The sequence below is a fragment of the Calypte anna genome, chromosome 8, assembly GCF_003957555.1.
Source record: "Calypte anna isolate BGI_N300 chromosome 8, bCalAnn1_v1.p, whole genome shotgun sequence".
NCBI classification, from domain to species: domain Eukaryota; kingdom Metazoa; phylum Chordata; class Aves; order Apodiformes; family Trochilidae; genus Calypte; species Calypte anna.
The window spans coordinates 26,208,349-26,350,139 of record NC_044254.1 but is presented as its reverse complement, the minus strand read 5'-3'; the positions used below and the strand labels follow the sequence as shown (position 1 = coordinate 26,350,139).

General features: G+C 43.5%; 4 protein-coding genes and 1 non-coding gene across 8 annotated transcripts; 1 reads left to right on the top strand and 4 right to left on the bottom strand.

Annotated features, from left to right (window-relative positions):
• Window positions 1–56,892: 56,892 nt before the first annotated feature.
• USP24 (ubiquitin specific peptidase 24) lies at window positions 56,893–119,134 on the top strand. Of its 4 annotated transcripts, none has more exons than XM_030455618.1 (68): window positions 56,893–57,361; window positions 71,155–71,320; window positions 72,281–72,348; window positions 73,816–73,959; window positions 74,499–74,621; window positions 75,249–75,284; window positions 75,862–75,927; window positions 77,420–77,485; window positions 78,401–78,475; window positions 79,238–79,396; window positions 80,674–80,788; window positions 81,254–81,357; window positions 82,510–82,617; window positions 83,085–83,180; window positions 83,294–83,455; window positions 84,648–84,692; window positions 85,254–85,361; window positions 85,900–86,049; window positions 86,810–86,941; window positions 87,450–87,561; window positions 87,808–87,884; window positions 88,579–88,719; window positions 88,864–88,917; window positions 89,104–89,219; window positions 89,766–89,832; window positions 89,999–90,109; window positions 90,510–90,608; window positions 90,697–90,867; window positions 91,493–91,578; window positions 91,720–91,813; window positions 92,069–92,224; window positions 92,611–92,708; window positions 93,435–93,530; window positions 93,687–93,915; window positions 94,830–94,989; window positions 95,231–95,386; window positions 95,936–96,006; window positions 96,694–96,854; window positions 97,403–97,464; window positions 97,798–97,989; window positions 98,231–98,348; window positions 99,575–99,719; window positions 100,170–100,289; window positions 100,519–100,644; window positions 101,362–101,460; window positions 101,666–101,748; window positions 101,976–102,117; window positions 102,539–102,658; window positions 103,019–103,239; window positions 103,603–103,727; window positions 104,107–104,248; window positions 104,586–104,736; window positions 105,897–105,992; window positions 106,619–106,722; window positions 107,130–107,243; window positions 108,001–108,097; window positions 108,938–109,054; window positions 109,586–109,678; window positions 110,235–110,337; window positions 111,143–111,264; window positions 111,714–111,827; window positions 112,092–112,157; window positions 112,432–112,498; window positions 114,522–114,600; window positions 115,178–115,253; window positions 115,920–116,006; window positions 116,318–116,428; window positions 116,600–119,134. In XM_030455618.1, the coding sequence occupies exons 1-68, from the start codon at window positions 57,041–57,043 to the stop codon at window positions 116,660–116,662; spliced, it is 7,854 nt and encodes a 2,617-aa protein (XP_030311478.1). In that variant the 5' UTR covers window positions 56,893–57,040; the 3' UTR covers window positions 116,663–119,134. The 4 variants fall into 4 exon arrangements, with proteins under 4 accessions (XP_030311478.1, XP_030311477.1, XP_030311479.1 ...); XM_030455617.1 differs by having other exon boundaries at window positions 110,232–110,337; XM_030455619.1 differs by lacking the exon at window positions 84,648–84,692 and having other exon boundaries at window positions 110,232–110,337.
• A 2,476-nt stretch (window positions 119,135–121,610) lies between these two features.
• PCSK9 (proprotein convertase subtilisin/kexin type 9) lies at window positions 121,611–125,862 on the bottom strand. Its single transcript, XM_030455746.1, has 12 exons — window positions 125,752–125,862; window positions 125,454–125,642; window positions 125,212–125,335; window positions 124,880–125,013; window positions 124,419–124,560; window positions 124,132–124,328; window positions 123,825–124,008; window positions 123,401–123,571; window positions 123,002–123,150; window positions 122,721–122,886; window positions 122,286–122,467; window positions 121,611–121,778 (listed from the first exon to the last, which is right to left on the bottom strand). Exons 1-12 carry the CDS (start codon window positions 125,860–125,862, stop codon window positions 121,611–121,613), a joined length of 1,917 nt encoding a protein of 638 aa, XP_030311606.1.
• A 1,893-nt stretch (window positions 125,863–127,755) lies between these two features.
• TRNAG-CCC lies at window positions 127,756–127,826 on the bottom strand. Its single transcript has one exon. It is a non-coding gene; the product is annotated as a tRNA-Gly (tRNA).
• A 2,110-nt stretch (window positions 127,827–129,936) lies between these two features.
• Window positions 129,937–132,901, bottom strand: BSND (barttin CLCNK type accessory beta subunit). Its single transcript, XM_008502653.1, has 4 exons — window positions 132,725–132,901; window positions 131,598–131,677; window positions 130,961–131,203; window positions 129,937–130,225 (listed from the first exon to the last, which is right to left on the bottom strand). The coding sequence occupies exons 1-4, from the start codon at window positions 132,899–132,901 to the stop codon at window positions 129,937–129,939; spliced, it is 789 nt and encodes a 262-aa protein (XP_008500875.1).
• Window positions 132,902–134,276: 1,375 nt separating this feature from the next.
• On the bottom strand, window positions 134,277–138,046 carry TMEM61 (transmembrane protein 61). Its single transcript, XM_008502642.2, has 2 exons — window positions 137,697–138,046; window positions 134,277–134,609 (listed from the first exon to the last, which is right to left on the bottom strand). Exons 1-2 carry the CDS (start codon window positions 138,044–138,046, stop codon window positions 134,321–134,323), a joined length of 639 nt encoding a protein of 212 aa, XP_008500864.2. The 3' UTR covers window positions 134,277–134,320.
• Window positions 138,047–141,791: the final 3,745 nt, after the last annotated feature.

Genomic DNA, 141,791 nt, shown 5'->3' with positions numbered 1-141,791 from the left:
CAGCTGGTATAATGATAATTACAGGGACTCTGTCAATCATTAAGGCAAAGTACCTGGTATTCCTTCCTGCCCAGAGGAATTCTCACACACATTGTGGCAGGTCTTTCCAGATGGATGAGTCCTAAATGGCCAGAGGCAAAGGAAACCATCCATGCCGTTAAACTAATCCTAAGATGGAAGAGATAAGGCTGTGAAGGGTTGGCAAAAACAAAAAAAAAAAAAAAGGAGAAAATCATCAGTCAACTCTGCTTCTCTCCTAACATCATCTTCCAGGTGGTCCCAAGCTTCGGGCATTTTGATAATTTAAGGGTCACTGGTGTGTATTCTGTTACATTATCTGTCCTTCTGGCAGTGCTTCACCTGATAACAGCCACAGATAACAAGGTCAAAGAACCTTCAGTTCCTGACACCTGCTTTGCACAGGATGATTTTAGAGCTCCAGGTGGGGTTGTCTTTGGGCACTGCCAGCACTCACAGCATCCAGCACTCCCACTGCTGGCAGCTGCAGAGCCAGAGGAATTTTTCTTCCTATGGTTTTTACTCCAACAGTCTTCAACTATAATGGATAGGGACACCAGAGGCCTTTTCACTGGACCAAACACATCTCTTCAGCAACTCCAGCAACACTTTGTGATTTTAAAGTATTACTTACATTCATATTTTATATGAATAATTTTATATAAGGTTTGAATTTGTCCATACTCGTGGGTAATTAAGAAAAATATTTCCAAGGCACAATACCTGCAATATCTCCCAAAACAAACTACTGGAAGTTGCCAGTACTCAGCTAACATGAAAGACACAAACCACACTGAATTTATAGCAAGTGAGAAAGTTAATTCAGGTTTTGAGTCCCTTTTATCTTTATTACCAAATCTACAGCTCTGTTTCCTTACAGCTGTCTCTCAGTGGAACTCCATCAAAAAGGACCAATCCTATATTCTGTTTCTTGGGAGAACTTTAAATACATTATTTATAAAGAAACAAATATCCAAGAAAATACTTAAGAGTCAGTGCAATTTAAATGAATTCATGTAAAGTAAGGATAATGAAGAGACTCAGGTTTATAAAGGAAGATTTCCCATATACCTTAGGGAGGCAGATGGAAGTCAGAAGTTCTGCAGTTCTGACTGTGCATTACTCACTTCCCATCACCCACAGCATCTTCTGTGCCTAAGGTTTGCTAGCAGAGAGAACACTTTTCTTTTGGCCTTCTTCAACTTGGAACTTGACTCTCAGTCTGCTACTGAACATGGGAGCATCACAGCTTCTACTTACAGAGGTTGTAGCAAGTGAAATTAGAAGACAGCTCAAGTACACTTAAAGTCATTGCATTCAACTATTTTTCTATCAAGATGTCAAGCACAAAGTAGCAGGGAAATGATTCCTTCATCATTCTAACATCTAATCTGAAGTAATCTCCAAAAGATATACTCATAAGAGGTTTTCAGCCATGGCAATAATCCAACTCCTTTAACAGCAAGTGCAGATATAACTTGCAGTGTTCATCAAGAAAATTAAGGGAAAGATGGAATAAACTGATGCTTTCCTTTTGTCCCTGGATAAGACATTCAAAGTAAGTATCTGAAAAGGATTGTAAGCAATGTAAGCAGAGGATGCCCAGGTTAGCAACCTATCTCACCCTAGAAGTAGCCTGAAATAACAACTGACATTATCCTATCAATTCATGAATTAACCACACTGTGAGAAAACAAAGGTAATTTTAAAATCTTTTAAATCTCTTTAAAATCTTGAGACTGTGGTTCTTGCATCTTTGTCCACAGTGCATGTGCTGCACTCACTGAATCCAAGGATTTAGATCTCAGCCTGCAGAGAGTAATGATGCAAAGTGCTGTGGCAGATTATTTGGCCCCTTCCTCCCAGCCCAGTCCATAGATGCTATTTTCTTACTTATTCCAGACAATCACTGCTCTGATAGACAACTGATTAAACCCTACAAAACTGTGAGATGATGGCTGGCACTCTGGCCTTCATTCCTGCAGCACTGCCTCTCCACGCCAAAGTTCTGGGCAGATCATCAACCTTATCTTTGAGCTTCCTGCCTTATGTCACAACCCTGCTATTATTTAAACATAGTTTGGTATTTAATTTAATTTCCTTGGCTTTGTTTAGCTTTGATAAAGAAAAGGAAATCTTTTCTAATCGGTGCAAAACAAGACCACTGACTGAAGACCAAGTTCAGTGAGCTCTCAGGGGCAGCAGGATCCTAAATGGCTAATGCAAAAGCCTGAGAAAGAGTCATGGGAACAAAAGCCATTGGAGGAAGAACAACTTGTCCTTTAAATCTGTAAAGAGGAAATGGGATGTGGAGAAAAGTCCTGAGTTGAAAAACCATTGCAAGAGGGATTGGGAGAGAGAGGTAAGGAAAGGGCCAGGGTAAGCTGAGAGGGAGATGACAATTTGATGAGCTGACATATGTGTGTGTATAAATATGTGTGTGAACATATATGTGCATATATATATATACATGAAAACATTTGTATATGTAAATATATGCATAAATCATAAAGAATGCAGCACTACAGGCTGGGGACAGAGTGGTTGGAGAGCAGCCAGACAGAGAGGGACCTTGGAGTCTGGATTGACAGGAAGCTGACCATGAGCCAGCAGTGTGCCCAGGTAGCCAAGAAGGCCAATGGCATCCTGGCCTGGATCAGGAACAGCGTGGCCAGCAGGTCCAGAAAAGGGATTCTGCCCCTGTACTCAGCCCTGGTGAGGCCACACCTCAAGTCCTGTGTCCAGTTCTGGGCCCCTCAGTTTAGGAAGGAGATTGAGGTGCTGGAGCAGGTCCAAAGGAGGCAACTGGGCTGGTGAAGGGACTCGAGCACAGATCCTATGAGGAGAGGCTGAGGGAGCTGGGGGTGTTCAGCCTGGAGAAGAGGAGGCTCAGGGGAGACCTCATCACTCTCTACAACTCCCTGAAAGGAGGTTGGAGCCAGGGGGGGGTTGGGCTCTTTTCCCAGGCAACTCTCAGCAAGACAAGAGGGCAGGGTCTCAAGTTGTGCCAGGGGAGGTTTAGGTTGGAGATTAGAAAGAATTTCTTTACGGAGAGGGTGATCAGACATTGGAATGGGCTGCCCAGGGAAGTAGTGGATTCTCCGTGTCTGGAGAAATTTAAAAAGAGACTGGATGTGGCACTCAGTGCCATGGGCTGGGAACTGCAGCGGGAGTGGATCAAGGGTTGGACTTGATGATCTCTGAGGTCCCTTCCAACCCAGCCAGTTCTATGATTCTATGAATACATATATACCTATGTTCCTTTTTTTTTTTTTTTTTTTTTTTTTTTTTTTCCAAAGCAAGGATACCAGGAAGGAGGACTGAGCTACAATCACAGAATATCAAAGAATTTAAACCAAAGTATTTCTGGAGTTGGGAACTGTCTAGATATCAGCTCCCAAAAGATGTAATCACACATATTCTCTCTCATAATACCAAGTAATGACTCACTGGTGAGCTGACTACACGCCAGTGCAAAGTAAAAAGCTTCAAGAAATAAATTAAAAATACAAAGGGACCAGTTCTACTGAACTAGGTCAACATCTAGAGTTGGAACCTGGCAGAGAATCATGCAAATCTTTGGTCCTGAGAACCAGCTGCATGACAGATCCACAAGGCTTTCCACGAGCTTCAGAGAACTTTGGCTCATATCTCAGGACAACTATTTTCCTAAGGACAGAAATACTCCTACAAGTGAGCAGCATGACACATAAGTCCCAAGTCATAAAAATATTGTGCTTTGAGAAGGTTGGAATTCAAAAGTAAGTGAAGAAACAGATTGAGGTCAAACAGTCATAACAAAATAATCAGTTTCATGCATTTACAACTCCTTATCTGCAGCAGAAACACCTTTTCTCTAAGAATTCACATGAAAATCAAACCTGCAGCCATAAGAACCCTGCCAATATTTAATGTCCAGACCATCAGTCCAACTGCTTTCTCTCCCATTTGCTAGTTCAACACCTCTAACCTTTCTGAATCCTCCCAAGTATATTGGCCCTGATTTTCAGACCTCCATTGATCCAGAATAATTGGGTCAGACCTACCCAAAATCCTTCCTGCATTTCTACTGCCTCATATCTGCTGTTACAGAAACAATGCTATGATACTCAGCATTTCACAGAGTGCTAGTTCCTTATTTACAGACCCCAAAGAGTCCCTGGCTCTTTTCATAATTTGCTAAGACTGTCAAAGGCATTTTTTCCTCCATTGCTACTAATTCATATTAGGGGCCCTTGGTCATGCTCAGTAATAGCTGTCTCTTTGATCAGCACCCAGGTCAAATACCATGAGAAAAGCTTTCCTAGAAACATTCAGCTGTTCTGGCTTCCATCATCCTAAAAGTAGGCTCTGCCAACAAAATGGCTAGGGCTTTCATTACCTTAACTATGTTAGGTTCTTTATAGACTTCAAGCTCATCTTCATTAAATCTTCCCCACACATTTTCCTTTACGTTCTCCAAAAATCTATCTCAGCTTTGTTCAAGTTATTTAACAGTCATCCTCCTATCTAAGAAGAGGTCCAACAACTTGGATCTCTGCAGTTTGGTGTCTCTCACTATTTTGGATCTAAGAGTTAACTGCAGAAAAAAAAAAGGAACATCAATCTCACTTTTTCACAAGCATTCATTTCCTCTGAGGTGTTCAAACCATTGCCATAATCTACTGTATTTATTGACTCTCAGAAAAGCTTTTCCAAGATGACCTTAAGCTAACAACTGGGTTTTATTTTCTCCAAATTTAAAAACTGTTTGGAGTTTGGCTTTTAATTTGCTGTGCCTTTTGGTCTCCAACTCTCTTTTGAGCTATATTTCTTCTCTCTCACAATAGGTAACTCAGCAGCATGGTCAAAAAGTAAATGTGACCCATTTAAATTCTCATCATTCTGATAATTTCACAAGGACCATATTATTCCCTACAAAGTCACATTAAAAGTGTCAGGAATGAAACTTATGCATCTCTCTGGCTTAATTTTTCCTTGAGATCAAATAGAGCAAACTGTGTAACCTTTGCCATTTCAACCAGGTCACATTTGCACTCTTCTAACACTTTTTTCAAGATATCCATAAACCTTTTTCTGCTGAAAGTCTGTGTCAAATCCACAAGCTTTCTTAAACCTCCCCAGAAGCTACAGAGCAAGCATCTGTACATACACACAGTGATATTTCTATCCTGACAGCATCCTGACCTCTCTTGAGCACCTAATGGATCCAGTCTCTCCCTTCTGTGAAAAACAATGGTTTATAAAGCAAATTGGATATAATAAGCTGTACAAAGAAGGGAAAATGCTCCAATGTTTCTTCCATTCTGGTTTCTCCCTTCTTCCAAACTGGGCATATTCACTTGGAATTTCTTCAAGCTTCCAAACCAAATCAGTTTCTGAAGTCTTGGAGTCCATGTAGGGCCTCCTGGTTTCAATAATGCAGCAGGAATACTATCAGCCCCTGGTGCTTTATTGGTCCTGAGAATTGTAATTGTCTCTCAAAGCTCCTCAAAATGTGGTATTTCTAGAAAACAGCTGAGCTGCCTGGATCATAGCCAGAATCTCTCTCTTTTTTTTTTTTCTTTTTTTTTTCCTCCTTAAACAAATCACTGTATTTTCTCTATCTTTTCATAGTTTCAATGTCATTTCCACTTTCATCCTTAATCATGGTCACTCACTTATCCTCACATGGATAGGGCAACTAAGCTGGTGAAGGGACTCGAGCACAGATCCTATGAGGAGAGGCTGAGGGAGCTGGGGGTGTTCAGCCTGGAGAAGAGGAGGCTCAGGGGAGACCTCATCACTCTCTACAACTCCCTGAAAGGAGGTTGGAGCCAGGGGGAGTTGGTCTCTTTTCCCAGGCAACTCTCAGCAAGACAAGAGGGCAGGGTCTCAAGTTGTGCCAGGGGAGGTTTAGGTTGGAGATTAGAAAGAATTTCTTTCTGGAGAGGGTGATCAGACATTGGAATGGGCTGCCCAGGGAAGTAGTGGATTCTCCGTGTCTGGAGATATTTCAAAAGAGACTGGATGTGGCACTCAGTGCCATGGGCTGGGAACTGCAGTGGTAGTGGATCAAGGGTTGGACTCGATGATCTCTGAGGTCCCTTCCAACCCAGCCAATTCTATGATTCTGTGATTCTATGATTATTGATAATATTAATACCTTTCTTTTCTTCTACCATCTCTACTGTGTTTTATTATCCAGTGCATCATTTAACTCATCCTTCATCTTCACTGGAATTCTCAGCCCAAGGTGACTTCTCAGTCAGAAGACAACTGCTTGTCCCTGCCATAGCCCTCTCAGCCCCTACACATAAACTTCCAGATTCAAGTTTCCTCCCCCTGTTTCGAAAAAAACCTCTCATTCACAATCAACAGCTTTCTAAAACCTCAAACCTGTTCTCAAGCTCTTATCAGCAATACCTGAGGTTTCTGGATATGTCAAGTATTCTGCCTTGTCTCATGCATTTTATTATTGCATATATTGCATATATTATTTATTATACTTATTTATTAGATTATTTTCAGCAGTGCTTCTTTGAGGGAATACACTGAACAAGTTTGAAGGCTTTCTGGATATAATCTTGTCCATCTAATAAATAAATATAAAGTCAGACTGAATGACAGCAGCTCTGTTTAAGCTCACAAAAGTTCTAGTGCTCTTCACAATTGTTAGATAACAAAACTAACTCATTTCTCTAGTATTTCATTACATGAAGTTTGGGGTCACATTTTAGAGGATCAATTTTTCTGAATTCAGGTGGAATGCAGTTCTCACTTTAGTGTGTGCTTCTAATGTAAGTTCATATCAATCACCAGGACCAAAAGAAACTCTGTGTTATCCTTCTGTTCTGAAAAATAGATATAGTTGCTGATAGCTTGAAAAACAAGAACTTCTGAATGCTGTCACTCATTACAAAGACTTTACCCATTTCATGCCTTTGAGTCTTTACAGCTCAATATGTTTCTGGAGAGAATTATGCATTGTGAGGTTTTGCAGTCACAGGACACTATGGAGGTTGTCCTGGTTTGGGCCAGGATAAAGGTGGTTTTCTGTTTCTGTACTTTTGCTTTTAGCTAAGTCCCTTGTAAGTAGTTGCATTTGCTGAAATTAACAGCAAGTTTCTCATGCAGTGTGTGTGCTTTTAGGACTGATAACACTTGATGTTTATAGTTACTGCTAGAGACTGGTATGCAGAGCCAAGGACACAGAGGCCCCACCTGAACCCTCCTTTAGGGAGGAATGGACAAGATAGATGCCAGAATTGACCAAACAGAGTATTCCATCCCATATACGTCACACTCAGTATAAATTTGAGGCATCACGTGGGCCGAGCCAGATCTTTTCCTGCTTCCCTTCCTTCACCCGGCATCCTGGAAGGATCCCGTCCATTCGTCTGCCTGTGCTCCTGATCCATCCCAGCCTGAATCTGTGTGTTCCTGCCTCCGGTTCCCGACTGCTGCCGACTCCAGGAGTCCAGCCTGGACTTTCCCAGGGCTGCCCTACAGCCTCGGTGGTGATGTGAGAGTTATTGGGGGAAAGGGGGGAGGAATGTGGTTTCCATTTTCCTGTATATTTGTATATATGTAGTAATTTCTCCCTATTTACCATTACTGTTTCATTAAAGTTGTGTAGTTTAGTTTCCAACCCATAAGTCTCTCTCCCTTATTGTCTCTCCTTTCTTCATCGAGGGGAGAGAGGGATTAAAGAGAGCGTCTGTTATTCGGTTTAATTGCCGGGTCAGTGTTAAACCGTGACAGAGGTCCAGTCCTTTGACAATATTGCTTTCCTGAATTATAAAATAAAAAATAAAATTGGAGGTACTCATTTTTCAAACAATAAAGGCCATGTATGAGACTTGCTCATTTCATGTAATTTAGAGGCTTTCAAGCCCCATCAACTCAAAAGTTCCAAATTACAAATTCCAGTCCTCTTTCTGTAGCTCCTCTATCCATAGAACTGACTGGAGGTTTGGTTTGTGGCTTTTTTAAGTAGTTCCCTGAGATTTATTTGTCCTTTGTTGTTCAAAATATCTGATAGAAGAAACACTTCTGGCCTTGTGTCTGCTACCAACATCACTCTCACAGTCATAGGAACAATTTGCAGAACATCAGGGAAGGAACCTTACAGATGTCTGGGCAGGAGATTTGTAAGGATGCATCCTTAAGGATTTTGATGCTGAATGTTTATGACTTAGATACAGACTGAAATGAAAGATGTGGAATCTGAGATTCAAAAAATCTTCTGAATATGAAACAGTCTGAAACAAGTAGTAAGTGACAACATTGGTCCCAAGGCTTTTCCACATTCTCCTTGGATGTCAGAAGCACACCAAGATTCTTTTATTCTCCCCAGGTGAAAAAGGCACAGATCTGCATCAGTATCCCAGAAGGAAGAGCAAGGGATGTTTCAGATCACTTTATCCATCAATCTAGGTTTAGAAACAACATTACAATGAACAACTAGTGCATGGCTATACCATTGTGCTCAGCTGAATGGGGGCAGACCCCCTCATTTCAGTGTCATAAAAGAGCCCTTCATGCTCATTGCTGAAGTTGTTGTTACTGTTTCAAAAGTCAAATTCCTACAGTTGCAGAGAAAGAAGTTCTATCCTGGTGTTGAGATGTTCAAAACATTCATTTCCAGCCTGTCTACTTCCTTAGCATGCTCCTGTTTTGACCAGTAGAAAATATGCAAAATCCTGCAGTTTATTTCTTTTTTCTTTATGGGATTATTATTTTTTTGCTGTCCTGGTGCTTCAGATGAGACAGCTTCTGGGAGTCTTGTTTGGAAAGACACCATGGGCTCACACATTCAGGGAGTCCAAACTGTTCCTGCCTCTACAATTAAGATTCTTCATTAAAACCAGGTAGACACAAATAGAAGGGATTAGAATCTTTGTTCCCTAATTATTAGACCAGTATCTATCTACATTATTTAATGGGATTATTTAATTTGTAGAAAGGCAATATCATTTGAAGATATTAAAATTGCTTTGGGCACTAAATGCACCTGAGCAGAGAGACAATACACTTGGAATCAATTCTAGTTCTAGTCAGTGGCCACTCCAAATAAATGAGGTTTGAGAAGGCAGTACCTACTGCAAGAGAAAGTGCATTCAGAATCTCCAAAATGCTTTAAATTTGAAGTTCTCTGTGTCTGTTAGGTGATAGAAACACTCAAGTAGAAGGATTTTCAATTATGTATTTTACCTAAACCAGACTCAGCGAGGCCCCTTGAATATTTCCTTTATTTCATTATACAGAATTCTCCTCTAACTTATTTGTATCAAAACAAGAGAAATGGCAGTGGGCACAACTCTTCTCTCTCTTGCAAAAAGGCAGCCTGGGATACCACCAGAGCCAGTGGTTAATTCCCAGGGATCTCAGCAGCATGAACTATGCTGACACTTTCCCTGCCAAGAGCAATTCTCTGCAGAGGGACTTCCTGGGCTGATAAGGATAAAGAAACCTTCTGCCTGTCTTGTTATTCCAAAGCCAAACTGATGAAACATATGGAAGTTAAGCAACTGCTGGAGACCAGCTCAGTCCATGAGGCAGCTGGAGAGAGATCGTTTCAGAATAAGCACCTCAAGGTTTTGTACCAAGCCTTTGACACCGTCTCCCACAGCATCCTCCTGAAAAAGCTGTCAGCCCACAGCTTGGACAGGAGCACCCTGTGCTGGGTTAGGAACTGGCTGGAGGGCCGGGCCCAGAGAGTGGTGCTGAACGGGGCTGCATCAAAATGGCGGCCGGTCACTAGTGGTGTCCCCCAGGGATCAGTGTTGGGCCCAGTGCTGTTCAATATCTTTATTGGTGATTTAGATGAGGGGATTGAGTCCATCATCAGCAAATTTGCAGACAACACTAAGCTGGGGGGAGAGTGGATCAGCTGGAAGGCAGGAGGGCTCTGCAGAGGGACCTGGACAGACTGGAGAGTTGGGCTGATTCCAGCGGGATGAGGTTCAACACGGCCAAGTGCCGGGTCCTGCACTTTGGCCACAACAACCCCATGGGGAGCTCCAGGCTGGGCACAGAGTGGTTGGAGAGCAGCCAGACAGAGAGGGACCTTGGAGTCTGGATTGACAGGAAGCTGAACATGAGCCAGCAGTGTGCCCAGGTAGCCAAGAAGGCCAATGGCATCCTGGCCTGGATCAGGAACAGCGTGGCCAGCAGGTCCAGGGAGGGATTCTGCCCCTGTACTCAGCCCTGGTGAGGCCACAGCTTGAGTCCTGTGCCCAGTTCTGGGCCCCTCTGCTCAAGAAGGAGATTGAGGTGCTGGAGCAGGTCCAAAGGAGGCAACTGGGCTGGTGAAGGGACTCGAGCACAGATCCTATGAGGAGAGGCTGAGGGAGCTGGGGGTGTTCAGCCTGGAGAAGAGGAGGCTCAGGGGAGACCTCATCACTCTCTACAACTCCCTGAAAGGAGGCTGGAGCCAGGGGGAGTTGGTCTCTTTTCCCAGGCAACTCTCAGCAAGACAAGAGGGCAGGGTCTCAAGTTGTGCCAGGGGAGGTTTAGGTTGGAGATTAGAAAGAATTTCTTTATGGAGAGGGTGATCAGACATTGGAATGGGCTGCCCAGGGAAGTAGTGGATTCTCCGTCCCTGGAGATATTTCAAAAGAGACTGGATGTGGCACTCAGTGCCATGGGCTGGGAACTGCAGTGGTAGTGGATCAAGGGTTGGACTTGATGATCTCTGAGGTCCCTTCCAACCCAGCCAATTCTATGATTCTATGATCAAACTTAGATTTTTCTCCCTTCTCCAGGAATTTTTGCCCTAACAAATCCTTTTCTTTGGAACTTGAAGAGAGCTCCTAGAAACAAGCTTGAGGAAGACAGGTCATGATGAAACAATTATGGAGTTTATGGTGTTGGTACAATCTTTCCTATATTTTTTTAAGAGTGCCCAAGCAAGATTGTATAGTGAAAAATTGACTCATAAAAGTGTCATTCAGCTGTTCTGGATTCACAGTTGTGACCAGTGTTAAGTCCTTGACAAAGAGAGAACTCAAATACTGTCAATACTTTGTGCCCACATCCAGTAGTTGTAATAATTGCTTTTATTTAGAAAAGTAGAGTCAAGAACAAAAGGAGGCTCTGAGCAAAGTTGCAGCAATTCATTGGAAATAGAAATGTTTTTTCTTTTAGAATGCTCCAAAACATCTTTTTTTCATGGAGAACTGTAGGGTCTGTTAAAAGTTTAACAGGACTTCAGATAGCAATTACAAATGCCTATAAAGTTTCACTATCTGCCTAGATTTGAGGGACTTTTAGAGGACTTTTTGCCCTCTTTAAGACTTCATCCACAAGCCTGCTAAGGATGGCTTTGTCCATCCCAAAGCCCCCTCTCTGTTAAGTGAGCCAGTCTCTGTTTGCTTCTGCAAACATCATTTTCCTATTAGAAATGATGTTTTTATTACTCCTCTATCATGCTGAGGAGTGGGGGATATTACTTCTCCAACAGCTGGAGCACAAGGGCTCTTACCCTGTGGGGATTTGGCAGATCCCAGTAGCAAACTAAGTGGAGCAGTGAGTAAGCTCTGCAAAGAGGATGTCTTTACTCACAGCAGACAGACCACTCCATTCCTGCAGATCTAAAACCAGGCCACTATTTTGCTTTTAAATAGACAATAGGTTTCTTTCTCCCCTCCTCCTAAACGGGCCAGGCACAATAGCTCCCAAATGAAAACCTTTTGTCTGCACATATTATTTGATTTCAAGCTGCCTGGAGTATAATGATGATTTTTTCAGCTCCTCACAGCAGCTGCCAGCGTTTCTGACAGCCTGCACAAGGAGATGGGGGGACTGAAAAAGCTTGTGTCTGTTATTTGCTATGATTTTTTTTTTCTTTAGTTATTATTTAAATTCCAAAAGCCTGTTTAAGACATTGCTGCCAGTCCTCCTGGCAACCCCAACTTCCATAAGGAAGGATGTTCAGCTAGGAGAGCCACCACTTTGGTCTAGAGAGCACTGATGTATCTGGTGCTAAAACAGAAGCTTGCAAAGCTCAGGGGAAACTCTGGAGATAGAATGAGGAAAAAATCATAAAGCCTTTTAAAAAACAATAGAAAGACTCATCTCAGACTCATATAAGAAACATTACTATTCAGAAAAGCATAAGACTCAAACAGCCTATTTATCTTCCTCTCATCTTTTTCCTCCACTTCAGTCCTTTTATAAGAAAGAAGCTCCTTGAACTCACCTTTTAAACAGTCCCTGGCTGTGGTTACAGCCAAGAATAAGCAATCATTAATGCAGCCTTGGGTATCTGGCTGTGTAACTGGCTCTGCAGGGCTGTATTTTTTTTCTTCTTGTTTTTTTGAGAGGGTTCTCTTCTGACAGAAGAGAGCAGGGACTGCACTGGTTCACTTTTCTGCCATGCCATTAAGCATGGGACAGAAGGGACATGAATCCCATGAAGGGACATTTCTGGCACATGAATCCTTCACCAAAGATTAAACATCTGCCTTTCAAACAGGCTGCTGACAACTGAATCCAAGGGCTACCACTCAACCATATTTACAAAGGTTGAATTAGTGTTCCAGTGTTCAATACTTGTGAATAAACTGTCTCCACTGGCTACAAAAAAAAAAAAAAAAAAAAAACTTTCCAGGGAAACTAAGGCCATACTTACACCAGGAAATAGGGTTCTGTATTCTCCTTCCTGGTAAAGCTGACCCAGGTTGATGCACTGCACCTCTAGAATGCATACAGCTCTAGTTTTTATTATTATTATTATTTTATTTTACATTTTTTTTTGGCACTAAACTAAAGCTTTGCCCTTTCTAAGGCTTATAAACCTATTACCTTAAGTTTGGTGTGTGAAAGTGAAGCACAACTGATTCTTCTGAGGAAAGGAAGAAGCAGCTTGCAGAGGGCTTTTGGTTCTAAGCTTGTCCTGCTTAGAGAGAAGAAAGGAGAGAATCCAAACTCAGGCTGCTGCTCTGCCCCATCTCTCACAGCAAGAACAGGATGTGAGTGTGTTCTGGCTCACAGTGCTGGAGCCAAACTCTCTCAAACTTGTTGAGTCCCAGGCTCCAGTGGCTTTTAGCTCAGGCTTATCTCTAGCAATCATTCCCAGTGTTTGCAAGGCAGGGAACAGAGCTGCTGCTCTTCATGGTTGTGCTGTCACAGTCTGAGCCAGGAGCCTCCTGCCTCCTGATTGCTGATTTCAGTTCATTTCTCTGATTTACAGTTTCCTGATTTGCAGGTTGTTAAAATACTTGTAAAAAACACTGGTCTGTAAAATGTTCCTAAATAATTATGTTGACGACTAAAAATCAGCCTGAAAGGGATTTAATTCAGAGCAGCTTATACAATAAGGGGGATTTAGGGAGAACTTTTATTATTGACTCATATTTTTAATGTTTCATTCATGTTCATATCCTGTACTAGACCCCAAAGTGAGTTTATATGGCTAAACTCTAATTCTACACTCAGGAACTAGTTCATTCTCTGGAAAAGCTTTTTTTTTGGCAAATAAATTCTTCTTTCTGAAGTCTAGTGTTGTGTTTATGTTCTGGAGGGCTTGTAGGGAATTAGAGGGAATGGAAAGGTTGGAATTAAAACTGGGAGCCCAAGCATCAGTGAGAAACTGAGGTCAGGAGTGTGCCCTGTTCACTTGCTGCAAGCAAAGATCACATCTGAGTCTGTGCTCAGGGATTTGTGCAGCACAGCCTGAAATTTCCTGGATCTGCAAATGAGCAGGACACATCCAAGAGGATTCTGATTGTTACCTTCAGTGCTGAGAGGAGAGAGATCTGTTGTCATGAGCCCAGGCTAATGCTTAGGCCTGCAATGGTGTCATCACAAGTCTCAAGTTTCTTATTTAAGCAGTCCCAGCTGTGTCAGATCCTGCCTGCAGCAGGACCCAAGGTTTGAATTAACCATTGAAATTCCCAAAACATATAACTGACTGACTCTGTTGTAAGGTCTGCTTAGGACCATTTTGACATATCTTCTGCTGGAACATGTCTCAGCTAAAACTCTTCAGAAATGCATCTGTTACTTAATGCCAAGAAAACTCAAAATATCCTGAGTGAGGTCTGGCCAGGATGGAAGATGGACCTTACCACATCCCAGGGAAATACATTTATTCTGTTGTGAGCCATTTCTGGTTTTGCAGTGACTCTCATCACTTGAGAAAAAAAACAATCTTGAGATTCCCAGTTTTTAGAAAAAGAGGGAAGCATCCTCTGCTCAGCTCTGTTTGCAAGTCTTACATGTTTTAAAGACCTCAGTTTGCATAAATGAAGTTAACACAAATACCTGACCACATTCAATCAATCCTTTCTAAGCAGGGTAGAGCAGTTTCTGCCTTAGTCTCATGTGGATCCACAGGAGTTTGCCTGCCAGATGCAGTGCCTGACACATCCTCATGCAGCACTGCAGGCCAAGACATGGGTGCTTTGGGTGCAACAGGCACTGCCCTGAGGTGCCAGAGGCTCAGGGGAGACTTTGGTCATTCCTAGAGAAACAAAATTTCTGGAGGTCTTGCTAATACAGAATGCCTACATTTGGATCTTGCTTAATAGCCTTATGTATTAAAATAAGCATTAAAAAAATTTATATTATTTTTTTAAAGCCCTGGTTAGTCAGTGCAGGTGTCTGCTTGGTGTGCCAAGAGGCAGGCATGGGGGAAGTGTTGCTGTTTTCAGGTGAAACCAATTACCTTAATGAGTGAAATAACTTGGACTATAAAAACACTGTCTCCTGGTGTATTAAAAAGTGAGATATAGCCAACATCTGCATTTGTCAGGACAGATCTAAGTGAGATGACCTGCCACCTGCCACCACTCACTAGACATCTCTTTGTTGAATAGTGCATCTTCCATGTCCTGCTGCCAGGAAATATCTGTCACCCAAGATTTGCTTTGTTCCAACCTTCTTGTCACACCAAGGACATGCTGAGATCCTATGCTACCTTCTCAAAGACAGTAATAAAATGATCTTGTAATGGGATCTTCAGCAGGAAGGTAACCTGTGAGTAAAGTACTCCTGAGCTGTGGCTGTCCTTGACTTTCATAGAATCATAGAATTAGCCGGGTTGGAAGGGACCTCAGAGATCATCTAGTCCAACCCTTGACCCATCAGAGCAGTTGCTAGACCATGGCACTGAGTGCCACATCCAGTCTTTTTTTAAATGTCTCCAGGGACAGAGAATCTACCACCTCACCAGGCAGTCCATTCCATAGCCTGATCACCCTCTCCGTGAAGAAATTCTTTCTAATATCTAACCTAAACCTCCCCTGGCACAACTTAAGACTGTGTCCTCTTGTCTTGTTGAAGGTCATCTGTGAAAAGAGTCCAGTTCCCACCTCGCTACAGCCTCCTTTCAGGGAGTTGTAGACAGCAATGAGGTCTCCCCTGAGCCTCCTCTTCTTCAGGCTGAACAGACCCAGCTCTCTCAGCCTCTCCTCATAGGGCCTGTGCTCGAGTCCCTTCACCAGCCTGGTTGCCCTCCTTTGGACCTGTTCCAGGACCTCTACATCCTTCTTAAACTGAGGGGCCCAGAACTGGACACAGTACTCGAGGTGGGGCCTAACCAGCGCTGGAACTGCAAACCCAATGTAGAGTGTTGGGATAGTTTATGGGGTCTACTACTGCACAGCTCCCTGAAAATGAATATAGGGGCTGGGTTAACTGTAAAAGACTCCACAACCTTTAAGTATCTACCTATGCAGAACCAGATGCCAGTCTTCCTTGAGGGGAGAGCAGCCCAGTGAGCCAATTCACCCCACAAGATCTGAACAGACTCAGAATCCAGGGGTTATAGGGTTTTTCTGCTCTAAGTGCTTTGGGGCAGTCATACCAGTACTAAGCAGAGCTGCAAGCAACCAGCTTGGAAAATGGGACATTGAAGGAATGTCCTTTGGTACTCTATTAGGCTACTGAGGAAAAAAATTACTTTATCTGCTAGAGGGATTGATGAAGCAAAGAAGAAACAAAGTCTTGATAAATTCTTACATTAAATTTTTGTACATAAGACAGCAGAATTGTGGCAGATGACCAGGTTCCTGGAAGGAAGAAAGTAGGATTTTTCAAGAATTGCCATATCATAGCTACAAAGATTATGATGGGCAGAAAGGGGAAGAACAACAGCTTACCAGTAGCCCAAGATGAATGTGGAAACTAGATCTGCACATTTCTGAGGGATAGGTTGTGTAACATATTTGTAGTGACAAACTGATCTGCTTGAACACTGAGATCTGCAAGTCCTAGCCTCTTCTTTAGCAACTTCCACAGCTACCAGCAGTTTTATTTTGTAGTTATGTCCTTGTGTGCAAGTAAGGATATGGAGCTAGTCCATCTTAGGATGGAGATGTGGGTCTTATCAGTGAAGAAGGGAAGTCTGCTCTGCTCTGCTCTGCTCTGCTCTGCTCTGTCAGAACTTTTGCCACTTACAGCCCTTAAGGGATCCCTTAAGGACCTACCAAAGATGCAGCACAGACTGAGGATAAGAGTTTTTAAAAGACATTTCCACTTTGTTATTAACTGCATGAATATTGGATCTTATTCTTTACTCTTTGATTCTATAGCCACTGCAGATTATTCAAAAGTAAACCAAAGAAGTCATTTATTGCCTGGGGTTTTGTTTTTGAAACCTGTAACACTTGAAAACATCATGAAGAGTTCTGAATGATACTCACAACAGGGAGAATGCTTAATGAATTAGAAGAATTTTTTTTTGAGTCTGAACACCACCATAAATGGAGGGGTAGGAGTCCATGTAGAGCTGTAAGGTCAGTGATGGTTATAAGAACCCAGTGAAATTGTGCTAAAAGAAGCACCTCAAAAGTCTGCCAGCTTTGCTGAGGCTTCCCACCCTCTCCAGATGACCTTCTATAACTAGGCTGATGATCTCCTGATAACAGCTCCTTGGTACATTTCAATGTCTTCCTGACACTTTGGGACAGATGTTTATGAAGTACTTGACAATTTCACTTTGAACACTGTCAGGAACCAGAAACTGGAGAACTCAGAAATAAGAAACCTCTTTTTTTTTTTTTTTTTTTTTTCTTGCACCTGATGATTCTTGACACTGGGGACTAAGTTTGGGCAAGGATCCAAACTGGCTCTTCCCCATGAAATCCCTTCTTAGGTCCCTACATCCACATTAAGGTGAGCATTAAGTCTAAAGTTTCAGTTTTAAATCTCAACTCCCTTGCTTAGGTTCTGAGCCAAACATTTGCTAGGGGAGAGACAAGCACAGCAGACAAGGAGCTTTCATCCAGGATACCTTTTTCCATTAAATGTGTGATGTACCCACAGATTGTACTGGGTGGTTCTAAATGTTTATTCCAAGAGACCAGTTAATTAACAGCATGGCCCCACACTGACCAAGTAGATGATTTTTGTTTAGTGCTCTCCAGAGATTATTGCCAAACTGCAGGTGGCACCATGACCTGAAATTATTGCCTGGGACATCTGCATTTCAGCCAGCCATTTCTTCAGGTCATGGACTAAGTCAGGTCTTCTGGAGGAGTTGGTTCAAAGGATATCCAAAAATGGGAGAGGAATGTGTAACGTGGCTCAGTAAAACTCTGTACTGAAATGACACACTGCACACTGTAAAAGTCTGTGCTGTATCTATTGATATCCACATAATTATTTTTTTTCCTATCATGCCTCCCTTCCCCAAACAAACCTCACCCAAAGACAACTGCATTTGGCTCTTAGCATGGTGTTTGACCACTTCAAATGGCATTTTTTTTGTTGTAAAGGTTTTCCAGTATAGTGGGGTGCTATGCAAGCCCTCAATGGCTTCAAGGATCACCTTAGCAACTAAAGAAAAATAAAATAAAAAAGCTGTTTGGCTGTTTACTACTCAAATCATCATAACTTGAGATAACTGTGATTTGAGTAGCTGGGAAACTCTCATTCAGGCAGAGACAGCATAGTGTTAGTAGCTGTTCATAAACCAGGCTGCTGTCAGCTCTATGCCTGTCAGATATCACCACAATGCTTCTGGACCTCTGGGCTCCCTTAAAGAAATGTGAAGCCAGGGGTACTCTTGGCTACTGACCAGTTTAATATGAGCTGAACACACCATCCAAACAAGGGGCTCCTAGGCAGGCTGTCAGGAGGAAAACTTGAACCTGGGGCTCCTCTGGAAGGGAAAGCAGTGAGCTCTGGCACTCTGAGGGTAGAGGTGAACAGCCAAGACTATAGGGAAAGTTATCCTCCTTCTACTGTCCTGCTGAAAACAGTGCCCCATAGATTAGATGCAGGTTCTGGGGTGCTTTGTTGTGTTTTTTTCACCTTATCTCACCTACCAGTCTTAGATCAGCATCACTGCTGGGGGTGGCAGGGTGACAAAGCATCCCAGGAAACTGATCCACAGGAAAAAGAAACCAAGAAAACAGATTTTGTTTTACCAGAAGAGTATAGGGCTGCTTGTATTGGCATACCTGAGGGGCCACATGGAAGGAGCTCACTGAAGCCTGTGCTGCTGTCACACCCACTGCTCATCACTTGGGGGCCTTAGATTTGTCAGTCAGGTGGTGGCAGTAAAATCCAGAAGTAAAAAGTGCTTCCATTGTGTCAGGCCACTCCTGCAATGGGAATTCTGCACAATTCTGGCAGTGCTCTATGCCAAATGTTCTGTAAGAATAAAAGGCAAAGTAAGCACTAAGTGACTTAAGTGATGCTACTGGCTTGCTTCAAATTATTCCAAATTAAGTCATTTTTGAACTTAAAACCTTTGGTTTAAAATAAACCAGAGAGTCATCGGGGGAGAAAAACCTGAGTGCCATGAAAACTTAGCTGTGAGTTCATGGATATGATTAATTTTCCCCTCTCCTTTCCATCCATTCAGGAGCCAGCCAAATCCAGTTCTTACCTGGCCTTTCTTTACCCTGAAACTCAGAGTAATGGGAAGAACAGAGGAGATGATGTGATAGGATGTTTGGTAGAAGGCTCTGCCATGGGTGTCCTTTGAATTGTTGCTACTCCTCAGCTGGTATGCTGGTTTTTTGTGTGCAGACAGGTGGCACAGAACTGAGACCCAAACAGCATGAGGTTTGCACTAAACCATGTGTCTCCATTTCTTTCAAACTAGAGGTGGGGAGATCTCTCACACACAAACCCCACATATACACATATCCCTTTCTGAGCAGGGCATGTGAAGGCCCTGGGATTACAGTGTTTATTGGTGATGCTCATTTTCATCACATCTAATATTTGCTCCTCACTGACGACTCCTAAGCCCATCACTCCTCACAATGTGCATGGACATTAATCTTCCAGAGAAGAATTTAAATGGCAGGGTGGACCCTTGGAGCTAATATAAGGCAGGTGATGCCCTGTCTGCTTTTAATTAGAGCCAGCTTTCTTAATGAGGTAATGTGCTGTTGTGCTGGGTTATCTCCTAGAAGACAGGGCAGCAGGCGAGCTGTTGGGGAGGGACAGTTGAAAACCATCCCAGGGAAGCTGTTTAATGTTAGTGCTATCATTCATCACCCTGGCTCTTTGGAGAGCCTGACAGATGGAGCACGTCCTGTGGGGACTCCATCGGCCTCTGGCGTGCTGCTTAATGCAATTTAGGCAGATGTATCAAAGCAGCAGGCAAGACCCTGCTATTTGGACAGCATTTATAGCATCCTGGGCAAATAGTCAGGAAATGTTCAATAATGTGCCTTGCACAAGTGTGGCAAGGAGCAGATTCCTAGCATGATGGGTTGCCAAGAGAAATCCTGCCAGTGCCTCATTCCAGCTTTTAGCTACATGCTGGGTTTGTTGTTGTTGTTGAGGGCTTTTTTTTTTTAATTTAAAGGCTGTCTCAGTTTGAGGTTTCCAAAGTGCAGATTTAAGGTGACTTGGATTCATCCATCTGGTTCCTCATCATGTGTACTGCAGAATCCCTGGCCCACCTGTGCAGAGTGTGGATCTGGGCTCTGGACCCTCTGATGTGCTGTGTTGTCCTCCCAGCAGACAGAGAGCAGTGCAGACTCCTCTGCTCCTGACACACAGGGATCAGTGTTGTTTGGGCAATTGGAGTCCAAATGCCACTCCAGACAGGGAATTCACTGCAAACTCTGGCTACAGCTCCAGGCTACAGAATGGGGTCCAGGCTGGGTGTGCTGACAGTCTGTATGGAATTCAAGAGGGGCTCTGCAGGGTACAGTTCAAATATACCTAACTGATGCTTATATAAGGCTAATTCCCAAATTTTGCAATCTAAATCTTTTCCCAAAAACTTGAGTGTCCCCACAGAACTGCCTCTCTGGTTCTTTCCCTGGATTACTGGGTGTGTGCAACCTGACCAGCAGCTCCACAGCAGGATTGTTCTCTCAAGAGAGAGGCAGGAGGTCCCTGGGGAAAACAGGGTTCTGCTCTGTGTGCTCAGTGTCCTGCTGCCACTGTCACAGAAGCCACAACAGATGTTGTGTGGCACTCATGGTTTGCTATTTAACTCCCATACTTTGCCAGCAATAGGAGCAAAGAACAAAGTTTAAGCATTGCTGGCAAAAAGACACAGCCTCCAGAGGGGGAAAAGCTCCAATGGGCCTGGAATGGGAACAGCTCTGATGTGTACTTTCAGCAGAAAGGCCAAAGCCTCATTAAATTCCCAAGGCAGAAACAAAGGTGTCCTTTGCCCCATTTTGGCAAAAGTTTCCCCAAAGCCATCTTTCTGAGGAGACCTCCACTTCTCCTGGAAGCCAAACCTGCAGCCTGGGGGAGGGACAGACAGGAAACCCAGGCACCTCCCCATGTGCTGTAGTGTCAGCTTCACCTGTGAATTCAGCTTTGGCTCAGGGCTGGTGCATAAAGATGTAAAATCCAGCTGGGCCTTCCAGCCTTGGAAAGCTCTTTGATGATGATTCCAGCAACAAAAACGTAGCATGTGTGTCCTGTTGCTAATAAGTCTGCTTTTACACCACTCTGCTACACTTATTAACTTACATTTACATATTTTTCCCATAATCTATTTAACATGTGACTAGATGACCATAAATCCTAGAGGGTGAGGAGTGCAGGGTATGTTGGAAGAACAAGTGCTTGAGGCTGAGTTTAACCCTTCAGTTACCACCAGAAAAGCCAGGTCCTGAGCTGAGAGCCCAGCAGGGGCAGGTTGGCAGGGAAGGGTAAAGGCTTTGAAGAGAAAAGATTTTCTTCTTGGGGTATCCCAAACCAAATCCAAAATTTGGTGCTGCTGCCAAGCTCCAGAATGCAAATGAATGCAGGATGGGGCACCTGAAATGTTGTGTTGATAAATACCTGCTGTAGTTCTGCATTGGTATTCAGCTGCTGATGAAACCCCATCTGTGGATTTAGCAACCAGGTTCACTAAACCAAATGGCTCTCCCTGTTCCATGAGATGTGATGAAGCAAAGGAAAGCTGGGATGGCTTGTCAAGGCAGGAGAGAAGGAGGCAGATGGTTGGTGTTTGTGAAACACCATTTCCCACTGCAAGGAACAAGTGGTCAGCAAATGCAGAGCCCTCTTCTGCTGTGGCTAAATAGGGGGTTGCTGAGGGAGATGGGGTGGGAGGGTTCACATTGGATTTCTGGGTTTGAGTTCTCCCCCTACTACTCTTGGATTTCAGGCTTCTCACTGAGAGGAATGCTGACAGCTAGCAAGACTGTGCAATATACCTTTCTATATAGTTTTTTATACATATATACACATAGTTGCTTTCAATTAGTCAGGAATAACTGTTTCCTCTACTGAGCCAGCTGCATAGATGGCTGAACAATCTGTCTGTTCAAATGTACTTCATTCAACTTTCTCTAACTGATTTGGCAAGTATTTTTCTTTCTACAACTGGATCACCTCCAGTAACAACTTAGACAGCCTTTTGACTTTAGGTCATGGCTGTGTGACACTGAAGGATTCCTTTCATTTGCCTCTCTACAAGTAATGATGGGAAAACCCCAGAAAGGCCATGCCTCTAGTTGAGAAGGAACAGTGGAATTCTTTGGCCCACACATCCATTTATCTGCTGGTTTTACACCCCAAAGCAGGATGCAGGATGAATTATCTAAAAAAGAGGGGTTTGTCCTCAGTAATCACCTTTTGTATGGAAATAATTTCTCACCTCAAAAGGCTGCTGGAGAGACAATATCCTGTGAGGACTGGAGGGCTCAGAGAAGTGATGAGATTCACAGGGGGAAAATCTCAGTCCCAAGCAAGATCTGGATTAAGATCTGCCAGAGGTAGCAAGGGTGAGCAGAAGGGTGTTGCCATGAAGAAGTTGAGGTCCAAGCCACCTCTCACAGTGCTACCCCATTTGTGACAGCTCTACTCAGACTTTTAGCCATAAAAACAATGAAAACCTCTAGGCAGGTCACAGCATACACATTATACACATGTAAATTTATCCTGCTCTCACTAAAACTTCAGCTTGCAATGACAACTATTCACAAATGTTTCACATGCCCCAGCTGAGGGGCTAGAAGGAAATGTGGCCTTGATTAACAACTGTTAATCAATTTCCATCTCAATTAAATGTTGTTATTCCAAATGCAGCATGAGAGCACTCAGTCTGTAATGTCCCAAACCTTATGTTGCTGCTCTGCATGAGGAAACCAGACCCCAGCCTCCAAGGCTTATCATCCTAGGGACTTGCAGTAAAATGTTATTTTCACAAGATCAGCACTTTACTTTTCTGCAGCCATTTCCTTGATGACTTAGGGCAGATGACTTAGGGCAGGCTGCTGGGACTAGGTTTAATAAGGGCCCCTGATTTTAGTAACACAGCTTAATCTCCAAAAGCTGGATTTCAGCACTACCTAATCACATTGGGCTCCTCTGCCAGTCCATTCTACTGCTTCAAGCTTCAAAGATTTTGGTGGCATAATGACATCTTCAGACCTGTCTTTATTGTATTTCCAAATTCCCCATGCAATCCCCATGTCTCGGAGCCAATAATCTTATTTTAATTGCCAGTTTACTGTTTTTGGGGCACCTTCCTTCATAACTTCTGCTTTGCTTGTAATGATGAGATCTCTTGCAGATGCAATTAATCAGAAAGATTGCAATCACTCTAGAAACACCTGTACTGGAAATAAGTCTGGCTTTCATTACTATGAATTCTTTCAGCTGACAAAGTCTGGAAGGAGAGGTAGGGGGAAAACCCAAGATCCCTTTGCACAGCTGGAATATAAATGTGAAATTTTCTTCCCATTTATTTTTCTTCTGTAAATGATTTAGCTGCTATTGATCAAGATTACCACCAAATAAAATTCAGAATCTACTAGTTTGTGGTGTTTTGTGTAACACACTCATGAAACAAACCTATGCCTCCACCACTGGAGCAGGCCAGACATTTTAGGATGATATGTACAGAACTGGAAGTAGTGTTCATTGTCAGGGCTTAAGAGTTGTCTGGATCTTCTGTTGGGATTCTGTATTGCATATGGAAGACAAAATAATTTTGTTGCTCAAATGGCCTGCACCCTCTTTGTCTTTATGATATTAAGAACAAATATAAAAAGCTGAGCTCATTAGTTGTGATAATAGGTATAATAGGAAGCTGAGAATGAGAAGTACTGAGGGAGCACACCAAAGATGTGCCACTGACTGCAGGGTAAAAAAATTCTCTTAAGCCTGATGAAAGTACTATTCCTGTAACTATGAATCTCCATTCTCTGTTGGGTAAGTGCCAGAACATTGTGTCCAAGAAATACTAAGTGTTCAGCAAAGCCCTGCAGTGGGAAAGGTGACACTGTGCTTCAAAAACCTAAGGTTCCTATTAAAAAAAAAAAAAATTAAAAATCCCGGAATCCTGAAAACTGGCAAAACAAGAAATAAAATGCCAACCCTTGCAGGAAACTGAAGGGCATTCATATCCTTAAAGGACAAGCTGGTACCAGTCTGAAAATAGCTCATGGCATTCACATTTATTAAGGAATGTTTATCAACTAAAGTCTGCAATTGTCCCAAGCTCTGGACACAGAGACAGAACTGTTTGAAAATAAATATTACCTCTAAAAGCTGTGAAAGATGTTCACTATTTTTTATTATTTATGAGAAGCTGAACAGAGATCTCTACAGATATCTCTACAGAGATCTACTAGCATAGGAGAAACAAAAAAGAAAATGTCTCAGTGTCTCCAGGACGAAGTTCTCAGTCCACACAGAGTCGATATGAAATGCTCCCAACCCACAACATCCTGCTCTCTCTCACTGGGTATCAACTCAAACCAAATATATGCTCAAAGAAATTATGTAGTGGGGGACAGTCTGTCCCACTACTTCTGCAAGAGTTATAGGAAAGAATCTCTAATGCAAAGCCAGAAAATGCAGCCCATACAGGCTCCCAATAATAGTGTTTTCTTTTACCTTCTCTAGGTTCTTAGCTTGTCTTTCTTTTTGGACTCAGAAACCATCACAAACTGGGCTGTCATAATTATTGCCTGCTTCTAAATGAAGGTATTTGTTACATATATCCATGTAGCTTCCATTCATATAAATAGCCTAGACAACACACAGCTAAGAAAAGGAACAGCCTTATTAGAGAGGATGCTCCATTAATATGAAGATGACACTTTCTATTTGAGCAGAATAGTAAGAGCCAGTTCCAGCAAACCACTCAGGTACCTACACTGCAAGCTGGGTGGGTTTCAGATATCAGAATCCAAGAAGATAAGACACAAGCCTCATGTAACTCATGTAATTCAGCTTCTGAATTCTGAAATAACAAGTCACACAGTGAAATATGTGCAGAGTTTTAAGAACTCCCTCATCCCAAGTTATCTTCCAGCATGAAATGGAGAGAGGTGGATGGAAACTCTCTGGGCTAGAGAAGGTCTAAAGCTTATCTCTTCCACTTGGCCAAGTGTTGTACCTTGAGGTCTATCACAGACAAGACTGTCATTACTGTATTTTAACAGCAAGCCTGCCTAACACAGCACCACCACACACCAGACCACTTTGGACTGGGACAACCTCATAAAGTTTGTTGAATCCAGTCTGCAGGTACTGGGAGTAACATGAATTAATGTGAGGGGAGATATTTCACTTTTCTTTTTGCTCTTTCTCTTGGCAGCCTTCCACAGCCTTCTCAGCAAGACAGCTGATGCCAGCATTGGGTTTGGGTACCTACATCTTCACTCATTGTTGCTCACCACTGATGTTCACTCACATCCCAGCTCCATTTCTCCTTCCCAAAGCACTGTCAAGGTTGCATTACTAAGGAGTATCTAAACATGGGCTGCAGAAACAGGAGGGTTTTGCTGAGTGGGAGCTAGGAGGTCATGGAGGTAAACAGTCATTGCTGACTTCAGTGTACTTAAGTCAAACTTAGCCTGTGGTTAAATATACAAGTCCTTTGCCCTTTAAGGCTTAAAATAAATTTCTCTTAAACTACTGCATTGGCTTACATTACAAGATAAATTATGAAAAATAAGTTGGCCTCAAAGCATAGCTTTGCTTAGCTGCTCTGAGCACGAACCATTTCACTTGGACTCTGTTTTGCAGACCACCTATCTCCCTCACCAGGAGGATGAAGAGAAAATAATCAAAAGAGGCTGAAGCCTATTTAGACAACTGGCCAGCTCCTTGTAAAGGGCTCCTTCTCAGTTAGAAGAGAGAAGATCCACCACAGAGGATAAACAAAGCCTGCTAAAGGCTGAACAGGGTAATGATGCATTGGTGTGATGTTACTGGACACAGAGGACCAGGTTCACTGGTGTAACCAGGAGCAGAGTATATGATCAGTATCTACAGCTTTCTTTTTCCTGCCTCATCCTCCTCTCTTTTGCTCAATCTCACCTTGTCTTCTTGCTCATCTTTACTACTACATTTATGCAAGTGCTGACATGCACACAGTATTGCATACACCAACTCCCATTGTACCACACACTTGACAAGGATGATCCCAGTGACCTTTATGAAACCTGTAAACAAGCAGACTTGAAATGAATATGAATCCATCAATCCAAGCTCTTGAACTTTACAGCCAAACACCAGTGACATCCTGAAGCTTGCCTAACAGCACAATCTAGCTGACTCAAAGGGGAACTGTACTACAACCTAGTGCTGATGCAGGGTGCCATATATCAGCCCTAACAAGGGAACAAGTAAACAACAGACACTTTTCTAGAAGCATTATTGCACTGTTACTGAATTGTGCCTGTCAACAGCACCTCAACCACCCACTCCCTTAAACTTACTTAAGTGCAGAAATAAAATACTTCTAATTCCCATTCCCAAACATGGCCCAGGGTTGTGCTGTCTTCCCAAGTTTATGTCTTCCCACTGACCCACACCTCTTGATCTCCCCAGCTAATTTTCATTTACTGCCTTGCTGCTACCTCTGTTGGTCAATATCTGCAACTCTCCCTGAAGCAGGGAACGGGACCAGCTGCACCTCACTGATTTTAAATCTGTACCCAGCTTTGGGTTTGTGCCTAGACTTGAACTGAAAAAAAAAAAAAAAAAAGGAGAAGAAAAATTAAAAAAGAATTTATGATCTCATGAACCTTGAGAGCAGAGGCCCTTGAGCATCTTGTGAATGACAGCAGCACTCTTAAGTCTGGATACTCGCCTGCGTTTTCAATCCAAGAGGACTGAGAGATGTTTGGAATTACATAGCAAGGAATCTAAACTAAACCAGGTGTCTTCCCAGTTTTGCCAAAAAAATAGTTTGACACATACTAGCTTATAAATAGATGGTTCTGCCAGATCAAACAATGATATATTACACTGACCACTCAAACAGCCCAACAATGAAGCAATTTTCATGAGGATGCAATATTTTTTTTACTTTTTTAAATTGAAAATAATAAACAGATTGGCTTGTATTATCATGAAAAATGTGCTAAAGGCTAAGGTCTGTGAAGAAAAATCTGACAAGTCATAGGTCATAAAAGTTTCAGTTCAAGCTTGTTCATATTATACTGAAGTAAATTATTGTTGAAAACTTCTTTCAAATAGTTCCTTTCTGATTGGGTCTTGGTTTTAAGATGAGCAAATGCTTTAAATGTGAGCTGTTTCTATTGTTTGTGAGCAATAAACAACATGCTAAACAGAAAAGCAGAGACCACAGGTCATTCCCACTGGTGTAAAAGAAATTCTCCAACCTCTTTTCCTCCAATTGCAGAACACTCTTTATCTCACTGTGACTCTATACAACTTCTGTCCATCCACTGGCACCTAAACAGGGAATTCTCAGCATCCTACAAGGTTTTTCTTTCCTGTGTAGATACAACCTATAAACCCAATGTGATCCTGATGTGACTGACAACAGCACAACCTGGCAGCAGTGGGATACTCTGGGGTGCATAAATATTTTTCTAAGATTTAACTCCCTTTACTGGTACTGTTTGCCATTTTAATTCTCATTTTATTCTTTCTAATAAATAAGACTTTTTGGATCATGATGAATACTGTCCCTCTTGGGACAAAAATGACTCTGAGTGGCTATGTGATGTAGATCAGTTTAGCTGCATCAAACCACAGGGCCAAAGAGGACCTTGCACCTCTGGTGTCTGCAGCCAAACTACTCAGTGCAAAGCATTCCTTGAGAAATCTTTTTCCTGATAGGGATGCCTGGATGTGGTGATACGGAGCTGATAGCCATGCTCAAATGCATTCCAGTTCATCTAAAGATCCAGAGAAAATCTTCCCCCCACACACAATGTCCACAGGACCCTTCCAGTCATGACTTCCCCTTCTGATAGTTTTCCAGCTCCCTGGGACTTTCTGTCCCTCCTCAACAGCCTCCTCTGTGTCCCCACCACCCCCAAGGTCAGCTCTTCTCTTCTTCTCCTGTTCTGCTTCCACCTGGGATGTTCCAGAAGAGGCCACAGGTGGTGCAGCATGTGTGCAGCTCAGTCTCTTGCTGGGACATGTTGCCACCAGCTGCACCACTTCCTCACTTGGAGACCCACTGGATCCTTCCAGACAAAGATTTTATCTGACACAGCAGCCACAACTCTCCCTCAGTGGCTGTTTCAAGCAGAGAGGCCTGTGCTGCAGCATGTGAAAATGCTCTAATGCATAGCACATACTTTTCCAGGCTCCACCACAGCATCAGGCTTAATGAAACACTTAATTATCAGACCTCAGGACTTTCCAAGTGAGACAAATGGGTGTCCTGCATCAAGGCCTGGCTGTGCAATCCTTCCTCTGCTGTGCACTTGATCCTTGGGACAGGTAAAACCAACTGAGAAACAAAGAGGCTGCATAAAGCATGCTTACTGCTAGCAGTGAGGCCATGCTGGTAACTTGTTCTGCCAGAAAAAAAAAAAAAAAAAAAAGCCTGGTTACAGGATCCAGATAGCATCTGAGAAGCAAGGAGCTAAATCAGAGGCTGCAGACCTCAGCATTAGTCCAAGAGCAAGAATAAGAACTAGTGAAATCATTGCAGTCATTGGTTGAAGTAGCCTCACCCAGAAGAGGCAGATCTGGCTGGAAGAGCCTGGGATGATGGGACACGAGCAAGAGATGGAGACAAAAGTCACCACTGAAAAGACAGCACTAAAACTGCAGCTCTTGCCCCCATTTCTGCTCTCAGAACAATCCCATGACATGCACCAGCAGCTTTTTCCTGATGCTGAGGCATGGAAGCAGACATGCAGGGAGCACTAAATCCTTAAATTTCCAGAAATTGCTGCATATTCTTCAGCAAAGAAAGAAAACTTCAAACAGTGGTGGCAGTGTGCAGGCTTCACAGCAGCCATCCCACAGCAAAGCACAGGGGGTTTGCAGGACTGACCATTTTTTTCCTACTGACCACAACAATTTACCCAAAAGTCAGATCCACATCATTCCTCCCTCCAGGCACAAAATGCTCCCCAGTTTTCTTTTACATCACAAATTTAAGATCTACCTGCAAAATACAAAAAGCCTCCAGCATGACAAACGGGCAGAACACGAGCAAGTGAGCTTAGGGCTGTCACCAGGGTCTGTAAATCTCTTTGGTAGTTGGGAATTTGTGAGCTGAAAGGTTTTCTGCACTGATCTGCTGTTATCTGAAATGGATTGTATGGCTCATAGAATTTTTTTATCAAACGGAGTGAAAAACCAAGAAACCATTGCTGGAGAGTATCTGATGTTGATCACAAGAAGAAGTACTACTTGCCCAGGGAAAACAATATTTTTACACTACCCTCTTCTGCTTTCTCAGCAAGTTTTTTCTGTTTTCTCTAGTCTGCAGCCCTTCTCTAGCCAGTAAATTCAATATCTTGTGAGATCTAGAGAGAACAAAGTGAGCATTAGACAGACAAACAAGGAAGGGGTCAATTGTTGTATTAAAATCCCCAAGTGCATTGTTTTAGCACAAATTTCACATTTGCTTGCGCAGGCTTTTAAGTGATTCCTTATTTCGTACTTTATAAATGGGCACCAGATGCCAGACAGAACGATGGAAATTGCAGTGAAACTTGAGATCAAATAAGTTTTGCCCTGACCTAAACCTACTTAAGAAATATCATACACGCTTTTCCCCAAAAAGTCTTAACAACAACCAAAAAAAAAAAAAAAGTGCCTTTATCCTAATTTGCCTCCTTAAAAAGTTGACAAGGAGAAGCGTGAGCACTCGTTGGAAAATCTCAAAGACTTTGTCCCTCCAGGTCACTCCCTTTTGGAGGCCCTAAAGGACTGGAATTCTGGTTGTCTTAAAATCACGAGTTGGCTTCCCTTTCCCAAATTCAAACACCCAACAGCTGTAAAAATGGCATCCAATCAACTGCTGACTCTGCCAATTTCACAGTGTTCCTGCTCACGTCCATCTGTCTCCTCCTGCCACGCTGCAGCACATCAGGGGGGCAAGGGAGGAGGGAGGGCAGAATTTGGCTTGCAACCCATGTGTGTGGGCCAGTAGCCAAGTGATTCCACTTAACAAGCTGGCCACAGACCCACCTTTCATGTCCAAACGTGGGGAGAATTAGGCAGCTTTTTAAATTAAGTAATTCTACAATTGATGTTCTTCTGTTGTTTTTCTTCCTTGAAAACTGTTTGTGAATTTTTAATTAGAAACACTTCATTTCTCTCCTTTTAAAGTCCTCCTGGATTGAGTTTGTTGGATCAAAGAACAGCAAGTTCTGTACAAGTAAGACCATGTTAAGTTACTGAGTCTTTTTATGAACTATGGCTGCCTCCAGTATGGCTAAAATACTTTTTTTTTTTTTGCCCTGGTGAGGCCACAGCTTGAGTCCTGTGTCCAGTTCTGGGCCCCTCAGTTCAGGAAGGAGATTGAGGTGCTGGAGCAGGTCCAAAGGAGGCAACTGGGCTGGTGAAGGGACTTGAGCACAGATCCTATGAGGAGAGGCTGAGGGAGCTGGGGGTGTTCAGCCTGGAGAAGAGGAGGCTCAGGGGAGACCTCATCACTCTCTACAACTCCCTGAAAGGAGGTTGGAGCCAGGGGGGCGTTGGTCTCTTTTCCCAGGCAACTCTCAGCAAGACAAGAGGGCAGGGTCTCAAGCTATGCCACGGGAGGTTTAGGTTGGAGATTAGAAAGAATTTCTTTATAGAGAGGGTGATCAGCCATTGGAATGGGCTGCCCAGGGAAGTAGTGGATTCTCCGTGTCTGGAGATATTTCAAAAGAGACTGGATGTGGCACTCAGTGCCATGGGCTGGGAACTGCAGCAGTAGTGGATCAAGGGTTGGACTTGATGATCTCTGAGGTCCCTTCCAACCCAGCCAGTTCTATGATTCTATGATTCTATGATCATATGAACTGAAGAGAGACTTTCACCAGGCACTGCTTTCTAAAAAAAAGTCCTTTTAGATAGAACCTGCTGCCCCACATCAAGCTCTCTCACTTAAGTGTATGTTGAACAATTTGGTGTATTGCAAACCACCTTCTGCTCTGCCAAAGCATTGCCATGAAGCCAGGGAGACAGCCCTGCCTCAAGCAAAGCCCTACAAAGCTTTCTAGAAGGTGTAAGTCACTTCTTTGTCGGTACAAAGCAAAGAGCCACTGCTCTCCCTTCTCCAGAATTTTGCAGGACTTTCATTTTTCCCACACCTTGGACTGAAAACATGTTCTTTTCTGAGTTTGCCCCTCATGTGATGGGAACTATACTCTTCTTCCCAGTCCACTTATGATAAACTTTGAATCAAATGTGCTTCCTTTCCAACCAAGGGTTAGTTACTGCCAGCACACAGCTCATGTTGATATCTTCACCCTGAACACACCTCCAGCCACAACACCCTTCACTGGGTGTTGCAGGCAGGTGGTTTTCCACAGAGAGTCTCTGACACCTAAGGAGTTTTTGTCAGAGATAAATGCAGCACCACTGATCAGTCCCACTCCATCTAATGGAAGAGTTACTAATGCTGATCATCTTCTAAATGGAGGAAGGTATCACCCATCTTACAGGACAGGAGCCTCCAGTGGTTTAGGGAGCATCCACCTAAGCCTTGCAGGTGTAAACAAAAGCTGCAGCCTGCATCATGCATCATTTTTCTAAGCTGAGAGAAACAGCAGCAATGCAGCACCTTGGGTCTTATTCCCTTAGGGAAATGAGATCCAGCTTATCTCCATCAGCCAGGAAAAAAAAGAATGAGAATATGGGCATTAAACTTCAAATTTCAGTACTGGCTTGTGAATGCCATGACAGACATCTCTGCTTTTTTCTGTTGGGGAAAATGGGAATTGAGAGAAAGCAGTAGTAAAGACAAAGAGAAGTCAGTAAAAACTGAGAAGCTGCTGTATCACAGAGCTCTGACACAGGAATGAGTGATTGCAGTGTAACAAGCTACCACACACCAGCTTCTCTCAGTTCACATGCATGCTCAGAACCCTGTGGGACCTGTTTTGTTTCAAAGATGGGGTAGCTTTCCCATGAGTTAGAGAGAAAAACATGAAATCTAATTATCTTCTGTTTTTTGTGGATTGTCACAAGGTCAGAATACACCAAAAGCAAGTTATTGCTGGGGAGCTGACAGATGCTTGCTTGTGTGTCAAATCATTTGGATCAGAAGCTGAGCTGATTGCTGTTCCTCTCAACAGAACTTCTCTGAGATCATTCACTGTGTCCTAACTAGCACTGGGCAACCTTTGATTACAAAACACCAGGAATTGTCTAAATTAGACACCTGGATTATTATTGACTGCAAGTTAACACAACCCTTAAAATGGAGGCAGGGTGTTTAATACGTTTGAAAAGCCTGGTCCACATCTTGCCAGATATATTTGGATAGTGCAGAAGCATGGGGAATAAGTTTGCAAACTCTCACTATAACTCCAAGGTGCTACCCCCCAATCCAGCCTTCTGGAAAATTCTGCATGCTGCTTACAGGACACACTTCATCCTTTTGGCAGAAATAGGAAAATTTGTTTGTATCAAAGCTTGATAGGTTGGAAACTTTCCTCTCTCTAGATATAAGACACACCAGAATAACTCCTGGAGCTGAAGCTGCTGAGGGCCAAACCCTATCAGGGAGTGTTCTGCCATTTGCTTCATTAAAGCCTCAGTGTGGCCCTAGCAGAACAATCTATACTTTATAACTGCAAGTTAAAATCAGTATTGCTGCATAAAGTATTTTCTCTTCAGCTGACAGCACAGGAAAATTATGCCCTCTGCTGCACCTCCACACTTGTATCCTTTCTGCAACTCTTTCAGGCCACACTGGCTTTCTCATTGGGTGGTGGGCTCAGTTTGTCAGCCCACGATTTTGCAATAGTGATGAATTTACTACTTGATCTCACCAGGCATTTGAATTCCACCCCTTGTTAAAAGACTTCTTTATTCTCCTGGGTTTTGGAGAGGACCTCACAGGATCAAACTCTTCCACCACTTTGATAGCCTTTAGTGACTTGCACCATCAGAAGCTGAGTTTAGCTCAGAAAATGTCCTTGGATGACCCACCAGCAAGAGATCATCACTCTATGTACAGTTCTTAATCCAGCATTATACCTCTGATGTGCCTATAGGATTTGGCATTTCACTTCACTGTGTAAAAACTTGGGACTCTTTGGGAATTAAACAAGTAGTGTGTTTACTTCTAAAAAGTCTGTCCCAAATCCTGTTTTCTGGGATGTTTGCAAGCATCCTCGGAATGCTCATTGCATCTCCTCTACTCAGACACAACATCTGAAGCTCAGGCTTTACCTGGAATGGTACCCTGGGATTTGAAAGCTGAAGGACATGTCACTACAGCTCTGTGAATGCACTTTAAACTACCAAATGGCCAAATTAGTGCAGATTAATTGCCCTTTACTACATTTCTAGTGAGGGTTTTGCTACCTTCTTAACCTCCAGAATACCACAGCTGGGTTGCTACCAGCTCCCCATCTGAAGTTGCTTCTGATACATCTGCAGCCACATCACAACCATCACTACTGCTACATCTTTATTTATACATTTATTCCCTACTTAGCCCACTGGAGTTGAAGACCAGGGTGGATACCAGCAAGTGGGCACATTTCTGTGGCAGCAGCTGCTAAAGGGCAGCAAAATGAAGTCTTTGCTCCTTAATCTGCTTGTGTGGAGGTCTGGAAAGGCAGGCTGGCTGGGAAAAGGGCAGGATAAAGGCACAATGCACATTTTGAGCAGAGGAGAACAGGGGTCTGAACAGCCAGAGGCAAGGAAGCTGCAAGACTTGGATGAGTGAGTGAATCCTGGACAAAGGGAAGCACTGGGAACAGTTAAGAATAATCCAACACACGAGGGCACATCGGAGGCAAGCACTCCAACACGAAAAGTTGTTCCCAAAAATCTGCAAAGGAGCTAAAACTAATGAAAACAAGGGGCTTGGAACCAGGATGGTGGCGAGAGGAAAGGGGAGGCTGTTGTATAATTTGCTCCTCCTGCCCAGACCTGCCAATGCAGCTGGATTCTGCCTTGCAGCATCATCACTTTTCCACTCTTGGCCTCTTGAACCTTGCAAGCAGCCCCTCGCAGTGACCTGCCAAACCTTTGCTATCCCAACTTTTCTTCCTTTGAACAGCCTGATAAGAGGCCAAGCTGTGCAGTAGCTTCTCCCTCTGCCCCGAAGGGAAAACACAATGAAGGCCATAAAGCCAATTGCACTTGTTACCCCAGGCAGCTTTTGAACTCTGGAAGGAGAGGCTGGAATGCCCCCTTCCACTTAGCAGAACAAAGACCCAGCCAACCTGCAGGGTTTGAAATCTGAAAGTTAAACATGAGTGTGATTAATGCCTGGCTTTGAATTTCATGTATTATTGAACTGTATACATTACTCCAGACTCCGAGGTTTTTTCCCTTTTGTACTGCAACACAAATATATGTTCTGTTTGGGAGGGGTGCAGAGTAGAGAACACCAGGCAAAAGTATTTCCATATGTATTCCCCAAATTCTCTGCCTGAAGGACTTGAGCAAGCCGAGATTTATACTGTGTTCCACTGACCCTGAAAAAACAACTTGAAACAGATTTAAAGAAGATGCACTGGAGCTCACTGCAATTGAAACACTGGATACTTACTTGACAGCCTCTAGGAATCCTTCCAGGTCCACCCCTTCCTCTGAATCTGCTAAAGCTCCAAAAGATTATCAGAGTTAAGCCAGGATGCTGGGTCTGAGAAGATGGGCTGGCTTTGGGAAGAGTCATAAAAATGATCATCTCTTGTAACCAGTGCTCTGACTCAAAGACTGAGTCCTTGATCCCATTTAAATCATAATCCTTTGATAGGAGCCAGAAAGCTGGACCACACCACTCCTCTAGGATCCTGCTGGCTTAGGTGGAATGCTGTATGACCAAAGGAGTATCCTGGCTTTTACTACTGGGGAAAGGTTTCAAGTATTTTTAGAACAAGTTAATTAAGCCCATTTGTTACCTAAAAGGGGCAACTGTAAAGTGCACCTGGACACTTCCACTCAGGAGTTTTTCATTCTCTGTATGGCTTTGGGCAAATCTTCTGAGCTTCCCCAATGTAAGACTAACAAAGGTGCTGAGAAATACTTGAAAAATTTATTTTAGGGACTATAGTTACCTTTTTATTAGAGAGTTTCCCTGTAGATATCTTAATATAGAGTGTCAAATGGCCAGTGTCTGATAGGCAATGGATCTCTTTCTGCAAGTCCTGTGCATTATCATTCACCCATGCAGCAGTCTGCTGTGCTAGGTGGAATTCTCATCATGTTTGTGATTCTGTACAGAACTCAACAACACATCTGCAGAATGGATGAAGCTACACAATTCAGTGCCCTGACACTTTTACTCTATGCTAAAGTCTGATCTTCTGAGAAGTACCTTTGGCTTTGCCTTAAAGACAAGACACAGGTTTCTCTCCTACCCTCTCACTTGGTCAATGAGTACCAAACTCATGCAGGGTAACCATAGGCAACGGGGAGATTAATTTATTGAAATCATCCTTCTGTATCCAGCCAGACCTCCAGAGCACTGTTCTGCATTCTGATAAAACCCCCAGAAGGAGGGATTTGCAATTGTATCAAATACCACCACTCAGTTTTCTATGGTTGATTCTAAAAGGACCATCATTAAAATACCCAGTGAGAGGGCCTTTCATGGGATGCTTCTCACTGGACTGGACAGGGAGGATCTGGAAGAAATGAGAGATGATGTAAAGAGTTCTGCTCTTCCAAAGCTCAGATCATAGATGGCTTCTCAATATTTTCCATGCCAATTTGCATCTGGAACTTGATTTGCTTGTGGAGTTAGGCTGTTGCAGGAGAGTTCTGTCTCCAGAAATAGTTTCTGGCTCAGGAGGATGATTTACTTTTGCTCTGAACAGGAACATGAATTCTCTTGCCTTGGGACACACTGAATCCTTGTCTCCTATGCTTTAGCCATTGTTATCCTTATGATTCCAGGACATGAATATAGGTTTATCCTAACACTCATAACTTGCCTGGCTTGCCAATGTTACTACATAGTAATGTTTCTTTAATTCTTTACTTCCCAGTCAAAAGGGCCAGCCAGTGAATCTGGGAATTGTAGAAGGGATTCTTTGACCTGATATATGTCCTGTACTAATTTTGCCAGAGTCTTCCTGAAATATGCATAGAAGAATTATTGAGTACTTTAGGGGCAGGGAAGCCCAGAATATCCTAGCATTGATCCATGGCCTGAGATCAGCAACTTCATCCTCAGCCTGAAATCTGGCAAATGCTGCAAGGAGCTTAGAGAATCCCCGACACATCTCCAGTTCACCTTGGTGCAGTGCAGCTGCAAACCAGACAAAGCAAGGCAACTGCATTTCTGTTAAATGAGTGAAAATACACAATCTGGTGTTTATTCTAGCTACACAGTCTATGCTTGGGCCAGAAGGATAAGTAATGTCTGAGCAGGGGCCTGGGCTCTTACAGTTCTGTGATCCTCAGTCTGTGCTGTAGACACATGATGACTTCCTAGACCTGAAATCTGCTAGGATGAAGATACTCCTCAAAAAAAAAAATTAAAAATAAATTTTAAAATGTTGAAATGTTGACTGAGTTGAGAAGAGTGTAATTTGGGATCTGTTGTGCACATCACTTTGGCTGTCACAGCACTGATCTGGTACCAAGTGCTCCAAACTGTACATACCAATGTAGCATCAAATGTAGCAAAAATGTAAAATACATTTTGGTCCAGCCTCTGGAAACCAAAAAAATCCCTACAGCCCCTCTGCAAAATGAGGCTTGTAACCCTCACAGAGAACTTCCAAGCCCAGAGAACTGTCTGTTTACTGGGGACATCTGCATCACTTTCTCTATTGTCTGCCAGCACGAAGGCCTGACTTGCAGCTGAACTCATTCCAGGGATATTTCAATAAATCTGCAGTCTCCCAGTAAGCCCAAAAGTCCTTGGTTAGGACATCCCTGTCCTGTGCAAGCTAAACTGACTCTCCCATTTTTAATTTGATGTGGTTGGTCCTCCCCCAGTCTCTTCATTAAATGCAAGAGGAAAAAAAAACCCAGAAAGTCTGACAAGACCCACTGAGTGGCCTCTCCTTCTGTGTGCTCATGTGGCTCCATTCTTGGAGGCTGACCCAGGGCAGAGCTCTGCTCATCTCCATATATTTTCCAGTGGAAACATTTTTTTTTTTCCTTCTATAGATTTATTCAGACTCCAAACTTCAAATTCATCAAAACTGTCACGGGCCATTTGCAGGATGGGAAGATAATGTGGGCCCAATCAGGGTGAGTGTCACAAACAATTATACATTGCAGATTGATCCCAATTAGTAAACACTCTGCTAACAGGCCACCTCCCCAAGGATGCTGATTGCCTGTGACACTGTTTTTTTCAGGATGCCTGCTGGAAAACTACAACTCAAGCTTTGTGGGCTGGCTTCTGGCAAATTCCTTGTTAACCCTACAAAAGAATCTACACTTGAATAATTAAAAAGAGATTGGAGTAGAAATTTAAAGTACATTTAGCTTTGTCACCCAAGCCCTTTCTAACAAGACCTACTTCTCATCTGGAATGAAATGGAAATTCTGTTCCCTGTCTGGGTTTGTATGAGGCACTCTGTGTTTAGATGCTTTGCTCCAGGCTTTTGTAACTAAATAAAGATTTTGGTATAAATGTTCCCTTCCACTTCCTCCTTTCTTCTCTCCTTTTCTGTCAGTGCAAAACTCTTTTCAAGTTGTCTGAAGGACCAAGCTGTGTTTGAAACTTAGCTGCTTACTCCTTGCTTAAAGCATGCTGCCTTTTCTGCTGTATGCCACTCTGTGAAAGAACAGCTTTTAACAATTCCAGAGCTATTTTTATGAAATTAAATCATAAAGACAGAAGTAATTAAAGATATAAAAATAAGTTGTTTTCTAAGTAAATTCTGACCACCCACTTCCCTCCTGAACTGGACTGAGGAGTGATCAATCACTCTTCTCCCTTATCTACTATCAAACCAAGAGACCTCAAGCCCAAATCTGTTCTAAACCCAGAATAATGCCACTGTGAGCTGTGGAGCTGCAGAGAGACTGATGAGAGGAAGAACAAAACTGCTCTCCACCGTGCGAACTCTGCAGTTCACATAAGACAGGCCAGAGGGCAGATGGCTGCAGCCAAAATTCAACACATGGTTGGTAATGCTGTGAGTACAGAAGTTTGAAGGTCCATGAACTCCCAGTTGCTTGGATCAGAAGATTCCAGCTTGGGTGGTTTTCACACTGAAAGCATCTCAGCTTTACTTCCTTCATGCAAAGGTTGAAGGCTGAGCAGCTTTGTTCACCCTTTTACAAACCATCATTTTAATGCTCTAATGCCTAAGTCACTGTTTCACACCATCACCAGATGCTCCAAAAGACTAAACTGCCAAATGCTGCATAAAGCAACAGAGAAAGCCATACCTCAAACAAAAGGTATTGAAGAGTAGCAGTAAGGTGTAACTTCCTCAGAGACACCTATTGAGAAGGGTCCAGGCAGCACTGGAAACAAAAAATCAGATGAGGGAACCCTTCATCCTTCCCCAGTCCCAGAAGCAGCAAGCCAAGCACTGGGATGCAGGATTGTTTCAGGTTTAACCCTTCCATTCTCAAATTGCTGACTGTGTTTTGCAGTGTTGTGGGTGACACAGGTGGAAACTCACCCAGAGCAGGGAGAAGAAAGTATTCTAACCCTCCAGCCAGGTGGTCAGAGCTTTATTGGATGTAAGTTGGATGAAGATACATGCTGTTGAGGAGCAGAGATTTCTTCCTGAACTGGCTATAAGATGTAAAAGAACTGTATGCATGCATCTCTCCAAGGACAGGAGCTGAGTGTGGACTACACATTAGTGGTAAAGTCATCACAGACTCCTTGGATCATGAAAGGGAAGCTTTCAGAAAGAAGATCTCACACTGAGCCACAATTGGTTGGGTCAGACAATATTCACATCTACTACAGGGCAGAATAATTCCTTCTTCTGTGGGACTGTTGGGTAAAATCTCATGACCTTCCTGTAGTGAAATCTCACCCATAATCCACAGAGTCCAATTATACAGAGGCAGGAAGAATGATTTGGTCATCAAGGCTCCTTCCCAGCCAGCAGTCTTGCTCCCAAGGAATGGGCTTTAGTACCATACTCCACTTCCTTTCCCCTGTGCCAAGTCCTCCCATACAGCTCAGTAATTCTCCCACACCTCCACGATTTTGGCAGGCCAAAAAAATTCTCCTCTGGCCTGGGGTAAGCAGACTCTCTAATATCATGAGGAAGGGGAGTAGATTCATTTAACTCATCCTTCTTACTCTCAGCTCTGATTTCAATCCAGCTGACTTGTAATTCTTTAGCATTACATTCTACCGGAACTATATCTTCAGCAGGGATAAACAGCCAAATCTCTATGGATTTCCAGGGAGCAATGCTGCTTACCCCAATTTGCAGCCTGGCCCAATAACCTGACTTCAGTACCCTTGTTGTTAGTCTACCACACACACCCAGGTATGCAAGCCCAAACCATACACTGCTCACTTTGCCCTCTCTCACATGAAAGCTTTCAGGGTCCCTCCTTCCTCAAGAATTTTGCTTTCAAGATGTTTTTCTCAGATAGGAAAACTTTTCCTCCTCTGAAGTTCCATCACGGTCATTATTTTTGTCCCATCAAAACTCCCAAACTTCCTGGTTTCTGCCATGCTTGATGTACGAGGTTCTAAGTAATGTTTGCAAGACACCACACTTGACACTGTCACTAAAAAGCTCTTTACTGCTTTGCTAAAGCACAGGAAGAGTGAAACAGATGCACTAACAACTTTCAACACTCACACTGGTCAAAAATCTGCATGATCAGAGCCATGATCATTTCTCTTTTCTACTAATCCCCATGACTGAGTTCCTATCCAAGAGAAGCCAAACAAGGGAAGGCAGGATCTTTTAAGCCCCTGTATCAAATGCTCCACTAGACTCCAACCCCAATATATCTAATACAATCCTTTTGTCCAATAATTTGCCTTTGCATGATTGAGGATGAAACTGCATAACTATTCCCTCCCTGCCTCTCCCCCAAGCACAATACCCTGTGGTTTGGAGCAATTTAAGACTTAGTTCAGGAATTTGTCTCACTTTTCTCCCATCCTGGTGGTCCAACTAAACCCCAACTCCTTCTCCTTTGCTTGGTTTCTTTCCTTTCTTCCTGATCCACTACAGCCACATGCTCCAGGGAATCCACAGATTCATAATTCTTTTTCTTCACCTTCAGACTGCAAGCTCATCAGGACAAAATGTGAGAGGAGATGTCCAGTGTGACCAACTGAGTTCACAAAGATCTTACCAGGGGTGCTACTGCTTTCCCATCCACCTCCTGCTTTGCAAAGAAGGTTGAGAAAGACTCTGAATTTCTGTCTCAGCCCTCTGTAAAACTGTCAGGGGTACAGACACTTCTGAATCTGAGAGAAAAAGCAGGCTGGTGCTCTCCCAGGGGGAGGGTTTTGCACATCAAGCTGAAGACAATCTGGCCCTGCTTTAAAGAGGAGGGACATGGTTCTATTTCTAGCAGGGAGATTGTGTGAGTAACTCCCTCTGAAGTTGAAGGATTTTGGCCTCAGCTATCCAAGGGCAAAAATCAGGGGCCCTAGAGTCAGCCTTTGTGCCAGCTGATGGAACAAGCACCCTCCAGCTATAAAAGAATTGCTCTGAACACGGGGATAAAGCTGGAGCCACTGGGAGTGTCCTCAAACAGATTTATGACCCCAAATCCAAATGGGAATTATCATTGCAACCACTGCTGATGCCAGGAGCCATCCATTCCCTGCCTCTCCATCCTGCTGGGCTCCCAGTGGTCCTCCTCATGACAGCCACACAATCTATGGGAAAGCACTTGGCTTCTGTGGATTCCATGAATTTTCTGCCTTCCCTGCTGCACAGACTCACCAAGTAAACCTTGATTTACTTACAGTAATCTCTGCTGCTTGTTCCCATTGAGATGTTTCTTTTATAGGCTCTGATCTCTAATGGATGGGAATAAATTCCTGCCTCTGCAGCAGAACAAAGTTGCTGACCCAATCTGCTGCCCAGGAACTGGGTATAAATTCAGCCAGCCCCAGAAGTGCACTAAGAGCCACCCTGGGCTGTATTCCCCTTCACAAGAGAAGTGCACTGAGCAGAGGATGCACTGCAGGTCAGCTTGAGAACTGGGAATGTTCTGGCAGAGCTGTGATGGGTCCAGATGGTTCTGCTTTCTGACCATGATGGTTCCAGAGCTTAGAGGACTCAGATGAATGTCTGAGTTGGGCTTGAAGTGTTTTACTACACATGGCCACTCTGCCATCACCACACACCTGTATAGTGTCAGGGCTCATGGCACTTCCAGAGCTTCACAAAGCCTCCCATGAAGTTAATCAGCAATTCAGCATTCACCTTCTGCAGCCTTGGACCCCTGGCCACATGATTCCAAGCTCCCTGGGTCCTGTTTCACAGCCTCGTGTCTTTCTGCTTAGCCTGGACACAGACAACAGAGTTTTCCCTTGTTTTAAGAGCCTGCACCAAGAGGGCAGACAACACCTGGCCCAGCATAAAGTCTGTCAGTACCAAGGGAATCTGCTGGGAGAGTTTCATCCAGCAGAGAGAGCTTCAACTGGACCAGCATGCTCTTTCCTGTGGCTGCAGAGTTTTGGCTCCAGCACTAAAAGCCCTAAAGACAGTTTTATGGTGTCATGGGGGTGAAGACTTTGCTTGAACTCCTTTGGTTTAAGCCTTGATTTAAGCTAATGCATAATCCATAATGGGGATGATAACAGATGGCAACTTGTTAAGCCACAGGAACTCAATCAGTTCTGATCACATGACAACACCCTAAATAATTTAAATCATCTCTTACTGCAGGAACTGTTCTGCTGGGGCCCCACGTTACAGAGAGACACCAATGCCACACTGTGGGAGTCACCTTGCAAAGCAGTTCTTACCAAGTTCTTTTGTCTGCAAAGGGACAAACTGAGGCAGAAGAGCAAGTGGCTTCCATGTGCTTCACCCCATGAAAGAGGGTCACTAGTGTCACCCTGCTCCTCTGTCCTCCAGATCCCAGCCTGGTCTGGTCTCTCCTTCTCTGTATATTCTGTATGTTTACAAAGATATTTGCAAGAAACAATCCACTGAAATCAATGGATCTAAAAACTACATTCAGATCCCATCTTTCTCTTGGTTTTCCTTGCTATAGCAGTGAGGTTTCAGGGGCAGGACAGTGTACACAGCCCACTTCTGACTCCCAGGTTTCACATTCTACTCAGCAATGAAGCCAAAGAGCAAGTGGGAAAAGTGAGACTTTATAGAAAAGGATTTGAAACTGAAGCAGTCCAAATCATTGTACATTGAAATATTAAACCCAACTCTAAAACACCTAATAGTCAAAAAACGACAGAGTTATGTGATGCAAAAGTGATGATCCAACAGAATTTCACAGGTTTACCATTAGCTGTTGCAGGCTCTATGTTAGACCAGGACTTTGGTGTCTCTTTGCCCCAGAAGTAAGAGGGTGAAACTTTCTCACCTGCTCTGAATAATGCATCAAAAATGCAAGCCACAGATCCCTCTTGTTATTTGGGTTTGACATGGCAAGGAAATGTCCACCCCCTTCTCATGGCAGAGCAACTCTTTTCTCCTCAACTATAGGAGGAAAATACCTTTCCAACACATGGTCTAAACCCCAGTGATATGAAGACCCTTCAATGTCTCTGAGAACCAGGACTCATTTTGTGGGATGGAGGGAAGTAGGGAGTTTTCTCTTGTAAGTTACAGAACCTTTTCTTTTCATTGATTCCCAGGCTGACACATGCACATGAAATCTGGGGCTGCACAGAAAAGTTTCATCCTCAGTGAGCTGAAGCAGTTTTCTGAATGAGAATACTCTTTAGGAAAGAAAGAAAGAATATGAAGAATATAACACTTTAATGAATCATTAGTATCATCTCATACTTACCTACCCCTTTTGAAAACACACACTGAGTTTGAGTTTTCCCTGGAATTCCAATCAATCACAATCAGCACAGTCAGTCCCAGCTGAAGCACAGGCATTGCCTGCTGACCATAAGCATAATTACCACAGACTTCTTCCTCTTACCTCCTGACATATTATAAGGGAACACTGCCCTAAATTCATCCGTAAACATCACTTGACTGCCAGACCACTTGCACTCTTTGCTTCTAAAATCAGCACCCCTTTTTTAAATCCTTTAATATGAAAGCACTCATGTGCTGACCACCTATATTCTCCTACAGCAACTGTTCTCCTGAACAGGAGGGAAGCTGCCACCTAAAAATCTTGCCCCATCAGAGAGGTGCTTGAAGCCCTGTTGGTGTTGGTCTAAGCACAATGCCTGGAGTTCTTCTGCACACTCAATCTCAGTAGAGCAAAAGGGTGAATTTCTCTCTGATGCACTGTTACCACTTGGCAAAGATGTTTGCAGCAATTCCATTACAGAAAAAAAAAGCCCTGTGTGTAAAGATGGAGAAGGTTCTCAGCTAGACTAAACTCTGAATTGAAGGCAGCTATGCTAAATGCCATGAGCAGAGATACAGATCTGGGTTTCCTCTCACCCCAGGTTAGCAGTGAAAGAGGAAACAGTGGATGGGAACAGCCCTGTCCTGATCTTCAGGCAACACTGCAAATCAAACACACCTCATGCCATGGAGGATCTTAAAACAGGGGAGCTTCCTCTCCAAAATTATAACCATCCCCAAACTTCCCACAGACAAAGCAGTTTTACATTCAGAACAAGGCCCCAAGGAAAGACTGGGTGTAACCACAGGGAGTCAGTCAAGAGTGATTTTGTCCATTTGAGTTTGGGCTGAAGGAAACCCTCTTAATAAGGAGCAAAATCCATTTCTGCCACCTTCAGTGAACAGTCCCCAAACAAGGCTCATGGTCCCCCACTCCCAAGGCTGTGTATATGAGCACTCATCCCACTCACAGCTGGGATACCAAAAGGAACTTCTCAGCAGCAGTGATGGACACTGCCTCTCTGCCTCACCTCAAGTCCATGCTCAGCGAGCAGCCCTGAAGGGGAGGCCCCTTTTTCACACAGATTATTCAACTTGCTTTTTTTAGAAGGAAATCAGCAGGAACCCACACCACTCATGTGCCCACCTGTTCACGCTCCTTAAGAAATGTTTCTTTCCATCTGAAAAAGCAACCTGACAACTTTTTTATTTCAAGCAAGCAACAACCTGTCTTTCTTCTTGCACAAACCATCAAGGCACTAACTTCAAAAGCAATGAACCTTACACTTCACTCTTACTACAGCAAATAGAATTATAGGACATTTTTTAACACAGAGAACTGGAGTGGTCTGAACCCAGCCTGACCTTAATCTCCTAAACAGGCCCAACCCTAAATCTCTACCCTGAGTGCTTCCAAACTTCAGGGCAGGTTGTGTCTGCATTATGTCTCTTGGTCCTGAGCATGCCAAGTCCTGCAGGTCCTTGACACACACCCAGCAAAGGGGTGTGCTGGCTACCTGCCTCTGGGGAGGAGACACCAAACAAAACTCAAGATACTGCACCACACTGACCCTGAGGGATAAAATTGCCCCAGGAAAACGACCAGCAGGAAAAAAAAAAACCTAAAGAAACCAGTGCCAGAGCACAGAGCAGACAGCTTAACAGAGGGTGGTGGAGGGAGGGAGGCTGAGGATGAGAGTGTGTGATGAACAAGCAAAGACAAACCAGAGTGTGAAACACGACCTGCAGTGGCAGGAGAGGTCTATAAGCTGTCCAACAGTGTCCCCTGGTGGCTCTGGCTATAGAGACGGCCCCATCACGCCTCTAATCCATGTCTATCTTCTAATTACACGAGACACTAATGTAAATGGATAAATAACAATTGCTAAGTCATTTGCATCTTGCCTGCAGCTAGAAGGTCAGGGTATGGTTTTGGTCAAGCTGAAGCATGAGAACTGCAAAACAAATTGTGAGTGTGAAGAGACACACTCCTGCTCTGGACTATCCTGTGGCTACCTGCAGACACCTGGGCAGGCCCAGACCAATGCCACCAAACCCCTCTGTCCCAGGACTGCGTGCCCAGCTGCCACCCACCCGTGGACGCAAACCAGGAGCTTCCACAGGAGCTTCCAGCAGGAGCCACAACTTCAAACCATCCCTCATCACCTCAGAAGACGCCAGCCCCAGCCACTCGCTCCCTCCCCACAGACATCCAGCCCCTTCCCGGTTTTCACAGAATCATCCGGCTTGGAAAGGACCTCTGAGAGCATCAAGTCCAACTCTTGATCCACTCCCCCCGTGGATCCCAGCCCATGGCACTGAGTGCCACGTTCAGTCTCTTCTTAAAAACCTCCAGGGATGGAGAATCCACCCCCTCCCTGGGCAGCCCATTTCAATGCCTCATCAACCTCTCTGGAAAGAATTTCTTCCTAATATCCAACCTAAACCTCCCCTGGCAGAGCTTAAGCCCATGCCCTCTTGTCTTGACTTGTTCCTGGGAGCAGAGCCCGACCCCCCCCTGGCTCCAACCTCCTTTCAGGGAGTTGTAGAGAGTGAAGAGGTCTCCTCTGAGCCTCCTCTTCTCCAGACTGAACACCCCCAGCTCCCTCAGCCCTTCCTCACAGGACTTGTGCTGGATCCCTTCACAGCCTCCTTGCCCTCCTTTGGACCTGCTCCAGTACCTCAGTCTCCTTCCTGAACTGAGGGGCCCAGAACTTCACACAGGACTCAAGCTGTGGCCTCACCAGTACAGGGCAGGCAGTTTGGGGATGGGATAGAAAGAGAGCTACAGGCACATGGGGCAATCTGCAATCCCCACAGGAGCTGCACAGTGAGGGGAGGTGACCCCTCCATGAAGAAAAGTAAAGCATTTGAGGTCACAGATGATTTTTCCTTTTTTTTTTTTTTTTTTTTTGTTTTGTTTTGTTTTGTTTTAGAAGTCCACATGGATTTGGATGAAAGGGGAGATCCTGCAGCCCTGAGATGGTCTCCTGGGGCATTCTGACCCAAGCAATGTTTCCATCTGTTGCTCCTTCAAGAGTACGTGCAGTGAGTACAAACACTTCCAAGTCACACAGGGTTTTCTTGCTGACAACAATTATTTTGATAAAAGACAAAACAATAGAGCACAATCTCTCTGAGAAACAGCTTTGTCTAGCCAGCTCCCAACCCCCATCTTGCCAGAAGATGAAATTTCAGTAATCCAAAAAGGTGATAGTGCAGACTAATGAGATTTTCCCAGGACATAAAAAAGTTGACCACAATCTCAGGCTCTGGGGGCATGAAGTGACGGGCACAAGGGCAAGAACAAGTGCAACATGTAGCAGAAATGTGCTAATGTATAACCATTACATCTCTCTTGTTAAAATAACCTGTACCCAGCAGCCCAGTGCTCAGCTTCACCCTAAATCACTCACGCAGCAGCCAGAGACAGGCTCTGAGCTAAAGGGTAATCCCAAAGGGTAACCCCAAAGGGCACAGCTGACATCAATTCAGAGATGTCTCTTTCAAACAAGTCTGTTCCCAGATTGCTCCCACAACTCCATTACATCTGGGAGTGCAAATTCTCTGAAATGTCTCTGTCATAATTAGGATTTTTCAACATTTACATAAAACTCTCACTTACAAGGAAAAAAAGATGGAAAATTTCACCATGTGTTTAAGAAACCAGCTAGCAGATTTGTGCAGTTTCTTGCATTGCTTTCTTGCCTTTAATAAAATCACTTGTAAGTTATTTTTCCCACAACTGATGTAATGCTTAGCTGAAGCTCCACATGAACTCTTGTGAGGTCCTGAAGGGGATGTTGGAATCACCTCTGAAGTTGGTAACTCTGAGTTTATAAATCACATCACACATATGATTTCCCCCCAAGGCTCCAGCAATCTCCCAGGGGACACTCAGGAAGGGCAGGTTCCTCAGTTTAAAGATAGCCCAGCCAGGGCCAAGAGAGGGCAGTGTGTCCTGCAGAGACAGCCAGCATGCCAGGAGCTTTCAGAGAAAGAAAACTCATTTCTTCACTGCAATCACAGAGAATCATGGTTTGGGTTGGAAGGGACTATATTCCAACTCCCCTGCAGTGAGCAGGGACATCTTCAACTACAGTAGGTTGAAGCCTGACTTTGAATGTTTCCAACCTGCCCTTGAATGCTTCCAGGGATGGGGCATCTACCACCCCTCTGCATGACCTGGGCCACCAGTTTTACCACCTTCACTGTAAAAAGTTTTTCCTTGTATCTAGCATAAATCTATCCTCTTTCAGTTTACAACCACCTAGCACTAACCATATTTCTTACAGCAATTAGGCTCATGCTACTAATTTGTGGTGCATCTCTGGCTGTCTTACCTTACTCAAATCCTTTGGTCAGCCCTAACCAAACTGGCCACTGAGATGCAGTCCTCAAAGGTAGATAATTTCCCTCAGCTTCCTAAAAACTGGGAGTCAGGCAAAAGAATCCTGTTCCCACTGAGGACAGCCTGAAAAGCTTGACTATTATCAGCAAATCCACACCTGGGAAGGTAAAAGACAATCAGACATGCTGGAAATCCAGCTGTATTAATCTTGCTACATGCTTTAAAGAGACCTTACAGGTGAGGAATTAGGAAAGCAATCTGCTGTGTCTCCTTTCAGAAGAATATTTAAGTCCAGAGAAAAACTCCCATGTGCCTGGGACTAGATTGCTCCAGGAAAAATCTTTTCCACTTGCACACCAGGCTGAATTGGCTGCAGGTAGGAAGCACAAAACCAAGCCAAGACTGAGGCTGAATGAAGCCCAGGACAGAGCTGCATCTGCTGTGTAGAGGGAAGGAAAGACAGGAGAGGGGGCTGTGCAGCAGGAAAAAAGCCTCTCTCCACCCTGAGGATGAGAGATGATGCTGGAACAGGCAGAGCTAATGGACAAACTGTTTGTGCTGCTGCTTCTCTACCCCAGCTTCTGCCCTCATAAATCCAACCCATATTAAAGCCAAACCTGAGGCTCAGAAGAAGTGGGTTATTCTCAGCTCTGCCACTAACCCTCCTTTACAGTCCCAAACAAGTTCTTCCCTCCTGATGGGGACTACCCTCAAATCAGAGCACAAGCTAGAGATGGGAGCTCTCTCTGCACATTTAGAAACAGCTCACCTGCACATTTCACAGGAGGGAAAATGCCAGTAAGCAGCTCTAATGGCAGCTCCAGCAATACAATGGCAGCAGAGAAAACCCTACCAGCTTTCTCCAATGTGTCTGCATTTCCAGTATCCATCTAAGAGGGACAATTAAGACATGGAAGAAGCCCCAGGACACTGACAAGTAGTGACTGCAGGCCAGGCCTAAAACATAATCCAGGATCAGTAATTATGAGTCTGTGAAACAGGCTGGGCAAGTCCCATGAACCAAGCACACAACTGGCACCTCTGATCCCCACCTCATTCTCCCCACAAGCCTGGACCACATCTCCCATGTTTCCACACCAGGCTGTGGCCCTTCTCCTGCCCACACACCAGTCAGAGCTTTTAATTTGCCAAACAGTGTTGCATAGATCACAGTGTGGGAGAGAGGAGAGGTTTTTAAGGCATAAATAAAACAAGCCCAACCTGGCCAGTGGAAGGAAAGTGATTTATGAGTATGAAATCAGCATAATGTGGTCAGGACTCTCAGTGCTGCAGATATGGGCTGTGCCATTTGGCTGGATCCCATTGGGAGACCAACACTTAGCCTCAGCCTTCCCTCTGCTGCAGGAGGACCAAGTAAAACAAACACAACCTCTACCCCACAGCTCAGCCAAGGGCCACCCTTGAGTGTACAGATGAAAGGAACTGGATCACTGATGCACAGCATCGAGAACTGGCTGCTCTGTAGGCTGTGAAGTGGCCTGGGTTTCTTACACCAGAGTTTCTGCCTCAAATCCTACCAGTCGGGAAGGCTTTGCTAGGTCATCTGATAAGCACCATCTCCAGTAGAACTGGCTCAGATGTTGCCACTGGTCTTGCTTCCAACACACTTAGGAATTTAGCTGATATCAAACAAGTAAGTTTTAAATTATTGGGTTGTGTCTGCTTTTGCCTCCTTGTCACTTTAAACAAAAACAAAAAACCTGTAAAACACAGGAAGTGATTTCTGTCCTGCTGCATACAGGGGACTTTTCTTTCCACTGAGGTCTCAAGCTTTGACAGAATCAACCTCAAATTAAACAAGATGCAGCCTGGCCAGCAGAAGGGGACTCCCTGCTGCAAGACAGGATTCATCACTGCTCTATAACATTAGGATTTAAAGACCAGACAGAGCCCACAGCACCAGGTACTGTACAGGTGGAGTAAACAGCCCCCACCCCACAGTATTTTTAAAGGCAACAAACAGACAAATCCAAGAGGGAGAAGGAAGAGATTAATTAACCTTATCATTATTATATGTAGTGTCTGATGGAAACTGCCAACCTGTAGTAAAGCAATTTTCACCATGATTACTTGAAGACTGAGGGGAAGAGGAATTTCTTTCATGCTTTGAAACATGGATGCACCTGTGAGAGCAGAACACAGGCAGCAGAGACTGCAGCATTCAGGGACTGCTGACAGCCTCACCCAGTGTAATGCAGCACTAAAAAAACAGGGAAGCTGCTGCTGTGGTATGGTAAGAGATCAAAGGCTGGGAGCACCCTAGGAGTGAAAGAAGGAGCTGATAACAGGGTACAGCAACAGAGCTGAGACATGGGTGCGACTCAGCCCTGAAGCACCTTGCTGAGGATGATAGAGAGCCTTCAAATGAGTCACTGACAGATCAAACACGTTGTGAAAGGGACAACAGGGCTGTGCGTGCCAAGCAGGGAGATGAGGCAGGAAAAATCCAAGGCTTTAGGCTCTCACAGCCTTGAAGAACCTCTCGGTATTTCTGAAAGCTTAAGCCTTGTGTTTGAACCAAACATATTCACCTGGTTCCACCTCCCCTGCAGCCCTAACTGCAGATCCCTACAAACAGCACCAAGGCATTTCTCTGGCACAGAACAGCTGCTGCCTCCTACCCCAGAGCTGAGTTTCAGTTTCTGTTGCCCTTCTGTCTACACTTAATAATCTTCATGAAATGACAGAATCCGTCCAAATGAGTAACTGAGAAAACCTGTGCAAACACAACTGAAGCAAGAGGGAAAGGTGTTCTTCCATGACAGCCTCTCTGCCTAAATAAATACGCACAGATTTTTAGCCAGGACAGTGCTTTTCACCTCTTCCACCTCCAGAGTCCTGCATGGAGCTGTTGGTGCCAAGTGGTTGCAGTGCTCTGGAACAAAACCCTGGCAGTGGGAACAAGACTTCAGGTTTCCATATCACTGAGAGCAAACAAGGTGGTGTTTTGATCAGGAGGTGGAAGTGCCTCTGAAGAGCACCAGAGTAGTTACAGATCAGCCTTTAATGTAAAGCAGATTTTTGTTCTGGTTTAAGCTCATAAACAAATAGGTCTGTGCTGCTGTGGAATGGAGTAGAACAAAAAATAAAAGGCACTAGATCTGTAAAACAGTTCCATTTGGTGATTCTCTGCCTCCTCAGACTCCTCCCTACCTGTTCTTTTCACTATTTGATAGATTACAAAACCCTCCAGCTTCACAGACTTGTTTCTCAAGCTTCAGTGCAGAATTTAGACAACGAGAAACTGAAGAAGCAGGTCTTGCTTTAAAGGTCAAAACCTAATTCAAAAGGAATCTGCACGGGGCAAAGAGCCAGCAAGGAGTTCCTTGTGGCTCTATCACATTGCACCACATTTCAACCTAGGCCAAGGAAATGCCAACTGCTTTTGTTCCTGGATATCAGCTACAGGCACACTACAGAAAACAGCCTTCACCCTCAGAGTACTACAGCGTGTTACTACAGGCACTGTTGCCACACTGCATTGCCCTCAGCTGGACTGATGTGGTCTGTATGCTGAGCATGTCCCATCAGCACTGGTTCACGGTACTGTTTCCTACCTGCCTGAACAGAGGCTCCATGCTGGTTCCCTCCACAGTTTCTTGCTTGTTTGCATTCCAATTTATACCCCTATTCACAGCTCAACTGATTATAAGACTGCAAAGTCTGTAAACACTGGCTTGGTACCACAACAGCCATGAGGCTCAAACAGTGTCACACACACCACATCTCCCCTCCTTACAGCAGTGAGTTACCTTCAGTGGCTCTGGGTCACAGGCTGGGAGGGATCCCTGGGAAGGGATCAGCAAGCAAGGCTGAGGTATTTTGAGGACAAAATAAAAGCACCCAAAGGCTACCCTGTAAAACTGTGAGGTGCCTCACAGACTTGTTCAGAGTAACAAGAAGACCACAAGTTTCCTTTTCAGGTTGGTTCACCTCTAAGATGTCACTGCCTGAGCTTGTCCCTGCACACACTGAGCTGCACAGTCTGCTGTAAGACCACAGCTCCTCCTCAGCTTCCTTGGATCAAGACTACAGTGAGTATTCAAGTGCCTGCCTCTCCTCTGGGTGGGTCTTTCAGATGCCTCTGCAACTTGACACTGTCTGTCCTGTGTGGGTTGTTTCTCCCCTTTGCCACCAGTTCAGCCAGGGCCACCCCAGCGTTAGAAATAATTCTGTTATTGCCATTCATCTGATTCTGAACTCACATATCAACTCATCATCTTATCTAAAATGACAGTAGAGAACTGCAACCAACGTAGGGAAAAAAAGGATGTTTAGAAGAAGTGATCTGACCTATAACCACAGACATTAAAAAATGGATTAGTCATAACTGCAGGTTTTTTCAAGGCTCTGTTCCAAATTTGATTCTACTGAATGGCTTCACTCTGCACTTCTGCATCTCAGTGCTTTCAGCTCATTTTCAAGCTCAGCCTTAGCTTTCATTTTCCACAGCTTCTGAAGCTCGTTGCAGGAAGCATGAACAACTCCTTTGCAATTGTTTCATTTTCCAGCCCAGAGCTGTGGAGCTGTGTTGTGAGACCCATGAGATGGCCTGAGCTGAAGAACTGAAAACAAACCCCTGCAGTGAAGCAGAGGGGGCAGATCTGCTCAGCCCCTGGAGTCAGCTGCTCTCTCTTTTCAGTCAGGTTTCCCTTACCATCCTGTTCCACTCCTTTCACACTCACATCATGCTGTTTCCATTCAAGGGAAACAGTATGAAACCTCATTTTTTGTATTCAGGAGACCAGCGGGTACTCAGCTTCTGATGCAGAAAAAACAGTCAGGGTTCAGCTCCTTTTCCCTTTGGACACAAGAATAACACCAGGGACAGACTTGCTGGAGAAGGCACATCAACACCACAAGATCTGTTCACGTTTCTTCTTTCCCTTTCAGCCCCACGATGGTTTGTAGCAGTTATAAAAATTAATATTTGTTGAGGAGTTATGATACCCCTCCTTCCCCCTCTGTTAGAGACCAATTATAAAAGCAAGGAATTACAGCTAAATATTGTAATTATGATTACTACTGTACATGAGCCCCAGCTTGAAACCAAGGTGAACTGTCTCTTTGCAAATCATTGCTGCCAGCAGGCTGCACCTTGGCAGTCACCCCAGCACAAATCTCCCTTCTAGCTGGCCAAAAGCTGTGAAAGCAGCAAAAACTCCCAGCGTAGACAAAGTCTGAAAGTACATCACTTGAATCTGTCAGCTGGTGAATAGACTCACACACTTCTTCCATCTGCTAAAGCCTTTGGTTTGTGTGAAGCTGCACAGCTACCCAAGGAGTCAAATGTATTTTGATATCTGTCCAGGGCAACTGCACTTTTCAGGGGGGCTACAGAGTTCTTCAGTACACAAATGCTTTTAACCCCTCTGCTAAAGGCAACGAAACACAATAGCTACCCATAAGAAATCTGATTTTCAATAATTTAGGGGATTTGCACTATCAGGTCCCTTGAGGCACTTTTTAAAATCCCACCTATTACATTTATCTAAAAATAGAGCAGAAGCAGGAAACTGGAAGAGACTGGGTGGGACAAGGAATAAAAGGAAGGAAGGAAATAAAAAAAGACATCCCAGAAAACCTAAATTAATTCTTCACAACACTGTACAAGGGCTGGATTCTACAACATCTCAAATACTCCAAGTAATAAAGGCTTCCTTTGCCTCAACAGCCAGCTATGTTAAAAAGAAAGAAGTTCCTTGCCCATCCAAACCATAAAATTAGGGGACCCTTTGTAAACTTGTTCCTCTTGCTACTGCTTGGTGAGTTTAGGGGTGCAGGGACAGGATATTTCTGACTAGCAGGCTACCTTCTTGTCTCTGTTGGGCAATGAGGTTTCATGCACACCAACACCATTTGCTTTGTTGCCTTTTCCATAAGTTATTCAATCCAACAAAAAAGCATTTACCCTGCAGCCTGTGGAGAGTGTCTCTGTTCACAGGGCAGACAGGACAGCACAAAATCCAACTATATTAGATGCTTGATCCCAAACCATTAGCATCAGTGAGAAAAGGTGTGTTCTTCCCCCCCCAAATGAAGGAGCAGGTTTCACTCACATTCACACACACATTCCTCATTCATGCAACAACAAGCAAAGGAATGTCTTCCAGCTATTAAGTTTAGTTTTCACACAACTCCTTCTGTGCTTATGTACCACATAGTGGTGGAGCCCTGTAATTAAATTTTGTCCTGATTTCCCATATTTAGTCATTACTTATGAAAGATTTATGAACAGTAATTTTTAGCTGGTACTAAGCTTCCCTTTGGTAATATATTCCTATGGTGCTTCTAACAACATGTGAGAAATATATTATTCTGCATAAAACATACACATTAAATTAAAGATTTGATGGTGACATTAATAAACCTTTCTGTCAAAGTCTCTCAGTGTGTATGTAACCATTGTGGCTGGAAAGGTACAACAAAGAGAGAAACAAAACCAGGGTGGCAAAGAATGTTTTCCAATTACATCTGAGATTTTGGTTGGAATTCCCCAAGAGCTGTAAACAAGGAGGGAAACCTCCAAGTTCAACAAGCCAGAGTCACCTCTTAGTTTGGCTGCATGTGTATTCCCCACCAGAATAACACAGCTGTTCCTCTTTGAGGGAAAATGCTGCATTTGCTGTTTGAATAGTGAGAGAGATGTAAACACAGGGCTGGCTTTACAACAGGCTTATGCAGAGGAGCATAAAAGCATTTTCAGTTCAAAAGACAAATTAACTGAACACTCCTGATGCAAGATCTCTGCAGAATTCATTGCAATTCTCTATCAGACTCTATTTTTAGGCTACCTGACAACACCACAATCAACCCAAAAAGCCAGTTTCAATGTCAAAGCATGACCACTTACCAAAACAGCAGATTCTGTTCCAAAATGTCTCTTTACTGTATCATAGGGGTTCCTCATGTCCAGATATGCTTTAGGATACACATATGATGCAGTCTGTAGGAAGTTACTATCTTCCATAAAGCAGCATGATCAATGACTAGTAAACATGTCACATAAAACAGGCATCTACACAGGGACAAGCTCCAAGTTATCCAAAAGCACATCTTTAGGGTATTTACTCCCTACTTGAGTTTCTCTCCTTCCTTTCTCTCCCTGCACCTCCTCTTGCTCCATCAGGAAAGACAAACTTGCTGCTTCTTGTCTTGTTTGCTGTGCTTCTCCCTGCAACTTTTCTTGAAGTGACAACACATGAAAAACATTTGCAAACTGGGACTTGCAAGCTGAGTAACTTCTAGGAAGAGATGGACCTATTCCTCCACTAAGCTGGAATGCACAACCTTCTCCTTTAAGCAATCACAAGAGAGATGCTGTCAGTTAAGTCTGTAAAAACTGGCTTTAGGACCAGCACACCTCAGTTATGTCAAGCTGCCATGACCAAGTGTTACATATTGGTAAATTCAAATCCCCTCCAAACTTCCTTCAGGACAGCTGGACTACAGACCCTTGGTAACTTAACAGCAAAGCATTCTCTTCTTTCTTGGCCACCTGGGATTACAATCAGTTCCTCCATTACTTCTGGTATGTTTTCAATAGTTAGCTCAGTGTAAATTTATAGGAGCACTTCCTTGAAATGAATCTGCAAGCAATAATGGCATCTAATAAGAGATATTACTTTTTCCTACAAACTTTCCTTCCATTAGTAGGGGAAAACGATGCCAACTGACTTTGTCAGGCTGTGAGGATTAAACCATTATTTCTACTATGCTTCAGAAATGAGAAAGTAATTTAAATGTTGGTCACGTGAGTCAATATTCAGCATATTAATTGAATGCATTGGAAGTGCTGGAATTTTTCTGAAGCCTGCCAAGCTTGAGCCATCACAGTTTCTTTTATAAGTGGAGACCTTCCTTGCATGCAGAAGCTGAAGTCCAGAGTCATATGCACACTACCACTCCACTGAACATCAGCCTAAATGAAAAAAGTAAAAAAAAAATTTAAAATTCAGAGATCAATGAGCAAGATGAATGAGCTGTGATTACTTTTTTGGGTCAGTATACAAAGAATGTAAGACTACTGGTAGCATACTGCGGGCCAAAAATTAACCCATAACCTTGCCAGTCCAGCTGGCTGATCCATCAGTTTGTCTCTTTCCATGGAAAAACTCAGGAGCAAAGAGAGGCAGTAAGCTCTGAAAGTTCCTGTAGGTTAGACACCAAATCTTGTTGGTGTCCCCTATACCTGAAAGTTTCTTTTACACTGAATGTGATTTGTACCTACAATGTCAGACAGCTGTTTCTAGAGTCCCAACTCCAGAGCTCTCAGAGATATCAGCCACTGCTAACACAAAATAATTTGTCAGAAAGCCTCTAAAAACAAAAGTATATATGGAGGTATCAGCACTGATCCTGACATCTTTTACCTGTTTCCTCCTTACTCCACTTCTATGGACATAGGAAAGTATTACTCAAAATGAGAAGATGGATTTTGCTTGGAAGATTGCCAGGAGGTCCCCATCTACTGACTTTCATGAAGTACCCGAGTTTGCTAAATGAATTTAAAAAATACAATTTGTTTTCTGCTTTGGGCACTAGCCAAGCTTTAATTTATTTTTTTTTTTCCTCTGACTGCACTCTGCTTCACTTTGCATGGCACTGCACCTCTGCTACACTCCAAGTACACATTTCCCCAGGGAGATGAAAAGGGAGGTGGCAGTGCTCAGCCCGTGGTCAGGCACCCTCCTGTCACCCACATCCTCCACCCAGGCAGGCCCAGACCAATGCCACCAACTCCCTCTGTCCCAGGACTGCATGCCCAGCTGCCACCCACCCGTGGACGCAAACCAGGAGCTTCCACAGGAGCTTCCAGCAGGAGCCACAACTTCAAACCATCCCTCATCACCTCAGGAGACACCAGCCCCAGCCACTCGCTCCCTCCCCACAGACATCCAGCCCCTTCCCGGTTTTCACAGAATCATCCAGGTTGGAAAGGACCTCTGAGAGCATCAACTCCAACCCTTGATCCACTCCCCCCGTGGTTCCCAGCCCATGGCACTGAGTGCCACGTTCAGTCTCTTCTTAAAAACCTCCAGGGATGGAGAATCCACCCCCTCCCTGGGCAGCCCATTTCAATGCCTCATCACCCTCTCTGGAAAGAATTTCTTCCTAATATCCAACCTAAACTTCCCTAAACCTTAATCCCATGTCCTCTTGTCTTACTGAGAGCTGCCTGAGAGAAGAGCCTGACCCCCCCTGGCTCCAACCTCCTTTCAGGGAGTTGCAGAGAGTGATGAGGTCTCCCCCGAGCCTCCTCTTCTCCAGCCTGAACACCCCCAGCCCTTCCTCACAGGACTTGTGCTTTCCCACCTTCCCCAGCCACCCCTCGCCCTCCCGGGGCCTGTTGATGGTTGGCAGTGAAACCTCAGCCATCTCTCTGCCAGCCACGCTCCTTGCGGGACTTATTGACTGCTACGAGCAGACAAATTAAATAAACATAAATATATAAACATAAAACTAAATAAAGTCAATTATTAAAGGAGAAACTACCGGCAGCGGGCACCAGCCCGGCCCTGCGGCCAACATCCCTCCGAGAAACCGCGGCCAACCCCGGACCCGGTAGGTTCCGTTTCCTTGGCAACGCCGCTCTCCCGTCACGTGACCCCGAGCGCGACCACGCCCTCTCCGCTCCCGTTGCTATGGCGACAGCCGCTTTCCCTCACCCCTCCCATCTCCTCCCTCCCGTCACGTGACACTCCCCGCCCGGGCTTCCCCCGCCGCTTCCGGGCTGAGGGCGGGGCGGAGGGGGCGCGCGCTGCCGGGGTCTAAGGGGGGGGGCGGGAGGGGGGGGGCGGGGGCGTCCGCCGCGGCGGCGGCAGCGGCTGAGGGGAGGGGAGGGGAGCGGCCCGGCCGGCAACATGGCGGCACACGGGGCCGGCAGCGCCTGAGCCCAGTGGGTCCCCCCCTCCTCGGTTCACCGTCCCCCCTCCCCGCCTCTTGAGTCCCCCCCGGCCCGGCCATGGAGAGCGAGGAGGAGCAGCATATGACCACGCTGCTCTGCATGGGCTTCTCGGACGCGTCCGCCATCCGTAAGGCCCTGCGCCTGGCCAAGAACGACATCAACGAGGCTGTGGCGCTGCTCACCAACGAGCGGCCCGGCCTCCACTACGGCGGCTACGAACCCATGGAGAGCGGGCAGGGCCCGCCCGGAGGACACGGATCCCCAGCCGGCGGACAGGGACCCCGCGGCGGGGACGGGGACGGCGGCGGCGGCGGTGGAGGAGGAGGAGGAGGCGGCTTCGACCCGCCGCCCGCCTATCACGAAGTGGTGGAGACCGAGGTGAGCTGTGGCCTTGCCCCGGGCGGGCTGCCCCGCCGCTGGCCTCCTGTCAGGGCGGGTGGGAGCTCCCCGGGAGCCTCCCTCTTGTGGGGGTCCCGCCTCGCTGCCCCTCGGTGCCGGGAGAGCGCCCGCGGGTCTGGGTTGCGGTGGGTGCAAGGTGAAGCAGCCAGGCTTTTCCTTGGCATTCGAGGAATGTGTGGCTACCGTGGAGTTGTTGGGTTTATTGGTGTTGGGTTTTTTTTTCCTCCCCCTCTTGTGCCTTCTTGCATAATCCCGAGGTGTAATGACTGTCGAGTTATTTTTTTTAAAACTGTTTGCACAATGTGAGGGAAAGTCCAGTTTGGGCATTACTTTGGGCACAGTTTTATTGAGGTAAGCTAAGCATAAATTCAGAAGAAGAAATACAGTGAGGTGCAGTTGTTTTCAAAAGAAAGGCTTTAACTTAAAATATCAAATTTAGGCGTGGTCTGAAATGGACCTGAAGCAGATAGACGTCCTGGAGGATGACAGCCTCTCCTAGTTCTCCCCTTCCTCCTTGTCCACCACTTTCTCATCTCTCTTCCATCCTTTTCCAGAACTCCATTCTCCCCAGCCAGCAGATGTGTTCGTGTCCCTTTCATGGAACAATCTTTTAGTACTTACCTGTAAACCCTTCTCTTTCCCCAGCTCCTTTTTTTCCCCAAAAAAGTGAAAAAAGTGAATAGTGTCCAGCTGGTGGAACCTGTGGGGATGAGAGCAGAAAATCCCTGCTGTGTGGTACCAAAGGGCCACCTTGTGCAGTTTCTGTCTCAAAAAGTGGCCAACAGCAGATGCCTGAGCACTTGAATAACACCAGGGAAACTCGTGTACCCTCCCAGGCTTCAGTGACCACTGGATCCTACACCAGAAACATGAACTTTCTTTTTATGTATCTCTAAAAATGTATTTAAGGAGTGTGTGCACGTTGCCTCTTGTGCACAGCTCCACTTGAACAGATCATCCTTATCCATCCTCTCAAGTGTACTGAAGTCTGGTCTTGCAGAATAAAGATATGTGATCCTCCTCTTCACTGAATTAACTGGGTTAGATCCTTAGCTCCTGTAAGCTGCTGAAGGAGTAAGGTGATCCCTGGGACAGCACATGTGCTGTGCAGCCCAGGAGTTGCTGTTTAACTGAGTTAAGCAATGGGGAACTGGTTCCTGACCTTCACTTTGAGGGGCTGGGAATGAATGGGAGTTCTGCTGGTTTGCCTTCAGGTCTCTGCAGCCATCAAGAGGATGGATTTTCCCCTCAGATATAGTTGGGACAGTCTGGGTTGTCAGTGTGACATTTCAAGAGGAGCTGTCAGCATAAACTTCAGAGAAGCACTTTTGGTTTTTTTTTCCCCTTCCTGCTACAAATGACAGCTCTGACTAAGAGGATTTTTCTTCCCCATTATTTCAGCCTGTGTGTCTGATCAAGCTTATTTGCTCTTTGGTTTCCTTTGCCATTCATGTTCTTGTTTGCTTTGATTTGTATCCTTGTTTCCCTAAGGGAAACCAAAAGATTTCAATATAGGTAAATGACTGCAAATCCACAAAGCAGGCATTGCAGAAAGATTGAAGTATCTTGCTACATGAAACTTCATATAACTTCAGGCCTCAGTTTAGTAGTTGGATTCATTTGCCTGTGAACATCCACCAGTTCCTACAAATAGATGCCAAGCAGTACTTTTGTAACACAGTTTACCTGAAAAAATCTTTAGACTCAGGTGTGTTTCCTGAGCTTATATGTCTAATATTGGAGTACAACCTGGCAGCTTTTGGGATATTTTATAAAACGGGGATGATATATACTGAGCAGTTCTCTTTTTATTCCTCAAATGTAATCTGGAGCTACATTTAATAAATGACAGCTCTTATTTAGATGGTTAATCACTAAGTGTTTTTTCCATTCAGCGTGAGCTTATGATATATATGAGGCTGTAGGAAAGCTGTTGCACAAATAGCTGTATTATTTATTGTAGTCACAGGCATGATGTTGAAACATTTTGTACCCCATGCTAGCATGTAGTAATTCAGGTTCTATTTCTGGTTTTCTTCTGCTTGATATCATCTGTCTGTCTTTCAGCAGCTTTAGACTCTGTATCCCTCCTCATCCTCATAACAGTTCTAACTTTTATTTAGTGAGGAGGTAGTAGCATGTTAGATTTTTTTTGTTTGATTTTTGGAATTTCTACACCAGCAACGCTCATGAACATATAAGTCAAAAGAGCACATTTGGAGGCATGTTCCCCTAAATAAAATTTTCCAGTCTAGTAATCTTCTTTATGAACAAATGTTAGGATTAGCCTTTTTTTTTTATTTAAAAATAAGAATAAAGGAAGAGAAATCACTCTCCAAGATGTGACAGATCTGTAACAGATCTAGATTTTGTATTGTATTTACATTTGTATATTGTATTTACATTCTTTTTTTAGCTGAGAACAGTTTACCATGCATGCAAGAATAGATTTATGAATGATTAAGCACTTCACATTTTCCCTAATTGCTAACGAATCCATTATGTTTGCATATGCTTATTTGGCTTCTGTTACATAATATGAAGAGTCTGTGCTGTTTAGTAAGGGTGTTGATCAAAGAAAGGCTTGTCTGTTGGTTTTCTTGGAGAGCAGCACAGCAAACAGATAGATATCATACTAATTAAGACGTTTTCTTTAGATAAGATAGCAAAACCAGTGTGAATCCTCTTTCAGTCATCCAGACTGTTGGTCTTCAGGGGTGTCTGGAAGTGCTGCAGAAGCCTGAATTTTGGAATAACTGGCCCAGAAGCAAGACAGCTGCTAGGAGATGGCTCAAGACACACTCAGTGTTTTAATATTTAAGACTTGAGATGAAGTCATACATAAATTCATTTTCGGGAGGGTTGAAGCTCCAGTTTCAGCAAGCTCATGTCTTCCAGAGGCGTTTGATTCCGTTTTACATTAATAGCTCCTCTGGAGTTGATGCTGTTAGCATGACCATGCTTAACTCATTGAATGAAAAAGGGCCAGACAAGTTCAGAAATACAGCAGAAATACAGAAATACAAACAAATACAGCAGCCTGCTTAAAGTACCAGGAAGTTCAACATTGGGTTTATAGTTGAAGTTTTGCCTTGTGTGATGCCAAATCATTTCAACAGGCTGAGAACACCTGCCTTTCCAAAAGGTAACTTTGCCTGTTTGATGTCACTTTGATGTTTATGTCACTTGCCCAAGCAAATCTGGTGAGTGCATTTTGCCAAGAATCTGGGATTTCTGTGTTTTATTCTTTGAGCAACATGCAGATTTTTATGGTGTGATTCTTTGCCAAACAGGGAGAGGTGGAAGGATGTACACTCATTTCATATCACTGACAGATAAGCTGTTTTATGAATGGCTGCTAAATCCTTATAATTTAAGATAAGACTATAAATAAATGTGGTGACAGTGTCTGTCAGTGAATTGCCAAGAGTGCTACAAGTGCTGACTTTGATGATCTGTGGAGGAGGGAGATGGAGAAGAGCAGGCCAAGTGACCATGGAGATTGTGACCAGAGAACCTCCAATTACACTATAGGGTAGGAAGCCACTGGCACTGAAAGTGTTGAATACATACCACCAGTTTGTATAACCTTTACTAAAATGATCTTGATTTGTTTTTAAACACCTTCTGAGAGTCATTACCATGACCTTTGGGGTAAATTGTGATTAAGAGATTGTATTACCTTCCAGCTATTCCCGACTCCCGTAGTGTGCGCTCTTTTGATTTAATTTTTCTTCATTGATTTTTTTTTTCAGTTGAATGGGATCAAAAGCTCATATACACCAGCTTTTAATAGATAAGGTTTATAAGGTTTATAATAGAACTCGTGCAAGATTGCTTTTGGAGGTGCTGTTTGATGTCAGGAGAAGGGGGTTTTGTGAAAGAAGCAGGCCAGCGACGGTAGCGAGTATCAGTGCCAGGAACATTCTCGCCAGTCATGCTGCAGAACTGTTGTGCTCAAAACCTGATCTCTTCTCATTATTAGAGCTCAGTACTGAAAGCAGTTCTGCCACAGATGCACTGCGTCACGGTGGGTGTGTAATTTAATCTCTGTTTTAGCTTTTAGTGTGTAAAATGAGGATAACGGCGTGTGCTTGAACAGGAGTACCGCGGGTGTTAGGCTTGAGAAGTTCTTTGATCCTTGACTGGACAAGCTGTACTTATTTAAAGACAAAAAGGGTCTTTAGCCTTCAAGTAAATGAGATGACTTTCACACTACACTTTTATAAAATTTGAAGTCAGTCTGCTGTTTTGTAAGTAGTGTAGAGCTTTGCAAAAGTGACTATTTCTGGCATTCTCATGTGGAAGTTTTACAGTGTGGCTTGTCTGAGAATTGGCCTTGTAAAACAATTAAGCAATCAAATAAAGCTCTGTGGTGGATTCTGGCATTGAGTCCCTGGCTGGATGCCATCAGAATGTCAAGTGGAATTAGTATTTTAGCACTTCTGGCTTTTGGCATCCCTGTTTTCAAAAATTAGTGGTCCTGGTGCAGAAGCTCTGTTTAGATTCTGGTTATGTTAATGATTTCTTAGATTTTGAAAGAAAAGATCCTGATTTTCTTTCTTGATCTAACACAGACTACAAAGAGATGATCTCTGAGGTTCCTTCCAACCCAGCCAATTCTATGATTCTATGAAGTTCGGGAAAACAGGGGTAACACTGAGGCATGTTGTTGGTTAATTTAAAATGTAACCTATGTTTTGAATAATTTATAAACTCATTATCATGTGGTTGCCAAAGTTCTGGACTAAGATGATCACTTTATAATAACTGGTTCATCAGTGAAGGTGATGCCTGTGGGGACAGTGGAGGTAGGAGACAACTGCATAGGCAGCTTCTCAGCTGGGCAGGAAGTGTCTTGGATATAATGTTCTCTGGAGGCATTTTCTGGTCATCTTCCCAGTTCACAGTGCTATTCTGTGGCAGCTGTTTAACAAGGAAGTGAAATCCTGAGGAAGAATGAGAATAAAAACAAATTAGCCAGTGTTAGAAGTTAATTCCAGCAAATCATTTGGATTGCTTTTGGATTAAGAAACAGTAGCTCTTTGTAGAAGGAGGGCAAAGATGGAAAGGAAGTGCCTATTTCTTTTGTAAGCTCTTATTTTGAAGGAAAGAAAAAAAACCACCTTACATTGGTGCTGCTGTAGATCTTTGGGGGGTGTGTTTCAGTTTTGCTTCAGGAGGCAAAATAATTTTTAAAATGCCAGTATGCTCAGTGTTTCTTGCCACTTGGTTTTACTGCTTTACAGCACTTCTGACTTCTCCTCTGATGCCTCTCGAGGCATTTAAAGATTTTATTTTTTTTTTTCACATTAGTTATTCATAAATTTTTTAGGGAGGGAGACATCATAGAACTTTAATTCAAACTCTATGTCAGCTGCTTTGCCAGTTCTGGTTTCTGTTTCTGTATGTCAGGATGCATTCATGGAGCAGAAATCTGGATGAGTGTTTAGCAGTGTTTATTGAATTAATTCTCCCTTCCAGAGCTGACCTTTGGTCAGTAAAATGGTATAATAAATACTTTCCTAGTGTTTCTGCAGCACTTCTCCATTAATGCCTGGTGTTTTGGCACCAGGGAAAGAGAAGCATTGACTTAAAATTAAGTACTGAAATGCTAAGCATTTGTGATTCATGGGTTTATTGTATTAAAGCATAATGTTTTTCTAATACCACACTAAGTTATTTTGAGTTACTTGGAAAAAAGCAAAAAAAGTACATAGGGTTCTGTGTGTATGAAGGCTTCAGGGTTGGGAGGAGTAATGGTATCAGCTCAGAGGCTCACTCTTTGTAGTTATGGTAATGGAGTCAGTTTTTTAAAATATATCCACAGACAATACTGAAAACACATGCAGCATAAATGTGTGAATGTGTGTTCCTTGATTCCTTATGAATGGCATTCTTTAAGATGTTTTCTGTGACCTATTCCTCACCTACAACTAGTTATTAAACTGAAAAATATGTTGCCAAAAATAGTTGTAAAAAACCTGTCTCAGATTCTGCTGCATACAATGGTAATAGTGGTATAAAAGGTCAAAGGTATTCTTTTTTTTTAAGTTAAATGTCTTTTTTTTTCACTTGAATGTGATTTTTATAAACAAATTATTTTGTTTTGCTTTAATGTTTAGTACTGTCCTTGTCTCTGAGTACACTGGGGAACATGGCTTGGTAACATCACCCCATCACCCTGGAAATCAGAGACCAGTACCAGCAATGTTTTTAGATAATCCCTGTTAATCTCTCAGTTTTGCTGAATTTATTTTTATTTTTCAAATTAATTTTGTGTTCTTAACAGTTCTTGGTTGTGAGAGGCAGGAGGAGAAGGGATAGCCATGGAGAGGTTGTGGTTGTTTTGTTACAATTCCTTACAACTATTAAGAAGGGTTTTGTCTAACCATGCATTCTTAATAGTGCATTTGTACCACTCTCAGTTAAGGTCAGTGTCCAAAACTTCCAGAACATTCACTGAATAAATCAAAATTTTCTCAGGATGTTTTTGTGGTGCAGTGAGAGTCCAAATCAGCTTCAGTTAAGTAGTCTAACACAGGGTTAATTTTCTGTATTATCCTTTATTTTTCTTTAGTGATAGACTGGTACCATTGTTTTATATTAAAATGATGAAATACTAATATTTTGCCTTAGGACAAGATTATTTGCTTGTGTTAAGTAGTGCATAGGTATAAACTTGAGTTAAAAAGCTTAAGTTCTAGGCAAAAAGAATAAATATCTATGAATCTCCCCTAAAAAACTTACTTTCTCTTAGCAGAATGTAAAGCCCAGAAAGCATTCCTGTCTGTCACTACTCAGAAATTTGGCATACAGATATCTTCCTGGGGATGAAAATGAAGGGGCAAGATGCTCTATCTGTTTAGGACTTGAAAACAGTTGAAAACTGTTACTACACTTCACAAATACATGTCTGTCACTCAGTAAAACACTTGGGAAATCACAGTGGGTTTTCTTATTGCCAAATAAGAAACATCATGTGGAAATTCCATATGTGACACCATTTTCTGAGGCTTACTAGTGTTATATTCATAAAAGGATCCCAAGCTTAGCAATATGGGTTGGATGAGTTTGATCTGATGGCAAGAATAGGCAACTGGGAAATCCTTTTCAGTTTTATTCCCACATCTGCTGCTGAACATGCTGCTGAAGAAGCTCTTTGAGCCCCTGGAGCACCAGTTTATAAAAAGCAAGTAGATTACAGTTATAAAAATGCAACAGTTCTTTTAAACATTTGATGCCTCCTGCTTAGTGTGCTGAAGTGTAAGTGCAAGGTGGTAGCTTTGATGTGTTTGAAAGCCTTTTAATTCATACCCTTCCAATGCAGTGCTAGGTAACAGGATATCTTCCTTTTGAGGAGTTAATTAAAAAAGAATTGACATCCAGGTAGGAAACTAAAAGCTGCTTTAATCAGTAGTCTGGCAGATAGAGAGACTGTCAAGTCATGACTTCACAATTCACAGCTTCTCCCACAAATTGATGGATGTAATAGATAAGGGAGCAGAGAAATGCTCTGGTTTTATGGGGATTTTATTTACTTCTCTTATAGTGCCTCCACCCAAGCATCCTCCAGCACTTTGCAAACGTGAGCGTGGGAGCATCAGCACTTTACAACTGAGGAAACTGAAGCATTGAAAAATGTATTTCCTCATTATCATCTCCATGATAAAAACTAGAATTTGGGGAGTTTAATTCTGTCTTTAAGCATTTTTTTCATTACTGCTTTTGAGAGGAAACAAATTTGGCCCTGTTTGTAGGTACATAGTAGCAAACTATGGTGGTGGCAGGTTTTTTAACAATACAGGGAAGCATCAAAAAATGGGTTTTCTTGGCTATGAAATGGTGGTCATTTTGTGAAAATCATTTCAAGGAAGTGATTCTGCCCCTATACTCAGCCCTGGTGAAGCCACACCTTGAGTCCTGTGTCCAGTTCTGGGCCCCTCAGCTCAGGAAGGAGATTGAGGTCCTGGAGCAGGTCCAAAGGAGGCAACTGGGCTGGTGAAGGGACTGGAGCACAGATCCTATGAGGAGAGGCTGAGGGAGCTGGGGGTGTTCAGCCTGGAGAAGAGGAGGCTCAGGGGAGACCTCATCACTCTCTACAACTCCCTGAAAGGAGGTTGGAGCCAGGGGGGGGTTGGGCTCTTTTCCCAGGCAACTCTCAGCAGGACAAGAGGGCAGGGTCTCAAGTTGTGCCAGGGGAGGTTTAGGTTGGAGATGAGAAAGAATTTCTTTACGGAGAGGGTGATCAGCCATTGGAATGGGCTGCCCAGGGAAGTAGTGGATTCTCCGTGTCTGGAGATATTTCAAAAGAGACTGGATGTGGCACTCAGTGCCATGGGCTGGGAACTGCAACGGTGGTTCAAGGGTTGGACTTGATGATCTCTGAGGTCCCTTCCAACCCAGCCTATTCTATTCTATTCTGTTCTGTTCTATTTATGAGAAGTATGAGGATGAAGGTCTGCTGGTATCTGAGAAAGTCTAGTTGAAAAAAAAAAAGTCTTTGAGGTTCTGTTTTGTAAGTTTTACCCGATTCAAGAGCACATCCTGTGACTGAGCTCTGGTGATAATAAATTCTGCTAGTAGCATTCTTTCTAAATCACATTAACAAATTGAATTTACAATTTGACTGTAATTTCATTGCTAAGACTGCCAATTAGCATCAAAACACTTTAGTAAACTCCTTGTTATTTTATGTAAAGTCACCAGCGTGGTAAACATTAGTGGCTTTAGTTAAACAATGTTTGATGAGTTAATTACCTGAACACTGCAGCAATATATTTTGAGGCTTTGAACTGTGAACTTTTGGTAATTAAAGTTAAATTATATTTCATTTCATGTGTGAGGGCTGATCTTTGTTCTGTGGTAGTTCCATGGAAGGCTTTATACTACGAACTTACACAATGTTTTATTGATCAGATATTTAATGATTTTTATTTATTCAGCCTTGAAAACAACTCTGGGAGGGGCCAGGTCCCCAGAGTGAGGATCTTGAATCAGTGTTGGAGGCTGTTCACGTGAGGTTATTTCTCCAAGGAGCCCGTGTGTGTATGTTTAGTCATAAATGTATTTTCACACCATGAAAATAAGCCAGAAGTCAAGTAACGCTCTTAGAATGGGGGAATCTCCAGGGCTTTTGTGTGGGAAAAGCTTTATCAGAAGGCATGAAAATGATGTTAAAGGTTTGCCAGGAGAAGTTTTTTGGTCTCAAGAGTCTGGCTGCAGAATGGAGAATAGGCACAGGGTGTGTGCTGTGCCACATGATTTCCTAGCTTGGAAGAGAGATGATATTTACAAGCTATTAAACAGTTTTATCTTTGACCCATTAGCTGCTAGGAATAATTAATTCTCTTTTTTTTTTTTTACTGTTTGTGGAGAATATACCTACGAATCCATAACATGTCTGATGCCACTCTTAATATTTTAAATTAAAATTAATATATTAATATATATTAATTATATACTCCTGAGTTCAGTTCTTTTCACTTTATTCCTTTCTGTTTATTCTGTTCACTTTCCTGACACTGTTTTTTTTGATTCTTTAATATACTAATATATTAATATGTTCAATATATTAAGTATATATTATATATATAATGTATATGTATATATACATATATGTGTATATGTATTATATATAAATAATGTATATGTATATATATAATGTGTATATATATGTATGTATATATATGTTTTTATAGATGTTTATATATATATAAACATATACATTATATATATAATATATATAATATATATTAAAATTAATATATTAAATCTGTTCAGCCAGAATTGCACAGTCCTGATGTAGATTGTCAACTGGCAGACACCATTCTTAAGTTATCTCTTTTAGGGAAAGAAGGTAGGTTTTATATATATATATATAATTTATAAATATATATAATTTATAAATATATTTTTTTATATATATAATTTATAAATATATTTTTTTATATATATAATTTATATATATATAATTTTTTAAAAAATTATGTAACTCCCAAAAAAAAGAGATACAAAGCCATTTTTCAAGAGGCTGACACAGCCTTGTGTACCATTTATTTTCATGTGTAGCATACTCTTTTTTTTATTTAAAAAAAAAAAAAAAAGCTTTTACTTCACCAGCAGACCTGCACCAGTGGAGTGTGCAGTGACAATTCCTGGCTCCTCAGTTCCCAAGTGTGAATTGTGGCTGCCTGCTCCAAGCTGTGATGTGTCACAGATCCAAGTGTCAACACTGCAAGAGTCATCTCCATCCAGAGAGATGAGTTGGTGAGTGAGCCAGCTTAGTGTTGTGCAAGGGCTGAGCTGGCACTGCACCTTGCTACTGCAGCTGCTCTCTGCTCTTAATAGTACTCCTCAGTTTAAAGAACCATACACAAAGCCATTTAAAATTTGGATGTTGAACAGTTTGGGGTTGGTTTTGTGGGTTTTTTGGTGGTTTTTTTTAATGGAGAGACGCTATGAAAACCCAGCAAATGTCTTTAAAGAGACTACTACTCAGATATAAGAAGCAAGACTGAAGTCTACAATCATATAAACTGAATGTAGCAGTAATCTCCAAAAAACCAGAGGGTGTTGAATTTATTAATGATTTGAGGGAGATCTGGGCACTTGTTTGAGAGTGCTGCAGTTTTCACAGTAGCTGTGAAGCTACTTGTGTGAGATGGGTTCTAAAATTAACTTGATGCTTTCTGCATAGGGTTCTAGTAGCAGAAAACTGACAAGTGAGAAGACTTTTCTAATTCGTGGAATGTGCCAAAGATGTGTTGCTTCAATGCAAAGACTTCCCATTGTTACTAGGTGAATATTACCAGCATTGCACCCGTTTTTATTTCTTGTGTAAAACCCCCATCTTATCACTGCTGGTAGACTCAATCCACCAAAAGGCCAGATGTATCCTCAGGGCAGTTTTAATGCCTTTTCTTGTGGGAGCTGGGGGTATGGTGAATCATAGAATCATAGAATTGGCTGGGTTGGAAGGGACCTCAGAGATCATCGACTCCAACCCTTGAACCACCGTTGCGGTTCCCAGCCCATGGCACTGAGTGCCACATCCAGTCTCCTTTGAAATATCTCCAGGGACGGAGAATCCACTACTTCCCTGGGCAGCCCATTCCAATGTCTGATCACTCTCTCCAGAAAGAAATTCTTTCTAATCTCCAACCTAAACCTCCCCTGGCACAACTTGAGACCCTGCCCTCTTGTCTTGCTGAGAGTTGCCTGGGAAAAGAGACCAACCCCCCCCTGGCTCCAACCTCCTTTCAGGGAGTTGTAGAGAGTGATGAGGTCTCCCCTGAGCCTCCTCTTCTCCAGCCTCAACACCCCCAGCTCCCTCAGCCTCTCCTCATAGGATCTGTGCTCGAGTCCCTTCACCAGCGCAGTTGCCTCCTTTGGACCTGCTCCAGCACCTCAATCTCCTTCCTGAGCTGAGGGGCCCAGAACTGGACACAGTACTCGAGGTGTGGCCTCACCAGGGCTGAGTACAGGGGCAGAATCACTTCCTTGGACCTGCTGGCGACGCTGTTCCTGATCCAGGCCAGGATGCCAGTATCCGGAACAGCGTCGCCAGCAGTGAGAAACCTGTTATTTCACCCTCTCCTTATAAATTGCCATGGTATTACAGAATAGTGTGGAAAGAGGTAAAAAAGAGCAACACTGTTTAGGTGGGGATGGGGAAGCAGAACAACAGCTGGAGTTTTTCAGCAGCAATTGGAGGTCTGCACTGTTACTAGACTGCACCTTTGAAACTAGTGCTAGCCACGGGTATTTTTGTTTAACATGGACTATTTTTTCCTCCAGGGAATGGTGCAATCCTAGCTCAGTTACTGTTGAAATCACTTGTTGAAATGCTGCTTTCCTTTGCTGCAAGTCCAGGCTCAACTGAAATGTGGGACCTTACTCTGTGTTTGTATTAAGCAGAGCCTACTTTTTATTAGAATAATCATTGCATTGCACACTGTTATTGCAAGGGCTTCTTTAAAACTGCTTATTTATTTTCTGCAGGAAATGGGTTTGTATACTGGATGGATGTCTTTTACAACAGCTCTAAATTTATCTGTGGTTTGTTTAATCAGTACAACAGGATATTTCCTAGAAAACTTTTGCTTTTAAATGCTTTCAGTATCTTTTTGTTTACATTTCCAAATATTTCTCCAAAACTCAAAATATTTAAACAGGCCATGATTTGTTAGATGTGAATTACATTAGTCTTCCAGATACAACACTGAATCAGACAGCTATGGTTTCAGAAGGTGACATTCAAGTCTGTTAAACTGCAGCTTTTCCATAATGACTCCCATAAGGACTAAACATTCAGTAGGGGAATGAAAAAGGTGGCACCTTACTTCCCAAACACTGATGTCAGGTTTTTCTGAGCTCTTATTTTCTGTTCCATCCTGGTAAACTTTACTAACAGGCTCTGCAGTAAGTTTAGCTGGGTGCTATCATCACTTGTACCAGTGAACTTAACAATTGTGTAGAGCTTATTCTTTATTTCCTTGGCTTAATATTTTTGAATCATTGTGAAAGTGATTGTGACACATTTACTTCTGAATAAACAGGTCCAGCCCTGCAAGTAGCAAGTGTAGGGAGAGAGGTGGGAGCTCACTTCTCTGCATGCACTGACTGAATTTTTTTAGATACCCTGTCCTCCTGAGTTCAGTTCTTTTCACTTTATTCCTTTCTATTTATTCTGTTCACTTTCCTGACACTGTTTTTTGGATTCTTGAACATCTGTCCTTCTTGTCCTTCCTCCCTGCAGGTCTCTGGCTTCTTTCTCAGGGGTTACCATCACCACACTTGTGTTTTCTTCAGCCTCTGGCAGTAGCTCCTGGTTGCTGCCAGCCCTGATCCAGCTGTTCTTGTCCTTTCAAGCTGCTTGAGCTGTCTGCCCTTGGGAAGGAGGGAAACTTAGTCCATGTGAACTCTTTGACATATTGGGTAGCTAATGTCTGAGTGAGGTTAAAAAATAAACAAAAGAAAATAAATGGCTAACTTGTCTCCTTTTTTTTTTGGCACTACTGAGTCATTTACCTCATTTGGCACTTAGCAAAGAACATGGGGCTACTTCTGTATTCTGCCTGTACACAGGAACAGCTGCTGTTGGGTGGCATTAGCAAGCAATCTTTTAAAGTTTAGCTGCAGGGCTCTGCTTGCTTTTTCCCTGTTTTTTCCAGACATTTTTCCTATCGTTTTGACTTCAGGAGAAGGACAGTTGAACTTTCCTTTTTGCACAACTATATTTAAGATGTACATTTCTTGTATTTTGCTTTTGGCTCTCTAATTAACTACTAGATCCTGATGTACTCTCTTGTGTTTCTTAATGAGGTAGGGTGAGAAGGTGATGAAATTGGACTCCCTTAGAATAAACTGTTCCATATTCCACAGCAGTTGTTACACAGAGGATTAATATGCAGATCTGTGAAGATCAAGGTTTGTATTCTACAGTCTCTCAGAGATTGGAAACACCACTTGACTCTAGGATCTGATAGGCTTAAGGAACAGGATTTGCCACTTAAATAGACAATTAGTTAGCAATTAAATATGTAAACACAGTGGTTGTCACCTACACAAAATAAATAAAATTATGTAATCCTTTCACTTCAAATTGAAATATTAAATTCTAGTTTGAAAAGCACAAGCAGCCTTAGGGTTCTTGAGGTTGGAGATGTTTGTTACAAGCACAGCTTTTTCTGAAGCTACAAAATCCTTTATAAAGTGTTGAGGAGAGAGAAATAAAAATTGTTTCACTTGAAGTTTCTTTCTATTCACAGAAAAATGATGAAAATGGGAATTGCTCTGGTGAAGGTATTGAGTTCCCAACAACCAACTTGTATGAGCTGGAGAGCAGAGTTTTAACAGATCACTGGTCCATACCCTATAAGAGGGAAGAGTCTCTAGGCAAGTGCCTAATTGCATCCACCTACCTAGCAAGACTGGGTAAGTTCTCTTTCTACACAAAGATAAACTGTTCAAAGGATTTCAGTGACAATGTGGCAAGCAGTTAGATCATTAATTTTAATCTTAAGTTCTTTACTTGGCACCCTGCACAACGATCACATCTCTGTGAAAGTGGTTAACAGGGAACTATGCTGTGAAAAGAAAGTCAAACTCTTTTTTTTTTTTTTTCCCTGAAGTAATCTGTTTACTTCATTTTTAAAAGGTGAAACACATGCTTCTTTATGTTCTAATAATTGTAGGAACTACTGTTTTTCAGAGCTGATTACTGTCTCTTGTTTAGATTGTGCTGGTTGTTTTCCATTTGTAAAAACAAGCTGTCATCTCAATCCATGCTGTACCACGCTTGCTTAACCTGCAGGTTTTCCCTAGTGAAATGCTTATACTGCATTAGACTTAAAAATGTTCTGTATTAAGTACTTTGGCAGGGGTTGAGGATGTTGTGGAGGCATCATGCCCAGCCACTGGTAGATAACAAGAGTTGCAGATAGTTTTTTCCATCGTGCCTGTTGGCAGATTAAAGGGGGTTATAATCTGTTGGGAAAAGGGAAGTTGTTAGTTGGTTCTTGTGTGATTCTTTGTTTTTAACTTGTGTGAAAAGGGTGTACTTAAATTTGGGGTTGAGTAGAGGCTGTGAAGCATTGGAAATGATCTGAAGCTGGTATCTAGGTTACTAACTTGGAAGGGAGAAAAAAGGTGCTAATAATGCTTGAAGAAGTTGTAAAAGATGGAGCTTTGGGAAACTTGTTTTTTCTGAAAGTCAGGTTCTTGAGTCATGCTTCTTTATGGCTGGAAAAGCATGCTGGTTGTGAGTGAACACATTCATTACTGCTGGTTTGGGTTGGTGTTCCCAAAAACTTAAAACGAGCTCATTGAGGTAATAGTTAAAAGTATTTTTTGTTTTAAGTACTTTTAAAAAGCACTCTCATTTCTTCTGTAAAGGTCTTTCTGATTCTGATGAGAATTGCAAGAGGTTTATGGACAGATGCATGCCTGAAGCATTTAAGAAGGTGAGTATGTACAGTAGACCAGTGCAATATTTCTCTGCCCTGTTCATGTTGGAAAAAGTGTCTTGTAAGCCAGGCTTCAGAAACTGCAGTAACTAGTGAGTAACTTCTTAAATTAAAATAGGTCAGATTACTTTCCTAGATTAAAATTATTCATATATTAAAATCATACAAAGTCCAATTTTATAGTTTTGACACAGCCTTTTTTTTTCTTCTTCTTCTTCTTTTGTTTTCTTTACCCTTTTTTGCTTTCTTAAATGAAGAGTTCTGTAATAATTAGTGGGCCCTGAATATGAGTTTAAAGACCCTTGGAATGGCAAGTTCAGAAACAGATTTTCTTTAGCTCTCTTCTTTCTGCTCCTTCTTTGGAAGGCTACTAAATTCTTTCTTACATCCTTGCATGACCTGTTTAGAATTGGTCTTTCCTCTCAGTGCTTAGTGCTTAAAGCCTAATGTGCATCTCTGGCTGTTCTTTGGGTTACTGAATTTTCTCTACAGAGTTCCCCATAACAAATGACTGCCACCAATCTGTCCATTTTGGATATTATCTAAATTTCTTGCCCAATTTTTAGATCACATGTATAAAAACGTGTACACCATTTGAAAAGTTACTCAGTTCTCATCTTAAAATATTGAGACTATATTTTAGGAAGATAGAAATTTAGGGGAAAAATCATTTTTCCCTTCACCTGAGTAGTAACTTTACATATAATGCTTTTAAATCACTTGATATTTTTTTGATAATAAAAAACCACTGTAAATTGCTCCTCCAGAGGGATTATCTGTGGAAATCTAAATTCAGATTACAATCTGGTAAATATTTGCAAGAAATTCTTGTTCCTTAAAAGGGTGCAAAAAGAAAATATTTAAATATTAGTATTACTACCCTGAGTATTTAAGGTAGTAAGCTTTCTAACTGCTTACATTCAGGCACAGCTAGCAGAAGTTTGCAGATGGGAGTTTACTGTCCTTTGTAAACAACACATTAGACCAGATTTAAAGAACATATTTCAGTAGGTGGGAGAGCAGCACTAAATACTTCTCTCTTCGTGGTACATGCTCTTTGTTTTCCAATAGAAGTGGCTCAGAAAAAGTGAATTGGTAAACAGTTATTACAGCTGAATCACTGCAGCTTTGTGGCATACCTGCTGGAAGATTTAATAGTTGTCTTCAATCTGCTGACAAATTCTTTGCATATTAGTTTTTCTTTGCAAAGGTTACTGTCTTCACTAGTGCATGGAAATGGAAAACACTTTGCTTTGCTGCATTTTCTGTCATAAATGGTGATTTAAGGTCTTCTTCAACAAAATTACAAGCTTAACTCTTGATGAGCCGTCAGTGCAAAATGAGCATCTAAAAACCAAACTCTAAGGAAATATTTGCTCAGAAAACAGTCTCAGGGGTTGCTAATTTCCTTCTGTTCTGTCTTTGTGCTCCAACTTCCAAAAATGACATGTGGGTTTTTTGTAGCTGTTGACATCCAGTGCTGTTCACAAATGGGGAACTGAAATCCATGAAGGAATATACAACATGCTTATGCTGCTAGTGGACCTGGTTGCAGAAAGAGTAAAACAAGATCCTATTCCTGTGGGCCTGCTGGGTGTGCTTACAATGGTATTTGACTCTTTACAGTTTCTAATATTTGGGTATTTGGCATTTTATGTTTATATTTTATTTATATTTATTTATATTTTATATTTATATGTTTAATTTTATATTTATGCTGCTCCTGCTTTTTCTATGTGTATTTAGGCTGTAGTATTTTGTCTTACCATTGCTTGCTGGAGGTTTTTAACATCCAGTAGAGAATTCATAATGAGACCAGTTGTTCAAAACTTGGGAAAACCAGTGCTCTCAAGAAAAACCACCAAGAAAAACCAAGTATCTCATCTGCTCTCAGTTCACTGTATTTTTTAGAACTGGTACTTGGAGTTCACCCTCCTCCCCCTTGTACAGATCCCTGGTTCACATGGATTTTGTTTGTACAGATTGGAAGCTTCAGAATGCTTTATACAGTGAGATAGGAGCAGGGCTCTTCTGTTCAGCTTTATTTTTTTGCTCGATTTTAAACTGTTAATGAGCAGATATTATCATGATGAAGTTGGAGACTGGCATAAGCTGTGCTTTCAATTGCCATGGGCTTTTCTTTCAAGGCTTTTAACCCCGACAATGAGTATCACTTCAAGAACAGAATGAAGGTGTGCCAGAGAAACTGGGCAGAAGTCTTTGGGGAAGGGAACATGCATGCTGTCTCACCCATGTCCACTTTTCAGAAGGTGAGCATTGCCATATCCTAAAATTTAACTTTTTTTTTTTCAGATGAGTAGTTATTTATAACACCAGAAAGCTTAAATGTGTCACCAGGAATTACAGCAAATAAATCTTCAGTGTATATTGGTTTATAGAAATAAACTTTTCTTCTTGCACTCTCCCAGTTCTCAATTAGGGGCTGACAGTTGTTCCAGATGGGTGGGTGTAAAAAAAAGGAGACTTGGAGGTGTTGAACTTCTGTGTTCAGAAGACACATTTCTGGTCCCAGAAAGAAATTTCTATGCCTGGTGCTTTAGGAAAGGTTCTTTAGTAATGTTCCATGCTGCTAACGTGCTATAAATATAGTTGCTGTGAGTCAGCAGCCACAGTGCATGCTGTTACCACAGCACATGTTCAGTGATGTCTAGAAGAGTTCAAAAAAGGATGATGCTGCTGAGAACCTCCCAGAGCTCCATCTGCATGCACAGTAATGGAGCTGTTACAAACACATCTGTTTTCTTTGAAATTATGGTGCATGCAGTTGGGGTGTGGGTTAATGGGCTTGAGTGTGTCTATCCAAATCTGCTGCAGAAGACAAATGTTTAGCACTGATTGTTGCAGCTGCTAATTTGTTAATATTTTAATTGTTCCAGGAACCTCATGGGTGGCTGGTGGACCTGGTAAACAGGGTATGTAAATGTAAACCAAGCAGAAATTGTATTTGTCACTTGAAAATTCAGTGGGGTTTAGAGAGAATTTCTTTGTCCCTGTCCCCCCTGACTTGTTTGTCCACTCTTCACTTTTGTGACAAGCACAGAAAGTTAAGATTTTAATCCTGCATATATACAGAGAAAGGGCCTTGCTAAATAAAGGAGTTGCTGCCTTCACCCTTGAACTACTTTACCCTAACATGACAGCTTCTTTCTAGAGGAAGTTGAGAGCTCAGCTTAGGCTGCACTGCTGTTTCCCAGTCAAAAGTGCTGGGCCAGTCAGCTTTGCTATATATGATGTAGCTTTCTTCCTCATATCCATTTTTACCTAAAACAGAGTTTCTAGCTTGATGTTTAAAGTGATGCCAGGTGTAATTGCATTTGCCTTGATGCCCCTGAATTCCTATGAAAACAAACTTTATGTCAAATGTGATGTTCCATGGTAAAGGATACATGTTGGCATCCCAAGAGCTCTCTGTGGAGCATGTTCTAATAAAAATAGTTATTTAAAAGGTAAAATACTGTTGTTCACTAATATGCTACTGTTTTATTTCAGTTTGCAGAGTTGGGTGGATTTTCAGCAATTCAGTCCAAGCTCAATTCAGAAGATATTGAACTTGGGGTAAGTTCATCTTTTGTCACAAGACTTTTCCCTTTCCTGTACACATCTCATGTAGGACAAGTAGGATCCCTTCTTTCAATGTTCCTACTTTTGCTTTGGTACCAGAGCAGCATTCCCACAGAGCCCTGGAAAAGGACTGTCAGACAGGAGGTCAGATGAGGTTATGCAGAAGAATCCTGACTGAAGAGCTTTTGAGACATCACAGGAAAGAGGGGGGGGTTCATGCACCTTTCTGGCTAACAGTCAGACTTCCAGTTAGACTCAGTCAGTCTATTTTCACTGTATATTTGCAAGTGTGTCCCTGGTTTTCTGTTTGCTTCAGCTGTAGCACCACTAAGCCTCAAGTGAATTGACTTCTATCATTTTTTAAGGAAAATAAAGTCCATAGGAGCACAGTTAACTGTCTGATCCTAAACAAGTTTTCAAGAGCTGTGTCTAAAACTGCCTCGTTCAACAGTTCTAAACTATTTGTGGTGACAAAGCCTAACTTGTTTAGTGTTGGTTTCCTAACCTGTATTCAGGAGATTTTAATAGTTTTTCAAGCTTTGAAGAACAAGGAGGCTAAGGGAAAACCACATCATTCAGGTCCCTCAGGGAAGATAAGTCTAATTTCAGTAGAATGCCATTTGGAGAGAATTCATCTTCTTTTCTGGGGGTATTGTTATTTTCTGCTTTATAAAGAGAGAGCTTTATATACAAGTGCTACAGAAGAATAAAGAAATTTTATTTAAATTCTGATACTCCAATAGAAGCTTTGTTTCTTGGTTTTTTTAATGACTGTTAATTGCTTGGTTAGGAAGTCTGGTTCAGCATCACTTAATTTAGACATTTGATTTCAATGGTACACAAATTTTACAGTGTGAGAAGTGAGAAGTCTGAGAATAAATTTTTATTATTTATTGGTCAACAAATGTCTGTATACATTTGATCTCCTCATGAGAGATATCACAGGAAAATCATAATATTTTGGGTATATAATCCCAAATAAAGTTTCAGTTCTTTAGGCATATAGGTTGGATATAAATTAAATAAGAATAAAAAGATACATTGAAGAGATCTTGACATGTCTATGACATATTTACAAAAGCATTCTCCCTGTTCATGCTTTGAGGAAGAAATTTGCCACATGGCTTTAACCTGAAGCCACACATTCACACTTACCAGTTCTGTAGAGAACAACCAAAATGTGATGCATCACTTTCTGTCTGTTTATTTCTGTGACTGAAACAGGATTAGAGAGAGAAGACTGAACAGAATAATGAGAGGACCAAGATGAGTGAACACTGGGAAGGGATTTTTTATTTCAGACACAAACTATTTAACACATACTCTGTGCTGCAGAGGGAGTCACTTTGCTAAGTGGCTTCTTGAAAAGGAGTTGTACACCAGAATCAATAATGCTTATTCACCTTCACTTGCCTTTTAAAGTATAGCTCACTAGCTCTGCAGAGTCCTCTTCTGTGTGCTTAAATACTTGTTCTGTTTCTTTCAGGCCATCTCTGCACTAGTTCAGCCATTTGGAGTTTGTGCAGAATATCTGAACTCTTCTGTAGTACAGGTAAGATGCCCCTTGGTATGAGTTCCTTTCAGCAAATAGTAAAGCCTTGGAATGTGATGGTAGAAGTTTGCCCAAGTTTAGATGGAGCTCACTGTGTTACAGTAGACCTTGAGCAGTGTGGTATCAGAGAGACAAGTACATGAGAGCCTGTTCTTTTTATCTTAGGAATTTGAAAAAACAGAGGGCTGAAAATTAGCTTACAGCTGTGTTGGGGTGAAACTGGTGACTAAGCCAGAAAGCTTTGAAAACTCACCTAGCATAAAGTACATTTTGAGCAGCCTGAGGCTGATGGATGGAGGGCTCAGACAGTGTTCAGATTCATTTTCTAAGCAGTGATCTGCAGTTGCTTATCTACAGCTGCAGCAGTGAGAAGTTTGCCACTGCCATTAGCCAATGCATCAGTGTGAAGCATGTGGAAAAAGAGTGTTAGCTTGCTGGATGGATTTAGTTTTATATTTAACTTTCTGACTGAGATCAAACACCTCCATATGAGAGTTTATACTGGAAAAAAGTGTGATATATTTGTATATTCAGATATATCTGAGGCTTCACACCTACACTGACTTACAAAAACTTTCAATTTATTAAGTGACTGAAAGTCTTTATTTGAACAGAAGGTAGTTTGGAAGCCACTGAGAGTCAGAAACACATGTAAACCTAATAACTGGTGCATTTTGGAAGATCTTTTTTGGTTTTCAGCCTGTATTGTGGTGATCTGAATTGGTTTCTTTCTAATTGCTTCTTTTTCTGGGCATACATAGTGGGATAGTTATATGTTATAGGTGTTGCTTTATGCCTAAGATAATTGTGAGCTTTCAGCTGTGCATTTCACTTTGCCACAGCCAGATCTTCTGAATAATGTAGCTGTTTCAGGAAACACAGAGTGATTATCATGCCTTTTCTCACATTCTTTAGCCCATGCTGGATCCAATCATTCATAAAATGATTAAATATGTACAGAATGTAGAAGAGAAGGACCTGAAAGACAAGGTAATGTTTTATATATTAAATATTTAGGATGAACTTAACTGTGCTTCTTGGAAATGCTGACGATGTAGACTGGAATGAAAGCTTTCTTTTCACTTGCAAAAATATAATCTGGTCTGAATTTTGACAGAATGACATAAAAGAAAATACATTTACCCAATTCCATTCAATACCCTTTTCAGTAGTTTTCTGATGTTACAATGCTTTTAAAATTTTTTTATTGCTGTTGCTATCAAATATGGTTTTGTTGGTCCCCTTTCTGAAGTGTACAGAATGCTCCCTTCTCTGCCTTGAAGATGCTGACTGTCTTGCAGTCTGTTAAATTCGTATGATTCATGTGGGTAAACAGTGTAAGCTGTTTGCTTCTGAGAATTTGGTAATTGTTGATAAAATGACTTTGTAACTTGTGACTCCTTCCTCTATTGACCTGAATTTGGCATTCAGTTTTGGGAAATGTGTGAGCAGTGACGTTTTACTCGGACTTAAAATTCTTAATTTTAAACTGGAAAATATGCATATGTTGTGTAAGAGGAGCAATTTAGTACACCAGATCTGCACTAAATCTGAGTCTACTTTAACCCAAGGTTTTGCTGTCTCAGAATTTCTAGTGTGTAAGCAATATTTTCAGATGAATGTGGTACCATATTTCATAGAGAAATCAGCCTCTACTGGGTCACTAACCTACTCTTTGTAAACCAGTGACATCTGAAATCTGTCTTTCTGTTTTTTTGGTGTTGTTTTATTGTTATTTTTTGTTTTAAACAGAGACTTGTCAGTATCCCTGAGCTCTTGTCTGGGATCAAGCTGCTGTGTATGCGCTTCCAGCCTGACCTGGTGACTGCAGTGGATGACCTGAGGCTGGACATCCTGCTGCGCATGCTGAAATCCCCTCACTTCAGTGCAAAAATGAACTCCCTCAAAGAAGTAGGTTTGCTTTTTGTGTGTGTGTGCATGTGGGGAGGTAGGGTGGGTTGTTAGGAAGTCATTGGAACCACAAGCTTAAAAAAGAAATAGCATAATACTCCCTGAGAAATGATGTTGCCTTAGCAAAAGCTTAGTTCGTACGTAATAAATACCAAAACAAGCTAATATGAGTTGTTAAAGGCTAAGAAGAGGTGTTTGTAGTGTGAGTAGCCACTGCAAGGGCTGTGGGCTCCCAGTTAGAAAACAACTAGACCTAGTTTGAACCATTTCAGATTGATTTATAAGCAGTGGTTTGTGGTATTGGATATTCCCTCTGAGATAACCCTGATAATTGAGAGCATCCTGTTATTCCTTTTCTCTCCTCATTGAGAGAGAAGGGAAAAAACAAACAAACAGGGCTTAATCCTAGATTGGTGTCTCATTCCAGTTGTATCAGGTCACTACACTGTGTAATTGTAGGCATTTTTTCATTGTGGTTGTATGTGGATGCCTTGGTAGCACCTAGGAGCTGGAGTTTATAGAGTTTATAGACCCAGGGTGCTTCCTGCTAAAATCTTAGATATAAGCAGAACGAGGAAACTTTTTCATGGGAGTTTTGATTTAAGTATAGATTTGTTCATTCATCACGTCCTTCCAGAACTTGTATAATTTAAGTGTTTCAAAAAAGGCAATTTTTTAGTATGCAGACATTGTAAGGTGTTTTAGAGTCCCTCTTTGTGATTTTGCTTCTTCATCTGTGGGGAATTTGAGATGTTAAACCTCATTGCTGCTTGCTCTTCATCATAAATGCCATGTTGAAGTTATAAAAGTGTGGCTTGTGAAGGTGTTAGCAGGAATGTACTCTTTCTCCCTAGAGTGAGGAGTCTGTATCAGTTCTGTATTGGATAAAAAATAGGACACTGATTTGAATGTAACCTAATTCTCATATATCTGTAGAAATATATACCTGGCAGCACAAGCCAGACTTTCTATGTCTCACTGGGAATAAGAATCTACTGCATCAGAGATGGATAACAAGGAGGTGTTTCTGGTTAGGAATTTGCCTTCAAACAGCTTATTAAAAAGCAAACTAACAGAACCCACAAAACTAACAAAAAAAAAAAGCAACCCAAATCACCAAAACAACCACACCAAAAAAACCTGAAACACCTTCTGTGCCAGAATATTTCAGGATTCACACTTAAGTTCTGCAGTAATCCTTTTGGATAGATTTCATTGTGTGCCTGTGCTGTGCATGTGGGTTTCATTGTTAGGATCTCACATTCTGCAATTTCTAGGTAACAAAATTAATAGAAGACAGCACTGTATCCAAGTCAGTGAAGAATGCCATAGATACAGACAGATTACTGAATTGGCTGGTAGAAAATTCTGTCCTGTCAATTGCTTTAGAAGGTAAGAACTTACAAAAAGACTTTTGGCATATGCTTTGAACATCTTACATTTAAAAATTTTGTCTGTCCCTTGCAATTTATGTTGATGGAGTTCTGTTTAAAAAAGAGTTTTCAAAATTGACTAAGGAAAACTAAGCAAATTCTGCTCCTGTCATCTAGTCCTGTAAGTAAAAAAATCTGGTGTTTTACTCTCTGTTTATCTTTGTATATTGTTAGCCCCAAGAAAAGAGTTTTGGGGTTTTTTTCCGAGTTATAAGGCCCTAAGATGTGTGAAGTAAAACACAATAAAAATGGAAGGAACCTTTCCTTTTTGTTTGAACCAATAGATTTGTCTGTAACAGTAAAGAAAGAATTTTCAAATGAAGATAACTTTGTTCTTTTCCCTTTTAAAATAGTTTATTCTTATGCATTTAATGTGTGTAATACTCTCTTGAATATATTCAATTTACTTGCCTTTGTTTCACAGGTAATATAGACCAAGCACAGTACTGTGATCGTATAAAGGGAATTATTGAACTGCTGGGCAGTAAATTATCTTTAGATGAGCTCACTAAAATTTGGAGAATTCAGGTAAGCCATCAAGGCTAGGCAGGTGCTTTTAGACTGTCTTACAAAAGCAGAAATTCCTACTGGTGGGATTTCCTGCTTTATAGCATAGGCACCTCTGCTGCAGAGTGGAGGTGTTGAGGTTTTACCAGTATAATTAACACCAAGGCCATCTTCTGCTTCTTCCTTTACCATTTAAAATCAAGTATTCTGGCAATTTCTTTTAACACAACTATTAAAGCATGAAGTTCAGGTCTTTGCAACAAGTGGTAAGGGGCTGCAAAAATATTTGGCTTGGAATTAGAGGCTGTCAATCTAAAGCAGGTGATAGTGTTTGTCTAGACCAAAGACCATGCTTAAGGATATTCATTTTCATGGCTGGAGATATGCAGCTCACAGTGTGACTTTAAAGAAAGTGGGCTTGAACTGTTATGAATTCCCATTTAACTCCTTGTACATTCATATAATTGCCTGATAAGTCATCTTTTCACATCTACTTCATGCATATTCAACCTACTGCTGTGTAGGAAAGGTGATTTGACTGCTAATTGCCAGTGACACGTGGAAATATTGACCAGAAATGTAATCTTCTGCAAGAAATGGTTTTCTCCACTGTCCAAATGTTGAAGTTTTAGACTAACTCATTGGACACTGGTAGATTTGTAGTATGGGCTAGCACAGTAGCAAGTCTTGAATGCTTGGTAGAGCTGAAGAATAATTCCAGCTCTCTCACTTTTATTCTTTCATAAGTCCTCCCTGCTTCTGCTGTTGTTACCATGGTGCTCCATCAGTGTAGGAGGAGGTTTTGTATTGCTCACTTTTGAATTAAAGCCTTAAAGAGCATCAGGGATGGAGCCATCATCTTAACCAAGCAGTAAAAATGGTGATGTTTGTATTGCTGGCACCACAGCTTACAGTAATAGGTGCCATTACAGCATCCTGAAGCTGCTGTAATAATGGCAGACTAACTTTTTTTTTCTGCTTTAGAATCTCTCCCAGTTCTCACCCTCTCTGCCAGTGAAATGAGGAGCAGAGACAAAATATTCTTACCTTGTCTTTCTAACATTTCAAAAGATGTTATTCTTTCTTACTAGCATGACTAGTAGGATAATGTTCACAAGCAGATTTTTCTTCATACACAGATCTACCTTCATGTGTTTTCCTTCCTCTTTTCAGTCAGGGCAATCCTCCACTGTGATTGAAAACATCCATACCATTATTGCTGCAGCTGCTGTGAAGTTTAGCTCTGATCAGCTCAATCATTTATTTGTCCTAATCCAAAAGGTAAGTAATGAATTCACATTCCTTAGGAAGAGTATTGATGAGATATCCAGCCTACAAAAAACAAATTGCTTAAATTTATATTTTATATATATTTTAAAAATAGGAAATTTTCTATAAAATAACACTAATACTGATTTTTTTGTTAACCCAAAAGCCCAATCTGCTACTGGTACTTTTAATTGACTTAGATTTTTAGTACATTATGTAGGCAGTTCTAAGGTACTTAAAAAGTGAAATTTTATTACTGTATTTATTCTCTTCTAGTTTATATTTTAAAGAGTTGGGCAGATCACTACTCTTAACTCCCAGTAACAAAAACCAAAATATGCATGGTAGGAACATACTTACTGTATTTTGATTTTCATGCAGTAAACCAATTGTAAATTGTATTTTTATGTACCCTTGGGACTGAACAGACTGGCAGTGCTTGCTGCTGGTGTAATGAATGTTATTTCTTTGCCACACAGAGCTGGGAGACAGAGAGTGACAGAGTGAGGCAGAAACTGCTGAGCCTCATAGGGCGCATCGGTCGGGAAGCACGTGTGGACACAACCACTGGAAAGGCATGTGGATGCAAAATAAAATCCCTTTCCTTTGTTTTTTTTTTTTAATTTGTTAATTTCTTTATTAAACACAGGGTTGCTAGTCTTGACTAGTCTTGCACTTCTTCCTCTAGGTTCTGGAGGTACTTTGGGAGTTGGCTCATCTTCCAACGTTACCGTGTAGTCTTATTCAGCAGGCCCTGGAGGAACATCTGACAATCCTCAGTGATGCCTATGCAGTGAAAGAGGCAATCAAAAGAAGTTACATCATCAAATGCATAGAGGATATTAAGAGGGTTGGTTTATTATTTTATCTTTTTCAATATGAAATGTCCTCTAGCCTCGATGTTGCCCTTTCTTTCAAGATGCAAAATTGTGTGTCCCATCTGTAAGTTCTTACCTTGGGGAGTCCACAAGAGGGGTAGGCTTTGTGTGAGCCAGTTTGTTGACCATGAGACTCATAGTAAGTCTCTTGCCTTTGTTTTAAGCAAATTTTCAGCACAAGGAGTGATCAGTTTATGGGAAACTACCAGGATGGGCCCAAGGTTAGAATTTGCAAATGGAACCACTTTAAAGGTATGTCAGTATTTTAACTGTCCCTTTCATGTGAAAGCCTTAATTAGTTTTCTGTGAGTTAAGCATGTGTTCTGGCATGGCCACTAAGTCTCAAAATGTAAATTGATATTTAAATCCTGAGTAGTTTTGTAGTTTAATTAAATACTTCAACTCTTTTTCATCTAACATAAAGAAGCCATTCCTGCAGCTGCTGTGCTGTTTCCTGGCAGCAGCAGAGTTGTGCATGGCTTGAAAGACTGCCTACACTCTATCCTCCACTGTTCCTATAGCAGGTAGTTTTTCTTGAGGTCTGCAGGAATGCTTCTCTCTTCTTTCTTTCAGTCTGAAGTATATCTGTAAATGAAAAAAAAATGTTCTTTTTTTCATTTATTTATTTCATGTTAAGTTTTGTCTGTATTGCAGCATCTGTTGAGGAGTTTAGTTGTTTAGGAGGCATAGTATGTTGCTTCTTGGGATTGATCACAGTTTTGTGTGTCTATGCTTATGACTACAGATTTCAAACTTTGAGTTCTCAATCTCTGCAAAACTTGCAGTCTTTCTTTTGGTTCTTCTATTGTCCTTTCCTTTTCTGGCACTCGTTTTAATTGCATCCTGGAAAGGGCATTAACAGAGGTGCTGCAGTGGGGAATGCTAAAGGAAAGCTGTCATTTCAGTCTGGAAGGGATGCTTAAAAATACATCATTATATTATTTCCCTTCATTAAGGGAAACAATGACTTAAACTGGGAGGGAATGGAATATTAAGGCAGCATTCTCCAGTAGATGAGGGGACCTCAGCAGAGCTCTCTGTTATGGGCAGGTTAATTTAATCTCTCATGAGTGTGTTTGTGGTGGTGGTTGTCAGTCTTTAAACCAGACCTCACTTCTCTGAACAAGCAACCTCAGTACTGGTTTGTGTGGTCAAACTTTACAGAAAATGAAGCCTCCCAGAAAAGTGATGAGCAGTTCTAACAATGAGGTAGGAGGGTTATTCTTTGCAGGGTCTCTTTCAAAATGCAGCTTGAGTACCCTTTGCTTCCTATCAGAGGGCTCCTTGCAGCACCAATCAGAAATTTCTTCTTGTCTCTTAACCCTCAGTAGTGTTTCAAGTTTTTTTCTTCCATTATTCTTGCTTTAGCAATAAGTAACATCATTTGACTGGATTTGCCCTCTTCTGCCCTAACAGGCCTGCTTCATCTCACATAACTGAGGAAGGTGGTGGTTTATCATCTCTCCGTGGTGCAACTGAATTCTTTTTGTCTACTTAATTTGCATGTTCTTTAGCAAGGAGGTGGCACTTCGGGCTTAATAATAAGGACAGCAAAATGTCATATGTGTGTGTCAAAGGACTTTTTGCAGAAAGTGAAGAAGGGCACCTTGAGTGTGAGGAACAAGTAGTTGAAGCCTTCGAAGTAGTAGCTGCTGTTTTGAAACAGCAGCATTAAGAAAAATTGTTAGGCTTCTAGGAGTCTAAAAGGGAAGTTAATCTGTTGTTGAGCATGTACACATGTGTAATTGTTTTTCCCTTTCCTGCTCCTAGTCATCCCAGCACAATAATCCCCAATTTGTGTGGGTGGTGCCAGCACTGCGTCAGCTCCACGAAATCACACGTTCATTTATTAAGCAAACTTACCAAAAGCAAGACAAGGTAAGAATGTATGCTGAGGTGATTATTGAAACCTTCTTATGTTTCTGTGGCTCTGCTTCTGGAAGTTTGAGTTTAGATGTAGGGGGGAAATAAACTAAAAAAGAGTTTGAGAGGTATAGTTTAGTGATGTAGCATAAACCAACTGTTAAAGCAGAGGTGCTGTTTTGTGTGTGCACAGGTATGTGTGTATAAACCTGCTTGCTGTGTCAGGACTAATTTATTCCCAGTTTTTTGTAGAATAATTAACATGCCTCTGTTCAGAACTGAACAATGGCTAATGATTAGACCAGCTGCTTTGCAATTTAATTGACATTGACTCTAGCAGCAAGTCACATGTGTGACACAGTGGCTGAATGGAGGTGTGGGGCTTTGCAATAATATCAGGGGGCTTTGGATGCTTGGAAGGGATAATGCTGGTGAGAGGGGGGAACATTACTCCTGATAAAACCCATCTGTAGAAGGAACAGACTGCTGTGTGCACATGTCTGGCTTTGTATTTTCTTCAAAACCTCTTTTCTCGGTGTTTTGTTTTGCCAAGAGCATTATTCAAGATTTAAAGAAAAACTTTGAAATAGTGAAGTTGGTGACAGGAAGCTTGATCTCATGCCACCGTTTGGCTGCATCTGTGGCAGGTCCAGGAGGACTTGTTGGAGCAACTTTGGTGGATGGCAGATACACTTACAGAGAGGTACTGAACCCTGAATTTCTTATTACCTTAGGTTTTTGGAAACCTGATGTAGTGTATTCACTGACCAAGCTGCATACAAATAGATGATGTGTCATCTTTTTAAATTCACTGGTATAAATGGTCTCTCTGGTTGAATACTCAAGACTTTTTTATTTATAGGTCTGACACTTAGATATTAGGGCTTGTTGAAGCTTTGTTATATTAAAGAGTAAGGCTAAGCAAACAGCACAATCCACAAGTTTCTTAGTGAAGTTTGGTTTTTTTTAGATTTCCCCATCTCAGGACCTCTTGTCTCCAAGCTGGTGAAGCTTCCAGCTTCTCTGCCAGGTTCGGCTGAACTGTCCTTGTAGAGACTGTACCTTTAAATTTGATGTGAAGTTCTTGGAGCCTGGAATAGAGTTAGTAGTTAGGAAGTTGAAGCCACACCCAGATATCTTGCAAAAGTTGCTAAGGTTTTGATAATTAATTTTTCCTTAAAAGTCTCACCTTTCCTTTTAAGTCTCACTTTAGCTGAGACTTAAAAACTAGTGTCAAATAACATCAAGTAAGTAATAGCAAATCCATTTTAGAAAGGTAATAAAAAGTATTAAAAATTGTGCAAAAATATAATTAAATCTCACTGCAGAAAAAATGCTTTCTAGGTTTTGCAAAGTGTACTGTTACTTGATAATTAGGTTTGCAAAAAATAAAAAGCATTCTCCAGAGTTCTTGCTTCAGAAAGAAAAGGCTTACACTTGGGTTTCTCTTTCTTCTTTCTCAGTATTTGGAGGCACACCTAAAATTTTTGGCATTTTTCCTGCAAGAAGCCACCCTCTACTTGGGCTGGAATCGTGCCAGGGAGATCTGGGAATGCCTTGTGACTGGTCAGGATGTTTGTGAATTAGATCGAGAGGTAAGAAAAGCTTGAAAAGTCTGTGGTTGCAGAATGAATCTCATGAATAGCACATGGCTTTGTTGAGACTTGTGAAACTAAGCAGCAACACTACTGAAGTGTTTCTATGCTTTGAGTAAGCTCAGGGAGCCAGTGTTACATGTTCACTTACAACACTTAAAACTGACATTCTTTTAATGTCAGATTTGACTAAAGGAGGAATGTGTTGGCCAGGAGAAGAGTTGCAGGTTGGTGGATGCTGATGTGGGAAGGACTACATGGAAGTTTGCAGAGTCTTAAAGAAAAATTCAGCATTATTTGGGTGGAAGGTGACTATGAAGTACCCTAATGCTGCAGTACAGCCTGCATAATACCTGAGGTTGCTAGATTAGATTTGCAACCTCTTGCTGTAGCTACAACTTCTGGAAGATGAGTTCCTGGAGTATCTGACATAGTGTACAAATGCTGTATAAAATGAGAATATTTGCTATGACAATGGGGTAAAAATACATCTGCCTTTCCTTCACAGATGTGCTTTGAGTGGTTTACAAAAGGACAGCATGATCTTGAGAGTGATGTACAGCAGCAGCTCTTCAAAGAGAAAATTCTTAAACTGGAGTCATATGAAATCACTATGAATGGTAAGAAAATCACTTTGCTCAACAGATTTGTTTTTTAAAATGTATACCAGAAATTTGCTTCCTAAGCTTTCACATTAAATATCCCAACAGTTCTGTAAATCAAAAGAATAAACAGGTCTTTTTCTACCATTGATTTTCCACGATTCTAGAGTGACAAGGTCATCTCCTGTATTTGCTGTCTTTGTGTTTTCAAAAAAAAGCATAGAAACTTTGCCTCACCTGAATAAATCTTCTTTTTACTTTCAGGCTTTAGCTTATTTAAGACTTTTTTTGAAAATGTGAACCTGTGTGACCACCGACTAAAGAGACAAGGAACACAACTGGTGAGTGTTCTGGAAAATTTGTTTCTTGTTTATTACCTGTGGCATCTTGGGGATGGGAGCATGTGAGGCAAGGGCTCTTTAGCAGCTGTTTTAGATGGTCATGGGTCTTTTGGGTTTTTTTTCTTCTCCTAAGCAGGTAAATAGTCCTTTCTTTTTTCTTCTTTACATGAGATTTAGGCTTATCACAGTCAAATTCTAACCTACAGTAATTTTTAAGCCCCGTAAACCTTCAGTGTTTTTATTAAATGCTGATATGTTAAGTAGTTTTTCATGGGCTTGTTAGATCTTTATCCTAGTTACTTCAAAAGCATGATTTTTTGCCAAGTTTCATAGCAGGTTTTGTGATGATTTATTATGTGGTTAGTTACCATGTTGACCTTTGTGAAACAAATTCCATTCCCAGTTAAATTTCTCCATGCTTTTGAAGTTTTTAATTTTTCATTTGGCTTGACTGAGAATGTTCTTTGGAACTTGTTTATCCACCTGTAAACAAATTATTCTTGTATAAAAACACAAATCTGCAGCTCTCAGTTTTCCTTTGCACTGTGCCAGAGCTTGGCAGTGTGTTGGAAAAGAAAAATGTTGAGATTCAGTGAAGAGATCTCTTCCAACAGATAAAGACTGTCCTGTTCCTTTAGCTAAGCTTGCTGTTGTGTAACAAAACCAGTCATGTTTTACTGTTGTTCTTGCATAGAGTGTAGAAAAACTGGAATTAATAGGAATGGATTTCATTTGGAAGATTGCAATGGAGTCACCTGATGAAGAAATTGCCAATGAAGCTATTCAATTGATAATAAATTACAGCTATATTAATCTAACTCCTAGATTGAAAAAGGTAGGCAAATATTTGTGTATGAAAGTGCTCTTACATTCACAGAGCCTTGATAATTCTGCAAGTTGAAAGGTCTAATTTGTTGGTGTGTGTCAGTTTGAGTAATTCCTGTGGAAGTTCTAATTCATTTGTGTATTTCATCTTCAGGATTCAGTATCACTGCACAAGAAATTCATTGCTGATTGCTACACACGATTAGAGGTAAAGGACAAATTTTAATTGTTCTTGTCTTTACATCCATTTTTAGTTTTGTACCTTAGAATTAGTATAACTGACTATGATAATTCTATTTAATGAAAAAATTCCTTTCCACAAATACTTCTTGCCCTCTTAGCAGGGCATGCTGGTCCATATAATCCAGCACTTGCACTCTGCTTTGTTTTCTAGGCAGCCAGCTCTGCACTTGGTGGTCCAACATTAACACATGCTGTCACAAGAGCTACAAAAATGCTTACAGCAACTGCTATGCCTACAGTGGCAACATCAGTTCAGTCTCCTTACAGGTAGGCCTGCCTTTAAAAGACTAAATATGACAGTAGACATTTCCTCCCAGCTGCTTCACACATGATTTTGAGTGCTAACTAAAATTCTCAGCATTGCTATTTTCTCAGTTGAACATCCCAATTAGAATGCAATTTGAATTCCACAGAGACTTTGAAAAAAATGTGGTTTAAAAAACCCCACAAAACCTCAAGTAAACAAACAAAAAAACCCTGACACTGCCCCCCCACCCCCCCCTCCAAACCAAAACTAACCAAACATAGAAAACAGCCACAAATAAAAGCAGCCACAGACTATAACTGGCCTATTAGTCATGAAGTATTTCTGGGACAGCAGGGTGAGACCTTAAGAAGCATGAAACAACTTCTGAAACTTGCTACACCTCCAGCAGTGTACTCCAAGCTTCTTGGCCTGTTTTCCTAGTTGATTTCAGCTGAATTAACTCCAGGTTTAAGGAGCTATATTTGAAAACAGCTAATTCATGGTAATTCCCATGGATGTTGAAAATTAAAAGACAAGTAACTCTTGTTTTCAATGTTTATCTCTAGGTCAACTAAACTTGTAATAATTGAGAGGCTGCTGCTGTTGGCAGAGCGTTATGTGATAACAATAGAGGTAAGAGATGTCATTTCTTCCTAGGCAAGGTTAAGAACACAACTTCCACTGTTATTAAAAATAGTAAAAGCTTAAGCATATGTAACTAGAAGCTTTGTTACATAGCATCATAGAAATCTCTTTGATTTCAAGGCTGGTGTTTATTGTCATCCTTCTCTTCCCATAGGACCTTTATTCTGTCCCCCGAACTATTCTACCTCATGGTGCCTCTTTCCATGGACATATTTTAACACTTAATGTTACGTATGAGTCTACCAAAGATACCTTCACCATAGAGGTATGTGTGCACAGGTTGTGTGGCATGTGCTGTTGGGCATCTCACTACTCTTGGGGGTTTTTTTTTTTGATGCCTGAATGTGAACAGAGTAAGCTGGTTTTAAGGACTCCTGTCAATTTGAAAACTGTATTAAAAAATGCTAAAAGTGTATATATAAGGCTACTGTAATGGAAGCCTGTAGACTAAGTATATTTTCATTTTTATTTTGGAGTGGGAAAAAGTTGGTGATGAAGCATTTCTTCTGCTGCCCTACCCTGTCAGTCTCTTTTGTGGGCAATACTCTTACCACCCTATGCAGAGAAGCAGAAAGACTTCAGTGGAAGACATTTTTTTTTTTTTTTTCCTCATGGAATTTACTGCTTGAGCAGACTTACTGAGCCAGTGTCTTGTAATTTTACAGGCTCATAGCAATGAGACTGTAGGAAGCGTCAGGTGGAAGATAGCAAAGATGTTGAGTTCACCTGTGGATAATATACAGATATTTGCCAATGACAGCCTGGTATGTTAACTACAAAAAAAAAAAAAATCTCATTCTTTATGAAATTGAGCCTCTTTTCCAAAACTGAATGGTAAATTTTTTCTTGCAGCTAACTGTAAACAAAGATCAGAAACTACTCCACCAGCTGGGCTTCTCTGATGAACAAGTCCTTACAGTAAAAACATCAGGAAGTGGAACTCCATCAGGGAGCTCTGCAGATTCCTCAACAAGTTCCAGCAACAGCAGCAGTGTGTTTAGTTCATCCTATGCAATGGAGCAGGTACAGTGTAACAGCCTGAAGCCTTCCCTCAGGTTTTCCTGGAGGGGGTGTGGTTGGGGGAGCTGTAGCTGGGAAGAAAAGGTACAGGAAGATGAGACAAACTGTTTACATGAGCTTGAGTATCCAGCCTTTAGTAGTCAGGTTTTGCATTCAAATTGCAATTGAAACAAAGCATTTAAAAGCACAGGTGGCTTATGCATGCAGATTGGACCTCACAATCTGTATTCTATCACCTGTTGTAGCCTGCTGCATGTTTATTAATCCCTACAGGGTCTTTTAAGCAAACAAGACCCATATGACTTAAGTCTGATTGTCAGAGGGAAAGATTTCCACATTTCCACGATTAATAAAATTTCAATATGAAAATAAACTGAGAAGCATGTACTGACATGTTCAGACCACTCCTGGTTTGCTCTTTATGACAACCCTAACTAACAGTTGACTTCAAAAATTAATGTTTAAAAGGGAAATGTCAAAAATCAAATGTTGCCTCAGTCAAGAAAGTGGCTGGGATTTCTACAGGCCGGGTTGGCATTTGGGTCAGTTGCTTCAATGAAGAATTTTATTGAAGTACTGGCAAGAAAGAGGGGAGTAAAAGACCTTTTTATTTCTGCTTAATTCTCAGGAGAAATCCCTCCCTGGAGTAGTCATGGCTCTTGTATGTAATGTGTTTGATATGCTTTACCAGCTTGCCAATCTAGAGGAGCCCAGGTAAGCAAACTAAATGGTTATTAAATATTAAATAAATGCTCACAGCTTGAATAAGTTCTTAATTTGCAGTGTATAGACACCCAGCAGGCCACAGCGTGGCTGAGCTTTATTTTGCACAAGTAACTTCTGGTAACTTTTCAGGATAACACTTCGGGTGAGGAAACTTCTGCTCTTGATTCCCACTGACCCAGCTATTCAGGAGGCTCTTGATCAGCTTGATTCCCTGGGAAGGAAGGTATGGATTAAACAATAATCTTGCTGATTTTAACAAAAGGAATTTTACTACCAGGTTTCTTAAATTTCTTGTCAGATTATAATCTGTGAGGGGTTTGAAATTGTGCAACATAGTTAATGCTCATGTTGAGGATTATTGACTTAATGGCAAGCAGCAGGAGGCAAGAGGGTTGTTAGAGGGATTATAGGAAGTGCACTGCCAATTATAACAAAACGTGGCATTCTCCAAATATTTCTTGTCTCTTATTCCTCCTAGAAAACACTGCTTTCAGAATCAAGTTCTCAGTCTTCAAAATCACCATCCTTGTCTTCAAAACACCAACACCAGCCCAGTGCTAGTTCAATACTAGAAAGTCTCTTCAGATCTTTTGCCCCAGGCATGTCCACCTTCAGAGTGCTCTACAATTTAGAGGTAAGAAAACAAATTTACCTCTTTCTACTTGTTTCTGAGAACTAAAGTTTAAGTAGAGCTAAGTTTCTTGGGCAGGAATCCACCATCACAGGGTCATTATGTAAAATGCAAATGTCATGCCATAGTCTGCTTTTATCCATGTGATAAATTTTGAAAAAATGTGAGAAAAAAAATACTGGTGGTACAGAATAAATATCTGTAATAGCCAGAGTTGTCCCAGATATTTTTTAAGTGATTTCTTCTGACTGCAGCCTCACAATAAATAAGTGTATTGTTAATTGCTTCATTTGTAGTGGATTTTTTTCTGTTATGCTTTTAACCTTCAGCAGATAAAGAATACTAAAGAAGGGGAAGTGTCTGCATATTTATTTATTCATTTATTTTAGGTACTGAGCTCCAAGCTGATGCCAACTGCAGACGATGAAATGGCAAGAAACTGTGCCAAGTCCTTCTGTGAAAACTTCCTCAGAGCAGGAGGTTTGAGGTTAGATGTCAAAATCTTCACTCACTAACACTTCATTTAGTTAGCTCTTTATGGTTTCTGATTCCCACACTGGAGCACACTAGAACACCCATCAGTTGTTTTCTCAGAGGAAAAAAGATTCACCAAAAGCTGTTTTTTTTTCACTCCCCCTGTCTGAAAAGCTGCTGTGGCTGCATAGTAATGTAGCAGAGTATATGTTGTTAAACCCCAAAATAAAAGTAGGTACAGATAAGCTGGTGAAGTGTAGCTTTTACCTAAGGTTGTTGATAATTAGAGAATTAACAAGTAAGTGTTTCAGGTCAAATTGGCAAGCATTATACTATGTTCTGCATAGATACCAGTTGATGGACAGATCATGCAGTGAAAACCAAATTTAATTTGTCTGACTACAAAATTAAGAAATTTGAGAGGGCACAGAGTGAGTGGTTTGGAAGTCCTGGCAATACTACTTCTGCTTGTGTCAGATGTATCAGGCGTTTGTTGCTCTTAGTAATTCTTACCCCCTGTCATGTAGATCCTGAGGCACTTTCCAGCAAGAACTGGAAGTTCTTATATGTAGATGTTGGAGAGGAAAATGAGGATATTAGTCTTCAAAGACACCTGTTTGGCAATTTTAGCTGGCACTTAGCTGGACTGAATAGGAGGGAAGGAGGAAAAATAAGTTGTTGTTCACTCCTAATGCAAAACATTTTCCAATGGAGTCTGTCATATTGATTTGTTTTTAAGTTTGGTGGTCAATGTGATGCAGAGAGATTCCATCCCATCAGAAGTAGACTATGAAACAAGACAAGGAGTCTATTCCATCTGCCTACAACTTGCAAGGTAAGTAATTGCTTCTCATTAGAGAAAGTGCTGCTTTCTTGGCTTCCAGAGTATGGCTTGTACTGTTGAAGGCTAATTGGTACTTTGAGTTCTGTTTCATTCACTTGCTGTGAGCATTCAAAAATAAGCCTGATGGTTTTGCTCTCTTGAATGCAGGTTCTTGCTTGTTGGGCAGACAATGCCCACCTTGCTGGATGAGGATTTCATTAAAGATGGGGTAGAAGCCTTGTCCTCACGTCCCTTCCGCAATGTCAGCCGGCAAGCAAGCAGACAGATGTCCATTTGTGGAACACCTGAGAAGTCATCCTACAGGCAGCTCTCTGTGTCTGATAGATCCTCCATTAGGGTAGAAGAAATCATCCCAGCAGCAAGAGTTGCCATACAGGTAAGGAGGTGTTTGATGATGAAGGAAGTTTCTGATTATTTATGGTGATGTAGCCGTGGCATCTCCAGTGACGTCTGTAGGACTCCTGGATTTTATTAAAAACTGTACCTTTTCATAGAGATTCTTGCTCAGGCTCCCTTTAAAAACCTCTGAAGGGCCTGATAAACAATGTCTCTTCCCAATCTAGATTTTAACTGTCTCCAAGAATTATTTTGGCAGTCCAAAGGGGAACAGTATCCTGAAACTGCTTACCAGAAATAGAACTACACAGAAATCTTATTTGTGATTTACTGTCAGTCACATGTAACTATAAGATCTTTTTCTGTTTGAATTACTGGTTTTAAGTCCATGTTTCTTTGAATCAGAAATTTGGGGCAAGTTTTTTGTTTCAAATAGCTCATGAGAACTAAAATTTGCTTGATGGTACCCTGAGGTAAATGGAGACCTTAAGAAAATGTTCTTTTCCCCTCTACATGTGTCACTGTAATTAATCCGAGACTGGCTATTTAACGAACATTCTAACCTGACAAGAACTCACCCCATTTGAAGCCTGAGTTCAGTTGAAAGATATTTTACTCACTAATGTAACAAGTATGCTATGCTAAGTTCTTTGGCAGTGCTTCCCAAATGGATTTAGATGATGGAAATCAGCCTGCCCAACTCCAGATAGTTGTAAAGGGTGCCTACCCTAATGGAGAGTTTAAATCTAACTTACTTCCTATTAAGGGGGTAATACAAATCAATCCTTGGGAACAAAAAGGCTCTAATATCCTTGAGCCTCCCTAGGGAAGAGAGGGGACAACAACTCTAATGGTGAAATTTGATGTGATCCAGAAGATACATTCCTCTTAGCCCTGTGCTTAGCAAAGGGTGTTGAGTATTGCAGAAGTAATTACTGTTTCTTTTTCCCTCAGACCATGGAGGTGAATGATTTCACTTCCACAGTGGCTTGCTTCATGAGACTCTCTTGGGCTGCTGCTGCAGGACGACTGGACCTTGTGGGAAGTAGTCAGCCAATAAAAGAGAGCAACACTTTATTTCCTGCTGGGATTAGAAACAGACTTAGCAGCTCAGGTGAGTTAATGGTGTCTTGAAATCAATCTAAAGAAAGCATTTGATTTATTCTTAAATTAACTCTCCCAAAGCTGGATTCAGTGGAGTTTGGCTTGATGATCCTCTTCCAACTCATATGATTCTATGATAGAATTAGACAAAGCTGAGAAAAATGCATTTGGCATTTTCTATATTGCAGAAAAACTGACCAGAAGCTGAAAACACCTGAAGAATGTGATGTGTTGTTCATTTCTTAATGCAGGAAGTAATTGCAGTTCAGGAAGTGAAGGAGAGCCAACTGCCCTGCATGCTGGGATCTGTGTGAGGCAGCAGTCTGTATCCACCAAAGATGCTCTGATTGCTGGAGAAGCTTTGTCTCTCTTGGTCACCTGCCTCCAGCTACGTAGCCAGCAACTAGGTATGAAATAGCATTGGGTATCTCACTGTCTGGAATATAAGTAAGGTGGCAACAGCTTTTGGAGATAGACAAGTACAAAAAAATTCATGAGAAACTTCTAGCTTTGTAAGCTGAGACAGCTCAAGTTAAACCCAGAATCTTTCATTAAAAAATACAGGATTTTTTTTCCAGGTCTGAAGAACAGTTGGATGAGACAAACCATGTGGTGCTGCACCTTAGTGAAATGTATTGGGAAAGCTGACTTATTGCCAGTATATAAATATTTGCACTGGATTTGAACTGTGTAATTCTCTTAAGTGCTGCTGTTTGCATAGCTGGTGTTTAGTACTTGAACCTTTGTGTGCTGGAAATGTAAACCTTCCAGGTGATGGAAGGAGAAGGAAAGTGCTGTTATAATGTGATGCCAGTCTCTGGTGAGGGAAAAAGATAGCTATTTGTGTGTTGATGGGAGGTGTCCTCTAGGTTCTACAGTATTTTAATGCAAGACTACAGCTGCATTACTTTAAAAGGTTATTTTTTAAGAGATACCTTGGTATTCTTTTGTTCTAGGATCTTTTTACAATTTGCCTTGTGTTGCTGATTTCATCATTGACATTCTGCTGGGATCACCAAGTGCTGAGGTGGGAGCCTTTCTCTGAAAACTTCTGAAATGTGTGCACTTTGATCATTTAATATGGTCTTGAAGATAAAATAGTTCATTCCAACAGCTTTTTTGTATTTGAATGTATAACCTTTGTATCATTGTTAGTAATTCCAGTATCTAGTGATGTGTTGATAGAAAATGCTGAGGTATTACATTCTTTAGGCTTGTTTAATCCACTAGGCACAAAACTGTACTGTGAATAGTCTAAACAAAGCAGGTAAAACTAGTACTTTGGGGAAAGTTCAAGGTAACTTTTGGCTGAAAATACCTGGATAAATCTAATGGACTATTCTGAACTTTTGAGAAATGCTTCCAAATATCAGAGCCCTTCTATAAATATTCTTTCTGATTCAATATTTCTGAAATCTAGATATTTTCAAACCATGTTATACTTAATTTTATTGCATCTCATAATTTACATGAAGTCATTGCATCCTTTGCCCTTTATCTGACTTTATAATTTGTGTTTAATAAAGCATCAGAGCTTTTAGCTCTGCGATGGAAGTGGGTTGCTAAGTCTGTATGAGTAGAGAAACCCTGACTGACAGAGCTCATTGTCAGGTTTACACAAGATTTTCAGTATCTGTTATTTTCTTTCTAACAAAAGAGAGGTGTAATTTTTGCAGCCTAGGACAAACTGTATTTGACAATGATGCTGTTTCAGATTCGTCGTGTTGCCTGTGACCAGTTGTACACCCTTAGTCAGACTGACACATCAGCTCACCCAGATGTACAGAAGCCAAACCAGTTTCTCCTGAGTGTTGTTCTTGGTGCCCAGCTGCCTCTCTGGTCACCAACCAGCATCATGAGAGGAATCAACCAGAGGTAAGTCACATGCATGTATACTTAGGAAGCAAATCTTACCACCTTTTACAATGAGTAACTCTAGTAGCTCTGAGGCACAAGAAGTTAGGGACAAGGGACTTGCAAAACAGACATCCCTGTCACACCTCAGGTAATTTTGGAATTAGGTAAATTGAAGAGAAATAAAACTGAATCCTCAAGGTACTCTTCCTCTGTGAACTATTATAGTTCAGTTTTTCTTCTCAATCTGAATAGAGGAATAACTGAGAAATTTAAACATGTTGTTTTATCATCCTCTGATAATTATTTATAATAATAATTAACAACAATGAATTAAAATTGTTGTGAGTTGAAGGTAGAAAGCAGGTTTAAATGTTACTCATGACATTCAGAAGTAGCTGTTTGGCAGGATTTTGTTCTAAAGCTGCAGAGTGTGCATGCCAGGAGCATACCCAGACAGCTATGCTATTTTGGGTTAGGTGGACAGGCACACAGGCCTTCAAAGCAACTGCTTAGAAAAATGCTTTTGACTTGAAATTAAACTTTTCTTCTGTTTGTACCTGTTTCAGACTCTTGTCCCAGTGTACTGAGTATTTTGACCTGAGATGTCAGTTATTGGATGACCTGACGTGTAAGTATGTTTAGGTTACTGTGCACACATCATTCTGATGGCAGCTTCTGCAGACAAGATGTAGAATTGCCTTCACAAAGGGGTTGCTACACCACAAACTCGATGTCACCTGCCAGTATGCTGGCTGTCCTGTGTTGTTAACACCTTGACAGGGACTGTTCTTGGTGTTCTGTAACTTACTCGTTTTGGGAAGTGAAATGAGTTTTGTGGAAGGGTTACATTGTACACATTGCCAAGGAAACTAGACTGGTACCAAACTGAACTTCTTTGTATTTATATTCTACATTTGTAGAGCCATTCATTTCTCTGGGTTTTCTTTTTTTTTTCTTGCAGCATCAGAAATGGAGCAGCTGAAGATAAGCCCAGCTGCCATGTTAGAAGATGAGATCACCTGGCTGGACAATTTTGAACCCAACCGCACGGCTGAGTGTGAGACCAGTGAAGCTGATAACATCCTGTTAGCAGGGCACTTGAGGCTCATCAAGACCCTCCTTTCTCTCTGTGGGGCAGAGAAAGAAATGGTTGGTAAGTATCTCTTTGTACTCTAAACCTGGTGTGAATTCTGCATGACACTGTCAGATGACTTTCCAGTAGTCAATACCTGTCAAGATGTTACAATGCATCAGTAGAAGTGAAGCAGCTCTATAAGAAGTCATTTTGGCAGCTCCTTTGTGACATTTGAGAAAATATTTAGGTCTGTTTTTTATTGATATGGTACAGAGGTAATGTAAGTATTTAACAGTAGGTGTGGATTGCTGTGTTGCAGGTTCATCTTTGATTAAGCCATTATTGGATGATTTTCTCTTCCGAGCATCCAGGATTATTCTGAATAGCCATTCTCCAGCAGGCAGTGCTGCAATCAGTCAACAAGACTTCCATCCAAAGTAAAAATTGTTTTCTTTATGTTGGGTTTTGTCCTTGATCTCATGAATGGATTGGGGCTCCAGATGTTAGGATTTCATACTATTGTTGGACCATTTCTCCAGTTCTTTGCATTTCCTACAAAAGTGTCCAAATAGCATTTTTGTAAATTCTTTGTGACCCTGAATCTTTCTTTTTCTGCACTTCTGAAGTCTGCAGTTTGTTAAATCACTGATGAACTGCATCCACAGCTAAGTGCTGATTTCTTGAGTCCAAAGAGTACTCCTGCAGTTCATCATTTTCATTCATCATCCAATTACCATTTCAAGACCCTTGTAAATGACAATCTCAAAACTTCTGCTGTTTTCTTCTTCCCTTCAAAAGAACTGTAAAATGCTTATGTCAAATAAGTCTCTTTTACCTGAGGTGGCTGACAATAGCCCAGAATATATCAAACAAGGCAAAAAGCTTTCCCTTTCCTATCAGGCTTGCCTTGTATTACTGCCATACAATATCCAAACGGGTGGGTAAATTAGCTTAATGTGGAGCTGTGAGCTGCTGCATCTGGATTGCTTACATTACCCTTGAGTAAAGAAGGTTCCAGTGGAGCATTTAGCAACCCCTGAAATTAATGGGACTTGCTGCATCTTAATGCTCAGCTCCAGCTTTGCTCCATTGCAGCTCATCTCAAACCTGTTCTTTTGCCTGCTTAAAGTAAATAAAGCCTTTTCTTTTGCCTTTAGGAAAAAAGGGCTAGTGTGTTGTATGATCCATTGAAAAGAGCTAAATAGAAGTGTTTACTGGTCTAGCAGAGCTTAGGTCCAAGGTCACCTCTTGTAGCAAGAAAGTTATCTGCTGTAGCTCTTTAGAGGCTTGTCTCCCTGTAAATATCACCTCTCTATCAGTGTTAACAGTGGGAGTATCTGATCACCCTCAAACTTACAACCAATTCTTTGTTGTCTTTTTAGGGCACCTACTTGTCCTTGATACTAAATGTTAACAAACAGATGTCTCCATGCCAGTAAGGGAGGGTTATTTAAAGCAGTGTTTCTGGTGCTGCTCCTCTGTTTCTTTTCTTCACCATTTCCCTTTCCTAAGAAAAAAAACCATCACTCTGCAGTCTCTCAGGAGTGTTTATAGTGTTCCTTTTGAACATTAATTGTCACTTGTTCTGACTAATATGACTTTCTGGAATTAGAAATAATTGAGTCATCTGCAAAACAGATCTCAACTGTGGTTTTCTTTTTAGGTGCAGCACAGCAGATAGCAGATTAGCTGCTTATGAAGTGTTAGTGATGCTGGCTGATAGCTCACCTTCCAATCTCCAGCTTATTACAAAAGAGCTGCTTTCTATGCATCACCAGTGTGACCCTGCACTTACAAAGGAGTTTGATGTAAGCAAGAAGCCTTTTTTGATGTGTATTAGCATGACTCAAAGTACTGTGTATGATCTACTTAAATGCTACATTCAGGAAATTCTCATAGTCTTCAATTGTCAAAATTAAATTGACAAAAAGACAGGACCAGATGCAGATGCATTTGGTCTTCCTCAGAAGCAAATACTCCAGTGAGTCTTTGTTGGTTATTACCTGGATATGAACGAAGTATTTCCTAAATATCACCCATTTTATATAAATATATTTTAGACAAGTTTTGTGACCATTTTGTGCAAAGTGTTAAATGACCAAATGTGCTCTTGTGATCTTTTTGAAATTTATATTCCCCATTTGCCATTAAATAACCCTTAAGTGTTATTATAAAGATGATAAACACTATGGGATGTCTCATGCTTTTTCAGACCCACTGGGACAAAAAACAAATCACAATTCTGTTTGTCATTCTAGTATCTCCCACCAGTGGATAGTCGCTCCATTTCAGGATTTGTGGGACTGAAGAATGGTGGTGCTACTTGTTACATGAATGCTGTTTTCCAGCAGCTGTATATGCAGCCTGGTCTCCCAGAGGTAATTTGATCAATATCCAATAAAATTCCCTTTGTGGAATTACTGTCACCAAAGCTGCAAGTTCATCTTAGAACCATCTGTAAATTAATTGTTAAAAAAAAAAAAATACTCTGTGTTTGCATAAATATTTACACAAAATAAATATATAAGCTGTACTGTGTGTTGTGACAACTTACAGTAATAATTTCTGTCAAGTACCAACTTTATTAAGTTATTTGTTTCCTTCCAGGCCTTGCTTTCCATTGATGATGATACAGACAATCCAGATGACAATGTGTTCTATCAAGTTCAGTCTCTCTTTGGTCATTTGATGGAAAGCAAGCTACAGTATTATGTACCTGAGAACTTTTGGAAGGTATTAACATCTTTTTGTTTAATAAGTTGCCATTTATTCAGCCTTTTCTCATTGTAGAATTTCTGGAGATAAAGTAACTTCTACTTCAAAAAGAATATATAAAAATTAAAAATGTCTTAAAAAATCATTTTATTTAGTGACACACACCTCGAGTGCTGTGTCCAGTTCTGGGCCCCTCAGTTTAGGAAGGAGATCGAGGTTCTGGAGCGGGTCCAAAGGAGGGCAACCAGGCTGGTGAAGGGACTGGAGCACAGATCCTATGAGGAGAGGCTGAGGGAGCTGGGGGTGTTCAGGCTGGAGAAGAGGAGGCTCAGGGGAGACCTCATCACTCTCTCCAACTCCCTGAAAGGAGGTTGGAGCCAGGGGGGGGTTGGGCTCTTTTCCCAGGCAACTCTCAGCAAGACAAGAGGGCAGGGTCTCAAGTTGTGCCAGGGGAGGTTTAGGTTGGAGATTAGAAAGAATTTCTTTCTGGAGAGGGTGATCAGCCATTGGAATGGGCTGCCCAGGGAAGTAGTGGATTCTCCGTGTCTGGAGATATTTCAAAAGAGACTGGATGTGGCACTCAGTGCCATGGGCTGGGAACTGCAGCGGTAGTGGATCAAGGGTTGGACTTGATGATCTCTGAGGTCCCTTCCAAACCAGCCAATTCTGTGATTCTGTGATTCTATGGTATGTGTATTGAACAACCACCTTTTTATATATTTGTTTTTTCTACAGATTTTCAAAATGTGGAACAAGGAACTTTATGTTAGAGAGCAACAAGATGCTTATGAGTTCTTCACCAGTCTTATAGATCAAATGGATGAGTATCTCAAGGTGAAAACCTCAGGGATTTCTTTCCTTGTTTATATGCATCTTCTTGGTATCTTTTCTTTCCTTTGTTCTTCAGAAAACAAGGCAGAGAGCCACTTGACTTCATTTATAATTTACATAGTATTGAAAAATTTAACATTCCAATTGCTTTCTTGGTCTTTCACTCTGCAATATATCCAACTGATGTCCAATTTTACATCTCCAACAGAAAATAGGAAGAGACCAAATATTTAAGAATACTTTTCAAGGTATCTTCTCTGATCAGAAGATCTGCAAGGACTGTCCTCACAGGTAATCTTTAATATAGTGAATTGATTACCAAGTTTTGTGCTCCCATAACTTAAAATAATTAAGGTCAAAATAGCACAAGAAGGTAGATAGGTACCTTTGTGAGCATTACAGCTGTAGATAGCTATGGGACAAATGTAGTATTCTTTCCTAAGCATGTTTTTTGCTTAATCCAAGTTGGATAGGTTCTACTCTGGCAATACCTTAACTGTATTTATTCTTGATTTTAGGTATGAGCGTGAGGAGGCCTTCATGGCTCTCAACCTAGGTGTGACTTCATGTCAAAGTCTGGAAATCTCTTTGGATCAGTTTGTTAGAGGAGAAGTTCTGGAAGGAAGTAATGCATACTACTGTGAAAAGTGCAAAGAAAAGGTACTGGTTCTTCTTGTATGCAAATGAAAATTTCAGCTGTAGCTTAGTATTTCCTTCAGCATTAAATGGTCATAGAAGCCATGTTCAGGTACTACTTTACTCTTTCTACACCAAAGACATAAAAAAACTCTAAATCCAAGCAGATAGCATTCTTCATTCTCTAACTCATATTGTAGACCAATAGTTGGAGGGATGGCAGAACAGTGAAATGTTCTGTAAGTTGTGCCCACTGCACAAGCTGTGTAACACCTGTAGTAGTACCCTCTCTGTACATGTTACAATCCCTCTGTAACCATCTTGCCTCCCTTGGCTTTATTGTGTGTCAGCTCAAGATAGCTGCAATTATGCTTCTGTAGAATAATACTACAGAATGTTTGAGGTATATAGATAGAGGTGATTTTTTTTTTCTTTTCTTTTTAAGAGAACTACAGTGAAGCGCACATGCATTAAGGTCTTACCCAGCCTGCTGGTGATTCACCTGATGAGATTTGGCTTTGACTGGGAGAGTGGACGTTCTATTAAATATGATGAACAAATAAGGGTAAGAAAACTTTTCTCTCTGGTGCCCACACCCATTTGTGGAGTGGGTTCTCTGCCTTCTTCTCCCCACATTTTGTTGTGGGGATTTTCAGTATGTGGTGCACTTAAACGTGCTGATGCTACAGTAAATAAGTCCTTTGCCTTAGAGCTTTCCTTGTCTGCAGCATTCTTAAAGTCATTTCAGAAAGTAAGAGCAAAAACCTCTGTAAAGATGTTTTATTTAACTGTGTCATAAGGATAAAAAGGTGAAGTACGTACAGCAATTTCCTTTGTGGGAAGTATTAGTACAATTCTCATCAAATTACACTGAGCAGGGACACAAAATGATCTCTTAGTTAATCTGAAATATCTCTTCAAACAGTTTCCTTGGATGCTGAACATGGAACCTTACACTGTGTCAGGGATGGCTCGCCAGGACTCCTCTTCAGAAGTGGGGGAAAATGGGAGAAATGCAGATCAAGGAGGTGGAGGCTCCCCAAGGAAGAAAGTTGCCCCTACAGAAAACTATGAGCTTGTTGGTGTGATTGTTCACAGTGGCCAGGCACATGCAGGGCACTACTACTCCTTTATAAAGGACAGGAGGTAATGGCCATGTAGTTTGGGGTTTTTTTGGGGGGGTGGGGGGATGACAGTGGTCTTAAGACTGCTTATTTTGGGAAGGTTAGTGAACTGCTCAGAGCTCCATCTTAACACCCAACATCTTGCAGTCTCACTAATTCTTCCATACCTTGTATTGCAATTTGGGGGCTTCCCTATTATTACTTCATCATTTCATCACTTTTCATCAAGGTTATTTTTTTTTAAACAAACTTTGTCGTTGATTCAATCAAGCTTTCAAATTACTATAAAAATAAATGTGAATTCAGGAGTGTCATTCTGAGTGGTTTGGTTTTTTTACTAGGCAGTCAAGTAACTTTTTCTTCTGTGTTTCTGTTTTCATCACAGGGGATGTGGAAAAGGGAAGTGGTATAAATTCAATGACACCATCGTCGAAGAATTTGACTTAACTGATGAAAGTTTGGAATATGAATGTTTTGGTGGAGAATACAGACCTAAAGTCTATGATCAGTGTAAGCAGAAGTACTGGCTGATGGGTGGTAGCTTTGTTTTATAGTGGTTCTCAATAGAGGCAGAACTCAGACAGTTGTAACTACCTCAAGTTACTTGATCTGGTAACCCTTCAGAATGGGTTATTAACTGAATATATTAACTGAATTAATTATTATTCAATTCAATATTCAATTCAATTCAATATAGTTCAATATTAACTGAACCATATCTGCTGTTGCTCAGCACTTTGTAGACTTAGTAGCAGAAGAGATTCCAAAGTCAAATGACACTAATGGTATTAAATGGTATTAAAACAAGTTTCAAAAAAACACCACCACACAAAAAGCCACAAAACAGTTTTAGGAATGAAAAAGGCACTAAAGTTTTTTCTCCCCTCAGCCAACCCTTACCCTGACGTGCGGCGGCGGTACTGGAATGCCTACATGCTGTTTTACCAGAGAGTGTCTGATCAGAACTCCCCAGTCCTACCAAAGAAAAGTCGAGTGAGTGTTGTGCGTCAGGAAGCTGAGGACCTCTCTTTGTAAGTTCCTCTTGTGTCTGGAAAGTGCTCTCTTTATGTCAATATTTAGATCCTATCTCCAGAACTGATTCCTGTTTGACAAAGGAATACACCGACCTTTCTCTTGTGTTGTTTGGCTTTTTTTAAGCTGCTTAATGAATGGTCTTTGATTGCTTTTCCAATTTCCTCTTCCACACTGCTGCCACTATTGCAGTAGGGCATTCAAGCTGACTGACAGCCTCAAGAAGTACTTAAACCATCATCTAAATTTGCCTTAAGCTTATCCTGACGTTTTAAAGTAGAACTGTGGATTTGTCGCAGAATTTAATCATTCACCTTGGGCTTCTGTATATTTCAGATCTGCTCCATCTTCTCCAGAAATTTCCCCCCAGTCATCACCTCGACCCCATAGGCCCAACAGTGACCGCCTCTCCATCTTGACTAAACTGGTTCGAAAAGGAGAAAAAAAAGGACTTTTTGTAGAGAAAATGCCTGTGCGGATATATCAGGTAGAGCCCTCTGAAAGTGGCAACTTACTCCTACTTGTATGAAATCAAAGCACATAGTAAGAGGAGCACAATAACTTTGAAGGGGGCCTTGAAGGTAATTCCCTTCTTGAAAGCAGAAAATAAGAAAAAAATAGAAAATAAATCTGGATTCTGACATGAAGTTATTGACAAGCTGCTCAGTGATACATTATTTTCAGTTTTGCAGTCCCTTCTCACAAAGTTGACCTATCATTCTTTGATTTGAAGAAACTGCAGGGAAATTAGTCAAACATGAGATATGCCAGCAGTCAACATGTAAGCAGGGGGAGAGAAGAGCAGAGAAGATGCTTCATTTGAAGTGCCCTTGAGGACTAATGGAGGTGATGGAAAATTACAGTCCTCTTCAAGTTCTTGCATTCACAAGAATGTAGAAAGGAGAAGAGGAACAAAACCCAGCTTCAGTTCTATTTGTGTCTATTAGCTTATGTAATACTGAATATAATCTTGAAGGGATACAAGAGGGAGTATAGTTTTGCAGGTATTGGGGCTTTTGAAGATGCACCTTCCTGCTGCATCTGCACATGTGTAGGAGAGCCTACAGCACATACACAGTCAGAATAAACTATGCAGGCAATGTATGGCCCTCCACATGGACTGTACCAGGATGTTAATAGTTATTTTAGGCATTCTTACATCTAGGGTTGTATTATTACAATAAACAGAATATGGCTCAAATAAATTGAGAGTCTTTTTAGCAAAATCTCACTTGAAAAAAGGAGGGGCTTGGCATTTAAGTATGTTATTGTGGCTACAGCTTGTAATTGTACCAGAGCTTCTTGCTCTGTACATGTAAATCTGCTGAGCAAGCCTTTCAGGTTTGAAGGATATTCTCTTGGCTTTTTTATTGAAAGGAATAAAAACCCCAAACTTCTTCCTTTTCTTTTCCCTTAATGGCCAAATGATTAAGTCCCTCATTGCTGTCATATCCACAGAAGAAAATCACTGGGTTTAGAGAAATCTTTTAGGTCTCCTATATCTGTTCTCCCTTCTGCTGAAGCAGTGATTCAGATCATGAACAGAATAGGTCTGACACTGGTTTATAAACACCACACATGTTTACATAAAATCTATCTAGAGGAATGTACTTTGACAACATTTAAATTTTTTGCCTTCTTTTACAGATGGTGAGAGATGAAAACTTGAAATTTATGAAGAACAGAGATGTATACAGCAGTGACTACTTCAGTTTTGTTCTGTCATTAGCTTCACTGAATGCTGTAAGTACCTAAATCTTAATCTTAGGGTATTTGGAATATGCTGGATAGGAAGGGGCACAGAAGCTATTTAGGTGTTGACATGATTTTGCTTTTCCAGCTGAGCTGGAAATTGTCTCCAATTATTTTTCATGCTGATGACATCTTGTCTCAAAGCTGACTGCAGCCTCCTGCTCCAGTAGTGGCAGAAATATCATTGTGCATAGTAAAATTTATAAAATAACACACAACCTTTTTTAGTGATGCAAACTGAGCTCCTGAGGGAGAGGAATCCTCTCTGTGTGAAAGATCCAAAAGTTGGTGTTAGTCACCTCAAACATAACAGGCTTTCAGTGGAAGTCCAGTTTAATAATTGAGCTATTCTAAATGGAGTAGTGAACAAACCAGAATTTATTAAGCTTATTAAATCTGAAGACCTAATGGTTTTACAGAAAGTTTGTTCCATTTGTAGCATATTTGTTAACTAGCCTAGTCAGCACTGGAGACTGGTTTTAGCACATGAAAGCAGTGTGTTTCATTTTTTCCAAATTATCTAAATTACTTAAATAGAACACAGTGATACATTTAAGAAGCAGAATATTTGCTGCAGGTGTACCTCTGCTCTGAAGTAAATTTGATAATTCTTTCAGACTAAGGTAAAGCATCCATATTATCCATGCATGGCCAAGGTGAGCTTACAGCTGGCAGTCCAGTTCCTCTTCCAGACCTATCTCCGAACCAAAAAGAAACTCAGGTAAGACCTTGCTCTGGGGACTGTAACAACACATTCTGAGGGGTTTCTGCAACTACAGCACCTTGAAATACTGCAGGTAGCACAGACATTCACAGGAGTAGCATTGCATTTCTGCTTTGAATTGAAATCTCATTGCAAAAAAATCACAGAGGAAGGAAGGTCTGGTGTAACCTGATAGTTTGCTGCATCTCCTGTTATTTCAGTGGCAGTGGCCTGGGCATGGAAAGGCTTTAATGGATTTAAAGTCAGCAGGTTGTTCCAAAATACATTTTTGAAGTTAAAAATGTAATGTACTTTCAAGTAAAGTAAAAATTCTTTCTATCTGGCAAACAAGAAATGTGGTTTTGGCTTTGGAGATGGTTTTTTTTCCTCATTCATTGCTAACAGTTTTTCCTCTCTTGTGAAAGGGCTGATACAGAAGAATGGATTGCTACCATAGATGCACTGCTCTCCAAAAGCATTGATGCTTGTCAGTGGTTGGTTGAATACTTTGTTGGGCCAGAGGGACGGGAGCTTGTAAAGTAAGTCCTGGTAATTCTCTCTGAGGTGTTTTCTTTCTCCTGTATGGATAAATCTGCCTAATAATATGATCTGGCCTTTATTTGTGTACTCCCAGAGAGCTGAGTGTGCACATTCTTTAGAGATATTCTAAACAGTCACTTAGGGGGTTTTTTCCTTGTATTTTCTCTATGCAGGTTTCTAAGTAATACTAAAAATATAATTAAATAGTGCAGGATACATGGAGGGGGATGTAGTTCTTTAATTCAGTCAAGTGTCTTGGAACCACTTTAAGTGTTTAAGTTTGTGTAGTCATTCCTGCCAAGTGGTGGGAAAGGAGAAGGTGGTGCAAGTGTTTGGAATAAGGGAAGTTAAATACTAACCTGACAAATATCTCAGGTAAACTGGAAACGATATTTCTCACCAAGCACTAAATCAGCCAGTAGGTGTTTTGAAGACACCTAAGACAAATTCTTGAAGAGCTGACACACTTAGGTGTGTCAGTGTAAAGAAAATTTCATTTTGAGCTTGCACAGAAAGGCAGGATCCTATGATAGCTTTTGCTTTAGCTGTTTTTTGTTTTGTTTTGTTACTTGAATTAATAAATATAAAGTAATATTCTAGGCCTTACTAGTGGCAAGCAGGAGTGCAGGAAAATAAGTTACAGCTTATCAAAAGAGGTACTGTTACCCTTTTTAAAATCACACCACACTTAATCACAGCACCCATGTGTGCACATTGATTCCAGTTCTCTTTGCAGCTTTCTCTTTTGTCTTCCAGGACTTTCCTCCTGGAATGCAGTGTAAGAGAGGTGCGAGTTGCTGTAGCCACTATTCTTGAAAAAGCCCTGGACAGTGCCTTGCTTTATCAGGAGAAGGTAAGTGTGTCACCTCACCCCCAGTGTTCCTCCTGCTTGTCTCACTGTGTCTGCAGACAATGCTGTGTGATTTGGAAATGACAAGGTGAAAGCTTGGGGGTTTATTTTACCAAATTTCTGGGATCTTTCTTTTTTTCATCCGTTGTTGTGTGTGGGAGGCACTGTATAGCCTGCTGTTAAAGTTTATCATGTTTACAGCTTTAAGGAAAAATTGCTGTGAGGTTCTACAAGCTGAATAGAGTAGTAGGAGGTGAACATTTACAATATATTATTTACAATATATCATCATAATATTTGGTTACTTTCTCCTGGTTGTTAGTTGCTCTCTGTTAACAGAGATGTAATAAATGATAGTGTGTATAAATATACTTTATGTAAATAATAATGTATATAATCTTAAGTGTGTTTTGACCTAAGCTAGACACTAACATTGCTTTTTGCATGGCTGAGTGAGACCTGAGTGACATTTTACTTCTGATCTGGTTTGGTTTGTGTTACTGTAGTGATTGGAACATTTGAACATCAGTTCAACTGAGGAGTAGTTTGGTTTGCTTTAAAAACACTGCAAAGTGATGTAACTACTGAGTTCCACCTCTTTGAGCAAGTTACCTGCTTGCCAATGTTTCATTGCTTTCCTGATTGATATTTGCAACATTCATACAAAAATAGTTAAAAATGGGAAGGCTGCAATCCTATATTAGCTATTGGTACTCACCAGAGAAAGCATAGCTGACTGCACATGTGCTTTGGTTACCCATACCTTAACTCTTATATGTGAAACACTTATTTTTTTAAGCAGTAGACAGCTCTTTACATTCAAATTAATAATTTTTTTCACAGTTAAAAAGTCTACATCAATTACTGGAGGTGCTGCTTGCTCTGCTGGATAAAGATGTACCTGAAAACTGTAAAAACTGTGCTCAGTACTTCTTGCTATTCAATAACTTTGTACAGAAGGTAAGAAACCATTTGTTTTCCTGCTGTTTTAGTGTTAAAGGGCAGTAGTAAAAGAAGATAGTTGTGTATATTTATATAACGTTTAACCAATGTAATGAAATTCTTCTAGAACTTTAATTTTTTTTTTCTTTCTTTAAAAAATATGTGTCTTTGAGCAGCACTGGATTAGGATTAAATCACCCCAAAGTGTACCAGCATAGTATACCAACTGAAAATGTCATTGCAAGATGTCTGAATTTGGGGAGGGTGGTCCTTGATGATTAAAAAAAAAAAAAAAAAAAATTAAAAAACTCAGCATTCAGGATTTTTTTCCTATAGGAAGCAAAATAACTGACTGTAATATTCACCCCAGCATGGTTTCTTTCTATTCCCCTATTCTTTTTTATCTGTATAGTGAGACAGCTTTTCAGAGCTGTGTGAGGATTATTTGTTTTTTAGAGTGGAAAACACAGCCTGAGCATTTTCCTTCTGTTCTCTAGAGCACTAATTCTCTACCTACACAGGCAAGTAACTTGAATTTTGTCTAAACAGCAGGGCATAAGGGCTAGCAGTCTTCTTCTCAGACACTCTGCTTTGAGGCACATCATCAACTTTCTCCTTGGCCCCAACCGGCAGAGCAATCAGGTAAAGTTTACATAGCATGGGTTGTGCTGTAGTTTGCCCTCCCCATCTGTTTTATGATGCTTGAAATATGGGTAAATACTTTTTCTGTGGGAAAATAGACTAATCCTTGGGTTGTTTTATAAACATGGAATATTTTATTCATGGAATCCTTAGTTTACCTGTGTGTAGTTAGCACAGAAATAGCTGTTTTCTTAGAAGTGAGTGTTATGTTTTTGACAATAACAGAATTTTCACAGAATATCAGGCTGGAAGGGTCCTCAAGGATCATCTGGTCCCAATCCTTCTAATAGTATAGTTTATATGAGATGTCTCAGCACCTTGTCAGGGTAGGACTTAAAACTCTAAAGTGGGGGAATCCACCACTTCCCCTAGGAGACCATTCCAGTGTTTGGTGAGAAACGTACCTCTTGTGTCCAAAAAAAATGAAAATTTCACCAACTTCAAAGTATTAAAACATGGTGGTGGACTATTAAGGACATTGCTTTGTTTTGACTTAACAGAATTGACTGAATCAAGCAATCAGAAGTTAATTAAATCTCTCCTTTGGCTCAAGCAGAATCGCAGATGGAGCTCAGCACAAGCACGGGAGTTTGGGTATCTTCACAATACCGTAGCACTTCTTGTTTTGCACTCTGATGTCTCCTCACAAAGAAATGTTGGTAAGAATTGCTTTTTTGCCCTTTGGTGACTTTGCATTTCAGTTATTTTGCCTGTGAGTAGTTTAATATCAGTGAGGAAAATATAATAAATTTGAATTTGAAGGCAGTAATGGATAGCAGTGGGGGTCTGGAATCTTGATATTAGCATTATTGTGCCTTTCCCCCCCCCCCAGCCCCATATTTCTGAAAGGTTTTTCCTCATGTGAGTGAATCAAGCTGTGTCATTGTTGGCTGGAACAGACTCACAGGCTGTATTTTCCTTAGATTAGTTATGCCTTTTGCTCATCTGAAGGGTAATATTTAGGCTGAGGTACTGAATAACAAGCAATGAATATTTTCCTAAGTATTTCTTACAAGAGGAAGAAATATCTAAATAAAGATAATAAAGGAATGTGCTGAGATCTTCAGTCTCCTGAAGGAGGAAATTTAAGTTGTCTTCTTAGAAGACTAATTTGATTTCTGTCTAGGGTTAAAAGTTCCTGGAATTGGAGGGGGTCAAAAATCATAAAGTAAAAGAATAATAACTGTTCCTTATATGCTGAATGTAAAACAGGGATTGAAACTAAAGCTCAAAGTACTGAGAGAAAATGACATTTTGCTCTGACCTTGTTGCAGTTCATTTGCTTGTGTTGTAAATAACAGTGTCCTAGAGATTATTACTTGGAGTGTTACTCTAAAAGCTTTAGGCTGGTTGAGGGGAAGGTCATTAGAGCTGATGACATGATGCCAAAGCAGCAGCAGCGTCTTCAAGGTGTGTGAAACAAAACTAACCTATTAGTGGATTGGTTTTGTATTTGTATTACAGCTCCTGGTCTCTTTAAGCAGCGTCCACCTCTAAGCATCACCACTTCAGGTCCACTTTTGACACTCCATGAGGAAGTGGAGGCCTTGTTATTCCTGTCTGAGGGAAAACCCTACTTAATGGAGGTATCTGCTCTAAGTTTTGCCCTGCTTGAACCTAAAAGCTGGCCTGGTGATGTGTTTTCTTTGAAGTCTCCTTACATGAAAAACACTCAGTTTAAAAACAGGCAGCTGGGGAGTGTGTGGTTATTATTTTGAGCTTAAGCAGGGCATCTTTGGTTTTTTTCCTGACTCTGTCTTGCTCTACTATATCTCTAAACTTAGGGGTTTGGTTTGAGAGGTTACAGAGTTAGCAAAGGCAGCTGAACACATTTTCCAGTGCCCATGCAGTCAGTAATTGTGTCAGCTGGAGGAGCCAACTGGAACTGAGCTGACTGGAGTGCTGCAAGGGCAGGGGTTCAGCTCACTGGGAGGAAAAGTTGCATCCTTCCCAGAACAGATTTAACATTCTATTACAAAATTACTTAAAATACCTGTGTGGCTGTGTCTGAAATGGTTTCCCCTTCCCCATGTAGGTGATGTATGCGTTACGAGAGCTGACTGGATCTCTGTCAGTTCTCATGGAGATGGTGGTGTACTGCTGCTTCTGTAATGAACACTTTTCCTTCACTGTGCTACACTTCATCAAGGTAGGGAGATAATCAAGAGAAAATGTTGGCATTAATGCTTATTCTAGCCTTGGGTCATGCTGTGTCTTGTGGCACAGAGATCTGCAGAGAAATCAGTGCAGTTTGTTGGTTTTAGGGGCTGTGGTGTTGGTGGGTTGGCAGGGGGTTTTAGGCTTTTATTCTTTAAAAGAAAATGCTAAAAAAAATCTGTAAAGTTGTCTTTGTAATTATTTGTGTCATCAGCATACTCTACTGTCTAAATAACTTTACATTTCTTCCATGCAGACTCAGCTAGAAACTGCTCCACCTCATGAACTGAAAAACATATTCCAGTTACTGCATGAGATACTGGTAGGTGAAGGATAAAGGCTTGTACAGGAGAGATTTTGTAACAGTGCACAATGAAAAAAGTCAGGACTTCATTGGTAATTTCAATGTCCAAGTGTCTTTTAATCCTTCAGTTTGGGGGGTTTCTTACTGTTTAAATTGCTGCCTTGATAATCTGGCAATACACAAAACTTCACAAATCTTACTTTTCATGTTGAGATGGTTAAAAACTATTTTATAGAATAGATAACAGGTATCACACACAACTTATATTGATTTATTTTTTCTTTCCTAACAGGTTATTGAAGACCCATTGCAAGTAGAGCGCATCAAATTTGCATTTGAAACTGAAAATGGATTAATAGGCAAGTAAGCCAGTGGGTGAACACTCCTATCTCTTACTGATCTTTATGTTGGTGATGGTTCATATCACCTCCTAGTTTGTAATCCTCCTAAATTCTCTCACTTCTCAGGGAGAAAAACTTAGCACATTGGATTTAGCCACTGCCACCCCAAAAAATCCTCTAAGAAAATCCAAACTAAGTGTTAGAGTATTATACTTAGGGCAAACTGGAAAGGAATTTAACTGAAAAAGAAAAATTACCTCCCACAACAGCAGTCTGAATCCAAAGAAGACTGGTGCTACATACTTAAAAAGTGACTTTAAGGAACCTTAACCAAGAGGTTAACTTATGTTAAAATAAGAAGCACATCAGGGTCTGCACTATTATAATAAGGGGGCAGGAAATATATTGGATTAACAACACAGGGTAGCTCTGTAAATCCTGTAATAACTTGTAATATATTAAAATTTATTTTCTACATAGCTCAAGAAATTGCCAATCTTTTTGCTTTGGCAGCATCCTAATTGCTATAAAAATAAACTCATTCAGCAGGTAAGGATGCAAACTGCAGGATGGCCTCAAACTGACAGGTGGCTCCCATTTGTTGCTGTTCAAAGCAACAAATTTGTTGCTGAACAAAGTGTTGTTCCTTCACTGAAGCTTTTATTGAAGTGAAGTCACTAAAGCATTCCAAAGCAGCAGGAAATTCCCAGAAGTGATGAGATCTGACTCCCTAGGAATCAGGAGAAGAGGCTTTGTGTGCAAGAGGAATGTTGGGTAGCCAGGTGGTGCTCAAAGAGCATTTCTGATGAGTTAGTGCAGCCTAAGCATCTCCTTCCTAGCTGCTGGGATGAGGAGCTGCTTCAGGTTGTGGAATATTCAGCTCCAGTGCTGTTCTGTTCAGTAGTTTCCATGTATGACTGATAGAATACACAGCAGTGTAAGAGAATATTAAGTGCTTATTTTATCTCTGCCTAAATAGGTCCCACTTAGACCACTTCTATTCTGTAACTTGGGCATTAGGTGACCTTTTTTTCTCTACAGAGAGAGGTGCAATCATTCAATTGAGTTTTAAGTTGAAGGCTTCATGAACTGCTGTGAGTTTTAAGAGTGAAAATTAGTTTTACCTTGGAGTTCCCTTGCAACAGCCACTGAACAGCATCCAGTCTCACTGCACGGGGGCTGTGACCTGTCCATCACATTGTTTAGTTTTACTCCAAGAAAGAAAATTAGCAAAAACAAATTTCTGTGATCCTCAGTAGGTTGTTTGTGCATAATTTGCAGTAGAAGTGCTGCACTTCCAATCGTGTTGTGCTTTGACAGTAGAAAAAGTGGCAATTTGCAGTTCCATAGAAATGATTTCCCAACTTTATAGTAGTTTCACTACAGTGTTCTTCACTGGCTGCTATGGACAGAGCAACTTCTGAGCAGCAAATCTGATTGTGGCAGTTCCATGGAAAAATTTTGTGCTTCTCCACAGCCTCAGAGTTTTGTTAAAAGATGTGAGAATTCACAGTATAGAAAACTTCCTGGTAGGAATAGCCTGGGGTGTTGCCTAAATCTCCCATAGAGCTTTCATGGTTGTTGAATTTTCTGTGCTGTGTGAAGAAGCTTTAAGCATTCTTTTAGCTTTGCAGGTTTTGATCCAGGTGGAAGCTTGTGATCTGGTCCATTTTTGGGGTTTCAATTATTTTTCCTTCAGATAGATGTAACCATAGTGATTATTTAAGATGGATAGGGTATAGTGAGTGAAGAAGTGCATTAGGAGAGGGCTGTTTAAAATTCAGGTGCCACATTTTAAAGAATTACTGCATTTTCACTTTGATCTATTTTTAATCCAGTAGAGCTGTAGAAGCTCTCAAAACTGCCAGCAACACAGCAGCGTGTTCAATACAAATATTCATGCTAACATCTGTGGAAATGACTGCTACAACCCAAGTTAAAATCATTAGCTTCATCTTTATTGTGTTTTCAGACTGGCTGGTACAGAGAAATCTGAATAGTGTTAAATTTTTCATGTTTTTTTTTATGTTCCTCCCCACAGCCTTGATGCACCACAGCAACCATGTGGATAGCAGCCGATGTTACCAGTGTGTCAAGTTCCTTGTTACTTTGGCTCAAAAGTGAGTACCAGGAACCTCAGCTCTACCTTAGGCCCCTCTGTGACTATTCAGGCTGCTGCTCTTTTTGCTTTTGGTCACCTTTTATCTTTTATGAGTGTGATATAAGTGGTGCTCAAAGCTCTTAGAGCACTCGTGTCAGGATAAAGTGAAGTATTTACAGATTAGTGCCTGAGGTGTGTATCTCACACAACAACCAATAAGTGCTGTTTATAAAGGCAAAAATCAGCTACATTCTGTAGAGCTGGAGCCTAACATTAAGACCAAAATAAATGAAAGGAAACAGTCCCAGAATTTTTAAATAATGTTTCCTAAATTCTCTTTGTTTAGAACTTGGGATATGTCCTAATAAAGCCCAGTTCTGAAATATGTGAATCTGTGTTGTAGACTGCTTCATGTAAACTTTACTAAGCATTATTGCTCTTGCTAATTCAAGTAACAACAGGGTTGTGACAGTTTTAACACAGAGTTCTGCAATGGTAATGGGGCAGCAGCACAATGAGAGAGAGGTCTTTGGATTTCTTTCAAGTTGGCCAGGATGCCTTGTTTGTGACTAATGGATTTCATTCCAATTTCCAAGGTGCCCTACTGCAAAAGATTATTTCAAGGAGAATTCCCACCACTGGAGCTGGGCTGTGCAGTGGCTACAGAAGAAGGTAGTTTGGCTGTGGAATTATGGAGAAATTCACTTTGTTTTCTATGAGAATTAGGAAAGCACCATCCCCTTTATGGCTCTCTTGAGGTTACTCTAAAGACAAAACACAAGCTGCACAAGCTGCTTGATTTTTTTACCAGGACAGTTTGGATGCAACTAAGTCTTGATTCATGCAGGGACTTCAGTAGGTCCCCACATTTCAGGCATTGATGTGTGTACAGTGAATAAAGCAAAGTATGCATGGTCATATTGATCCTTGCCATGTGGGAAGCTTTCAGTGACACTGGATCTGAGGTAGAAAGGTTTCACCTTTTTAAAAATCCATTTTCCTTTGTGTTGATTCAAGAGAATGTGTAAATGAGTGGATTCCTTACAGAATCACTATAGCTTTGCACAAAACATAGCTGGTGACAGGGCTTTTTCCTCCCACACCTGTAGTGGATGCTGGATAAGTGGATATTTATCTGTGGATATTTATCTGGATATTTATCTGTGGATATTTATCTGGATATTTATCTGTGGATATTTATCTGTGCCCCAGATCTCTAGGTCATTGCCAAAGGATTCAGGAAGCTTATTTCAGGCTTGTTAGTTTACCTACTGTCACAAGTGGATCTAAGGCACCTGTACTGCAATTTTATGGCTCTCTTGGGTTTTTTTTGTGCAGATGTCTGAACATTATTGGGCTCCACAGAGCAACGTGTCCAACGAAACCTCAACTGCAAAAACCTTCCAGCGCACTATTTCAGCACAGGTAGGTGTCAGGCCTGGGAGAGAATGTTAAACTTGGTTTATTTCCTGCTTTGTTTTTCACTTAGCATCATTAGTTTTGGCAAATTTAGCAGATTTTAGTGCACCTAAGACCATTCTTCCTTTAGAAGCTCAGCATTCATTCCTGAAGAAAAACCCTACCCTTTGTATGATACTAGTCAATACCTCCCAATTACCTGTGGTGACTCAGCTCCCTCAGCACAGCAGTTATATTGTTTCAGAATGGAATTATGAATTATGAAATGAAGGTTTCACCACGGCCCCTGACACACTCTTGGACTTTTTCCACCTCAGGACACGCTGGCCTATGCCACAGCCTTGCTGAATGAGAAAGATCAGTCTGGAAGCAGTAACGGGTCAGAAAGCAGTCCAGCCAACGAGAATGGAGACAGACATCTGCAGCAGGTAACAATAAAATAAGGACTCATTTAGGACCTCTTGTTGGGTCGTTCTGTGGGGCACCTTGTTCCCAGGGCTTGAGTCAGAACCATCACTGAATGTAGACACAACAACTGAACTCCTCACAGCAGTAACATGCCCTGTCTTTCTCTCCCCATCCCTCGTGTGTATTGAAAGGGCTCAGAGTCTCCTATGATGCTTGGTGAGCCTAAAAGTGACCTTGATGATGTTGACCCATAGAAGATACCTGTACAAGAACAGATTGACTCCACCATTTGATGCCACCTACAGAAACTGGAGTCCCGTTGCTTGTGCCATTAGAAGAGTTCTGGAAGTGAAGTGGCTTTATAGGATCAGAGGCAATGCTGGAGGAGGTGGTTTCCCTGAAAGCTAAAAGCATTTTTTTTTTTTAAGCCACAAAGGCTTCAGATCAATAAATGCTCTAGAAAACTGCATCTTCACCTGCAGTAGCTTATGAGAGTCTGGACACCTTTTGTCAAGAAGATTTTCTCAAATACACAAACGCTAGTGGTTGAATTTTTATGTGAACATTAAATGAGTGAATGTAAAACTATTGCTTTTCTGTGATGCTGCAAAACAAAAAAAAATTCTTTTGGTTTTTATACAGGAATAAATAAAAAAAAAACCAGACTGCCCTTATGTATGGAGGGCAAGTTTTTAATCTTTCTGATAATATTGAATAGGAATATTCAAATTTCTGTAAAGATTTGTGATGACTTACATTTCATTGTAAAATATTAGTTAAAGAATGGGTTTACATAAGGACTTCTGTATTTAATATGTCTCCCTGCTAAGTTGTAAAGCTCTTTGAGGAAGATCAGGAAGATTTCTCTGTAAGGAGAGTGTTTTCTTACAGAATGGTTTGGTCAAGGAGCTCTGGAATGGGTCGTCTTTTCCAGTCCCCTTCCAAAAACCACAGACAATTGGGAAGGGGAATACAAGAAAAGCTTTGTTCTGTAGGCATACAAGTGTTTACTGTTAAAAGATGCTGGTGAAATTTAAAAAAAAAAAAAGTTAATGAGTAGTTTAAAAGAAAAAAGCACTTTAAGATGGAATTCTGTTGCAGTTTTACTCATTAAATTTTTTTAACCTTTGGAGACATATTGAATAAAATGTCGTCTCAATCTTGTGATCTGCAATCACTTGCTTGTGCTTTGAAATTACTGAGAAAGTTGGTATTGGTTGTATATGATGAATAATTCCTTGAGTGAATTGAGGACACTGTTGTGCAGATTTTATAGCAGTTTTAACACAGGGAAAGAATGATTTGGCTTTGTCTTTTCACTTGACTAGGCAACGTTTAAAGTATCACAGCTCTTTTGATTTGCTCGTAATCAACTGGAAGCCAGTTGGGATGATTTGAGCATCATTTTGTTTCCCATGTCAAGTGCAGTTCAGTGATTTCTGGCTCTGGGTTCAGGCTTCTTTTTGTGCCAACTAACTCTTCATCTTTTGTACATGTTGAGTTTGCCACATTTTCTGCACTGCTTTTTTGCCTTTATTTATGGATTCTGCCTTACTTTAAAAAGAAAAAAATTATATAAACAAACATGCACAGAAATGGGGAACATCTTAAGGAGTGCCTGGGTACCTCCAGAACAGAGAAATTAGCCAAGTGAAAGGCACAACCAGCCAAAAAGTGCCTTTTTTTTTTTTTCCTTTTTTCTTTTTTCTTTTTTTTTTTGTTCCTCCTTTTCACATCCTGTTGCCGAAACAAAAAGCAGCAGACAGCTTTTCACTCTTGTGCACTAATATTGAAATTACCCAGTCATTTCACTGTTGGGAAGTCACCATCAGGTCTGATTTCAGCTATACAGCTTTATAACTTATTGTGGGTTCAGAGAGTTGGTTGTCAGAAACTGTGCGTGCAAAGAAGAAGCAAGTAGTGAATCTCTCACTTCCTTTTCCAAACAATGTCTTCATAGACACATGGCAGAGTTAGCATTTTATAAATGTTTCTGATAACGTGCTGGGACGTTTTAAATGTGACATTTTAAATTAATTTTGAATAAATCATTTCTTATGGATTGGAGACCCCATCTTCCTCCTCCCCCCACCCCCCAATCCTTTTATTATTGGGTCAGAAATCATCACAAGAAGTGAGTACACAGCGGTGATGGTGATGGAAGGAGCTGGTAGTGTTCCTATGGCTTGGCACCACTTGTCACTTCAGGTTCCTGTTATTTCCTATGGAAACAACGTCCTCTGCTGCAGGCCCAGAGAAGCTTTTGATGAGAGAATTGCATCAGCATGGCTCATCACCACTGTATACTTGAAACCAATACAAACTTTTTCATGGTTCTGCTCAACGCTTGTACAAAGTCGATGGGTTATGATTTCCAATAAGATGATCCATGGTCAATTATTTTTGTTTCCAGCTGCTGTCATTTGAACCTGCTGAAGATTATTTTTTGGAAGACAAAAAAAAAAGAGTTCAACGAAACTAGTTTTTGTGTAAATTGTGATGCATTTCTATGTTGTAATTTTTACTGCCGATCTTTTTGGATGAAAATGTTTTTATACAGCTTACAAAATGTTCAGTGAGAAGCAGCCACAGCCTGCCTGTGAGCATTTGGGGAGATACTGTCTGATTAATACATAGATATTTGGCACTGGAAAAAAATGGGCAGTCTTGATGAACAGTCTTGGGATTCCTGGTCAATGGAATAAAGTTATTCCTTTCACAGAAAACTAGTGTAATCTGTAGACTGTGTACACTGCTATGCTGTTGTCTTCTTGTTGATCTTATCTTCAACCTTTGTAGGTCAGCCCTGCAAATTATAAGCTCTGTGAGGGTGCTTTGGCTCCTCTCCAGAGTAAATCAAAGCAGCTGAACAGCCCTCAGAGCTGCACTGCTCTGCCCTGATGCTGTGGCATCTTCTGGTGCACTGTCAGGTGCATCTCTGCAGTTTCAGCTTCTGCCCTGCTTAGCAGCATGATTTAACCCCAGCTTTGCTGGTGGTCACGGGTTAGCTAGGTTTGAGTGTCGGATTTCCAGGCAGTCTGGGCTGGAATTAACACTGTTTTCTGTTGGTGTGACATGCAGAGAGCAGGACACGTCACAGTGCCACGGTGTTGGTGTTCCCCTGCTCACCCTTCCGCTGCCTTCAGAGCAGGTCTGGGAGCTCCAGCCAGGGCTGCTGGCTGGCTCTGCCTCCCTGCCAGGTGCTTTTGTCCTCTAAGGACAAAGAGGTTTAGGTTTCAAGCCTGGCCCAGGCTGTACTCTCCACGGGCAGTGCCTGGGAGGGTAGAGCAGGTATTGCAAACCATGTGCTGAGGAGAATTCCCCACACACACCTGGGGTCAGGGCTGCTCTCTGCTCAACCAGAGAGGTTTCCTGCCCACCCACCCACCAAAAAGACACTAAACAAGGGCTAATATTTTAATTGTTCCTTTCCAGCAGGCTTATGCATGCTTCAGCTGAGCTGGGAGGGCAGTATCTGGCTTACAGTACATGGAACATGTTCACACCTTCTGCTGGGACCAGTTAAGGGAGCAAGCAACAGGATTTATCTTGCTGGGAATTCCTGATGTGTGTTTGAAGGGGTTACAGCCTCATCAGGCTGCTGAAAAATTACCAGCTGTGTCACAGCTGTGTTTGGGAGCTCTGAGGCTAACATCCCTTTTGCTTTTCCCCCTCTCTGTGCTGGTGAAATTATGGGCTGTAGTTACATACGTGTCACCTAATTACATGTTTAGGTTGAAGTTGGGCTTTTGCCAGCTTCAGGTGATAAGTTAGAAAGGGTTGAAATGTTTCAGAGTGGGTCTTCCTACTGGGTCTCTGTCTTGTCAATTCCAGCTGGAGTGAGAGATGGGTGAGGGGTGTTTTGATGGGGAAAAAAAACCCAACCCAGAACAGCTGAACTCTGCCAGGTTAACCAGGTGCTTCACCTGTCCTCAGGTAATACCACACAAATCAGATATTGTGGTACCAAGAGGCTGCTGGTCACCTAAAAATGGGCTTTGTCCTCTTTTTGGGGTTTCAAGGCTTGCTGAGTGAAGTCCAGCTTTCCTGGCAACAGCAATAACAAGCACAAGGCCACATGATGGTTTGTTGCCAAAACTGGGAGCTGTTAGCCTACACCCCTGTTTTAAAAACAAATTTCTGTTCTTGTATGTGCATGGGAAAACAAAACTCAGCCCCTGGTCCCTGCAGGAGTCCCAGAGCTCTGTGCTGGGGGGAGGTCAGGGTGCACCTTGTAGCCAAGGTGATGCTGGCGTGTTTGGGGGAGTTCCCCCTCCTTCCCCATGGGGGTGAACATGAAGCCAGGTGAAAGATCAAATCTACAGAGCACTGGTCTGTGAGTTTTATTTACAAAGACATTTATAAATTGTTTATTTATAAAATTTCAAATAAATAATGAAGGTACAAATACAAAAAAAAACCAAAAAACACAAAAACCAAGGTACAATGAAAGCTTTGTCTTCTTTGTTTTGATATGTTTTGTTGTTTTGGTTTTTTTAAAAAAAAAAAAAAAAAATTACAGCTATTTCTACATGTCTTGGGAAGCCCAGAAGGGGAAATTGTTAAAGCAGTAGCTAATGCCAGCAGATCATTAACTTTGACTTCACAACAAAAAAACCACTTACAAAGCAGTCGCTGACTCTGTAGCAATGCAGATTAAAATCTAATTAAACAAGCAGACTGTTTAAACTAGAGCCCTTATGCTTGACTAAAAATTAAAGAAGTCTCCTAGGTCCACGAGTAGGCAATTATAAAGCTCTCCAAAAAGGGCTAAATTAAGATTTTTTTCCAAGTGCTAAGCAGCAGAAGCTGACATCAAATGAGCAGCTAACTGGGGAAAAAAAGGAGCAATCCTCACCACAATGTAATTTTTTTGAAAGGTGGTGCTTATGCCTTAAATACTGCTTGACAACATGAACAGACAGACTCGATAGAAAGACCCAGTGCATGGTGTGGAGAGGATGTCAGGGTGACTCCTGTGATGGGGTAGGGGCTTCCTGCAGAGCTCTGGGTGCAAGAGGGTGACAACCTTGTCCCCCCCCTTGCCAGCAGCCCAGCAGCAGCCACATGTGGGACCATGGACTATTCCAGGAGCAGCAGCTCAGCCCCAGAAGGTCCCACCCCAGTGATGTGGCCATCCAGCAAGCCACCCATCCCTGCTACACCACTCCAGGACAGCTTTGTCCCCACCTCAGGTGCTCCCTACTGCCGGCTGCGGCAGCAGATGGCGATGGCGGTGGTGGCACGGGTGCCCTGCAGGCTGGCAGCCACGCAGGTGTCACCCACGGCGTAGGCTCCCCGGGTGCCAGGGCTCTGGGAAGAGGTGCTGCAGCTTGTCAGTGTCCACCCCTCATCACACGACACCGTCACCTAACGGGGGGAGAAGAGGTCACCCTCCCCAGCTTGGCAAACAGGCAGGGGGGGCTGCCCGTCCCCAAAGGGTCCCCAGGGCTCAGGGTGATGTGGTCGGTGTCACACTGATGGATCCCAGACATGGGAAGGGGGGGGGAGAAGGGGGTCCCATTGCAGGTGGGCAACGGGGGACACCGGTGAGGGCTATGGTCACAATGAGATGCCAAAGCCAACCCTAGAGATGACCAGAGGTCAACCTGAGCAGGGTGATGTGGTCGGTGTCACATTGATGGATCCCAACCATGGGGATGTGGGGGGGTTCCCACTGCAGGTGGGGACACCAGTGAGGGCTATGGTCACAACAAGATGCCAAAGCCAACCCTAGAGGTGCCAGAGGTCCACCTGAGCAGAGGTGGGGACAGCAGTGAGGGCTATGGTCACAATGAGATGCCAAAGCCAACCCCAGAGGTGACCAGAGCAGAGGTGGGGACACCCCTATGGCAGGGGAGTGGGCACTGTCCCTACCTTCTCCGCAGAGCTGGGGGACACGTGCTCCTTCACCCAGCACTCCAGGCTGGCCGCAGGGCAGCACGAGGCACGTGCCACCACCTCTGTCCTGCCAGCACAGTGGCTGGGCTCACGCCCAGGCCCCGGGATGGGTCTGCCACCATCACCCAGCACAGTGGTAGGGGAGTGGAAACTGCACCCTGCCAAGGGGAGAGGGTCCGTGGGCACGGGGGGGCCACGGCAGCATCCCGGCACACGGGCTCAGGGCTGTCTCATGAACCTTCCCTGTCTCCATGCACACACGGATGATGTGGTGGCAACGCTCCTGTCCCTCTCCCCTACCCCAGCACCCACCCTTTTACCCTCAGGTCTCAGGGGTTTTCTACAAGACAGCACCCTTGGGTAGCAGGGTGTTGGCTGCAGGCTCTGTCACCTGCCATGTCGGGGGGTTACCTGTCAGCACATGGTCCCTTGGGGAGCAGACCGTGCCCTGGGACACTGGGGAGCTGGTGCTGATCCAACACTTGGCCCTGGGCCACACGCAGCACCGGGCGATGGCACGGACACCCCGGCCCCGGAAAGCGTTGCGGGCCACGCACAGCTTCTGCCCATCCTTCTCCTGCAGCCGGGGCAGCACGGGGTCACCGGGGGCTCTCAGGGGGTGGGGACACCCCTCTGAGGTCTGGTGGGCACCGCAAGGGCTGTACTGCTGTCCCCCCACACTCTCTGCTCACCTCCATCTGCTCTCCGAGCCGCCTGTGGCTGCGGGAGAGGCTGGAGCAGCCCAGCATCTCCTCAGTGTCCAGGCAGAGAGCCACGGCCATGGAGCCACGGGAGAGGGGGGAGAGGGCTGACCACACGGAGCGGCAGGACAGCTGCTGCTCTGTGACCAGGGAGATGGCCTCAGAGGGCTGGTGGCACCCACAGGGGCACCCACAGCCCACGGGATGGAGCAGGATGGCAGCAAGGACTGGCAGGTCTCCCTCCAGCCCTCTGCTGGGGCCCAGCCATCCCCAGCACAGCTGGGGGAGACATGACCTGATGATCCATCCCCCATGCTTTCACCCAAGCATTTCTTTCCTGGGGGAGGGTGCAGCTCTGCAGGGCACCCAGCAGGCAGCTGAGGTCCTTACCTGTGCCCAGCTGGGGGGGCAGCCTGGCCACGCTGTTGGGGGTCTGGAGCTGCTGCTCCTCGGGGAACCACGCCATGTCCATGGTGTTCTTGGTGGCAAAGTGCAGGAGGTGCTGACGGAGCTCAGCAGAGCTCAGCTGAGGCTGGGCACTGAGCAGCATGGCAGCCATGCCTGCAGACATCCAAAGGCCACGCTGAGAACCAGGGGACACGCAGCCACCTCCATGTAAATCCCTGGAGCAGCACAACTCCAGAAGGATCCCCATGGAGGGGATGCAGGAGCTCAACATGCCAAAAGCATAGCACTGCTTCACCATGGCACACAAAAAAAACGTCCCCAGCACACCTGTGGGGACACATGCTCACCACCACCACTCAGGGCAAGCCAAGAGTCCTGTTGGCCACTACCCCAGAGCCCAGCTTGCCTGCCACGTGCGCAGCTGCCTGCGATGTCCCACTCTGTGCCATGAAGCACGTGCTGCAGTCACTGGAGGCACCAATGATGTCGTCCCCAGGGGCAAAGAGGTCCACACAGCGACCAAAGTTGGTGCCCAGGGTGCCAATGGAGGCTGGCTGGTCCTCACGGTTGGTAGCACCCACTGTGATGACCTTCCAGGGAGGGGGGGTGGCAGAGCAGGAAGGTGGCTGCTCAGTTGGAGTGGATGCCACCAGGGAGGTAGCAGCAAGTCCACACACACACCTAGACCCTGGGTAGCCCCCCCTAGCCTTTACCTCTGGCTCGGATGCTGGTGAGTACAGGCAGGCATCATCCTTGTAGTTACCAGCAGCAGCAACCATCACCACCCCCATCTGTGCCACCTGGTGACAGCCAGCGTTCAGCACACGGCTGTGGGCACCAGCCAAGGGCAGCAGAACCACCCGTGGGGTGTGGGGCTGAGCCTCCAGCACCCCCTTGATAAACTCCAGGCCTGGGGGAAGGATAAAACGAGAGACAGGACACACTGTGGCAGGACGGGGACAAAGCAGGGGGCTCCTCTGCAGGGTGTGGGGTGACTCACCCATGAGGGTCCCACTGATGGTGCCCTTCCCCTGGCAGTTCAGCACACGCAGGCTGTGGATGCTGGTGCCTCTGGCCACGCCGGCGTCGTGCCCACCCAGCACCCCGGCTGTGTGGGTCCCGTGGTTGTCACACTTGCTGGCCTGGCACAGACACTGCAGTTTTACATCCTAGCCCATTGCATCAAAGGAGGTTTGCAGCACTCCATCCCACCCCTCCGACTAAATCCCACTGTGGAATAAATCTTAAAAAAATATATTTTAGGGTGGGGGGAGATTAAAAAATAATCATCTGGGGGGGGACAGAAAAGATGGGGCATGCAGCCAGTCTGCTCCAAGTCTCTGCTAGCACTGGGGTCCCCTCCTGCCAGCAACTTTGCCATGAGCTGAGTGACTCTCCTGTCCTGGGATGCCCCACAAGTCCAGTCAGAGGGATTTTTGTGCCAAGCACCCCAGGGCTCACCTGCTTGTGGACATGGGTGCTTTCCTCTTCAGGGACACTCTCAAAGCTGGTCACATGCACCCTGCCCCGGATCTCCCGATGGGTGCTCTGCACACTGGTGTCCAGCAGGTAAATCTCCACCAGGTCACCTTTATCTACCAGGGACACAGCCAGGGGGAAAGGCACCCTCACCACGGTCAGCCCAGGACACCTGGGATGCTTCTGAAATGCAGCTTCAGCCCCGCAGTACCATGGGGCATCCCTATCCCCATCCCCTCCAGATCAGGAGAGGGGACAGGGTCAGTGACCTGTCCCCAAAGCTTCCTGTCCCCCCAGAGGGCTCCGGCACTTACTGGGAGGGCTGTAAGCACCCGAGCTGGGCTGCGGGGGCACAATCCTGCCCAGGTTCCAGGGGATGCTCTGGGCAAAGACATAGGCATCCTCCTCGACGTACTCCACACGTGGCAGCTTCAATGCCTGCAGGGATGAGGCACAGAGCCCGGCGTGGTGGCAACGCTCCTGTCCCTCCCCCCAAAACCCCCAGGACGGGGGTTGCCACCCCCTACGGCGACCTGCCACTTAGGGACCCCTGTACCATGCCCAGGACGTCTCTGCTCATCTCCATCAGGAAGGCGGGCAGGAAGTGGAAGAGGTGCAGGAGCTGGGTCGGGTGTCCCCGCCGAGCCGCCCTCTCCTCCAGCCTCCCCGCAGCCCTTCGCACCTCGGCCTCCCCGCTGCCCGCCCGCAGCACCACCAGGAACCGCCCGGGCAGCCGCCACGACGCCTGCGGGAGGGAGGACACACGCACAAACCTTTGGCTTGAGGATATACACGCACACACACACACACACGCGTGGACATCACGCTTCCCCCCACCACCCCAGGCTCCTCACCTTGGCGGCGCGATGGAACGCGGCGGCACCCGACGGGACAGCCACGGGGAGAGCTGTCCCCTCCTCGACCGCCCCCAGGACCAGCACCAGCGCCAGCACCCACGGGGCCATCCCTGCCCCGGCACCCACGGGGTGATCCCCGCCGAGCCCCCCACCCCTCGAAGCTCCGGGCAGCCCTCGGGGAAGCCGGGGGAGCAGAGCCTTTTGATCGCTCGCTGAGGAACCGGAGCGCACCCGCGGAGCTGAGGGAGCAGCGTGAACCCGCGCGGAACGCTGCGCACCCTCGGAGCGCACCCGCGGCTCTGCCCGGCGTGGCGGGGGGGCTCACGCCACCGCCGTCGGCCCCAGGGGCCCACCCGGGTGGGTTAGCCATGAACGAGTGGCGGGGGTCGGCAGGGCGGGGAGGAAGGAGGGGTGGAAGGAGAGGAGGGGGCTGCAGCGCTGCCCACAGCAGCCCCTGCTCGGCCCCAAGCTGCAAATTCCCCCCAGACCCCCCGTGCACCCCTGGGAGCTCTGAGAGGCAAAGCGCAGACGCTCAAGGACTATTTTCAGAAAGGGGTGAACGCTTTTATCTGCCTCTTGCTGGCTGACTTCAGGGATAAATTTCCGTGAAAGCCTCTGATCCTGTTTAGGCATTTTTATTTTTTTTTTTACAGAGTCGACACACATCGTAAATATTATTTTTCCAGGATACGGCTGCTGCTTTCCCGTGGCTCTTGATGCTGCTTTCCACCCCTCCCGCAGCACCGGGCTCCTGTGCTGCCCCAAAATCCCGGGTGACCTTCAGCAAACCCTTTCCCTTCTCCCTGCTTTTGAGGGACAGAGGGATTTATATCTTTTTTTAATGGCTATAAGCTCCTCAGAGGTTATATGTCTTTATGGATGCATATGTATTATAATTATGTATTTGGTTTATGTGGATGTACATGCTTTATAATTACATGTATGGTCTACATAGATATATTTGTTTTATATGGATGTGTGTGTTTTATAGTTATGTGTACCATTTATATGGATTAAATATTTTTATATGGATGTGTGTGTTTTACAACGATGTGTACAGTTTATGTGGATGTGAATGGTTTGTATGGATGTATATATGTTAATTCCAATAAGACTTCGAGTAGGTGCCTTCATCCTGGTTTGGGGAACTGTGGGACACACTGGACCTCACTTGTCACCCACTCTGCCAGGGAGAGCTGACATAGTCAGGGCCTGGTTCCTCATGGAGACAAGTGTCACTCCTAATTGTCACCTCAGCTTAATCAGGAGCCACTAAATGCAGCTGCAACACCGAGCTGATGCTTCGGGACACCTCAACACCAGGGAGCCCAGTTCCAGTGGGGACAGACTCCCTCTCCCTGCAGAGTCACTCCCTTCCTTTTTGCACAGGGGACAAGCTGTGAGCTCAGAGAGGAGGGGATGGGGAAGACCCCCCCGCAGCCCCTCAGCAACCCCTGGGAGGTCTGGGCATCAATACCCAGGTCCCTGGGTAGGGAGTGTGAGAGATGCAGTGCTCCAGAGCTCTCTGGAAGGAGTGAGTTGTCTAGAAATTTTTTTTTGCATTAAATATATATATACACACACAAATATATATAAATATATACACACACACACATATATATAAATCAAAATAGCCAAAAACTCGAACCTTGTCAAAAAGCCACCCTGGCACACAGTCTAGCAGCAAATCCTGCTGCTGCTGAGAGCAGAGGTCCCCTCCGGCTGTGTCTGTGACTTTTCCCCACTGCTCCCCCCACTCTCAGTTTTGAGGGAAGGAAGGGAAGTGTAAAAAAAAAGGCAGCAGAGAAAAACCCAACAACGGGAAAAGGGCAACTAAACCACCGCCCTGCCCCGGGGCAGCAGCATTGCTTTGGGGTAACCCTGATACAGCGCAGCTCGGGAGGAGCCCCTGCATCCCTAAAACTTAAAAATTACAGTATTAAAATGGAAAGTTGTTTGCGCCGATATCCAAGGTTTTCGTTGATAGCGAAACATCGGTTCTGCACCAGCCGGGAATCGAACCCGGGTCGCAAGAATGGGAATCTTGCATGATACCACTACACCACTGGTGCGATACGACGTCACGTTCCCCCGCGTGTTAAGCCCACGCGCTGCCAAACCCTTTCCCTCCCGCCTTTTCCCCGCATCTCTCTTCAGGAAGGGGTCCTGAGGGGGGGCTGTGTGTGCGTGTGGTAAAAAGTTCGGGGGCAGCGTCCGGGGGCTGCCCCGGGAGCTGAGGTGGCGGTGGGAAGGTGCCCGGGTTTGGCTGTTCCCTCTTAATTTCATGCAGGAATGTCCCAATTCTTCAATGTTTAACCTCAGCCAGAACGGGGGAGGAGGAACCCGCGGGCCTTGGGCCCCTGAGGTGCCTGAGTGAGGGATGAGAGACCCAAACCCAGCTGCACCAAGGGCTCCTGGGTTGGAGGGCAGACTCCAGCCTCCCCCCCTCCCTGTCCAAGCCCTTTCCTCTGCCCCTGCAAAATGTTTTCGAAAATTTAAAGTTTCTGTGGGTAAAAGCGGAAAAATTTCTCCACCTCGAGGGTTGGAAGCGCTGCCCAGGGAAATGGTGGAGCCATCATCCCAGGAGGTGTCTGGAGGACCTGTAGCTGTGGTGCTGAGGAACAGGCTTTAATGGTGGGCTTGGCAGCACTGAGCTCACAGTTGCCATGATGACCTTCAAGGTCCTTCCCGACCAAAACAAGGATCCCGTGAGTGGGCAGGATGGGCAGAAGCTTTTGGATCTCCTACAGGCAGAACCTGCCCCATCCAGGACCCTCCAGAGTCCAGCAAGACATAGCCCAGTCCAAACAGCATCCCCGAGGTCACCAGGGTCCAACTCTGCTTCAGAAGGAGAGGCAGGAATCAGAACAAGGTAAGCAGCTTGGCAACGCTTCCTCCTGGATGGCTGCTCACAGTTCTGCTGGAAATATTTAGCAAACACCCCACCCTGCTGACACCCCAGTGGCCATAAACATTGCCTGTCCTTGTCCCCTTGCTGCTGCCAGCACGTGAAGGTGAGCAAGAGGTGTGGTGACACCCAGAAGGGTTTCATGGGAGCATGAATCATAGAATCATAGAATTTTTAGGTTGAAGGCCCCAGGCAGAGCTGTTTCTTGCACCATGGCATCAGGGGAGCACGGGGAGTATCATCTCCAGGGCTGCCGTGTCCTGTCACAGATGGGTGCCAGAGAACAGCTTTCCCCACACTTTTGAGCTCATCAGCCCCCATAAATTTGCTGAATAACCATTCTGGCAGCAAGTGTGTGCTCTTGAGCCTCCTGGGGCCATGCCAGATCCACGCATCCAGGCCAGCTTGCTGGAAACAGGGCGAGGGATTCTCAGCATCGCCAAACTGATGTTTTGACCCAAACACAGCCGCCCCAGGAGGTTCAGCCACCCAGATCCCCCCAGCCCCAAAAAGGTGAAGGGCAAGCAGAGGTCACAGCCGTGTCTGCGTGCTGTGATCAGGCTGTGGAAAGCCTCTGCTTTGCCCCTGTCATGGTGACAGACCAGGTTTGGCCTCATCAGTGTGACATGAAATAAGTGCTTGTTATTCAGAGGGAGTTTGGGCACAGTGGGCACCAGAGTGCAGAGCCACCCCCAGTGCCACAGCTGCTGACCCTGACACAGCAGAGAGAGGAAATGTTGCCCAAAGCCACTGATGGTCCTCACAGAGGAGCTGGGGACAGCAGGGTCTCCTTCTCCCAGTCTGGAGATGTGAAAGCTCCACGCTGCCAGAGTCTCAGGATCCAATTTTAATTCCAGGTCTACTTTGACAAGTGGGGAAAAGGCTTTGTGGACACCTCTGCCTGGTAAAGCCTGCCTGGGATGAGTACATCTTCACCTACCTTGATCCCCTTTTGAGCAGCAAAACTCATCTTTTCCCTTCCTAAGGACATTGCTTGTCCTGGATCCTGATCACTGGGGCTTATCTGGAACTACCCAAAGGGCTCTGGCAAGAGGGATACTTGCAGAACTCTGGGGGGTCAGGAACTGGTGGTTCTCCCTTGGGGTTTTGCAGGATCCTGGGTGGGCAGGAGGGGCAGAGCATGGCATGGGGACATGGCATGGGGAGAGGCCTGGGGGGGTGGCAGCCCCAGCCCCTCTGCTCCAGGCTGCAATCAATGTCTGTGTCCCCTCCACGAGCTAGGTCCATTCCAAGTGTTCATTCTCTCCAGAAATTCAGTTTTCAGGCTCAAAAAGGCAGTCACTTTCCCCGAGCAGAGCATCCGGCCCCTCTTGGAGCCCATAATAGAGCTCATCCTCCTCCCTGGTGCCTTTGCAGGGAGAACCAGGGTGCTCTCCCCCGTTCAGGGAGCCTGTTGGGGTGCAGCCAGAGAGGGTGGTAGTTGCTGGGGGACATCGTGCCTGTGTCACGGGGCTGCCAGGCACCGACCCCTCCAGTGATGGTGTGTCCATGTCCTCCAGGAGGGATGCCAGTGGTGCGTCCCCAGGGGCCAGGCGGGGGGGGCTGCAGGAACAAAGAGGGCTGAGGGGTGCTGGGCAAGGGAGGGTTTACTCTAAACACAGCTGGAGATGGGGTTTTCCCCTGGAACTGGTGGCTGCTGCACCTGGTGCTGGGCTTGGAGTTGTTCTGCCAGCATCTCAGCATCACTGGGACACCCTGGGACACCCTGGCTCAGCTCCCAGTTCCTGCCCCTTATGGGGACAACTTGCTGGCCAGGTGCCTTCCCCTGCCCATGGGGGGAAGCAGCAGCTGTCCTCACATGCTGTGCCTACCTTTCTCCCCTGGAGAAAGCAAAGCACACTGTGCCAGCTGGAGCTGCATTTTGGCAGAGGGAAAGGCCAAGTCCTGTGCCCCAAGGCTGCACAGTGACCCCCATCACCTGCAAAGTGCTTGGGGGAATCTCTTGGGCCATATGTAGTATCTGGTTTGGGAGATATATACAAACTGAGCATCTCTTTTCTATCAAAGTCTGACCAGGAGCTTGGAGTTTATTCTGATGAGGGACACTGGTTTTATTTATAGGATGAAATCAAAGAAAAATGCAAAACACAACCAAAGGAACCCCTGATTCCTTCCTGAATTGACAATATAATAATTTTGTACTGAGACACTGTCCCAGCTGCAGCCAGGCTGGGGGGCTCCCTCCCTCCCTCCCTCCCCCCATCCTGGGGGTCTGACTCCCTCAGGATTCACCCCACATCCCACTGGTAGCACCCCAGCCCCATGGGCATCACATACCAGTTGCCTGCTGCCTTGTCCAGCCGAGGTGCTGTCTCTGGGGGGAGATCTCCAGCATCCCCCAGCTCCCTGTGGACCTCTGCTCTTGCCTGCATGGCTGAGTGGGAGCAGCTGCGAGGTCTGGGCTGGGCTGTGGGTGGGTGTGGGACTGAGCCCACCTCTTGCTTCTGGACCTGCTCATAGGAGGGCAGGCTTTTCTCAGAAGTGCTGGTGGCCTCGTGGTTGGGCCAGGGTGCAACCAAGCTGCAGACAAAGGAGAAAGAGGGCACTGAGCAGGATCTGGACCCCCACAGAGCCAGGGGATGCTGGAGGACACACACACAGAACTTCAAGGCCACTGAGGCCACACTGCTGCCCACAGCAGCCAGTCCTTGCAGGGAAATGTCCACAGCTGGATAATCTGCATCCCCCAGCATCATTCAGGTCCCATCCCCAGGAGGTCTCAGCCATCCCTTGCCTTCCCCAGCCCCTGCTTGTCATTTTTTGCTGCAAGAGATGGAGTTGTCCCCAGTCCCCACATGCTCAGACCCTGCCCTGGTCCCCAGGGGCATGCAGATATAACCCTGTGTGAAGATGGCAGCACCCACCAAAAGGGAAAGGGCAGCTCAGGGCACTGGGGTTGGGTGCTGGGACCTACCACGTGTTCCCCTCTGGCAGCACGATGGGTTTGTGGTCCAGGAACTGCTTGGCTTCCATGTCCACAGGGATGAACGTTATCTGGGGCAAAAAGACAGGCAGAGCCCAATGGGCTGCACTGGGCACAGTGGAGACCCTTGGCCCTCTTAGTGATGAGCAGTCTGGAGTGAGCCTTCAGCTGGATTTTGGGGGTTTTTTTCCCAGCACATTTGGATGTATTGGTTGGAAATTTTTTTTTTTTTTGAGGAAATTAATAAGGAATTAGATGAACCCAGCATGGCCCTGCTCTCAGAGCCTTGTCCCCGGTGGGGTTCATGCATGTCCCCAAGCCCAGGGGGATCCCAGGGCTCATGGAGGAGGTTTGTGGTCAGGGGTAACATTGAGAATACCCCTTCCTTGAGCCCTGAGCATGGTAACAGACACATCCACCCCCTCACCAGGGCTCAGCTTGGCTTTGAGAGGAGCTGGGGTTAGGTTCACCCCAGTTCCAGGGACTCAGCCAGTCCTAGGGGTCCCAACTAGTCCCAGACTGATGGACCATCCTGCACCATCAAGCTCAGTGCCACAACCTCAGTCTCCTTGGGGAAAAAAACCCCTTCCCTGTCAGCTCCCTTTCTTGGGGCAGGGACAAGTGGGTGCCCCACGGTGCCCTCTGCCAAGGAGACTGACAGGGGAGGGCTGTGCTGGGGGTCCTGGGGCCCTCTGTACCTCCATGGCCATGGCAACCTCTTCCTCTGAAGCCCTGGGAGCCCCCTGAGCCCCCACGGGTGCAGGGAAGGGGCTGGTTTGGGGAGGAACTGGATGAACAGGAGATGATTTCCTTGGGTTTATTCCCTGCTGCCAGAGTGACAGCAAAACCCAGGGCTCAGGAAGGTGCAGGAGTGCAGGGGGATGAGAGATCAGTGGGGGGGGGGTATAGCAGGGTGTGGAGCCCCCCAAACCAACCTGTCCCCCTCTGGATCACCCCAGCTTTCCCCTGCTGCTACCCAAGCCCATGGATGGGGAAACTGAGGCACAGCTCAAAGCTACACATCCACAGCTTCCAAACCCCCTCCTCCCCCCCCAAAAAACACCACCTTGCTGAACACCCAGCCCCCCAGAGGCAAACAGGGTTGGGATGGACCCTACCTTGGGGTAGCACTGACACATGCTCCAGATGATGCCCACAACTACGAGCAGGATGCCCAGGGCACAGAAGGTGATGTAGATGTGGGGTTTTTCCACGCTCATGATGAACATTCCCGTCATCACCAGGAAGAAACCCAACATGATGAACCCATAACGAAAAGTCTTCTCCTCGGCCATGGGAGCCGGGGTGGAGGGGTGGAGGGAGAAGGCACAGGGCAGGAGAAATGCCGGGAAGCTCCTTCAGCAGCTGAGCACAGCTCCAGGGTAGGTTGAGGAGTGGTTTCCTTCTGCCGAGGCTGAGGATCAGCTGCACGTTGAGCCGGGTCCTGCCCAGGGCTGAGCCAACCAGTTCCTAACTGGGTTTGTAATGAATGCAAACACTGACCCCGCCGTTCACACTCCAGTGAAGCCGCCCCGGTCCGTGCCCGGGTAACCTTCCCTGCGGGCTGGACCAGGGGACAAGACAGGGAGGGAGAGATGTGGACCTGGGACTTGGTGCCGACGGGATTTTCCCAGCCCCAGGGGCTGGACTTAGCAGTAAATGGGAGCTGGCAGAGTCCCAGAACAAGGGAGAATGCGAGAGAAAAAAGTGTGTCCAAGGACTGGGGGATTGGGGGCTGCAAAGGGGGGGGCTAAAGCCAAGGAAGGATGGAGCAGGATCTGTCCACCTAGGAGAGTGAGGACAAAGTGTCTGAACGCCCTGAGTTGGACTGAAGTGGAGCAGGGGTGTTAAAAGGTGTCCCCCCTCCCACCACACAGCTGAACAGTAGGAATGGTTTTAAGGAGCTGGTGGTTCATTCTCCTGCCTCGTGGGAAAGCAGTCACTTATTATTATCTATAATATTATCTATTAAATCTATTATATTATGAATAAGATGTTATATTCAGTTGTGGCTCCACAGCAGGCCTGGGGCAGCCCATTATTTGGGTGGGATGGAGGAACCAGCACCAGCTCCTGATGAAGTTGGTCTTTCCTCTGGGCAAGGCTGCAGACCCCATCTGTGGTGGGCAGCAAGGGAGGGGGCGCAGCTGCTCAGGGTCTCTTTTTACAGGACATTGCCTGAAATGCCAAGAGCTCTTGGCTGCCCTGAACGCAGGCACGAGCCACTGAACATCTTGAAGCCAAATGAAGTGAGAGGTGGGAGTCAGTACACAGGGCAAGTCGGGTGGAAGGGATGGAGATAGGGCTGGAAGGGAGAGGGAGAAGGCAGAGGAGCAAACAGGGCAGCACACAGCTGGTTTTGGTCTGGAGCAAACGGGGCAGCACACAGCTGGTTTTGCTGTTGCCAGATTCCTGGTGCTTTGCTGCAGAATTTAATACATAGGTCTTGCTTTGAGTGGGCAGCCCCAGGGGTGCTCAGAGCAGGGAATGCAAAGCCTCTGCAACCAGCAGTGGTTTTATTAAAAATACAAAGGCTTTCAAACATGCCAGTGACCCCCCAGTGCCCCAAAGACATCACTCAGAGGACCTGCGATCCCAGCAGGTCTGGAATGATGGCTCGGGAAGCCGGACAGTTCTTCCCTTCCTCGCCCCTGGTGATGGAAAGGGCTCGGTTCAAAGCCAAGGGACCAGGCAGCCACCCAGAGAGTCCTGGCTCAGACCCCCCGGACACTGATGTTTTCATAGCTGGGGGGAGGTGTTGCCTGCAGCTCCTCGGGGTGCTGGGGCTCCAGCCAGGAGGGGCTGGGGCGGAACAAGGCGCTGTCGGAGGAGCTGCGCCGGTGTCCACCCTGCCAGGGCTCCTCCTCCTCCTCCAGGTAGTGGTAGAGGGGTGGTGTGAGCTCCTCCTTTCTCCCCGTGGGTTGGACGTAAGCTGGGGCAGCGTGGGCAGGTCTGCAGGTCAGGGCTTCTTCATATGTAGGGATGGCACTGGAATCCCAGGTGCTGCAAGAGAAGGAGTAGAAGTAGAAGTAGAAGAAGTAGAAGTAGAAGTAGAAGTAGAAGAAGAAGAAGAAGAAGAAAGAAGAAGAAGAAGAAGAAGAAGAAGAAGAAGAAGAAGAAGAAGAAGAAGAAGAAGAAGAAAGAAGAAGAAGAAGAAAGAAGAAGAAGAGAAGAAGAAGAAGAAGAAGAAGAAGAAGAAGAAGAAGAAAGAAGAAGAAGAAGAAGAAGAAGAAGAAGAAGAAGAAGAAGAAGAAGAAGAAGAAAGAAGAAGAAGAAGAAGAAGAAGAAGAAGAAGAAGAAGAAGAAAAGAAGAAGAAGAAGAAAGAAGAAGAAAAGAAGAAGAAGAAGAAGAAGAAGAAGAAGAAGAAGAAGAAGAAGAAGAAGAAGAAGAAGAAGAAGAAGAAGAAGAAGAAGAAGAAGAAGAAGAAGAAGAAGAAGAAGAAGAAAGAAGGAAGAAGAAGAAGAAGAAGAAGAAGAAGAAGAAGAAGAAGAAGAAGAAGAAGAAGAAGAAGAAGAAGAAGAAGAAGAGAAGAAGAAGAAGAAGAAGAAAGAAGAAGAAGAAGAAGAAGAAGAAGAAGAAGAAGAAGAAGAAGAAGAAGAAGAAGAAGAAGAAGCAAGAGAAGAAGAAGAAAGAAGAAGAAGAAGAAAGAAGAAGAAGAAAAGAAGAGAAAGAAGAAGAAGAAGAAGAAGAAGAAGAAGAAAAGAAAGAAGAAGAAGAAGAAGAAGAAAGAAGAAGAAGAAGAAGAAGAAGAAGAAGAAGAAGAAGAAGAAGAAGAAGAAAGAAGAAGAAGAAGAAAAGAACCCATATCAACTGAAGCATCATCCCAACAACTGCAGCATCCCTGCACTCCCCGACTGGAGTATCCCTGGGGCCTGTCAGCCACAGCCATCCCAGTGCTTCATCAGCCAGAGCATCCCAACATCCATCAACACCATCAGCTGGAGAATCCCTGAGCATGGTGGACATCTGTGTGCTGCAGACAGCACATGAGCAGTGGTTTTGCATGGCCAGGATCAAGGGAAGACCACATCAGACATTACCCAGCACCAGGAGAGTGAGGAGCCATGTGGGAGGAAGGGCACCATCCATCAGAGGTTGAAAACCCAGTTTTTTATTAACCCCTCACCCAAGAAGAGGCAGAGCAGTCTCAAAGAACTGGTACCACTCATGTTCAGAGCTAGTACTGCAGGAGAGAGTGACCACAAAGTAGCAGAGGGGCTGCCTCTTGAGTTCTGCCCCTTCAATCTGCCCCATGCTGTTACCATGGTCAGGAGAGCATCCTTGTCACCTGCCTAACCCCCAGAGCCACCCCGATAGTAGGGCAAGAGCCAGGTGTGCCAGTTCCACGTGGTGGCATCCCACCCCCAGTGCCTTCCAGAGCCTCCACACCCCATCCATGCCTGGTGCCACTTCCAGCAGCACTTGGCTGAGCAAACACAGCTTGTGTACAGGGACAACTTCCACCCAGCTTTACTCCTAGCATGGCCCCCACCCACTGGGGAGCACAGCAAACCCCTCCATGGGCACCTAGGCTGCTCATAACAGCTTAAAATCTCATCCCCAGACATGGGCACTCAAACCCCCAGAGAACCAGGAAGGTGCCTCCTGCCCTGACTGAATTTTTATGGTTTTATATGTTCCTAAGAGTTTGCTTTTTGTTTTGCCTTTTCCTCAGAGCCTGGTTTATGCTGGAGCCAAGGTCTGTGCTCTGAGCCCATCAAACAGCACTGGGAGGGGCCAGCTGGCTTGGCTCCCAAAGCAGTCTCTGGAAAAAAAAATACAGTTTGATCAAAAACCTTTAAAATCAAGAAATGGGAATAAATATCAGGCTCACAAAGGAGTCTGGGGACCCAAAAAGCAGCAGTGGTCTTCAGGGTGGGACAAGGGGTCTTCCCACACCTCAAAAACTGGGCTTCACAGAAGGACCCTCTTCCTCCACTCCCCTCTCAATGCCCATCTGAGGATCACTGTCCTTTTGTGGTTTTTTTTTTTCCTTTTAACTCCAATTTTGCTTCCATTAAAGATGGCACAAACACCCTCACCCTTACAGAGTGGTGCAGAGTTGCAGCCCTGGGGAAGGTTTCAGTCTGAATGACCCATTCCCATGTCAAAATCGGAGTATTCTGCCAGAACACCAGCGTTCTGATCTTCTGCTTGGTGGCTCTGCTAAGGAGATGTTTGCCTTGGACACTGATGGCCCTTCAGGACAAGGAGAGCTCAGTCTGTGGCTGAGCTGGGGCAGGCAGGGTGGGCATGGAGGAGCAGGCAGGGTGGGCATGGAGGAGCAAGGAGCAGGTAGGGTGGGCACTGAGGAACAGGCAGGGAAGGGAGTGTGTGTGGGGCAATGTTTGACACTAATGAGCAAGAGCTTCTGCTCAGGGAGCAGGAGAAGAGCAGAGGGTTGGATCTGCTCCTCCAAGCTCACCCATGAGAAAACCTTGGTTTTCAGCCAATATGGCTGCCCCATAATGGCCACCCCCATCATGACCACCTGAACCTGGCTGCCCCAACATTGCCGCCCCAACATTGCCGCCCCAACATAGCCACCGTAATATGGCCACACCAATATGGCCGCCTCCATCATGGCTGCCCCAACATGGCCAACCCTACATGGCCGGCCAGACTTGGCCTCCATAACATGGCCGCTCCAATACGGCCATTCCAGCGTAGCTGCCCTATCATGGCCGCCCCAACATGTCCGCACAATCATGGCCATCTTATCATGGCCGCCATGACACGGCCGCCCCAACACGGCCGCCTCAACATGGCCGACCCAATATGGCCACCGTAACATGGCCACACCAATATGGCCGCCTCATCATGGCCATCCCAACATGGCTGCCCCAACATGGCCACCATAATATGGCCACTCCGTCATGGCTGCCCCATCTTGGCCGCCAAAATATTGCTGCCTCTTTCATGGCCACCTTTACCATTGCCGTCCCATCATGGCTGTCCCAACATGGACACCCCAACATGGCCTCTCCAATATGGCCGCCTCCACCATGGCAGCCCCTAACATGGCCAAAAACCATGGCGGGAAAACCCACCCTTGTGTATCCACCACAGAGGGGAGAGGTGGCACCCACCTGCAGTTCCACTTCTCCAGAGGTTCTGCAGTGAAGTACTGCAGGTCCCTGGGGAAATGGTACTGGTAGCGACGAGAAACCACCCTGGCGTTGGCCTTGACGGACCAGAGGAGCCCAAAGAGGAGGAGGATGCCCCCAATGCCGCAGCAGAAGAAGCTGATGGAACGGAGCAGGGCGCTGGAGGAGGAGCTGGGAACCACCTCAGCTTCCCGGGGAGGCAGGAGATGAGTCCCGGTGGTGGCCGGGGTGCCCACCTCCCCGTCACTCCACCAGGCAAAGCACAGCGTCCCTGTCACCAGCAGCACGGCCCCGGTGATGGTCATGCCGTAGCGGAACGAAGCAGCTGCCATCCTTCAGGAGGAGGTTTCTAGGAGGGGTGAAGAGTGAGACAAGGCATGAGAGAGTCCACGTCCTGCAAGACAAGAAAGGGGAGAGGTTTAAGAGGGATGAGGTCATGGAAGAAGACTTAGGACTTCTCTGGGGTTTGCTCTTCACTCTTCGCTTACTCATTACCGATCATCGGAAGGGGCATTTCCACCATCCCAGAGGGAAGCCCTTGGTCAGAGTGAAGTCAGCCACAGGTTTTTACCCATGAATGTCCCAACAGCCTCATAAAAACATCTCCCTTTTGAAGAAATGACCCAGCACTCCCATGGAAGCAGGACAGAAACCCCAGACAGGGGACCTACGGGGTCAGAATTTCTCTTTGGGTTTTATTCCAGACTTCATCCTAAGCTCGGAGAAACACTGGCTGGGTTTGGGATCAAAGCAAGGTTTGTGGGAGAGGTTAGGGAAAAGAACATAAATTTAAGATGTCATCATTTCCAAATTACCAGAGCACATGATTTCTCCTCCAAAACTGGAGGCAAATTAGTCCCGTGGTGACAGCAGGTGTCTGGCACCGCTGCTGGCAAGTCCACAGCCCTGGAGATTCAAGGCTGAGCTGCCTCTGGCTTTCTCAGGGAAAAGGGCTGAGTGCCATCTCTGAAAGTCACTGAGATGTTATTCCAGGGAAAAATCGACTCTCAGATGCTGGCAAGCCAGGGTACCTCATCCAGGGATGGCTCCCCAGATGCTGAGCAAGCAGAGATCCCAAAGAGCTCTTCTGTGACTAATGGAGCCCACAATAGCTGCACCCCACTGCGACCAAGCCAAGGATGGGAACAGAAATCACTCCCTATCTCCAATAAAAGCCAGGAACGTTCTGGATACAAGCTAATCCCTGGCAGAGGGTATGACCTGCTGCTGAAGTGGGTGTTTCTGCCATGCTGGTCAGGGGGCTGAGGCAACAGACCACAGAGATGTGTGAGGCTTCTTTTGACCCAGCTATGATTTCTCATTTCAAGACACCCCAAGCAGCACAGAGTGGCTTAAGTTTATTTCAAGGGTGAGGGAAATACCCTGATTCTGGAAGGGACTGCTCAATCTTCATCCAAACAAGCAAAAATCAAATCGTGCTCCCTCTGGGTCAGCTCTGGCTTCTCAGCTCTCCGGCATGATGAATCCCACAGGTTTTATCATGACCTTCAACATCCCATCAGGGTGGTTTGGGATGAGCTGGACAACTAAAGAGATGAGATAGTGCCACATGTCCCTGCTCTGTGGCACTTCTCAGCTCAGTGTCACATGCTGACAGCAACCATCCTTCCCCAGGGCAGGAAGGTTTGGGGATGGGGAGCTGGTTTCTGATCCATGGGGCTGTCACTCTCCCTTCCTTTCTCCAGCACAATGAGCATCTGCTCTCTGGGTTTGGGGATCCCCAGGGCTCAGCTAACCAAAGAGCACCAGCAACTTTGGAGGGAGAGAGGTCCCATCACATCCCCTCTGGCCTTGCTCCCTACCCAGAAAGAAGATGCTGGTTCAGCTTCCACTTCTTGATAGGCAAAAAAATCTTTGGATCATGTGGGAATTCAGCACCAGCACCTCCTTAGAGGGGATTCAGTCTTGGGGGACTCCTCTGTGAGGGTTTCTTATGGTGGCAGTGCCACTGGGGAACCTGCTCACTGGGGCCAGTCCAGAATGGAGATGAGGCTCAAGTGCAGAGGTGGATGGAGAGCTGGGTGGCCCACACTAAAACCTCCACCTTCATCACTTTATCTGTGTGTCAGTAAAATGAAGATAACCTGGTGGCTTTGGCCTCCATTCCTCCAGGCAGAGGTCTCTACCTACAGTGGGGACTCAGATTGTACTCCAGGATCTGGAAGTGCCAAGCCAGAGCAAAGGAAGGAAGAGAAGTTCAGCACAGATTTGGTGTAACCAAGGAGGGGTGGAATTACATTATTTCAAGCCATTATTTATCAGATGGGCCCACTGAATGGAAAGCCAAATTACTTCCTAGTGAAAGAGACACCATCTAATCTAATCTAATCTAATCTAATCTAATCTAATCTAATCTACTTTTAATGAAGAAGCATGATGAGAGGTGGGATTTAGGAAACCTGCAGGAAGGCTACAGGAGTGGGAACCCCATCAGCATGCTCTGGCTCTGGTTCCACAGTCACAATCCCAAATGACCCCACCAGCAGCTGTAGGCAAACTGCTGGGAAGGAGGTAGTGATTCTGGGCTGAGAGGAGGCAGAGCTTCCCTCGAGGGAAGGAGAGGACATGTTCAGATGCTTCCTCCTGAATGGCAGGGGCTTGGCTGAGCTGAGACAGAGAAGGGGCTGTTAGAGACCAGTTAGAGAAGTTCTTAGATGCTATTAGGGATCATCATCCTCCAAATCACCACTGAACATGACTAGGACACAGCAGACATTGGCTTGCAGCAGGAGATGCTCAGGAGAGTGCAAGGACTCTACTGACCCAGGAATCCAGCTCCTTTGGAGAGCACCACATTTCCCTGGTTCCTGGGAAACTCTCAGCCAATATTATTTGGAAAAAAACCCAACAACCCCACAACCCAAAAACTCTACAGCAAAACCCTCAGTCCATATGCATGGGAACGTAGCAGGTTGCTCTGCACTAAAAACCTGGACTGAAACAGCACTGAGAGTTGAAACGTTCACCTCCTGCAGTCAACACTCTCCTTATTTTTGAGTTTTCCTGGTGAGGTTTGGGATATCCCATGATGTCCGTGGTGATGTTTGGGGGATGCTGTGATTCCCAATGGGGAGTTTTGGGAGATGGGATTTCCCTGGTGACGTTTGGGGGATGCTGTGATTCCCAATGGGGAGGTTTGGGAGATGGGATTTCCCTGGTGATGTTTGGGGGATGCTGTGATTCCCAATGGGGAGTTTTGGGAGATGAGATTTCCCTGGTGATGTTTGGGGGATGCTGTGATTCCCAATGGGGAGGTTTGGGAGATGCTGCCTTTCCCCTGCCCACGGATTGGGAATTTTCAGCCCCGGGTGCCGTGCACATCTGGGACTGCTGGCAGCGAGTGGGAGGCAGATGCGGAGGGGAGGTGGAGAGCCTCTGGGAGGTGACAGATTGACAGCTCAAGAGAATAAACTCTTCTCTCTTGACAAAGCCAATGCAGAGCAGGGAGCAATGCAAAAAACTCCTCCAAGCCTACCTGGCACGTGGTCCCGCAGTGCCTGTGCGGGGGTGGCTCCTCCGTGCTGGGTGACAATGCCACTGTGCCACTGCCAAACCCTCTCCTGAGCTTCTTTAAAAGACCCACAATAGTTTTCTCAGCACAAAAACTGCTGGAAGAAGAGGTCCAAGGAGCAGGGGCAGGAAGGGAGATGTGATGCTGGGGCAGGACCTGAGTCCTTGGCTGCCTTGAGCCTGCTCCCAGCTCCGCTCTTAGGGCACTCAGGCCAAGTCAACCATTTCCAGCATTTCCAGCACAGGCTTCCACGGAGGGGTTGTCCCTCTGGAGACAGCAACTGCCAGCTCCCAGACACTCGTCTCCACCCTCCGAGCCACCCTGCCATCTCCTCCTTTTTGACCTGCTCTGAAATAATCTTCCTGGAGCAAGAGATTTGCACGGGCAAACGGATCCGAGCGTTAATAGTTTCAATAGTTCCAGTTAGCTGCTGAGAATAGCATCCCCCACAGAAAGTTCTGCAGATGGTGATTCATAGGGTCTGCTAAGCATTACTCAGAGCAACACTCTTCTTCAGAGACACAAGAAATGAGTTTTGAATCTCT

Bases quoted from the DNA above. Each gene is read 5' to 3' on its own strand.
- USP24 (XM_030455617.1), top strand. From the start codon at position 57,041: ATGGAGAGCGAGGAGGAGCAGCATATGACCACGCTGCTCTGCATGGGC. The intron at 101,749-101,975 runs GTAATCTTTAAT...TCTTGATTTTAG, and splicing joins TGCAAGGACTGTCCTCACAG to GTATGAGCGTGAGGAGGCCT. The intron at 111,828-112,091 runs GTAGGGAGATAA...TCTTCCATGCAG, and splicing joins CTGTGCTACACTTCATCAAG to ACTCAGCTAGAAACTGCTCC.
- PCSK9 (XM_030455746.1), bottom strand. From the start codon at position 125,862: ATGGCCCCGTGGGTGCTGGCGCTGGTGCTGGTCCTGGGGGCGGTCGAG. The intron at 125,643-125,751 runs GTGAGGAGCCTG...TCCCTCCCGCAG, and splicing joins CGTTCCATCGCGCCGCCAAG to GCGTCGTGGCGGCTGCCCGG. The intron at 121,779-122,285 runs GTAGGGACAGTG...TCCCCCCGTTAG, and splicing joins CCCCCAGCTCTGCGGAGAAG to GTGACGGTGTCGTGTGATGA.
- BSND (XM_008502653.1), bottom strand. From the start codon at position 132,901: ATGGCCGAGGAGAAGACTTTTCGTTATGGGTTCATCATGTTGGGTTTC. The intron at 131,678-132,724 runs GTAGGGTCCATC...TTTTTGCCCCAG, and splicing joins TGTGTCAGTGCTACCCCAAG to ATAACGTTCATCCCTGTGGA. The intron at 130,226-130,960 runs GTATGTGATGCC...TTGTTCCTGCAG, and splicing joins GACAAGGCAGCAGGCAACTG to CCCCCCCCGCCTGGCCCCTG.
- TMEM61 (XM_008502642.2), bottom strand. From the start codon at position 138,046: ATGGCAGCTGCTTCGTTCCGCTACGGCATGACCATCACCGGGGCCGTG. The intron at 134,610-137,696 runs GTGGGTGCCACC...CTTCTCTTGCAG, and splicing joins CTGGAGAAGTGGAACTGCAG to CACCTGGGATTCCAGTGCCA.